This window comes from Lepisma saccharinum, chromosome 18 (assembly GCF_977018435.1).
Source record: "Lepisma saccharinum chromosome 18, izLepSacc3.1, whole genome shotgun sequence".
Taxonomy (NCBI): domain Eukaryota; kingdom Metazoa; phylum Arthropoda; class Insecta; order Zygentoma; family Lepismatidae; genus Lepisma; species Lepisma saccharinum.
The window spans coordinates 27079598-27223776 of NC_139246.1; the positions used below are offsets into that span (position 1 = coordinate 27079598).

Consider the following 144179-nt stretch of genomic DNA (forward strand, 5'->3'; position numbering starts at 1 on the left):
GACGAATATGGAGAGATAACGTTGAAATGGACCTAAAGGAAATTGGTAGGAATGGAAAAGAGTGGACAGATCTTGCTCAGGATAGGGACAGATTTAAGGCCTGTGTTACTGCAGCCATAAACATTTGGGTTTAAGAAGGTTAGAGAGTTAGTTAAAATGTTAATAATAACTACCAGATATTGTAAAGAAAAAAGTAAAAGCAATGTGTACTTAATTCCATGCTTTGACTTTCTTTTAATGTACGCTATACCGTTGCATATAGTTACCAGACACACGTAACTTCAATTTATTGAATTTACAGGAGAGAGGTAACAATGTATCCTTAAGAATATGTCTAAATCTTAAAAATTGGTCAGTAAATTGAGGATACATGACTCAACACTCCATACTGCTAAGGATTAGAAGTGGAAATATGTTGCTAACTCCAAACAGAGCTCTTTAGAGTTTATTTTCATATTTTATTTAAGTTTATTAAAACTTATTTTATTTAAACAAAACTGAAAACTGCATTTTTGGAGTTACATTTCCCTACTTCTCATATGACAATATATTCGGCAATTTTATGAAAATTTATCACATGTTTTTATTTATTTTAGTTAGCAGGCTTCTTACTGAAATGAATATTGCAGAAGGTAAGGATTTCAGAATCTGTAAAATATGTTACTTAACTGGTGATCTCAGTGTGAATATTATTTATTACAAGGAAACCACAAATATTACAATTCTTGTCACTACTATTAGCTGCACAAAATAAATAATAATGAAGTTTCAGTGCAATTTTGTTTATTCTTGTGGAATTCCATTATCAATTCTTTCAAGTTCTCCTGCATTAACCTCAGTTAATGTGACTGTTGTTTTGTTGTGACTGTATCTGCATAATATTTCTGAACAAGTACACAATCTTTCTAATTAAAATAAAGATCAAAAGTAGATTATTTCCTCATTAAAACATATTCATGTATAAAATTAATTTTTCATTTATTTTATTTCCGGTTCATTGAAGATTATGGACAGGGTAAGTATAATTTTTATTTGTTCATAAAATGTTAGGAACAGTAACTCAATATGGAAGTTATTAACTTTAAAACAACTGTACTTTTTCATGTATAATTAATGTAATGTAATGAAGCTTGCTGAAACTTTCCCATTGGTTTCTTTATTACCGGGTGGCCAGAATTAAAGTTACCCAACTCAGACCCCTCTGTAGACTGTTTGAGTCATAGTAGAACTGAAATTTGGTAAATTCACTATGCAGACCATGGGGAAGAGGATGGCGATAAAAAAAATAGTTCAATTTTCCACCACCAGGTTGAAATGTGGCACTGTACTTCCATGATGGGTTGTACAAATAATCATGTTAAGTGATCTAGCTGAGTTATTAATTAGTAAGACATTTGTTAGTGGCTGGAAGTTGCAAGAAAATAATCTCTCGTTTATTGCAAGATTGCAAGGTAAAGGCAAATCCATAACCAATTGGAGCAGTTTACATCATTATTACAACCCATCATGGAAGTACAGTGCCACATTTCAACCTGGTGGCGGAAAATTTAACTATTTTTTATCACCATCCTCTTCCCCATGGTCTGCATAGTGGATTTACCAAATTTCAGAGTTCTACGATGCCTCAAGCAGGCTACAGGGAGCTCTGAGTTTGGTAACTTTAAATCTGGCCACCCGGTATATGAATATACTCATTTAAACAATTATATTGCAATTTGTCAGTGTTACTTCCTTTGTTTGACAAACAGTTGTGGCTGTCACCATGGAAACAAGATATCTCAGCTGTTTTCTGGTGGGCTCAATGATTCAGACTCAACATAAGTACTTAGTGTAGAGGAAATTAATCTTTGATCATTTATTGATGGATTGAATTGGTGTTTTAAGTCTACTTTATGCACAGTAAGGCAAATCGGGACTGGACCTACAGTTTAAACTGGAATCTGAAACACTATGTGCCTCCACTGGGTATCGAACCCAAGATCCATTGATTACAAGGCAATGATGGTACCACTGCGCCATCGGGGAGGCCACTAACCTCTGACCATAAAATGAAATTTAATAATCACTTTCATGTCACATGAAAACTTAATAGCTTTATTTATCCACTAAACTTGATATTGGCCTAAAATTTGTTGCACTTCTCTATAAATTTCAGTAAATAAAAAACTGATGCACTTGCAGCAATTTCACAATGAAATGACAAGAGATGTAAGAGGCCTGTCCCTCATAACCCACTCAAATGAAGGCATAAGGAATCATGTGACATCACTTTAATCTGAATGGTTGCATCTGTTTTCAAACAACATCCATCACTTGTCATTTTGGTGTGAAATTACTATTATTTTGTACTTACAGCTCGAGTTTAGTTTATTTGCAAGTAAGTATTACAATTTATACAAAAGCAGTACATGGTAATACAGGGCATATCATCAAAATTTCAACTCTTCTTCTCTGCTTGATCATACTGAATAAAATACATTACCAAATGTGCATTACTCAGGTACTTCCCAGATAGCATGTAAGTTAACTGCAAGTTAAATCGAATGTTGATTTAACTTGCAGTTATCTTATGTGCTCTCTGGGTTGTTTACAAAATGGAATAGAATGAGTAAATTTATAAGCATTGCACAAGATACCATATGAAATAACATATGAAAGTGAATACATTACCAATTGGTAAATAAAAGAGCAAAATTTCTTTACAGAAACTGAGTCAATTTCGGGTTCAAAAGCGGTAAATAAAATAAATTTTTGCTGTTATAGCAGTACATAAAATGACATTTGGTTTTAAAAATTTGAATATAATCCCAAATTTGATTTAAAAACTGCCTTTATTACATAAAATAAACATATCCCTTCTAATAGCATATTTATGTCCTTACCAGAATATTAAGTTCATTTTTTCGTAAATTGCATAACTCACAGGATAATTCTGTTTCAGAAAGTGTCTTGTCTGTAAATAAAATCTAAATTCGTATTTAAGAGTCTATTTCGCATTTTGTAGTTCATTTCGCATCATTTCGTGACAAAACAGGGTAGGAAAATGCACCTCACACATTTCAGAAACATGAAAAATTTACATTACAGTGTGTTATTTCACATTTCATGTTTTCGTCAAAAACGAAATATGCATGCCTCTACCAATTCGGTATTCCTCAGGTATTTGATTTACGAAGTGGAATAGTATGATTGTGTAGAGTTTAGAGGAATAATATTAGTATATAATCATGATATACATCTAGCATAGCTTGTCAAAGTCTACCATGAAGTATTTTGGTTAAATTTAGTTATTTCATATGATCGTCCTTAATGTTTGAAGTTACGTGTTCAGGAAATGTTATGCTGAATTTATTATAGTTGCTTCTATGTATTTGGTTATAAAAATGCATGCTCAGGTGTTTCAAAACTAAAAACCTGAATGTGAATGCAAAAATATTAGTTCAGAATTTTTTTAACCTTGATCTACTTGATCTACTTAATTCAAAAAATGATTGATCAGTGTTATGTACAAAATAACAAAATTATGTACTTTTGTTTCAGTTGCTCAAATTTTACGTGATACACCATCAGCATATGGTACGTGTATGAACAAACTTCTTATTTCATTATATTTTCTTAACACTAGAAAACCAGTCAATATAACCATATCTTAGAACTGTTATTGAGAATAAGATGAACTAATATAATTTTCTAATTCATTCTATGCAAATTTAGAATGCCTCAGTCATGGCTTGCAAACTCCAAATGACATTATCTTCTGAATATCAATTCATAACAATGTAATTTATCACAAGATTTCCACTATAAAATAATTTATTTTTAATTTTCATGCTTGGCGTTCCACCAATAATGTGATACCAGATCCTGAATATTGTAAGTAAATTTCTATTATATTACACAAATGATTTATACTTTAGCTGGAAAAGTATTAAAAGGCAATTGTAAATTGTTTCTTAGTAATAATTACTATATTTTAATAGCAACAACATATCAAAATAGTAATAATTCAATTACTTATAAAAATACAAGATAGGCAGCATTATGCAAAATATTGCAACACATTAACTACTCGTATATTACCATCTCCGCTCCAGATGCTGTACCCTTAGTGAATGAAGACAGAGAGTCTTCGAAATTAATAGGATTTAACCATTATATTGTGCAATGTGGAAATACAAAATTTCAAGATTTCACATAAGTAATTTTAAACTGCGTTTACAGCATACATTATGAACATTAAGTATATTTTAAACCCTGCGATATTTTCATCTTTTTATCAGTTTCAATTAACATAAAATTTACCTTCGATGAAAGTTTTAATTTAATATAAACATTCCTTAAGAATACTACACAAGTACTAATTGTTCTATGTGCTTTGCAGTGGCAATCTTCCTGCAAAACATTGGATATGCATACAGTAAGTATTAAAAGTAGTTAGTTAACAAATGCCTTCTAAAATAATATTTTTATATTCAGGAGTTATGTGGATTTTCAGGGTGTCTACCAAAATAACAAATCGAAAATTCTTGACTTTTTCTTGAACTTACTTTTCTTTTTCTTGACCTTTTTCCTTTACTTAGGAATAGTTGGAAATTAAGAAAATAGATTTTTTTATTTAATAAAAAAAACCTACTATAGTATCGGTTAAGATGAAAACTGAAGCTGTACTTTAACAAGAGATTTAGACTTGCTTTAATTATTAATGCATGTAAAAATTGATACTTCAGACTTCATTGTGGATGGGGAATGGCCACATTACTTTATTTAATATTTTTACACAACTTACATGCAAGAATGAAATTTTTAAGAAACAAAGTACACAATTCATAACCACAACACAATGCAATTTTAGATTACCAAATATTCAATTTAACAAATCCCAGTACAGGTATAACAATGTAAATTCACTATACTGTACAAAAAATGCAAACATTCTTGACCACAAGCATAATTTCTTGACTTTCTTGTCCTACCTGTTGATTTCTTGACTTTTTCTTGACATTCTTGACATTTTTGACTTTCTTGACTGGTAAATTTATTGTAGTGCATCAGTGATATAAATATTAAGTTTTGTAATCAGGGATAAATATTTTCTGCAGCAAATTGTAAAAGTGAAGGACAATTTAATGTTTCAATTTATCTCTATCACTTTGAATGTCTCAATTGCATCTTTCGGGTGTACGGTTTAGGGCTATGGTGGTACCGATACTGATGCATCGGTACAGGAATCAGGAAATATCGATTGGAACTTAATAACTGAGACTGATTGATATATGAATAGATTCTCTCGGGCTATCGACCAGGTGAGTTGTGGAAAATATTTCAAGCTTTCGAGAGCAAGTCTTACTTTTTGATTGATATATTTCTAAAGTTTAAGTGTTGATGTGACACTTTCACAGAGTCTAAATATCCTGGGAATTATGTAAAATGCATAATTTTCATTATTTTTGCAACAGCAATGCAGGAAGAAATGGATTTTGTGATTGAATGATCATGTGCAATTATGAATATTTTAAAGCAATGTTCTGGGGAAAAGCTCAATACAGTTCCTATGGAAAATTTACATGTCAAATTTGTAAATATTCTGAAGTACTTTGATTTGTTACAACCTTCTGGTATTTGTATTGGTGAGAAACAGCAAGAGGTCATATAGCCCTGACCTCTTGCTGTTTTAAAAGATAGCTCATGATAAATGGAAATGTTTATCAAAGCACTTGTTCTTCTTTGAAATATTAAATTAATATGACACTGTTTTCTCTCTTTCATATTTTAAATTCTTTGGAGAAAGATAAGGAAGTCTGTAAGTAAAAAGGATACCTTTATGTTACAATTCTAATATTGTTTTCATTCCATAGATTATGTAAAGTGATGACATTTTTAAGTAATATGTTTTACTTCCATGAAGGAAACAAATTGATTTTAATATTTGAAGGGCTTGGATGTAAAACATGGTAAGTGACATTTTGGTCATTTTTGAGAAATGTGCCATCCTTCAATTTTTCGAGTGAAATTGCCATGTCATACAATTTGCATTGGACTCAGTGAAGCTTTGTGAAATTGGTAAACACCGTAACGAACCGTAAAGTTCGTGGGATCTTACGAGTACCTAGAATGTTAACCAATTAATCAATGGGTGATGTAAGTTACTCATCATTCATCCTCTGATGAGAGCACTCGTCATTGGCATGACGAGTTAACGCTTGGCAATGCGAAAGGTACAAAATCAAACTAAGGAACTAAACTGCAGAAAAGACAATGGTCACTCATTGGGTTTTGTGAAGCTTTGAACCTGAATCATGGCTGGGTGTTAGAATAATTACTTGTCTATCTGATGAATTAAGATGAATAGAATATACAAAGTCCTCTGTTGGCTTCTCAATTTGTCAACCAGAGCGTCGTCTCACTTCTGCCCTACTGCTCTCCTAACCACTTCTCCCTTCTCAACTCCAATCCAAAAGTCAGTCCCCTCTCAGCTTGTCTCACCTCTATATCACTAGGCCATCGAGCTCTTCCTCTATGCCGAATCGTGTTTTTTAATTGCCACTATGCAAACCGCCGACTCCATAGGCAGAAGAAACTACCAGTTTCCTGAATGGCTCAGGAGGTTTGCATAGCACAACACAGTGCATTGTTTACATGCCTCAGAGGCTGAGACAACTGAGAAAAACAAGTGAATGCCCTGGTCAACGTGAAGCATTCAGAGAAACTTTATAAAAAAAACATATAATCTTAGGGATTGATACGACACAATACAAAAATAATTTATCTACAATATAGCTTCTAATAACCTATTTTCTTAATGAACTCAGAAATGACCAAAATGTCACATGTTTTACATCCGAGCCCTTCATACAGTAATTGGTTTTCTCTTCTAATAAATTTCCATCTAATAATTAATTGCAAATTGCAGAAAGATATATATGCATACTGGCATACACAAGGGGGAAGCAGGTGGGACTACAGCCCCTCCAAAAATTTTGAGAAAATAAAAATTTTCAAATGAAAGTAACAAAAAACTCAGTAAAGGAAAAACCAAAGTTGTAACTTGAAAACCCCGATTACCATTTTTGTCTTTGAACAACTTTTAAAAGAAAGGTTAAAATTGTTATGAAAAATGTTATTGTATATCCACCTTTACAATTCCAGGCCCCTCTGAAATAAAATCCTGTGCATGCCAATGTGTACTAATGATAGATACTTTACTGGAAGCCACAAATGATTGATATCAAGATAAATTTTCATGAATGATAATTGTTTAAAAACATGGCATTTGAAGTAAATAAGGATTTCTATGCAATATATCTTGCTTAACAGCAAGAATATTTGGAATAATTCCAGACCATCACTAAAAGAAATGTTATAATATACCTGTGATCATTTGTTAACACAAAAAATATATTAATCGTGCTCATGAAATGTTAAAAACTGAATATATTTTCGTAAATTTGTGATGGATAGAGAAATCTACATAGATACAATACTTCTTATTTTACAGTGTTTGAGGTGATAGAAATATTGGACCTAAGCTCAAGTAAGTCTACTACTGTTGCACTTTAATTTGTAGTAAATTATTATAATAATATTGAATAGCTTCCATAAGGAGTTTGATCAATTAATAATTTTCAGCTGATAATAGTACATCAGTATAGTTGCTGATTACATTACTCAAAATTTCTAAATAATGCATATCTTGCTTCCAGAATTCTGCCATTCTACCAATGACCCAATCATATATGGACATTAATTATTATTATTGTTATTATTGATTTGCTTTATTTTACTTCGCTTTTGTGCCACTTTTGGCTAATTTGCGAAGATGGGGATGAGTGAGGATATGATGAAATCGATGAATGGACACTCACAAACATCCATGTCCAGGCTGTAATTTGAACCTGGGACCCCTATGCCGTAGCACGATGTGCTAATCACTCCGTCACGGCGGCCGGCATATATATGGTTATAAGGAGGTGAAACAATCATTCAATTAAAAAAAAATATTTATCTCATATCAGATCAGAACTGTATTGGTTATCGTTATTAGAAAATGTTTATCCTTTCTCTATTAGTAATGGATAATTTCTCAGGTTCACTTGTATCATAATTTTTGTACACATTTTTCTTACAAAGTTATCTATTATTACATCCATGCAGCAGATACATTAGGTAACTGTTCAAGATACTGTAGTACGATAAAAAAATTTAGATAACTAATAGTGCACCAATTTATTGTAAAATTATAAATATTTAATGAAGAACTCAATGATTCATTCACCTCCTAATTTACATATGTGAGAAACTTGTAGTATTTAGTTTTTTTAATGTTTTTAATTATTTTACATCACATTTCTACCTCTTTATGAAAATTAAAGCAATGAAGATGAATCATGAACTGATGAACAGGATAGAAAAAATGCCTAACCTAAAAATAAATTTAAAATATATGTTTCTCCTTTTTCATGTTTACTTTTTTAATGCTGGGAAAATTGCAGACCTTCAGTTTTGTAAGTATTTTTTTTATTATTAATTTAAACTTGTTTTTTAACACTGTTGTAATTTTGAAGGTTTAAATACAATAAAATAAAATGGTAATGCAAAGTTTAAGTCACTTGTCAAGATTAATGTCACACACCTGTGTATTATTAACCTCAAGTGCTTCACCACATCACACGGTTTCTTCAGGAAGATTGAACAAGATTGAATTACAAGCTCATTTTATGGCTAAAAGGTACAAAACCGTTAAAAAATTGTTAAAAAGAGTATGTTAAAAATTAAGAACAGGTTGCCCTGTCAAGCAACTGTTACAATAAACATTTTTTTAATCTTGTTCAATCCTCCTGAAGAAGTCACAAGACATGGTGAAAGACTTGAGATTAATAATGCAAGGCATATGTTAAAGTGAGCGAGATTTATATTAATAAAAAATAAAAATAATTATTAACTGTGTCATAATATAAAACCAAATGTGTCATGTTCAACCCCCATCTTCTAAACCACACCCATAACTAAGTTGTAATATTTCATTTCTCACAATGCATTAGTTTCTATTAGTCTGTGCAAAGTCTGAAAATTACTCTATTCAATACTGATAATTCTACATTTAGATGCATAAATATTGATAAAAACTCTAGTGTTTATTACCCTTGTTGTGGTGCCTATTAATATAAAGTCAAAAATACATGTTTGTGTAGTATGCACTTTCTGTATAGTAAAGTCAAACTGTGATTCTCTTTACAGTAACTGACTTTCTAAGGATCATAGAAGTTCAACATCGTGAGTATTGAACATATGTATTCTTATTTTATTTTATTCTTTTCTGCTACTTTTGGCTAATCATGATGATGAGTACTAGTGATGATTAGATTAAATTCATGAAGAGACAGTAACAAAGAACACCCATGCTCTGGCTAGGATTCTAACCCTTATGACATCAAAAGTTAACTACTTAATGTGATTGGCTGCCAACATTGTGAGTACAAAGAAGAAAAGGTAGCCTGTATTGTCGACAATTATACAATACTTCTAATATTTTCAATTAGAACTATAGTTTATGGACACTTAAAAAGTAGAATGTTATGATATAACAGCATACATATTGGGTGTATTACAAAACATAATGAATGTACAGTGTGGTCCATTCAAACCTCCCACATTTCAATTCATCATTGCCAAAAGGTTATGAAACAGAATGGAATGCGAGTGGTACTAGACGAAAGAGAAACTCAAAGAATTTTATTGCATGACCTCGAAGTTCACCGTTCTCTCACTATGCAGCGCCACAATTGCATGAAGCACAATGGCGACTCTGCACCAGAGTGCCCAATCTGGATTCTGGTATGCAGAGACCAAATCAATAATTACAGTGCAAAGAAATTACCGGAGAGAATATGGAGGTGAAGCACCTGATGGGAAAACCATTAACGCATGTTGTGCGAAGTTTTTGGTGACTGGAAATGTTAATAAACAATCCGCAGGTTCTCGTCAGTGGCGCAGGAACAGGGGGGTACAGGGGTACATTTTAGTACCAGCGTATGGCTTTTCTTGTTTCCTCTGAGATCTGAAGGATTTCGATTTTGTATATGTAATGATAGTACTTTCAGTACTTGAAGAGTCTCATTAGGTTCAGCTAATTATATAACAAATAAATGCTTTGTCAAATGTTTCACAAATATTTCAAAGTTAGACTTCTTACGAGTTGATCGGGAACCATCTCAACTCAGTTTTTTTCTTCTTTCTTTTTTAATACAGCGCCCTATAGATGTCTGAGAAAATACCAAGTACATGGCTTCTAAAAGGCATTGGTTGTGGTACACATCTGTCATACATTGTTTAAAGATATTTTTATGTGTAGCTATGGGGCTTTAAAAGTAGAATGAACTGAACTGGTGGAACTCTATAAGTATGATATATTCAATAATGTGGTTTCTATATCCAGTGGGTGGGAGATGATTATTCCTGGTTGGGGTGGCTCAAGATGCTCCTCATCCCCTTTAATCTAAACCTACATAAAAATGAATACATGTATCTTTGTTTGCAATTTTCACATTTCGAACTCCTGATTTTCGTTTCGTTCGTTTCGTTAAATCCAAATAAGTCCAGAACGAGGTCCAGAGCTTTATAAAGTAAAGTAAAGTGTTCCCCTGTGCATAGCACCATGCCATGAAGGCGTATAGGGGGTGTGGGGGTAACGCCCCACACTTTCTTGATCCGGTCGTGAGTGGGTGTGATGTGATCAGCATCACGCCCCTGTCCGCCTTTACCCCCCAGGGTTTCCCCCAGGTACCCATGTTATTCGACGCTGGGTGGATGCCGGGGCCGCTTCCAACGTTAGAAAAGTTCCCGGATTTGAACCGGCCGGGGATCGAACCTGGGACCTTTAGTAGTCAGACACGTTACCGACTGAGCCACCGCGGCCATTTAGTTTTAAGATCTATTTTTTTAAAAAAATCTAAGAAAAACAAATAAAAAATATTTATGCAAATGTTGCATTAAATAACAGGACATTCGTGTGTTTCTTGTTTTTATGCAAATCTTGGCGATATTAACTACACGTAGGCTAGATAATGAATAAGTGCTGTTATATCTCTATTCTTTAACTATTTTTTACCTATGCCTGTAAAAATAACAATAAAATATTAATTAATTTACATATTTAATTAAATTAAATATAGTTATTCTAATTATTATTATTATTATCACGACACTTGGTTGGACACTGTTTCTCCCCCCCCCCCCGAAATGTGTTTCTAGATACATGCCTGTGAACTAGTATGTGTGTATATGGGAGGCTGAATTTTGTACCCCCCCCCCCCCCCAATGAAAAACGTTCCTGCGCTACTGCTTCTTGTCGACGTGTTTCAGAGGAGAAGGTGGAAGAAATTCGAGTGGGATTTCAGAGAAGCCCGCATAAATCACTTCGCTAAGTGTCCAAGCAGTTCAAAGTTCAAATTTCGCTCACCATGCTTTAATAGTTTTCCCATCAGGTGCTTCACATCCATATTCTCTCCAGTAATTTCTTTGCACTGTAATGATTGATTTGGTCTCTCCATACCAAAATACAGATTGTGCGTGCAGCTGCGAAGTCACGATTGTGCTGTTGCATAGTGAGAGAACGGTGAACTTCGAGGTCATGCAATAAAATTCTTTGAGTTTCTTTTGGTCTAGTACCACTCACATTCCATTATGTTTCATAACCTTTTAGCAATGATGAATTGAAATGTGGGAGGTTTGAACGGAACATGCTGTACAATTTGTAAAAAAAGTATTTGCTAAACCAAATATTCTTGCTACACGTGGGACAATCTAGTTAAAAACATTAATTACAGTGTGTGTTTTGTTTACAAAACTTGCCAACAGATGACAGCTAGAGGGAGGTAAGCTATTCTTTCAGCAGAAGTAAAATTCACTGCATATATTATTGCTCATTCTAATCATATAGTAAAGGTAGAGAAATAACACTTTTTCATGTGTTGCATCACATAGGCTTACGCTTAGGGTTCAGCTGAAACTGATATATATGTGTTGGTAACAGTAGCAGAAAGTACTGGTTGGATATTAATCACCAATATTGGCAATCTTTTTCCGGAGTCCATAACATTATCATGTGACACTTTTGTGGAGACTATACTGGTTACATTTCACGCTGGTGGCTGACTTTCATGTCTATTTCTGTCCCCCAATAGTCATCAGGGTTGTGTCGTTCCATGAGTGTCAACAAACCCAGTTGTAAAGTAAAAGCTGTAGAGATAACATTGCTCTCCCTAAGCAACATTGCCAAGTATACTTCTGTTTTTGCCAGTTACATATCGACCTGTGGGTGGTCGTTCCCGAAACTTCATTGTGCATCTCTCGCTTTACTGTACATTTGGCAACATGTGGTGTATTTGACGCTCATATGCTTCATTCCGATACTGTCACAATCATATTGCATTTCCCATTTTAAAGTTTCAAGCAGCTAATTTAATCCAAAAGGTGTATTCACATATAAACTATTTTTATTGAATGAATCTGCATTAATTTTCACGGATAATAAACATTTGTATATGATATTACTAATAATATTATTCTGATTTTCTTTCAATGCTCTGATAATGCTGATCCTGACTTCCAGATCATGAGTTGTGTAAGTATGATTTTGGTTTTACTGTTCTTAAGATGTGGGAAATTCTAAGGAATTCCATAAAATTTCGAGTAAAATAGTCAACACTAACGTTTCGCCATATGGGAGGCAAGCAGAGTGATATCTCTCCCAGACATGTCACATTAAATAATTATGCACCTCACAGTACAGATAGCAAATTGTTCCCCAACCAGCACCAATTATTCCACAAATAAAGCTGTTAGGAGAGATCCCTTCACAGAAATAACTTCATGTACCTGTCATTCCTTATAAGGCATTCGTTGTGAGTTAAAATCGTTCTTGTATCAATTTCCTGATGACTTGTGTGCCACAATATAGAGGGGCACACAAAATTTGTCTTTTGATGGAGGGATTGTCAGAATTCTGCTCCTACTGTTCAGAATGCTTCATAAATACAGTTAAACCTCAATTATGTTTTCCGGATAACTGTGTCTAAAGAACTCATATAATGTGAGAAAATTTAGAGGGTTGTGAATGAATTTGAATTTTATTTTCTCCCATTGACCCTTGATTAAAAGGGCATGGAAAAGTCAAGATACATAATGAAATAATAATTAGTTTAGTACATCATAACAAAAAAGAAGAAACATTGTGTAGTACATTACATCATTACACCAAAGTAAAAATTGAAAAATACACTTCATTACACTACAATAAAAATAAAAACACATTATCATTGTTGCATGATTGAAATAAGAATAAAATTACAATACATATTGTTTAGTACATTGGTCTTGTATTGTCTTCTTCCATGAATTCTCTGATACTGTAGAGAGCTCTCTCTGTCAAATATTTTTTTTTATTGTTTGTATTTGTTTATTTTTCAGAGATATCAGTTTTATGTCATGAGGCAGCTAGCTGGTTGTAGAATATTTTCCCGGCATTCATTGGTGATTGTTTTGAGATATTGAGTCTATGTTGGTTCTGGTAATAATTATCTTTCACCCTTGTATTGTGGTTGTGTAATTGGTTATTTTTAGTCATGTTTCCAGTATTTAGAACAAACGTTATAGCCTTATAGATGTATAGGGAGCATATTGTCATTATTTGTTTCTCCCTGAATAACTCTTTGCAAGATTTCCTTCAGCCTAGTTTATACTACATTATTCTAAGTGCTCTCTTTGGAAGTCTCAGTATTCTGACAGTATTATTATAATGTAAGTTTGTAACCTTGTTTGAACACAGGTGCACATGCACATGTAGTTTATACTACATTATTCTAAGTGCTCTCTTTGGAAGTCTCAGTATTCTGACAGTATTATTATAATGTAAGTTTGTAACCTTGTTTGAACACAGGTGCACATGCACAGGAATCTCCCATGCTTGGACAACTGTACGGTTTGAAATTGCTGTACCATGGAACATTGGCTGGTTCAAATACAAATCACAACAGTGGCGGTGTTCATCTGAAGAGGTTCAGAGGTTCCATTCAGGAAATGCAGCAAGTAGTGCATATGCCACAGAATATGCCTCATCATGCTGTGCTGCTCTGGCATGAATTGATGGTGATCCTCTCAGTGTACACTGTTATTTAATGGAACCTGTTCAGATGAATTCCTCCACTGTCATGATTCGTGTCTGAACAAGCTAACAATGGTAGACTGAATATGAGTCATGTAGCGGGGACGATTACTGTGTATGCATTCGGTCAAAAAGTTATCAAATGTGGTACATACAATTTGTGCAATCTTGTATAATGTGGGAGAACTCTACAACATTTTGCTTCAGTGGGACCAGAAAAGTAAAATGTAAAAAGAGGTAACGTGAAATCCAGGAGCATAAAATCAGTTTCACTGTTTTACTCACAGATTCACTGGTATAGAGTAATTTGCACAACACAATAAACTACAAATAAATACAAATGCTACAAAACATGCACACATGAAAGTCAAAGGTACACAACTCTTTCAAATATTTTCCTGCTCAAAATAACCAATAATAATGTGATACTGCACTTATCCTCTCCTTTATGAATAGTCAATAAGAAAGTCAAGGTGATCAAGAGTGACAAAATTATGAGTACTATTAAGGTAATATTAATGCATACAAAAATAAGTCTTAGGTCTCATTTATCCTCTATCTGTCTACCAAACCAGGCTTCTGGCACACCACCAAACTACAAACAATCTTCATTAAATGAACAATATTTGAATGGCTTATTGCAGAAAGGGACCTGAGTCACATTTTTGAGGTATCGGAGTTAATGGTATTTTTTATTTTCCTAGTTACAGACACATCTTTTAGTGCAGAAAGGACGTCAGTCACACGAGGCTATAGCCAAGAAAATGCAAAGTGAAAAGTGTACTTTAATGCAGAAAGGTACCTGAGTCACTGACTCGGGTCCTTTTCTGCAATAAACTTAGCTACTCTGTAGCGACGGACACGGGTCCCTTTCCACAGAGAAAGAGAAATAACCGTGTGGAAAATAAAATTGGCAACTCTGAAACAAGTGACGAGCGATTTCAGTAAGAATAGTGCATCTGTAGCCGTGGTGTGTGATATGTGATAGGTGATATGTGTTAGTGCAGAGCGGTGGCAACTGTTGTGAGATGTTTTGTTGCTTGTATTACAGATATACAGGACGAGAGTAGTGTTAGTGACGTGAGCTTTGACAGTCCAAGAAAACGTCGGAAAAGAATTCGACATCCGGAAACATATACCAGAAATGTGATTAGAAGTGCAAGGTTGAATGGACAGGAGTATGTGAACTACAGGGGTGTTACAACTCCTGCGATAAGAGTGCGGTCGCCTTGGAAGTACCCAAAAAAATGTTATGAGCAATTCAACGAAGACGAACAACGTGCAATTTTTGACATATTGTATAGAATGCAAACTAAAGATGAACAGGATATACATTTGCAGAGAATGATCCATGTTGAAAATGTTAAGACACATCGTCCACGCAAAGAAGATGCTACGTTACACAAAGAGTTGTTTAAGTACCACGTACTACTGGCAAGTAGCAAAATACAAGTTTGTCGTGAGGCGTTTTGCAGACTTTATGATGTGTCAGAGAAAAAAATAAGCCGTTTGCGGAAGTTACTGTTAGAGGGCAAAGTACCTCATGATATGCGTGGACAGAGGAAAAGTGGGAATATGATTAAGGCTGAGGATATACAGGCAGTGGATGAGCATATCGCGTCTTTTCCAACTAAACGTGGACATTATGCAAACATCAAATACCTACATGAAAACCTGTCAATTCAAGAGATGTATGAACTGTATAAAGAAAAATACCCTATGTCCAGAATAAAATAAAGTTTCTACTACAAGTATTTTAAGGAAAATTTTGCGTTTCGTTTCGGGAGGCCACAGGTGTCTGTAAAGAACAGACTAACAAAATGAAGAGGTTATTTCTCGTCTTATTTCTCACAGTCTCCACTTTTATTGCAGAAAGGTACCGGAGTCACAACTTTTTCATCTCCACTGTCTCTAGCAGCATACTGCAGGGGAGCGCATTGAGAGTTGCAAAATTAACTATTCATTATGCTGAATATTTGAGCCAACAACGGTATATTTGTTTCTTACACTATCAATATTATACGATTTTTCTTGTTTTTCTCAGAATTGTGCAAAAGTGACTCAGGTCCCTTTCTGCAATAACCCATTCATTTATGCATAAGCATTATATTCTGTTCAAAGCATATCCCAGAATTTTGGGTGAAGTATGCTTATACAGGGTATACACAAATGAATGGCGCGGTTATAAATGTCAATAAAAAACACATTTTTCAACTTATGTGGTTGCAGCAAACACTGTTAGAGGCGGAAATTGTCCCAGTTTTTGATATGTGAGTTAAAATTACAATCTTTTTAATATGCTGATTCCAAATATGGTCTCCATTTTTCTCTATCAAGTAATGATTTTCCACAAAAAAAAAAAAACATTCTCCCTTGCTTGGCCCCTCATTCCCTGGATCTTACGATGTTCGATTTCTTTCTATGGGGGTTTATTAAAGATTTATGCACAACCAATGCAAACTTCCATCCAGCAACATCGTGATCGGATAATACATGCAGTGCAGGACATGTTACACCATGTCTGGAACGAGTTTCATTACCGCGTTGATATGTGACCAGGGGAGCCCACATTGAAGGATTGTAATTTTAACTCACATATCAAAAACTGTGACAGTTTCCACCTTTAACAGTGTTTGCTGCAACCACGTAAGTTGAAAAATAGAATGTTTATTGACATTATTACTGCACCATTCATTTGAACCCAGGACCCCTAGCATCTTAGCTCTAACCACTCCGCCACGGGGGCCTGCCAATTGGTTCACTTTACTTTGCATTTATGGCACTTTTGGTTAATTGTGAAGATGAGGATGAGTGATGGTATGATGAAATTAATGAAAGGACACTCACAAAGAACACCCATGCCCATGCAGGTATTTGAACCTGGGACTTCTGGTGTCAAAGCACGCTGTGTTAACCACTCAGCCATCTCCATGTTGGGAGATGATGACAATGTTTTAACTATTTTTTTTAGCTTCTTGAAAAGCATGGGCCTTTTCCAATGTTTCTGAGGAAGTTTTTAGTATCTTGTAATGTTTCTAATGTGTTATGTTTGTCGTGTTCAAGCCCTTTTACAACCTTGTACTTTTAACCTTTTAAGTCCCAATCGGTCATGTGCTGACCGATTGCAGTTTTGGCCACAGTCCCGGTCCGTCATACCTTGACTGATGGAACCTTGCAACCCCGTTTATTTTCTATCTTCATGACTCAAATGTGTGGAACATGAAACCAATAGTAGATATGCATCGTCGACAGCAGCGTGTTGCCAACCCTTGTCGTAAATAAGTCATGTACTTCGTTTCTTTTTCATTTTTTTCTTCGGATGGCAAAAGGCATTAGGAACAAAATAAATATTGAATTATAATGTGGACATGTAGTTGCAAACAGAACATAGAATTTGTTCCTGTGCCATGTCTCAACAGGGAGGGAGAAGGGACAAAATTTTGTCTTTTCTTTTTTCAATTTTCACATTTGAAGCCACAAATAATAACAAATACATACAGATAGCAACACTTCATCTTTTCTATGTCAAAGTACATTTTATTCAACCTTCGGTAAGTTTTTATTTTTACTTTCAATTTCATGTATGTATATTTGAAATTCCTGTCTTTTTAAAAAAAAAAAATATTTTGCGTGTTGCCAACCCTTGTCGAAAATAACTCGTGCACTTTTCATTTTTTTCTTTGGATGGCAAAAGGCATTCGGAACAAAATAAATATTGAATTATAATGTAGATATGTGGTTGCAAATAGGACATAGAATTTGTTCCTGTCCCATGTCTCAACAGGAAGGGGGTAGGGGCAAAATTTGGTCTTCTTTTCCTTTTTTCAATTTTCACATTTGAAGCCACGAATAATAACAAATACTTACAGATAGCAACACTTCGTCTTTTCTATGTCAAAGTACATTTTATTCTTAGTAATATGTTTCTTCTTTCACAAAATTTTCTGCCATAGGAAGGAAGCTATAACGATTTTTGCTAAACCTTACAAAACTCGTTTAAATGGCCTGGGACAGAGGTAAAAACTGCATAAGTGCCACGGGTCTTTTAAAGGTTAACCTTTCCCAAGGCAAAAGTTATTTTTGAAACTTTCAGGTAAGCATTTTAGATAATGGAATTTTTTCTTGTGTACTTTGAAGGATGCAAAATGGGCATATGTTCTGCAACATTCAAAAAATTTAACTCGTTCATTCATCAATATTATTATATATGTATTAATTGTCAATAATTTCTATTACATTACATTATCACATAAATTTTCTGGTCCCTTGACAATTTCTTCTTTTTTGCAGTGAGGTACATACTAGTTAACTTGGGATTGACAAGAGGTAAGTTTTAATGCTGTATATCAGATTTTATGACAACTCATGACTTTATGAATATTTACTATTATACATAGTTATCTTAATTCTAAGAAAATATGTTAATCTCTTTTCAAAAGTCATATGTACAACAAATTATTTGGTACTGAAGTTCATGAAAAAATGTGAGAAACAAATGAAAAATACCACAATAATGAAAATGTGATACAGGGTGTTCCTGTGACCTTGAATGAAATTGGCAGGGTGGATGGAGACTGACCCAAGTACCAATATGCGATCAGGAAGCCTTTTCTGCAAATGTGTCATTAAAAAGTTATAATCCAAAACTAGTTGAGTCTGCTTATGACATTGGAATACACAACTGAAAGATGCAGTTTGTAGATTTATGTCACATCAAAAGTATTGTCTACGAGAAACTGGTAGAGAGTGGAGAGCCTGCTGGCAAGAATCCTTGTTGCCTGCCAGTCCCGAGACTAAGAGAGATCTGCTTGAAAACTTAAACATAAATACTCAAGAATGACGTTGATACGTTGGAGATATGAAATTACTACATAAGATCATTAATGGAAACCTAAGATGCAGCATCCCACTCCATGAACTGTCCCTCAGAGTGGATAGACATAAAACACGGAGCAAGGAAACTTTCCACACTGCAACTCCGAGGCTCTCAGTCATACAACGTTCATTATTCCATAGGCTACCAAAACAATTCAACATCATCTCAAACCAAGTAGATACATTCAGTTCATATTCGTCTTTTATCCCCAACTTGGAAAAAAATTGTACGTAAGTAATGCATTGTGAAAATAATCTGTTTACCTTGGTACTGTCTTGGCTTGTTTATTTTTTTTTTAACACTAGTGTACTGAAAAGATTCTCTCGGGCTATCGACCAGGGCTATCCACAACTCACCTTGTCGATAGCCCAAGATAATCTTTTCATCCTTCGCCGGCAGCAAAGCTTCAAGTCTTACTACTAGTGTACTGTTTCACTGTTGTTTCTTTCTGGATTAAAATGGCTTCTGCTGAACTGGATATTTCATTACATAAATAAAATAAAAATATCGTCAGAACGACTCCAGGGATGCTAGAGCAGAAGAGACAGAGCTTCTTGCGACACTGTCATGCCTGCATCAATGCTGGGGCTGTCATTTTGAACACCTACTGTAATGTTTTCATCATAGGAGTGCTACGGTATGCTGTAGTAGGGTCTGTATTAAATATACAAGCCGCATCTTCAGTTGTCTTATTCCACTGTCATAGGTAACCACACCTAGTTTTGGCTTATAACTTTTTGCTAACGCATTTCCAGACCAGGATTCCTTATCCCATATTGGTACTTGGGTCAGTGTCCACCCACTCTACCAAGTTGATTCAAGGTTACGGAAACACTCTGTATGTATGAGAGATGAAACACATTGATCAGAACTCTATTGTTATTAGCCGATGACAAATCTAACATATCTATAAGTATTGAAGAGGCTATCTCGGGCAATCAGCCAGGTGATTTCCGGATAGGCTTCCGAGATTTCGAGATCTAACATCACTCTCATCTTCAGGGATTGAAGTGCAGAGATAAGTCAAGGTGAAGTTATATGTATTTGGTGTGGGAGGGGCCCGGTGAAGGTGGCAGGCCAATCAAGTGGCGTTTCTCCGACGTCTGCGCTCCCAGTCGACTATCGCTAACCAGGCTGGGTCCAGTTCGAGTCCCATGTCCCTGTTGAGGTTGTCCTTTCCCCCGTGTATGGCTATTGCTTCTTTGATGAGACGGTCCCCGTAATTTGATGATTTATTGACCATCTCGGTGGTTGTCCCTCCTGGATGGAATGTTCTGCTAACCCTGGTTTTTCAGGATGAAAATTCTTGATGTAGCTGGTGTGTTCTTTGCAGCGCTGTTCGATTGTCCACCCCGTTTGTCCAATGTAGGCTTTACCGCAGGAACAGGTGATATGGTAAACCCCCGCCACCTACACCGGCCCCTCCCACACCAAATACATATAACTTCACCCTGACTTATCTATGCACTTCAATCCCTGAAGATGAGAGTGACGTTACCTCCTGAAAGCTCAGAAGTTTATCCGGAAATTACCTGGCTGAATGCTCGAGAAAACTTCTTCAATATTCGCCGCCAGAAAAGCTTCAAGAATTATATCTATAAGTAGCCTGCAATTTAGAGCAATATTCTGCTATTGTAGTTGCCTGGTTGTATACATTAATTAAGAAGGTTAATGAAACATTCAAAGAACATTTGTAACTCTATATCTGATAGGTAGAAAATTTTGTTATCAGCAGGGTGGTATTCGAAGGGGAGGATGTGAGGTAATTCTCCCCTCTGGTTGCAAATTTAGCCATTTGGATTGGATTGATTTGTTGTTTTAAGTCCACTTTATGCACAGTAAGGCTAATCGGGACTGGACCTACAGTTTAAAGTGGGATCCGAACCACTTGTGCCTCCACCAGATATCGAACCCAGGACCCCTTGATTACAAGGCGACGACGCTACCACTGCGCCACCGGGGAGGCCCACAAATTTAGCCATTTGAGGAAAGGGGGATATATAGCCAACTGAATGTTATTTTGCTGTATTTCCATCTGCACAAACTGTTCAGAAGAGCTGATTGAAGTTTGATTTACATGGATTTTGAATACACTACATAATTTTATTATTATTGATAATTCACACAACTTGACAGCCAGAAATGTTGCTTCAGAACGTGATGCATTAACATGAACAAAACACAAAAATGTCGTCAACTCATTTCCAATAAGAAGTGGATATATGACAAAACAGCATTCATTCAGTGATATTTAATACCCCAATGTAGATAATCTAGTGAGAAATAGAGGCTCGACGAGGACTCAAATCCTGGTATTGCCTTATTATTTACTAAGGCTATTGTACCACTAACAGATAAAATTCCACACAACTGTATGCTTCTGGTTAATTTTATTTTGGGAGAGGGGGTGGCTAAGGTTGAACAGATTACTCTGTATGCAATTAATATATGCCTATATGTGATGAATATTTTCATACAAGTACAGAGGTCGAATTGATGGTATTTTACTGGTCTGATATAGACTTACGAATAGCCCGTTATTTAGAGCAAAATTCTGCCATTTTGTGATTGTTTTTTATGTCTATAAATGTACAATCCAAACATACTGGCTTTGTACAAAATATGTGTAAATACATAGTTACTTTAAGGCAAGGGCACTGAAGTCACCTGTTACACACATTAGCTAAGGAGATGAGTAAACTTAAAGAAGATTTACAATTTTATATCGGATTGACAGAATGTCAGTTCTTGTATCCTTAAATTTTATAACAGCGAACATTTCATATTGGTCTATCATTAATTTATATCACTATAAATTATTTAGTACTTGTTCTATATTTCTGAAACTAATGAACAATTCTTTCTTCTTTATATATATTACAAAATGGATTGTCTAAAGACATCAGAACTTGTAAGTATTTCTGAAATATATCACAAATTTTTAGCTAATTTTCCTCGTCAGTTTTTACACTGATTACCATAAAACAAAAAAGTTTCTTCTTCTATTAGTCATTCTAAATACTTTTGCAAATAATCTAAATGCTTTTGCAAAGAAAGAACTATTTTAGAGTTTGCTGGTGTCACAATAAAAAATTAATTCATTTTATTTATTCATGGTAAATGTGTGTATTGATGTAAATTGTTCAAAAACTTTTATTTGTAAAAGTATCAATTATATATACTTTATTTATTATTTTTTTCAGTAAGCAAAATGTTAATAGCACTACAGATGACAACAGGTAAGGCAGTTTTATTTTCCCAATACCATTTGTATTTGTGTATATTTGTATTTTTGTTATTTCATGTAATTTTTCTGCCACTTTTAATTAATTGTGAAGACAATATTGAGTGATGATCAGATGAAAATTGATGAAAAGACACCCACGAGGAACATCTATGCACATGTCAGGACTCAAACCTGGAGACTTCAGTGGCAAGATCAAAAGTGGATCACTTATTGTGCTTAGCCACCAAGCCAGCTAATAATCATATTAAATAAAAAATAAAGTGGCCATGTATGTTATGACAAAATAATGAACTTCTACATATTTCTCTAAATGATAATAGTTAACTGGATAAAGTAGGTTTAGAAGCTACAAATATAAAGTTCAGAAGAGTTACTTTGATATTTCAATCAATCACAGTGTAAAGACACATAACAGATCGAGGTATATTACACCAATCCCACTCATTTTATTTACGTAAAAGCTTTTTCATTTTGATACAATTCAGAGCCAATACAAGTAGCAAATTTTTAAAATGTACTTTCATTTGTGCTTGCAGTATGGCAGTAATTATTTTTTTCAAAAATAAAATCAATCCACTGTAAGAAATATAAAAACAATTGATTATTGACAATACAATCTTATACAATCTATTTTATTGCAAATTAAAGAAACTATATTACCATTACTACTTCAACTACTAGGGGCATTCAATATATAACCAGAATTTTGCAATAAAATCTCCAGTAATAGGTCCACAATCATGAAACTTCATATGCTTGTTCTAGGAAGTACCCTTGTATTAACCGCGGGAGCCCCATAGTGTGTGATGAAAAATCCTTGCGTTAACTGCAGAAGCCCCGTAGATTGGTACGAAAGCGGAGATGAGATCAGGGATACATTTTCTGCATTTTGAGGGTGTAAACCCGGCTGAAATTTATCGACGAATGACTATAATTTATGGTGTTTGGCTAAATGCCAAATGTACGAGTGGGTGAATAAATTCAAAAGCAGTGTGACAAGTGTGGAAGACAAATCATGTGTTGGCCGATCAGTCACGCCGTTGAAGCAGCTGAGATAGCAAGATCAATGAAGATTATTGTTGCATCAGTACACAAGATCATCCACAACAGGCTGGGATTTAGAAAAGTCTTCGCAAGATGGGTCCCACGTCATCTGATGCAAGATTTGAAAAACAGACGTCTTGATGCCTGTCAACACCTTCTAGAACGCTATAGAGCTGAGGGGGACAACTTCATTGGTCGGATAGTTACTGGGGATGAGTCTTGGTTCAATTTATTTTGCCCTGAAAGAAATGGAATACTGCCATCCATCCTCTCCTAGGCCCAAGAAAGCGAGATCGCAGCCATCTGCTGGAAAAGTTACGTTGACTGTTTTTTTTGGGACAGAAATGGTGTCATTCTTGAAGATGACCAAAGGTACAACAGTGAATCATATAGTGCTTTACTGCGGGATTGTTTGAAACCAGCAATAAGACGAAAATGTCCTGGACTTGTCTCGAAAGGAATTTGCTTGCAACACGACAACGCCCATCCACATACTGCTGCTGCGACTATTTAAACCATCGAGGACTTACGTATGGAAGTTATAGCACATCCACTTATTCACCAGACTTAACACCCAGCGATTATTGGCCCTTTGGACCTCTCAAGGAGGCTCTTTCCAGGAAACACTTTGCATCTGTTCAAGAAGTTCAAAGGGCGACACGTTCCTGGTTGACAGGTCAACCAAAATAATTTTTTTAAAAGGGCAGTAACTCTCTAATGACCCGTTGGCAGAAGTGTATCGATAGAGAAGGGGACTACTTCGAAAAAAATAACATGAATGTAGCAACTCTGTTCAACGGTGAGTGATGCTATTTCAAAATTCTGGTTACCTTATATTTCATTACAAACTTTTGCTGTGCTTGAAATAGTATATACCTAGGTATTTAATTAACAGATTTCTAAGTATTTGTACCATTACAAACATTACGAATAAGCAATAAAATAAAGATTAATTATTTAAGAAAAATAATGTTTTATATTTTTTTCTTTTTATGTTCTGAATATGCAGATAAAGAGTCTCGTAAGTACACAATTATTAATGTACACATTAGAAAAAACATTTGTCAATATTTTCATTGAATTTTACAATTCAGTGAACTAACGTGATTTGAATAAATATGATATGTTTTCTAAATGCGACTGTTTTGATAGTCAATAATTCCTTTAATTCATCACTGTAAATAAGCGTATTTTTTTGTCATTGTTTTTTGCCATTTTTTGCTAATTATGGTGATGATTAGATTAAACTAATGATGAGACAAGTTCTTCAGAATACACCGTAAACTGTAATTCTTATTACTCCTTTCTTATCTAAGACCCATTTTCTTACAGTTGTCACATTCCTCCATGCATTGCATCTGGGAATAGGTAAGAAACAATTTTTCCATGTGTGTTTTTATATTATTGGCATATTAATACATAGGCTGATGTGCACATACTATAAAAGGAAATGATCCTTAGCTAAAACAAAACTGAAGGCAGGGCCAGGCCCATACCCAGTCAGAGGGGCCATGGGGGCCATGCCCCCCCCCCCCCCGAGTCATGAAATTATTAAATGTGAACCTATAAAAAGCTACGAAAATAACATCGACAATGTTTCAAACTTGTGAAAATCTCGATTTTGTCCTTGCATAAACAAATGGGTTTGTTGTGTAGAGAGACAGTCTGCAGTCTGCAATATTGAGTACATTTAGTGTTATTAACATTGATGCAAGGTTACCAGCAGTGGAAGTGATTGAAGGGGTATGGTGGGTAGTTGCCCCCCCCCCCATACTATTTCCACTCCTCTTCTATGGCCTCTTAATGCTAAGCCTTGACTACCCAGACTCGGTGGAGCCACATAGTCATTCAGATCACACTTTAAACTGTAGGTCCAGTCCCAATTAGTCTATCTGTGCATAAAAGTGGACCTAAACAAAAGCAAACTGAAACTTGTCTACTAAGAGAAAGTACGAGGGTAAGTCAAAAATTTTCTACACTTTCGCCACAAATTTTCTCAGGTTGGCCACACTGCCTTCAGCGCTTGTGTGCTATAAGGTTGTACTTATGTGGTCATGTGGCCGAGGTCTCATCTTAATCGCTCCATTTTTCTTTCTTTCGTTACAGATTAAACATGGACGCTCCACTGGCAGTGTGCACCAAGGAAGAACAGCGATCAGTGATCGATTTCTCTGGTCGGAAGGTGTGTCAGGTGTTGAAATTCATCGCAGGCTTTCAGTACAATAAGGGACAGTGCTTTACCACGTAAAATTGTCTATAAGTTGATCGAGAGGTTTAAAAATGGCTAGACAAGCGTGAAACACGAAGTGTAGGATGCCCATCAACCTCCACCACTGATGGGAAGATTCAACAAGCTTGAGAGATGATTCTGATGAGCTGATGGCCACTCATCATCCAAAGAGATTATTCTGATATCATCAGATGTACTGAAAGCCTGCGATGAATTTCAGTCCCTGACACACCTTCAGACCAGAGAAATCGGATCACTGATCACTGTTCTTCCTTGGTGCACAGTGCCAGTGGAGCGGCCATGTTTAATCTGTAACAAAGGAAAGAAAAATGGAGCAATTAAGATCAAACCTTGGCCACATGACCGCAAAAGTACAACCTTATAGCACTTGTGTGAAGGCAGTGTGGCCAACCTGAGAAAAGTTGTGGCAAAAGTGTAGATAATTTTTGACTTCCCCTCGTAATATGTCCTTCCCCATCCAGTTTTGGCACCCAGGTGAAAACCTCTCTCTCTCCCACACACACACACACACACATGCATAAATGCTTTTGGTCACCCATAGCGGGCTATAGGTTAACTCGCATTAGAATTATTTATTGTAATAATAATAATTGCTAATGTGCATAATTTAATTTATAAATATACAATTTTCTATACACAGAAATATCATGGCTGTTCAATGGTTCTGGTATAAGAAAATACCGGTATATGAAATTTGGAAACATTTTTAATTTGAGAAATTCAGAACTATCTGAATACTTCTGACTAGTATCGGCGATTGGGAGCCAAAACTGGGGAAGGGGAGGGGATGGGGCGTGGGCAGTTATTTTCTCTTGGTAGACAAGCATTAAGAGGCCATAGTATGGGGGCAAAAAAGAAGTTGTGGGCAACTGTCCCCAGGTCCCCCCCAATAGTCATCACTGACTATATGTATATAATATGCATATAACATGGTTCTGGCCCCTCCCTCAAAAAAATCCTCTGTACAGGCCTGGGCAGGGCCATAACAAGGAAATAAAATATGTCTGTTAAAAACTTTCTCAATCAATTTTTGAAATCATTAGTCATAAAGAACTAAAATTATACTCCATAAATATAAAATCTCCATATGTTAGTTAAAAAAGCTCTAAAGGGGCACTCAGCGCACATAAGGACAAACACAGGGCAACATGACCCCACAGGCCTGCAAAACTGCAGTTACCAGGGTGGACTAGGATTTTTGGGTGCCTTCTCAGGTCAGCCCTTACATACCCCCATCTACATGTCATGTGATTACTATGTAAAGAATACATGTTTGTGCACTGGTAAAACCATCGTTATTTCTTTTTAATTGCAACTAGAAAGTAAAACTTTCATATTTGTTCACAGGCCTGCGTGGGTTTGGATGACTCACAGATGACTCTTGTGTCTGAATAATTTCAGCATGACGGTTCCAAAAATGAAATCCATTTTTACCCATCACGTCTAGTTTTTTCAGAAAAAAGCAATATATTAACTGCCTCAATTTCACAATAAAATGTGTACTTCCATCATTTTCTCAATAGATGGCTCTGTTTAGATGATGGTAAAATATTGGTTTTCTAGAATACAAATCCTCCAATTTTTTAACTATAAATGCACATAGAATAGTAAGCATTTAACTTAATCCACCTTCTATCTTCACAAGACACACTGGCATGAAAATTGTACACTTTTATTACGCAAGTTCCATTTCCGAAATCCCTCATCAAATTTCCTTTAAAAAATGTCCAAAACCCAATGTCATAATGCAGTGAGTTGATTGAACTTAATTACATAGAGAGAAATCCTGATCTAGGGGAAAATCCTGATTTGATGGGAAGAAATTTGTCATATACGTCATCAGCATTCAAAATACTTCCAGAATCACCCATTGGTTTGTAAACAACCAAAATTTCCCTTGCTTAAATTTATTATGTTGCATTCTGTAATAGGCATACTAAATGGTGAATATGAGAATTTTGATTGTGAAAAATCCTAACATGCTGGGGAAAAAATGGACGTCATTTCTGTGATCAGCACTCAAAATACTAACAGAATCACTTATTGATTTGGAAGCAACCTAAATTTCCCTTGCATAAATTTATTTTGATGCGTTAGGTAATAGATGTAGTGTAATGGCGAATATGAGAATTTTGATTGTGAAATTGTGAAAAATCCTGACGTGATGGGAAAAATTTGACGTCATTTCCATGATCAGCACTGAAAATATTATCAGAATCACTTATTGATTTGGAAACAACCTAAATTTCCCTTGCATAAATTTATTTTGATGTGCTCTGTAATAGATGTAATATAATGGCAAATATGAGAATTTTGAATGTGAAATTGTGAAAAATCCTAACGTGATGGGAAAAAAGAACATCATTCAATGATCAGCACTGAAAATACTATCAGAATCACTTATTGATTTGGAAACACCCTAATTTCCCCTTACATAAATTTATTTTGATGCGTTAGGTAATAGATGTAGTGTAATGACGAATATGAGAATTTTGATTGTGGAAATGTGAAAAATCCTAACGTGATGGGAAAAAATGGATGTCATTTCCGTGATCAGCATTCAAAATACTTCAAGAATCATCTATTGATTTGAAATCATCCAATTTTTTTTTCAAATATGCAGGGTGGTGAAACCATTTCTTCATGCATGTAAATCAATATTCCATACTAGAACAATATAAAGAACAAACATGAAATATTAACATTACTGTACAACAAAAGTAATTATATACGTATATTGTACATATATGATAGTACTAAATCAATGGGATGTTGAAAATATTGAAAATGCAATTACTGGTTAAATGCAGGTATAAAATATATGTAATAATTCACCACATTGTAATAATAATATCTTGATTTTCTTCACCCTTCAAAGATTTTGTTCTAATTCTATTTCCTTTCATTTCACGTTTCTTCACCAGACGTTAACTCACGTATGTATACTTTTTATTGTTACTTAGAAAATTTATAATAAAAAAATAACATTGCCGAGAAAGCTTGTTTGTTAAAGTAGTACATGCATGGTTCAATATGTTTTTAAAAATATTTCATAACATTTTTAGTAAATTACATAAATGTTTTATTTCTACAAAATCACTTCTATCCTTTATTGTCAATCCAATACATATTTTATATTTTAATTCAGGTGTGAGAATATAACTTATGTCAAATCTATTCTCAAAATAAAGAATAACTGACTTTATTCCTTCCTTTCCAGTTGCTGACATCTTACTGAACTCAGCATATGACTTTGGTAAGTATTTTGTAAATTTGCTGTGAAAATCTTTATAGAGAAAAAATAAATCAACTTATTTGATTTTGATTTGATTTGGTGTTTTAAGTCCACTTTATGCACAGTAAGGCTAATCGGGACTGGACCTACAGTTTAAAGTGGGATCCGAACCACTTGTGCCTCCACTGGGTATCGAACCCGGGACCCCTTGATTACAAGGCGGCGACGCTACCACTGCGCCATCGGGGAGGCCAAATCAACTTATCATCGAGATTATAAATTTTATTTTATTCCAATACATTTGGTTGTCTATGAGCAGAACTGTGCACAAGTTATGTATGAATATTCATGAATTGTGTGCCTCCCAAAATATACATTGACGAAGTTTTATGGTAATCTAAATACTAAGAAAGATCTATAACGTAGATCGTATTTAATATTATGTGTTGCTACATGCAATATAGCAACATTGAAGATTAAAGTTGGAAAATGTCCAAAACATGAATGATAAGACATAATAGAGGAAGCGATTAGAGAGGCAGTTGCCCCTCCACTTTTTGCCCCGCACTATGGCCTCTCAATGCTAAGCTTTGTCTACCAAGAAAGAGTAGACCCCTCGCCCCTATTTTTGGCAGCCAGTCGCCAGTACTAGACATAATAATAAGTATACAGGTAAGAGGTCAACTGTTACTAGTGTATTGGTTTCAGTATTCCGTGAGGTGCAATATACTGACCAAAAGTTTAATCAGGTTCAAATATGGTGCAAAATATGAAAAATGCAAAATTTTATTCAGATCTGCATCAACACCGTGTGGCAAAAATGCACTTCATGCTTATATGACAATATTATAATATTCCAATAATTTCATATCAAATCTATGAGTATTTTCAAAGTGAAACTAGCAAATTGTTCAATGGATTATTTTAATTGTTTTTATTAAAATTTTACATCACTTTTCTGCAACTTATGCCTGATTATGACAGTGAGGATCAAGGATGATTGGGCACACAAGAATACCCATATCAAATCCAGGAATTGAACCCAGAACCTACAGTAGTGAGATGAATGCTTCAGGCCACCAATGAAGCTGGTATTGGCAAAGTACTGGCACCTGCATGTTTTTTTTTTTATTACATACTAGCTGATTACCTGGCATTGCCTGGGTATTTATTTATCCCAATCTTGTATTAGACAGGAAAATAATGAATTCTAACTATAGTGTAAAATGTAACTAATTTTAAATGTGATCGTGAATGTGATCACCAATTAGCTTAGCGACTCCAAAAACTATGGATTTGACACTAATGTAGGTCATTTGTGGCATTTTAATTCTCACCCCCCATGCCGATAGCTGATGAACTTGAAGTTGAACCGCATTGGGAGTGTCATGAAAACTATGGAATCCACACTAATATTGGTCGGTTTTGCAACACAGCCTGAATGTTAGGCAACCCGAGAAACACTATCGTTGTGTGGATTGCATAGTCACGGATGTCTGTTTGTGCGGAATTTAATATCGGTGGTTTTCGATTATTTTTACATGTCACTCCATCCCATCCCACCCCTAGGGGTGCCAGGGGTGTCTTATCCCCAAAGTATTATTTCCAGATTGCAAGTGATACGTGTACCAAGTTTGGTTGAAATTGCTCCAGGCGTTCGAGAGTTATGCCAGAACAAACATATATACACACCCACACACATACATCCATTTTTTTATATATAGAAGATTAATGAACTGTTTAATGATGCTAGAAAATAAATATAAATAATAATTATCCATACCAATATATTAATGTAAAAATAAATCTTTTTCTTTTCTAGTTTCAAGTGGAAGAAATATACAATCATGTAAGTACTTTTTCCTTATTCATTCTTCATGTTGTTTTTTCTATTTTATTTTGTTTATTTGTTGTTATAACATAAGAAGTGAGAGTGAGGTCATGAGAATAACCATTATTAATTTTAGAAAATTGAATGTATCTCAAGGGAAAGAAACATTAATGTTATTGGTCTTTAAGGAACATTAAATATACATGATGTAATGTCTGAACTTTTCATACCTACCTACCACATACAAATTTATTCATTCATTCATTCATATTGTTTTTCTTTCAGTCTCTGATATTGATGAACATTTTGACTACACTGGATGTAAGTATATATTTGGTTTCCTACCGAATATGTGTGTGTGTGTGATTTCATACATTCATATTTATATGTACACAATTTTTTATTGTTTTTAAAGAACATTTACGAAGTGCTATCAACGTATGTAGAAGAATTTCATGTAACTATACTAGTCCATTTCGTGGACAATATCCCATTATCTTAATGTCTATATTTAGATGTTCTCACAGATAGAGTTCTGCAGAACCTACACATAAATTCATAATCTTGATTTTTAACATACAAAATTATGTGAGAAGCATATCAGATACACCAAAATATCTTAATACATAGGCTGATTTTTTAGTAGTGGCAACTATGATATAGCGACACCATGCAACGGAGCCAGGCAATGTCGTTTATACCAAAAGTTAGATACATGCGTACCTCCCTCAGAACAAATAAACTCACTCATCCCACTCCATGCCCGTGTGCAGTGACAACAAGAACAAAGCAGTTGTGAGCGAGCGGTCGTGTTGTGCAGTCACGATGTTTATGAAACAAGAGCAGCGGAACTGGTTAAAAATTAAATGCCCTAGAGGTCGCACAGCACGACAGTGTCACCATGGACTGCAACAGGCTTAATCCCTAAGATGAAGGAATCACTTCGTGGGATTCGCTTCCGAACAGTTCGAGACATTCTTCTGGTTCTCTTCACACTATCAACAGATTAGGCAGTGCCAACGGCTTCCACATCGCTGGAAACACATTGTACGCAATGCTGGGGACTATATAGAAGGCCTGTAAAACTTAGAACCATGTATGTATGCTATGTGTCTACAAAACAGACATTTAGTAGTTGCCACTACTAAAAAATCAGCCCTTGAATATTGATGTGGGAGAGCACCATACACTGAAGGCACATTTAGAGGATGTGGGGATAGAGCTCTACACGTTCTCAATCTCGGACATTTTGGAGGTGATGTGATCAGCACTATGCTCTGGATGCCTACCCCCCCCCCCCCAGGTAACCATATATTGATATGACAATATTAAATTCATGCAACATTCAATACTTTGTCTTGATATGGTTACAAATTTGTTTATTTCACCACGATTTTTTAAAATGATATCATCAATAATTGTTCAAGTTCCTTGAAAACTTCCAAATTCAATGCTACTGGCAGGATGTAAAATTTATTGAAGGTGGCCAATGAAACTGTCTAAAATTGATCTAAAAATTATACACAGAACAAAAATAGTTGTGATGACATTGAAAAACAGCAAAAATTGATTATTACATTGCTAAGTTTTTATGTTAGTGCTCCAGTATTAGGATTACTATAGCAAACAGCACCGGTAAAAGCTAGAGTGAAATCCAAGGTAATATGGTAACTCTTGGTACAAAGTTTACTGAGACAATGACAGAAACTAGACAGTAATGAGCATTTGTATTTATAACTATAGATTTAAATTAAAAATATATGTCAAGCATATACACATTTTATTTTCAGATGATCAGCAAACAAGCCATTTAGTACCTCAAAGTCGTAAGTACAATCATTAATTATTTTGTGTACTCATACAATACAAAAATTATGTTCATACTGTAAACCATTCTTCTACATTGATAGAATATAGTATACATATTAGTTAAAAAACTGATTTTTTAAACTGAGTATTTTTCTTCCTAAATGAGTACTTATTTTTTTTATTGCAGAAGGAAAGGTTCATAGCCAGAAATGGAGAGAAGGTAATTAATATTTTAATTTTCTCTCTGCTATGTTTGTTCGTTTACCTATGATACTGTACTGATATACTGATAAAGTACTATTGTGTATGAAATAATTTCTTAGTATAGATATAATTACTTCTATGTGCAATAATATATAATATACTGTTAATAAAATTGTCAAACTAACATGTTAACTGGAAAAAATATTTGTTGGATCATAATTTTAAAATAATATGCATTGCTTAACAAATAAAGGGGCGTCCAAGTCATTCATTATTATCATGCTTATCAGTGGTCATTCACATATTTTTCATAAGTGGTCAAAGAAAGTCCCTCTACAAGATCTTGTCCTTCAATGTATTTTACTTCTTCTAGTATCCACTTCTTCTTCTTCCCACATCTTTCATGTATTTTCCTTATTTAGCAGCATTTTTCTGCTTCGGGACAGTGACAGCCAAATGAGACAGCCTGGCATCCAGCATTCTGTTGCAAGCACGATTTCTAAAACATTTCAAACATAAAGGTTCTTTCACATGCAGCACTGGAAACTTGGATTACAACAGATTACAGTTAGTGTGAACCTTGTGAAATGTCAATTATACTTTACTACAAAATTGACAAAATCCATTAAGTAGCTACTTTTGTTTCAACTTCTTTGTAACACTGATGAGCTTTGGGGCACAATCTGCATTTCAGTTTTCAGGGTAATGACATTGCTGGAATAGAAATTTGGAAAACATACAGCTATCTCATAATTCAAGAAAACCGAATTTTGTATGAAATGCCTGCCAAGTCCAGCAATGATTCTATCCAAGATGGCAAGCAACAAATGTGTTCGAAGTCTGTTCTCACTATGTTCATTGCTTGAAGTGGAGAAAACTTGCTCTGTGACGAGATATTTCATAAATTTTTCAGGGAAATTTTTCTTCCCTTTCATTGTCTACTTTGATGCTAGTTTCTTCACAAGAGTTCATGGTTTCTTATGGTGAAAATCAGCTTCTCCTGTTGACTTCAGGTTGTCAATAAGCGAACACAGTGGCATTGTCATGTGTGCATCCTTATTCTGAAGATAATTGGAAATGCTCTTTGTATAAACCAGCATTTTAGAGAATTGATTGATGGGGTGTTTCTAAGTCCACTTTATGCGCAGTAAGGCTAATTGGGACTGGACCTACAGTTTAAAGTGGAATCCGAACCACTATGTGTCTCCACCAGGGATCGAACTCAGGACCCCTCTATAAGGCGATGACGCTACCACTGAGAGAATAAACACAGCACATAAATGAAACAAAAGTCTATTTGGTAAGGTAGACCTCTCGCTTCACTTCTGTGAGAAAATCCCCTCTGACAACTTGGAAACAAACACTAAAATAACACTTGATGTCTTTTTCACTGGAAGGCACATCTGGAAATGGCTTGTCCACCTCATGTTTTAACTCTGTCATTGAACCAGTCATCTCTATTTGCAGTGCTGAGCATGGATGCTAAACGAAGACATAAACACACACACGCAGTTTCAAGTGTTTTAGTAAAGATCTCAGTAGTGTACTCTATCGTTCATGCAGCATGTATGCAGGACTTGAGAAATTTCATCTTGGAAGTCGACCTTGTACATCTCTCACTCTTCCACTGATAACACCAGCTCCAATGTATATTTGTGCTACACAATTACAGACATCTATGGAGTTCTTTTACCTGCCCACGATATACATATCAGACAACTGTTTCTTCTTCGCAAAGTCTTTTCTTTTATCTGTCATCAATGCAAATACTTGCTCTGTTTCCACTTTCTGGCTTATTTTACTGAGAATAAGTGTGGACATTAAGCAGATGAATTTGTTTTGTACCACACTGTGAGTATACGTTGCATTTTGAGGTCCAAGTTCAATGTATTTTCAAATGATATCATTGTATTTTTAAATTAACTTTAAGAGATCAAAGAAATTTACTCTCTTAAGGCATGCCTCAATGTAATCATCCCAAAAAGCAAGCCCCTCAATAGCAAGATACTGTAATACATCCACAACTGACATTCAAGTTTTCTTAAACCACCTTTGAATGTCCTTCACTGATTGGCATTGTCCCAGATGATCCACTATTAGAATTATTTGCTCACAACACAGATAATGTTTTGTTGTCGTCAGAATTTTCATGCTGTTTAAATCCATTCGTATTGAACACTTTTTTCCAGTCTTTAAAACGGAATTCATTGAAATCTGATTTTACTGAGAAAAATCAAAACAGAAAGCAGTAACACACAGTATTCTAGCTAGTTGAATAATTCATGACAGGAGATGTTGAAATTCCTGATGTCTTTTCGGAAATATGTTTCTGGAAACTACTTGAGCTTAGGATGTGAAAGGCCATTGGCCGATGTCTGAGAAATATCTGCAGCCCTACAAATTTTCTGCAAAACTGCCGTTTTTGTAGACACTGATGACCAAAGCTCAAAATTTTGTACCTCAACATTTGTGTCTTCTTTGAAATCAGTTAGATCGCTTTCAGTGTTCTCAGAAGTATCAGGCATTTTTTATGTAACATAGGAACTAGCTAATTTTTACTCAGTTCTTCACCAAAATAGCTTTGTTTGTTTTTATTTGAAGACTTTTAGATAGCAAAAAAGAAAGAACAGATGTACAAATTCACTTATCAGCTAGGCTGCAACAATAACATTATCTGAAGAGCATAACTTGCAACCGCTTTTGCAGGAACACCTTTCACCAAAAGTGTAGGTTCACACACTCGCCACAAGGAGAGACAGTAGAGATATGTTACTTTTTGGCCATGAAGGAATAATACAGTTCTTTAAATGGTGTTCATTGTTTAGAGCAGTGTTTCTATCTTTTGATTGTTGTGCATTTGTTTACCCATGGTTCTTTTATAGTTGCTCATTGCCTGGAATACTATTTTAATGTTTTGATTTTTGTCGGGTTATTTATTCTACACTCTACAACATAACACAGTGGTTCCCAAAGGGTGTGTCGCAGCACCCTGCAAGTGTTAGATAGGCCTACATTCTGACTTAGGCACTGTGGAAAAATCTTGGAACACTAAGGGTGCTGTGAAACGAAAAAGTTCAGGAACCCCTGACATAACAGCTTACCATTCCATTGCTAACAATTGTTCTAAACACATGTTCTTATCCTTTACCCATGTGACTCTTCAATATACCGCACAATAGTTATTTTCCTTACAAGATTCAAGCTTTAGTATTTTATGTCTCTTGTCTTTCTATTTAAGTTATTCAGATGATGAATATGAAACCCATACTTTCATCCCACTACTCAGTCCTGGATTTAGAAATTATCAGTTTAGACACATAACCACGGCATAATAAAGCTACTGTATAATTTTTTATTGCTTTGATCAGAAGGGGTTAAGACACTAAGCACTCTAAACCCTCTCTAGGTTAAATTTGACAAGATGCAGTACTTTGGTATGCAGCAGTAGGCTGTACCAGCACCTTTTTGTAGGTGAGAATAAAACTAATGATATGTTATTGTAACGAAAGAAATGTGTGTGCATGATCATTAACAAACATGTAGCACAATATATTGAGTAAATCATATAATATCAGAGTAACAATAGTAAACCAAATTTAAGAGTACTAGAACCTTTCTTCCCAGAAAAAAAGCACTGACAAGACAAATGATGATTACAGGAAATAAATGAAAGAACAACCACATATGCCAAGGTAGGCACCGGAATCTTGAGAAAGTTGGTATTATGAACAGGAAAAATGATAACATGAAAAATCCACCACATTGAAAAGATGTAAATCACCATATTCTTCAAGGTGAAGACCATTATTATTTGCTACTTCTTTGACATCAGTTGACTCGCTGGAAGTGGCGACCATCCCTCCCACCCCTCTGGTTAAGTCACTGTGTTGGCTAATTGAGATGTTGAGGATGAAAGTTATGATAGGACACACGCAAAAAAACATCCATGCCAATACCAGGGTGCATTGGTGATAAGATCACGACCCACTTAGCCAGCAGAGAGACCACTTCTCTCTCGACATTACTCTTGATTTTCTTGTAGTCTCAGTTCAGTCATTCTCTTAGTCAGACTTTATTCTAACATGCCCATAGATTTTCATAATTGGTAAAAGAGAGACATGGTAGTATATAAATACGGAGAAACTAGTACTCACTTTTATCCGCGAAGCTGTTTGAACTACAAACAAAAGACGCACGCCAAGCAACAGTACAGCAAGTTCCAACGAGGATGGTGGCAGTGGCCACTGAAATTAATCGAAAAAGAAAAAAACAGCTTTGCGGATAAAATTGAGTACTAGTTTCTCTGCTTCATGGCTATGTGCTAATCTGCAGCTTTTCATTTTTTTCAATATCCTTCCTACACTTTCCTTGTTTTACCCATAACACTTCAGCTGCTTCAATCCCACTCACTCTCTCTCTCTCTCTCTCTCTCTCTCTCTCTCTCTCTCTCTCTCTCTCTTTCTTTGTCTCACTCTCTCTCTCTCTCTCTTTTTCAGCATGGGCCTGATAGATGATCCTTTTATACAGGGTAAGTAAAAAAGAATGAAACAACTTTACACAGTTAATATGACGTTACTATTTATGATAGAAAATCAGACAAGGCATCAATATAAAGAAAAACTCTGGAAGTTTTATTCTCACTTAGCGGGCTTATTCTGCTTAGCTGATGCTCTGCGATGATCGCCAGTGTCACAAAATGGCTAATGACCAGTAGAAGGCGTATTGTGTGTTGGAGCTATCAAGAACTGATTCAATCACAATGGTGCAAAGACATTTCCGCATGCGTTTCGGTAGTAATGCATATGTATCACCCTTCCGAAAGATTTGTCAAAGTTACAACTGTGAATTGTTAGTGCCTTCAAAACTGTTGACAACGACTTGCTGTCTCATGCATAGCAAGTACTTGATTATCGTTTGAATCTTTTCCACGTTACACGTGGTTCATCTTGAATCTTTACAATGTGAGTCATGTGAGTAAAACATCCAGGGTTCTTCTTTGTATTGATGCCTTGTCTGATTTTCTATCATAAATAGTAACGTCATAATAACTGCGTAAAGTTGTTTAATTCTTGTTTACTTATCCTGAATTTTAGGTTGGTATTGCTGCTACAACTATTTTTCGTCATCTTCTTCTTCTAAGAGAAGCAAATCCAACATGCCTAACCTAACCACCAATGGTGTTTAAGTTGTGTCCGATAAGTGAGACCCCACAAAGCTACCTGCCAATGGCAATGCTTAAAACAATTGTAGCAGCAACCACTACCTATATTTGATAGTTCTAGTAACTATAACTGCTGTCCTCAGTTTTTCACCATGTGTGAATTACAATTACAATATCTTTTTCTTCTTCTCTTAGAACAACACAAGCAAATTGTTGGATCACTGGAATTTGGTAAGTGAAGTTGCATATACAATAAAAGGAATGTATAGTGTACAACCTGTACCAAGAAAATATTGAAATATTAGGGCTCAGCTGATGCAACTTTGAACACATGCTGATATTAATGCTGACAGTATTACTGATTCTCACCAATGTCGATACACACACTTGAAAATTGTAAAAATTATAAATTGTACAAAACATTGATAAATATTAATATATAAGTATTTAACTGCAATTACATCATCAATATACCAGCTTTAGTTTTTAAACATTCAAAGAAGTGCTCTGATATACGAGGCGCATTTAAAAAAAAAAAAAAAAGTGGCGATGTTTTATAAGAACCGACTGGCAACAGCGATCGGATCGCGCCTGTGCAATAACATCACTTGGTCCATTGGCTACCCAGCAACCATACTTTCGCTAGTCAGCTTTTCGTTATCGTGTGTGTTGGAGCATGTTAAAATGGCTGTGTGCATACACAATCCCGTCAGGTGCGAGGTCCATTCTGTGATTCGATTTCTCCACGCCAAAGGACAAAATGTTCCTCAAATTCATCGAGAATTGTGTGAAGTGTATGGTGACAGTATAATGAGTGAAGGAAAGGTGTCGCACATTCAAAGAAGGTCATACTAATATCCATGATTCACTAAAGGCGAAAAAGTTCAAGCAAGCTCCATTTGCACGAAAAATGATGACAACTGTGTTCTGAAACCAACAGGTCGTGCTTTTGGTGGATTACCTAGAACCGGGGAAAACAATCACATTGCAAGCATACTGTGAAACACTTTCCAAACTCAGACGTATCATACAAAACTGACGACGTGGAATGTTGCATTCAGGAATTGTGCTTCTCCATGACGCCAGACCACACACTGCTGCCCTCACTGTTCAGACGATTCGGAAGTTCGAATGGGAACTTTTTGATCACCCCCTGTATAGTCTGGATCTTGCGCCAAGTGACTTTTACCTCTTCCTGCACCTAAAAAAGTGGCTTTCGTCTCAACGATTTGAAGAAACTGAGGTGTTGAAAATGACAAGTGTTGAATTGGCTGAACTCCCATGTGGCAAACTTTTATGCACAGGGTATAAAAAAGCTTGTGCCACGGTACAGAAAGTGCATGGAAAATAATGGTGACTACGTTGAAAAATGAAGTGAATATGTACATGTTTCTAACCAATAATACAATGTTGCTAAACGTACTTTCTTGTTTCCTATAAAATATTGGCCCTTTCTTTTGAAATGTGCCTCGTATTAAGCTAGCAATAATTTAATCACAAAATCTTATTTTCCACACAATGAAAATGTCAAATTTTTCACTATTTGCAGGATAATTAAACTGCAAAATGCCACGCGGCATTTTCGCAAGTCCTGTGACATACACATAATCCAGAAAAGTTTCAGTCTGTATCTGTGAATAAATTCCAACCACTGGTATCGGCCAATACCAATAACTTGGCATCGACTTAGCCCTAAGAAAAATGTATGAAAGCTTGACACCAGAAACATCTTATGCCTTGTGCTGGAAAATATATTATTTTTCACCATTATAAACAGCACATTGAATATTTTACAATAGGTAATGCTTCACAAACTTTTTATTTGTATTGTCAGACCTAGTGGAGTTTTAGAACACCTGGACATCAACAGTAAAGAAAATATAGTATGAAGACAGTAACGTCAAGTGATCAATGTCAAAAATATGCTATAAAAACAGAAGCCCTGTAAACTGTGGTATGTATTTTGTCAACAATTAACAATCTTAGAACTAAAGTAAGTTGTGATGTATTAGGAAAGAATGAGGAATGAGGAAGTGTAAGTGTCAGCACAAGATAGAATGTGGAATGGTGTGAGTGCAAGATGTGATAAGGGTGTTGACGTAGAGAGGTGAATGATCGGAAGTTTTGGAGGAAAAGGAAGAACGAGAGTAGAGGAGTTGAATTAGAGCCGGCAACGGAATAGCATCCATTTCAGGAGAAGGTCCTCACTCATCCCAGGTAAATTATACCAACCCAGCAACTAAACATGAAACTGTCTGTCGTTGTACAAGTTATTAGAGATGTGGGAATAAATTGGTATTTTATAATTCGACTACTTAAATTCGTAGGCATATGTTTGTTCCTTTTGCCAAAGATGAACATTCGCCTATTCATCCCCTATTAGTCGACATTAATTACCACTTTGCAGCCCATCCTTAATTCTAGGAAGTGTACTAAGTCTCGAAGCTTTCTTGGTGACAAATAATGAAAAGATTCTATTGAGATATCGACAAGGTGAGTTGTGGAAAGGATTCCAGGCTTTAAAGAGCTAACATCACTCTCATCTTCAGGGCAGAATTCACTTCTACTTCCACCTTGAAGATCAGAGTTACATTAGCTCTACAAAGCTTGAAATCCTTTCCACGACTCAACTGGTCGATAGCCCAAGAGAATCTTTTCATCAATCTTGGAACTGATTCAGCAAGCTATGTAATCACTAACACAAGTTTTTTTTTACCATTCCAACCACATTGGACCTGATGATGCAAATGAGAAATTGTTGACATTTTACATGTTACAAAATAATCAATGTACTGTTTATATAATATATGATAATATAAGAAGACATTTGTAGTAGGGCATTACATTTATTTTTTAATAGTTTCTTGAAAAACAGGAAGGCTATTTTCAAGTTTGATCAGGGTTCCTTCAATCTAATAAAAATCGACTATCGGCTTGTACAAATGAGGTTTGATATGGAAGAAAAATATTGTGGAAATTACTAATCTGAACAATTAAATGTGTGTGTTGAAGCTGGAAGATTACAATTGATTAAGTTATTATTTAAGCTCTTGGTATGTGTTCAATTTTTAGGGAAAATATAAAGGAATGACTTCCTATTGCATAAGGAATAAATCTGACGGCTCTGTTCTATTACCTGATCTTATCTGTAAAATACAATACATAAAAAGTTACAAAATTAACTAACTAACTAACTCTCTAGCCTTCTTAAACCCGAAGGTTCATGGCTGCAGCAACACAGGCCTTCCATCAGTCCCTATCTTGAGCAAGATCTATATACTCTTTTCCATCCCTACTGATTTCCTTTAGGTCCATCTCAACATTGTCCCTCCATCTTCGTCTTGGCCTTCCTACAGGTCTCTTACCATCTGGTTTCCCAACAAGAATCCTGTAAACTCCTCTTTTCTCTCCCATTCGTGCCACATGGCCTGCCCACCTAAGTCTTCTTGATTTAATTATTCTAATAATATCTGGAAATGAGTACAAATTATGTAGTTCTAAATTATGTAACCTTCTCCACTCACCTGTCTCCTCATCCCTTTTAGGTCCAAATATTTTCCTAAGGATCTTATTTTCAAATACTCTCAATTTATGTTCCTCTTTCAATGTAAGGGACCAAGTTTCACAGTTGGAGCTCCGCAATTTCTCCCGAATTTAGCCTGGCTCATTGAGATATTTATATCTAGAACTTTATATATTCCACTCGCCGGCAACTTGCAACTATTTGTATAAGCGTCGTGAAGTGTTGTGATACCAGGAATTGAATAATCAAAGATTACAATGTCGAAGCCATCTATCAATACAGTTTCAACTCGGGTAGACGGTGTGGAGTCGATGCTACGGGACTTCGAGAGCCGCCTGCAAGAGATCGTCGAGCAGCAGCCAGCCCCTAACAGCGTGGACAGCAGCGCCGTTACACCGTTGCAAGATCTCTGCGCTTCCTTCAAGAAATTCAAGGAGGAGGTTGAAGACACATTCAAAGTTGTGAAGTCCGACCTGCAGATTTTAAGGAAGGAAGCGGCAGAAAATGCCATCAGAATCGACGACCTCGAAATGTACTCTCGGAGAAACTGCCTCCTCCTGCATGGAATTCCTGAAAGATCAAACGAAAATACAGACTCCCTGGTACTTGACGTTCTCCACCAGAATCTAAACCTACAACACATCACCCTGGAGCACATCGAAAGATCTCACCGCCTTGGCCCTCAAAGAAGAACCGCCGCCGATGCCGTCCGTGAAGGAAGGAGGCCTATCATCTTTCGTCTGACCAGCTACCGCACCAGGGACGAAGTTTGGAGGCGGAAGAAATCTCTGAAAGGGACGAAGCTGCTCATTACCGAATCCCTGACGTCCGTGCGACAAGATGTGTTGCGGAGGGCAAAAAACCGCCACGGCCAACGGAACGTGTGGACCCAAGATGGAAGAATTATCATCCTCTTACCGACTGGCCGAAAAGTATCCGTCACAACACTAGCGGTACTTGACAACATGAAATAAATGCGGGATGAAAAGTAAATTTGCAATAAGGATTCATGAGTGTATGTTTAAATAATGCAATTGTGTGTGTGTTGTGTGTTATGTGTTTTTATTGTGTACAAGCGCGTGAAACTATTTTTTCTTTGCGTATCAATTTTTCTTCCTTGTGCATACGTTCCGTCCATTTGAGTGTCTTTAAATTTAAATCTAATGGAAGTGTGTTATTTCTGTGTTCACTGCACCTGCCTTTCATCAACGCTACTTTTATGGTAAGTCAAATCTTTTTTAAACTAATTATATATGTAATCTCGTTTAAAATGAGTGCTTTCCATCCATTTGTCAGCACTTTTAAAAACCGTAAGAAATATTATGGCTGATAGAGACGATTTGTGTACTGTAAATTCGGCAACGCCGACGTCAAACTTTTTCAACCAACTTTGCAACATTTGTACCTCTTCAACAAACAGCAACAATGGCCTTTCCTACTCAACTGCAGCGCTACAAACGGAAACGGTTTATCCATATTCTGGGCCGCAGCTGAATCTTACACCCGGCAGCTTTAACGCAATTCATATCAACGCGCAAAGTATTCTCGCTCATTTCCTAGAAGTAGAAAATATAATTCAAATAAACAAAGACGTACATGCCTTACTGGTCTCGGAAACATGGTTGAAGGAGAGTCTTTCGGACGATCTGGTGCATCTTACGGGATTTCGTTTATTTAGGAAAGACAGAATCGGAAAGAGGGGAGGGGGAGTGGCAATTTATTTGCGCGAGGACGTCCCTGCCAAAATTCTCTCAAAGTCGCCCGATGCCTATGAAGGTTCATCGGAATATATAATCCTCGAAATCAGTATCTGTCAACAAAAACTCCTCCTGGCGGTAGTCTATCGTCCACCTTGCACTCGCCTTGATAACTTCGAGAACAACGTTGCAAACTTTCTACCAAAATATTCACACACGATCGTTCTGGGAGATATGAATACCGACCTATGTAGCAAAAAAGAAAAGGTTATAGAATTCCGTGATACGTTCTCTGCTTTAAATCTTTCCATTTGCCATTTAGATCCAACCCACCACACGGCCACTTCCGACTAGTGGCTTGACGTCATCTTGGTTTCTGACGAAAATCGTGTAACGTGCCATGGCCAAATACCAGTGCCTGGAATTTCCTACCACAATTTAATTTACGTGTGCTATTATCTTCGCATTCCTAAATACAAAGCAAAACAAGTTTCATATAGAGACCTCAAAAACATTAACGAAGCCCGCCTAAATGAAGACGCTGCCCTTGTACCATGGCATTTAATCAGTACGTTACCTACAGTGGATGAGCAAGTCTTATTGTTAAATACCTTTATCCTCCAATTGTACAATAAACATGCTCCAGTCAGGAAGAAGCGTGTTTCGCGTCCCCCTGCTCCCTGGCTGACGGACGAGTTGCACCGGCTTATGGCGATGCGTGACAAAGCGTACACCAAATATAGGAAGGCGATCAAGGTCGGTGATTATAACACATCCATCTTTGAAAATTACAGAATTCTGAGGAACCGTTGCACCCAGGAAGTACGAAAATCAAAGCGTCGATTCGCGTCTGAACTACTAACATACGAAAGCAAACCTGACGTCCTCTGGAAAAAATTGAAAATACTGGGAGTTGGGAAACGGAGAAACCACGAATCCGTGAATAAATTTCCACCGGAAGTATTGAACGATCACTTTTGTGATCTTCCGATCGTCGATGATAATGTGAAACACGAAACGATTCGTAACATTGAAACACGCTCCACAACTGCTCCAAAATTTTGTTTTTCTTATTTTTCGCCGGAACAGGTCAGAAAATCGTTACAGAAGATAAAGTCATCGGCCGTAGGAGTAGATGAAATTTCTATCCTCATGGTTAAAAAAATTCTCTACCACGTACTTGCTCCTATCACTCATATTTTTAATTTTTCTTTAATTACCGGCGCATTTCCCTCGTCTTGGAAACTCGCCCTGGTACGCCCTATACCTAAAACAAACAACATAATAAACGTCAACGATTACCGACCAATCAGCATCCTCCCAGCCTTGTCTAAAGCCCTAGAGCATCTGGTTAGCGATCAAACCCGGGACTTTCTAACGCGAAATAATCTAATAGATCCTCTTCAGTCTGGCTTTCGAAGTAACCACAGCACTTGCACGGCTCTTGTCAATGTAACCGATGACATGAGGCTAGCCATGGACAATAAACAACTTACGATTCTGGTACTTCTAGACTTTACAAAAGCTTTTCAGACAATTGATCATGAAATTCTACTCGCTAAATTATCATCGATTTTCAATTTTTCCGACTCCGCGGTTAATTGGTTCTGCTCCTATCTACAAGAACGTCGACAATGTGTCGTTGACCTATATGGAAAATCGTCGTGGAAAAACATTCCATGTGGTGTCCCTCAAGGCACCGTACTCGGCCCCCTCTTATTTGCTCTGTATATAAACGACCTCCCGACGGTGCTTAACGGCTGTAAATACCATATCTATGCCGACGATTTTCAGTTATATTTCTCTTTCCCCCCGCAAGAAATACTGCATGCAATAGAAATTGTGAACAATGACCTTAAACAAATAAGTACTTGGTCTGCACACCATGGCTTACATCTAAACCCGACTAAAACCCAGTGTATTCTTGTAGGTTCCCCTAGAATTTTGAGCAAAATAGATAAATCTAGCCTCCCTAGACTCAACATAAATGATATTCATCTGCCCTTCTCCACTACTGTTAAGAATCTGGGTGTGATACTCAACCAACATCTCACCTGGGCAGAGCAAGTTAACTCTGTATCTAGAAGAGCTTTCGGTGCATTGCATTCACTCTATCGGCTCAAAAACTTCCTCCCTGAACGCATAAAAATTAAACTGGTCCAGTCTCTTGTATTTCCCATTGTTGACTATTGCGACATTGCTTTCTTGGATGTCAATCACGAGCAAGCTAAACGACTGCAGCGAATTCAAAATGCCTGCATTCATTTCGTTTTCGACCTAAAATATTCAGACCATTTGACATCGTACTTTGCGAAGGTCGAGTGGCTTAAATTAAGCGATAAACGTAATTTTCATAAGTTAACTTTACTGTACAAAATCCTCCAAATAAAAGACCCGCAATATCTCTATAACCGATTTCAACATCTTTCCGACTTTCACAGCCACAACACCAGATCGCGCGAAAGGTCTCTGCTGTCCATTCCACTCCACAAATCCAACTTTTATGCAAATTCTTTTACTGTTACCTCAGCAGGCCTTTGGAACAAGTTGCCACCTGAAATTCATGTCTCTTCCTCAATTGTGACGTTCAAAAAATTGTTAAAGTTACACATATTATACAATGAAAATTAAATGTTTGATTTCCCTATTAATATGGCAGGTGCAGAGAATAATAGAAGGACGTAAGGCACTAAAATGAATTAGAGTAATAGTTAAGATGAATTATCGTCAAAGTATACCGTTTTGGACTGTGTTTTAAGTATGTGTAATATTGGACTGTGCTTAAGTAAGTGTAGTGTTATGTATTTGCTTGTACGTGTGTAAGGGCAAAGATATGTATGTGTGTGTGTGAGTGTGTGTGTCCGTATCTATAGGTTAGATTACCTTTCTTATATGTAATTTCTCTTTGTATTTTTTATTTCTCTGTAATTTTTTATATATTTTTTTTCTTCCTTTTTTTTCAATGTTTTAATTATTTCATATTCAATTTTTTTTGTAAACATGGTCAAGTGGAAGAAAAGGCTCCACAGCCTTAACTTCGCCATGTAAAAGAAGACGAAATAAATAAATAAATAAATAAATAAAATTAACATAAATCTTTATTTAATTTCAGTAATAAAGATGGAGGGCCCGTTAGATAATATATTAGGTAAGTTTAACAAAAGATATAATGGATTGTTACTTTACAAGTTAGCTTCCCTGATGGAGTAGTGGTAATGTTGTCACTTTATGTCACCCAGTGGAGGCACTTAGTGGTTCAGATCTTACTTTAAACTGTAGGTCTAGTCTCGATTATCCCTTCTGTGCACAAAGTGGATTTAAAAAATCTTTGTCATACTTTACGAGTTATTATTGTAAGTGCAAATGTGATTTAATGTTAGTAATTTTATTAGTTTCTTATTTTCATGGATTGTCATTGTTAAGAAAATTAAAATATGTATAATACAGTTCTATACACAGAAGATGTTTGTCTAGTACACTGAGAATGCTAGTGAATATTGAATGCTTAGCTGCAACGCACAGAGCTACCCTGATGTCAAAGCTACGCTTGTAACGAATTATGTAGGATGACAGAAATGGAATTTCATAAAGCATGTAGAAATACATGATGAAAGAAAGACATACAAAATCATCAGCTGCTCCAAAACATTGTCAAAAATACAAACTTTTAAGTTCACTTAATGCACAGTAGGGCTAATCAGGACTGGACCTACAGTTTAAAGTGAGATCCGAACCAGCATGTGCCTCCATCAGGTATCGAACCCGGGACCCCTTGAATGAACACATTTGTAACTTCTATATACTCAAGTCCCATGGGTCTAGATGGCAGAGAATTGGTTGATAGAGTTGGTGTTTTAAGTCAACTTTATGCACAGTAAAGCTATTCGGGACTGGACCTACATTTTAAATTGGGATACAAACCACTATGTGCCTTGATCAGATATCAAACCCGGGACCCCTTGAATGTACACATTTGTAACTTCTATATACTCAAGTCCCATGAGTCTAGACACCAGAGAATTGATTGATTGAGTTGGTGTTTTAAGTCCACTTTATGCACAGTAGGGCTAATTGGGACTAGACCTACATTTTTAAGTGGGATACGAACCACTATGTGCCTCTACTGGGTATCGAACCCGGGATCCCTTGATTACAAGGTGATGAAGATGCCACTGAACCATCAGGGAAGCATCTATATATTTAGTGTCCTGTACTTATTACCTAACATTCTTAGAAAATTGAGTGATTGTATGTACTTTCTTCCTTCACTAAATTATTTTTCCTTCACGAATTATTCTAAATATGAGGGGCAATCAAAAAATTCATAGAATGATGTGTGAGGTAAATCAAATGGTAGTTTTACACCTTACACTACAAGTGTTCATCCCCAATTTCATATTGATTGTTTTTTCCTGTTTCAAATTAGCTGGATTCTGAAAGATGTCAGCCCAAATTCCAAGAATGGAGGAAAACAAAGTTTGAACCCTAATCAAATATTTGTGTTTGAAGCACGCATTCAAAAGGATTATTATTCCAAAGTTGCAAAATTTGCAGCAGCATTCTTCCATGGAAGCACCCCTGTTCAGGTTGCCCATCAACATCAGGCACTGTAGAATTGATTATCAAAGTGGAACAAATTGTGATGGCAGAAAGGCAAGTGACCATTGGGCATGTAGTAGAGTCTGGGTATTTCATTTAGTAAGGCACAAGCAACATTGACGGAACACCTAGAGATGGAAAAAATCTCTGTCTGATGGGTGTCCACAATCAGGCCATGTGATGATTTTAGAGTCACTCTTGAAAATGTTTCAGCAGGATCCAGAAAGTTTTTGTGCAGATATGTTACTATGGGAATACAATGTAGGTTCATCACTGCGATCCTGACATAAACATCAAAGCATGACCTGGAAACAGCCTCACGTCCTGTGCTCAAGAAGTTCCGTTTAACATGATCATCTTCCAAAGTCATGCCTAGTGTTTTCTGGGATTCTGAAGAACTTTCAGCATTCATAGACATTTACAGGGAACTACTGTGCATACCTAATAGCAAAATTGCACAAAGAAATTAAGAGCGAACGATGTGGGAAGTTGTGAAAGGGAGTGCTGTTCCACCAAGACAGTGCTCCAGTATGCACATCTGCTGTTGCCAAAGTTGTAATAGCTGATGCAGGATTCAAATTATTACCACACCCACCCCACCACACCACATCTAGCCCTTGGTGACTTTTCCCTGCTTAACCACCTGAAGGAAGAGCTCTGTGGGAAAAGATTTGAATCTGACGATGACATTATAATGCTGTGGATGATTGATTTGCAGTGTATGACCAAAAACTTTTTCCTCGTGGAATCAGAACCCTTCACGAGTGCTGGGAAAATGTTGCAAGGGGATTGTGTTGAAAATAATAATACTTCAGTTCATCGAAGATTTTTTCTCCTCATATTCTACAACATTTTGATCACCCCTCGTAGAAAATTTACATGTTGAAACATGTCAAATAGAGAAACTTCCTTTGTGCTTGATATGTGAGTAGTGATGATACCCAGCATCACATGATTTCATCTATATACTGCATTGTTGACACATTATCTAAAAACACCAAACATTACACACTGTTTGGTTGTATTGAAAAAATAATCAAAAACAATAATTGAATGGTCAATTCCAAAACTTGAAATCAACTCAGACACATAATTTTCACTTCTAAGTATCCTCCTGTAAATAGTATCATAGCATCACTAAAGAAGTAGCGAAAGCATTACTGAAATATTTTGAGTGTAAATAAAATGAGGCAACTAAAAAATACAAATATTAGTTTTCTAACAGTGTTACCCATCCCTGTTTTAAAACCATTGACAACTGTCTAGAAGATTTGCGATGAGGACTGTTTAAAAATATATATATATTCAACTTGTTTGGGCAAATGTCCGAGACATTTTGTACACTCCATTTGAAAATTATACTTTGGCATTACACATTCTGGACACATATCTATATATTTAAATATTTCTATTTCATTTAAGATAATGTTGCTGCACAAGTACGGGAAAAGATTGAACAAGGTAAGTGCACTTTCTCTTTAAAATATTTTAATTCTGTAACGTATTTTGTTAAGATTTGACATTACAAATTGAATCAACTTTTATACATGTTATATTTGTTTTCAAAATTAATTTCTTTTCTACATTCTAATCTGATCTAATCATGAATTTTGATGAAATGAATACTGAAAGGTTTGATTTCTTTTCTAATAGTATTCAACGAGAAGGTGAAAATTGGAGAATTAGAAGGTAGGTCAAAGTTAAATTTTGCAAGTTAATTTCTGAAAATTCCAGAATGTATTATACATTTTAGAGAATAAGTTTACTCTTGTGTGTTGTGTGGAGAAGCAGACGTACTGTAGGTAATTAAAGAAAGTTTATTTCCTGGGAAAGATCAGAAACTGAAGAATACCTCATGTACTTCTCCCAACAAATGGATAGGGGAACACAGCTCAGGGCTAGATAGCATAAAGAGATGATAATTATGTGTAAAAGGAAAGGAAGGATAATCATTGATAATCAGGAAGAGGAAATTTAGTAATATAAAATATGTCATTACTCGCAGACAGTTAGCAAGCAGTGCAGTCATGAAATATTCATGGAATGCTTATGTCAGATTGCCGAGTTGAATTTACTGAGGAGGAGAAGCAGGAAATGGGCAGGTAGGAAGGATGACACCTGCATAACTGGGGATTGTTATGTGGAAAGAGGGGAGAGGAGAGTCCAGGGGGATTCGGGAATGGAGAAATGTTGGTGAAGGAGGTATAGGGAGATCTGAGGAGATTCACATTTATTGCTGAGACTGGTAAGAATCCTTACTTTCATATCCAAATATGTGCCAGATCCAATCTTGACGATGTAAAATGCATTTGCGTGTGAGAGTCCTTTAAAGTTCTTTTAAAGTTGTGTTTTCATCTCTATCGAGGCTCACCATTATTTAGTATTAATGTATAAATAGGATCCAGCTCAAACACCCCAGAAAATCGATCCCAGTACCGAGAGTATGTTACCCAAGGAGGCAAGCCAGTCTTTAGTTTCCAGGTAACTGAAGGTACGATACGATAGTGGTGGCCATGGGTGTCCTCACAAGAATTGACACCATCAAAGGGACCAGTGGCCACATGCCTCTTAACATGTCATGAAGATTATGAACAAGCTAAGGTCTGGCTTTCTTTAACTTTGTCCACTGGTTTACTTAATTTTATCTATATTTACTATAAATAAGTCAGGTTCTAGTACAACTAGAAAAACATGATTTAGATAACAGGGCCTACCAAATAAAAAACTTTACAACATAACAACTTTATTAATTTTCCATTTTCCAGTGCAAATGAAGTACTGATATGTATTCTGCCCTGCTAAGGTGTAACTCCTTAAATCCTCTCTATTTTATATATGCCTATGATGAGTTTATGTCTTCCTAACTTATTATTTAAAGGTGTAGACAAATGCAAGACATATTTTACTCATTTCCTCCAAATCATGTCAAATGGAGTTGAGGGTCTCTGGCTTTGCAAGCCAAAGGGGTCATAACTATCAACTACTACACTTGCTCTAGGCCCACGATTTTCATTTATAAAAATCGAACTATTGGTCATAAATGTAATGAAATTTGCTATGGACATATCTTCATGTATGAGAAGCATGAGGCCAAGAGTGAGTGAAAAACCCTGTATTTCTACAGCCTGCTCAGTGGTTGAGAATTTTAAGTCGTCCAAATTTGATCTCACCACCAAAGTTTCCATGCTCGATTTGATTTGATTTGATTTTTGTTATTTAGTGTCAATTATCAGTCACTTTTGGCTAATTGCAATGATAAGGATGAGTGATGATATGAGGAAATTGATGAAGGGACACTCACAAAGAACGCCATCACCCTGATGATTATTGAGAGTAGCCAAATGTGGCAGAAAAGTGATGCCAAATTACTAAAATTCAAACACAATTTCTATAATTATAAATCTATATAAAATTACTGACATACATACTTCCATAAAGAGACTGTAATTGAGTGAACCAATTATATTGTCTTATTTCTTATATAAATATACACATTCCATTCATACACACACGCACACACGCCATGGTTTAGTAAATTTCTAACTACGCAGTTTCTTTCATTAAGGCAAACTTCATTTCATATCTTATTAAGGAGGTTAATGAACTATTTATTTTCTACATGAATTGTTTTCCATTTTATATGGAATCAGTAGAATACTAGCTATCAGTATGGGTAATTTTTGCATCAGCACTTTATTCTTATCAGTTAAAATTTCATATTGACCATTTAGTACTTGTAAATGCTAGAATCATGCATGGTGCTGTAGGCATAAAATAAGAAATCTAACACAATTTTTAAAAAGAAATGTTTCAATTTGATCAGCATGGCTTTGTCAGGTTATGTTTCATGTATATGTAAATTCACATACATATATTTTACAGGATATGATGTCAAGGAGGACAAACAAGAATTATATGGTACGTTAAATTACTTTTCATATTCTATTGATAAATTATGCAAACGAGGTTGAGCTAAAACCATATTTTACATTTACCTTTCAAAAGTTGCTGTGAATGGTAATGTTCTTGTTTTTTTGTATTCATTTTCTTTGTGTTGTGTCTGTCACTTTTGACTAACTGTGACAGTGAAGATGAATGATCATTTCAGTGGAAGAAAAAACTAAAAATATATAGAGCACCACATTTTTTTTTTCAAATATGGGCTAAGAAAGCTACATATCCAACTAAGATAAAGAAATGTGAGCTTAAAACATTTAATATGTTGAAACACTAAGATTGCTGACCAAGGCAGTTTATTAAGATATAAAAACACTTAACATGTAATGTTTCAACCCTGTATCAGGGTCTTCCTCAGACGAAGAACTATTAAAATGATGAAACACACACAGAAAGATTATATACACATAATCTTTCTGTGTGTGTATTTCATCATTTTAGTTTAGTTCTTCATCTGCGGAAGACCCTGATACAGGGTTGAAATGTTACATGTTTGCTAACTGTTTTTATACCCTAATAAACTGCCTTGGTCAGCAATCTTAGTGTTTTTAATATGAAAACAAGGCTTAATTATATTAATATGTTGATTAATACAAGATTGGATAAAAAGTAATTAATTCCTGTGCAGAGTGGCCTTCCCAAAGGCTCTACCAGTAACAGCACAAAAAACTATGCAATACATTCTAATATGTGGCCGACTCCTACCATATTGATGCAGATTTTAAAATTCAGATAGCAATAGTAAAAATTTATAATTTTGATTTAATGATACATGTAATACAGAAAAATCAAAACCATGAAAAAATATATACTGTACTATTTATTTATAAAGAAGAAATGTAATGGAAATTTCCAAAAGTGAACATAAATTATTTTAAAAAAGTGTTTTTACGGTAGAACTGTATTTGAAAATTCAGGTACCAGGTGAAAATTTTCAGGTGCTATGGCGACTAGGCACCCTGTATTTTTCTACCTCCAGATCATTGGATGAAATTGATGAAAGGACAGTTGAGACTTCAACTCAGAACACCAGTGGCAAGATCATGAGATGACTGCTCAACGAGCTTCCTCAGAAAGTTGTGTGGAGGACATTTGGAATTATTGGACTGCAATTTTGTGAGGACATTGCTGGTTAAAACACTAATTCTGAATACCAACTGCCATGTTGATGTGGAAAATTTCATAATGCCAGATAGGCAAGCACAATAGCTTAACATAATTTGGTTTCATCAGAATTGTGGAATACCACAAACACACTGGGGTTTGTACCAATATGAGCACTCTTGAGATTTGTTTTGTAATCGTCTGGCTCACGTTTCGGTGATATACCACACTGAAATTTGCAGTTTTCTTGAATATATTAGCCACTATTAGCACTAGTATATCAGTGCTTGGAAGTAACAGTTACAAAACCTGGCCATCATTCGGCCTGATTTAACAGCTACAGCCTACTTCCTAAGGAAAGGAGGGGAGTGGTACTTTAGGAAGATCATTGTCTCTCAGCTGCACACAATTGATGAGTTTAATGGAGATTTCACACTTCACAAATAACACATATCACTTCAATGTGAAACTTCCCTTAGACAACCATCTGCTGTGAAGTTGGTGCCATTCCAGAGAACATGTTGCAACATGTCTTAGAAGCCTTCCTGCATCAGTGGTGATGCAGCAGACATTATTTTAAAGAAATGCTAAAGTGATGGTGACGCACTTGTACATACGTACATGCACTATGCAATCTTTATAATCTCATGGGCAAATAAGATGGCTAAACCTTTCTCCAGTCTTTTATCAGACTGAAATTGGTAGATAAAATATGCACCATAAGTCATATTTTTCAGTCGATTAAATATATTCTGTGCACATAGACAAAACTTATATCTTATTTGTTGAGAATTACCTTTAAGTTCCACATACAGTAGAACCTCAATTTTACGTTTTTCAGGAGACCAAGACAAGAAATCTTAAAATACAGGAAATTATTACATGTTGCTGTATTAGGGTGACGAAAATTGAATGTATAACACAGGGAAGTCTAAAATCTAGGAACGTGATTTACTCCCCGTTTTTCCAAAATTAATTTATGAGATGCTATTCAGATGCCTTCTAAAAATTATTTTATCTTTATTTAGTTCATACGAACGTATTACTGCCCTGTACTACAAGTAAGGAACAGTCAAATATAACTGTATATAACTGCCATTTTATTGTTTTATTTCAGAGGAAATATATGCAGATGTTGTGGAACAAGTGAAGGAAGGTAAGCAGAGAATTAATGCATTAATTACAAATTTAGTCTTCTGAAATGAAATAAAATGGAAGAGTAATATATCTTCAGTAGTTAACAATTTTTTAAAAAATTAGATTTAGAATTCTTTCATGCATTGTGTGACTTGAAGATTGAAAAAATAATATGGTCAGAACACACATTCGCTTTTGGTTGTCCAAATTTTCAGACTGGCCCCGTTCTTTCCTTGGGGCTTAAAAGGTTATAAGCAAAACATAGTACTTTGAAGGGCATGACATGGCTAGTCATTCTACCAACCTGGCATTGAATATAACCTTTTTTTGATACCATTGAATCAATTTTATCCATGTTCCGAACTTTTAGATCCCTTCCTCGTAACTTTCATCTAATAAACCAGATAACAGCAATACAAACTGGCCACATGACACCCAATGAGAATTTGAGGTCATGTCTTATTGCCGTAATTCTTAACTTTCTTTCAGCGTACGAGAACAGTCAAGAGGAATAACAATTTTGAGGTAAATATGAACTTTTATGGAAAAGAACAATATTTGAACTGCAACATTTCTACGAGATCGCTTATTTATATTATAAGGGAAAATACTCCTACCTATGAGGCATCCAAAATGCTATAGTGTTAATTCTACAGTTATATTTTGCAGTATAAGTGGGAAATTAATGTAGGAATTAGGAACGGAACAGATTAATTGACAGTATTGGTCTTGGTTGATAAATGAAAATCACAAAAATGACATATAATTTTACTCATTTTGATATTTCAAAATACATAAATCCTATAAATCAGAATACATCATTCTGTCATTTTTTTACTGTTCCTTATGAATATAATAGTCTAAATTCAGGTGATCCAATTCTGTAAAATAAATCTCTAATGCAAAACCCTTAGCCATGCATTAATTAAGGAGATGGAAGACTCATTCAAGGTTCGTAATAAAATATTTGCCACTTTATATCATACTGGTAGAAGATATGTTAATACTAATGACAATAGATCACTTCATTTTCAATAAGGATGTTTTAGTGTAAAACACAAGAAACATTTACATGATATTGCAATCCTGACCAGAGGTGTTCATTTTAAATCAACCTCCCTCGCTCTCATGAACTGGCCTTGCCTTCATCCTGACCCACCCTGATGCTCATGTCCCACACAAGCCTTCACCCTTCCAAGTCTTCTGGAGGGTGACGTCTGCCCTCATGAGGGTTGCCCTCTGGATGGTGAACTCCTCTCCGATGTGTCTGGTTATTCCAGGAAAATAAACGTAACATTTTGTACCTAATCTGTCCATCTGCCATCGTGTCTGTGGTTCGTGACAATGGTATGGCTGTTAGAAGTGCAACAACCGAACCTGTAGCTGAAGAAGAGATGGCAACATTGCTAGACAACTGTGGATCAGTGTTCTCCCACAAAGATTTTCTTTGTTACTTTACAATTAGCTATATATGTCACCTGCAAGTTTTGCCCTCATCCTCACAAGTCCACCAGAGGGTGAGATCTGCCCTCATGAGGGTCACCCTCCGGATGATGAACACTTCTGATCCTGATATGTTAAATATGTTACCTTTAGAGTAACTTTAAACTATTGTCTTGCATAAGTATTGATTTTTGCATACCATAAAGTTTTGATTTCAAATCCTGGTGGAAGTACATTTTAAGTGTTAAGTGTAAAAGTGTACCACCATCCTGATTAACTCCGCATATATAATTCACTACAGAATATTTATTCAATTCTACATGTTACTAGCCATAGAATTTTGTGTTTCTAACAAAAATTACTAACTCTAGATATTCACATTTGTTTTCTTAGAAACAAGAAAGTTACCTGCACTGTATTTTTGTTTTTCAGGTTTGTGCTAAAAAGATGACAAATTCTTAAAATGTACATTAGTATGTTTCAAAACAAAAGACTATTTGAATATTTTTTGTACTTGACATAATAAATGCAGTAAAAGATATAAACAGTAATTTTTCTGCAGTTTTATATTTTAGTAGGTGCATTGAATCACAATTTCATTCCTAACCACAGCAATTTAAAAAGTTACAACAAACGTACTATTAATATGAATACTGCCTTTCTTTTTTGCCAATCAATTTAGAAATTTGTGATTCACAGGAATGAAATGCATGAGATGCGCTGATTATTATTATGTTCCATCATTATAATTTTTATTTTCTAAATGGCTAGATGGGCTCACATGTGGCCAAATGGTTATCGATCTTGCCTTTAGAATGGTCAGTCCAGAGTTCATCTCCAGTTAGTGAGAGACCCAAATTTTTATGTAGACAGTTTGGGAGTTGCTTAAAAAGAAGTAACAGGCTAGAAATCAAATTAACAGTGGCAATGGACTCAATGTGCTGACTATGCATCACCCAATAAAATGGCGAAACCAGGGCTGGCTCGGTAGCTCAGTTGGTAGAGCAATGACATGGTATGCCAGTGACCCAGGTACGAGTCCTGGTTGAGCATGACTTTTTTTCTGAAATATCAATGAAATGGACTTGCATATTGAAAAAAAAAAAGTTGACTTGTTGTTTTTTAAGTACACTTTATCACAGTAAGGCTAATCAGGACTGGACATCAAACCTGGGATCCCTTGACAAGGCGACGATGCTACCGCTGCACCATCGGGGAAGCCCTTGAAGAAAAATCTCTGATGTATTCTAGAGTATGCATTTCTCTGCATGTGGCAGCTAGCTAGTGGCAATTACAAATAACAACGAATGTGTATAGAGTGCAGTGTATTTCTTATGGAGAATGAAAATACTTTCTCCTTAACATTTTCACTATTCAAAGGTCCATGTTGGAATTTTTGGTTCAATGTTATTTTCTTCGACCATTCTGTCCATATACTTTGTGCCACTTTTGCATTCTTTGTTATTTTATGTATTTTATGCCACTATTGGCTAACCTCAACAATGAGAATCAGTGACACATTAGATGAAATTGATGAAGACACACTCATAGGAAAAAGCCAGGCAAAAACTAGAAAATGGGAAATATGGTGACGAGATTGAAAGTTTGCCACTTAATGTGCTCGGCCACCAAACCAGCTCACACAGTAAATAAAATTAACTTTTTCATAAGCACCATTGTAAAATTCTAGCTTCCATCAAACATCAAGCAATGTATCTATATCTCTCTTGTTCAGCTCTTTGCACAGCGCAAAAGAGCTGTACCTCTCAAGATTAAGTGCTAAAATCTGCAGTTCATTCACCAAAGTCTCATCTTGTACCATCCCTAGGCTGATGGTGTACTGAAACTATTATACGAGGCATGTCCAGAAAGTAGTACCGGTGTGGTAATATAAAAAGAATGAAAGAAGTTAGTTGAACAACACATTTTTACTCTGAAAGTACACACCTTGAGTTATTTTTCTATGTAGGCACTCATGGCACTGAGGCACTTATGATACCGGGAGGCAAGTTTTTGTACACCCTGATCATACACTCTTGCCACCAGTCCATTGAGAAATGCTGATTTGTCATCACATTCACCACCTTAAACCTCTATGAATTGATGATGAATTTCAGAAGGTCAAGTTTTCCTAGCATGCAAAACTAAATGACAGCTCTCACTTCGCACTTGTTAGGGTTCTCGAATTATTGGTTCATCTTGATTGTGCACAGAAATATGTACACAACCACAACCATGATGCAACTTGCACGAAAGCCAACATACAACTGACTCATACCAGGTGACAGATGGTGCTTGCATATCTTCCTGCTGGACTAGCAGCAGAAGTGTATGACAAGAGTATACAAAAACTTGTTCCTGGTGCTATAAGTGCCTGAATACCATGCGTACCTCTGCAGAAAAATAGCTGAAGGTATGTACGTGAGGGGACCCAAAAGAAACCAGAATTTTGTACTAAAAAATTGTGTATTTATTTTTAGGTGTTACAAATTTAATCTCCTTCAAAGTACTGAAACTCCTGCACAGTGATGCCTTTTAATGCCTCCCTCATTTTTTTCTTTGCCTCTTCCACATTTTCCTTTGAGGACTTTTTTTCATTCAAGGGAATAAAATGAAGTGGCAAGGAGCGAGATCAGGTGAATATGGTGGATGGATAAGCTGGGTCATGCTGTTTTTGGTTAAAAATTGTTTCACACTCAACGCTTTGTGCACTGGCACGTTGTCATGGTGAAGCCACCACTCCCCACTTTGCCACAACTCGGGGCGTTTTCATCTCATCGTGTCATGCAAACGTTTCAGAACTTGTAGGTAAAACGCCTGGTTAACAGTTTGACCATTAGGAACAAATTCTGCATGAACAATGCTGTTTGTATCAGAAAAAGGAATCAACATTGACTTGACATGTCGCCCTGAGTGAGGTTGGTCTGCAAGTGACAATTCACCATTTCTGAAGCGGGAAAACCACTCGTAAACTGCCTTCCCCAGAGCAGCTTCCTTATAAGCTGTTTCAAGCATTACAACTGTTTCCCCTACAATTTTCCCTAACAGAAAACAGAATTTCACAGCTGCACATTGTTCAAACTTTTCAGCCATCACAAAAATCAATGAATAAGCGACAGATGCTAAACAAAAAAATTACTACATGGCACCACAACTTCACTTGATGACGCTGGTAGGCAGACTGATGCAAAAGGCATGTAACGGCAGATGCATGTACTACAACGGGCCTGTCCACCAGAGAACGATTCCGGTTTCTTTTGAGTCCCTCCACATACCTAGTCTTACCATAAATACTGTCCCAAAGTTGTAAGTAAATAGACACAAAATGGTGAGAGATATTGTAATATCAGAATAACATGAGGTGCATGGATGCATTATGAACCAAAATCACAAATAATTATTCGAAATGGCCACCATTAGCACTGACACACTTCGAAAGTCTTCGTGGCCATGCATAAATTGAATTACGCAACACATTGACTGGAAAATGAGCAACTGCCTTCAGAAGAGACCAACCGCTTTAAACTTTCAATATTGGGATGTCTGTTCTTCCAAGCCATCTCCTGAAGCTTGGACCACAATTTGTAGTCCAAAGGGTATAGGTCCGGACTTGCAGAAGGCCAATCTTAAGTGGAAATGAAGTCTGGAACATTTGCTATGAGGGCACGCTCCATTTCTGTGAAAAAGGGGTAAAAACATCAGCCAACGTGTACCAGCAGACAGTGCTTGAAAAACGATGCAAGAATCTTACCGACACCATCTTCCATGGAGAGAACTGGAGCTTCCAGCAGGACTCAGCCCCAGCACACAAAGCACTCACCACCCAGCAGTGGTTGGAGGTAAATGTTCCTGACTTCATTTCCACGTCAGATTGGCCCTCTGCCAGTCCAGACTTAATCCCTTTGGACTACAAATTGTGGTCCAAGCTTCAAGAGATGGCTTGCAAGAAGAGACATCCCAATATTGACAGTTTAAAGCCGTCTCTTCAGAAGGCAGCTGCGGAGTTTCCACTTGATATGTTGCGTAATTCCATTGATGAGTGGCCACGAAGACTTCAGAAGTGTGTCAATGCTAAAGGTGGCCATTTCGAATAATTATTTGAGATTTTGGTTCATAATGCATCCATGCACCTCATGTTATTCTGATATTACAATATCTCTCACCATTTTGTGTCTATTTACTTACAACTTTGAGACAGTATTTATGGTAAGACTAGGTACTTTCAGAGTAAAAAGGTTTTGTTTAACTGACTTCTTTTGTTCTTGTTCTTTTACAAAACAAGTACTACTTTCTTAATGTGCCTTGTATAAACAATGAAAGAAGTTACCATAAATATACTACTGATGCTCTAGGAAGAATTCCAAACAGATGAATGTGAGTAGATGAAACTGACAAAAGGATACTCACAAAAGAAAGCCCTTCCATTGGATAGGATTTTAACCTTTGGTAGTAAGCAACAATAGTCTGAAATGTATACTACTTTTCCGGATTCTCTGGAGTAGCGACGTACAGAGGAGAAAGCTTGTGGGTGGGGCCAGACTGGGTGGGGAAGGGTGCAGGATGAAAGCAACGAAGTGCTGTGCGGTGTAACGGCCGTAAAGCAAAATGCTTAACAATGGCCAGTGTATTGTTTTACACAAATAACAAATAATATTGCACGTTTATTTGTCTTTTGATGCTACGAAGAACAGAAAAAAATTAAAACAAATTTAAACATACATTTTCACAAAACATGCAAATAACCACAAACTATGAAACATCATCTATCAAAATGTGTTTTAAACAAGTCTGAAAAACATGTTTAAAACACTTTGTTTTAAACGTTTTAAACATTTGTAAAAAATAACAAAGCCATGTGTTTTAAACTTTTCAAACAAGTAGTTCTCGAACACATTCAACACTATGCGGCACTCTCCTGAATGCAGATTTCCCCTAGACCTGCAAGCTGACATCTTTACTACGGGAACTACTGGACCGCGAATGAGCAGTCGAGTCGCCCCCTCCCCTGGATGCCCCTCCCCTCTGTGCGTTCACACCCTTCAACATGCACCCAGAACACGTTCGCGTTCTCTTACTCCAGAGAATCCGGGAAAGGAATATAATTGGACGATTCAACGATTGCATTGCTGGAGCATAGATATTCTGAACAATTTTCAGTAAACATAATAACACATGCAATTTCAACAACTTTTAGTCCAACATACCTTCTCTCGTAACAAGTTTTTAATGCTGAGTATTCCCAAGATACTGGTTAACCATATCTATCTGACTGATACGAGGACGTTTTGAGACTAGTTCTGTAACATGCCAACAGATGGCAACGCAAGGCTGCACGCACGGGCACAGGGAGCACCAACCTTCATAAGTCAGTGTGCCAAGAGACATCATCCTGTGTACATCATGAGCTGTGCAGCTGGTGCTCTTCTTACCACGTGCCTTACCACATCTGCAATTTCATCATGGACAGCAAGTTAGAACAGAGAAATTCTTTGTGAAACTGGGCAAATCCGCTACAGAGACATGCACGCCTCAAGAGTGGAAGAACATCACTGGAAGACAGCATGCTGACAGAGTTCTTGGCAGACATGGACGCGGTGTTCCTTCTGCTCCTGGGTCGGCAGCCTGGGGACGAACTTGGCAGCAAAACGGCACATGTTCAAATCACACGTGAGGATTGCCTGCACTGTTCCGTATGACACACCAACGATAGCAGTAATGTTGTGGATTGTTCTCCAATGATCCTCATGCACAAGTTGCCAAATGGTTTCGACATTTTCGGGTGTTGTGCTCGTCCTGATCTCTCGTCGTCTTCCAGTGATGTTCTTCCACTCTTGAAGTGCACATGCCACTCAAAACACCTCGCACGACTCATTGCAGCATCGCTGTACACTTGCCGAATCATGTCAAGCATCTTTGTGGTGGATTTGCCCAGTTTCACACAGAATTTCATGTTCCCTCGTTGTTCTAACTTGCTGTCCATGATGAAATCGCAGACGTGGTAACGCATGTGGTCAGAAGAGCACCTGCTGCACAGCTCACGATGTACACAGGACAATGTCTCTTGGCACACTGACTTATGAAGGTTGGTGCTCCCTGTGCCTGTGCATGCAGCCTTGCACTGCCATCTGTTGGCATGTTACAGAACTAGTCTCAAAACTTTTTGATACGTCCTCGCACAATATCATCTTGTGTTGCTGTAGGTTTGTCCACCATGGAAGAATCATATTGGCGTGTTACACCTGTGAATTATAAAACCCACACTGTCACAAGGAGAGAGATACAACCAGCAGCAACAGAGGATATTTTTATCAGCAGCTAGTCATGGTTAAACGTAACTAAGGAATAGCACAACTGATATTTTGCAACATGTCTTCTATATTGAACAGAAATGAAGAAACACAATGCCTCCTGTAGCTCTGGCCGAGCGGAGAACTCTATTTTCTGTCTATCACACAATGTCAGCAAAATACTGCAACTGGTGTTGTGGTTGTTCAGTGCCGTACAAAGTTTATCAACATAGTGTTTTTTTGCAATAACTTTTTTCAAGCTTCATAGATTCAAGTGACATTTTTATATGTTACGTAGCAAGGTAGGTACATCTGTATCAATGGGTGGTAGATCAGTTCGAACAATTTACAAAATATTTAACGCTCTTTATTTGATTTTTTTCAACCTGGGAAAAAATGACACTTACTCTAATTACTGTAATGCATGAATGCCTTGAGCAACCATCACCGAACTAGTCACCAGAATCAATCTAGTACTTGATTTCAAAGCCCTTGCATTGGATACGGAGCCAATCACAGCCTGGCACTTGTGTGGCATGGAGTCAATCAATGTGTCGATCACCAACTGAAAGACCTTGCTCCATTGTTCCTTCAGCTAGGCAAACAAACATCTTGTTGGCATTCGTGACTGCCTTCTGTTTGAAGCGTCACTCCATCTTGGCCCACATATGATCAATGGGAATCAAGACCGGAGTCTGGTTTGGCCACTCCATGCGAGTCATCGTGATGGTGGCACTTCTGGGCGACCCCTGATTGGGGCTTCGGGTCATTGTCCTCCTGCAGGATGCAGAGAAACAGGCAATCATGAAGTACCAAGGGTTTTATTAAATACTGTTAGATTCAAACATGATAAAAACAAGGACAAAAACAGTAAAACATAAAGATATTGATGCTATTTCCTTCCAGTTTTTAGCCACTACATGTTCATAGTTTCTTCTAATATTATTAGAGAAAATTATCTCTAAAAGTTATCCGAAAGGTATATACGGTATGCACCAAAATACAGTATTGAAAGTCGCGCATCTCGAAGGGCATAGCTCCAGCCTCACATGTTCTTAGTAGTGATTTACCACGCATGGAAAATCAACATGCTAATAGTGTGTATGTTCGTTTCTTTCAGGAGAAATAAACTCACCGATGACTACAAGGTAATGTTCGTAATTTTATTTCAGTACTGTATATTTTGGTGCATATTGTGCAAGCTTAACAACTCCAATAAGTGTAGGGTCATTTCATCTCAAATCATACAGGTAGGTACTACACACTCACTTGCACAAACGTGAATGTGCATGCACACACAAAATGTTATATCAATAATATCTTTGATGATTTACAGGTTTCATGATAAGCAGCAGTTAGAAACAGTGTTGGCATTGTAAGATATTTTACAGTATAAATCTAAAAAAAATTACGGAACATGGACATTTTTTAAAAATTCCTCCCGTTACACACAAAAATATTTTCCGGTCTAATTGCACCTCCTGCAAGTACAGTAACTAAAGACTATATTGTATAATTTTCAGAAATTTTGAGATGGGTGTTTTTAAGAAATTGATTTCTAAAAAACGGTCAAAATGGATTTTTTAAATTTTTTTACAAAGAATTTTCTACAATTTTACATATTCTATTATCCCAGCAAAATTTATGTTCTGTGGTTCCTCACTTTAAAAAAAGAAATAGAACTGAAAAAAAAATTCACATTTTTGGATTTTGATTTTTAATTTTAGAGTTGAAGAGGGTTTCATAAATATGTTCCCTTGGAAGTGCTTTTTTTGATTCATAGTGGTTTGAAAATTGTATTATTTTCCTTACATAAAATTTATTATCAAATAGTGTCTTTCTTTGTGAGCTTGTAATACTGTAACAAATCAACAGAAAATGAAAATACTTTATTTTTAGACATGCATCATGTGGTAAAGGTAAAAAAAGGTAAAGTGCTCCCCTGTGCATAGCACCACGCCATGAAGGCGTATAGGGGGTGTGGGGGTAATGCCCCACACTTTCTTGATCCGGTCGTGAGTGGGGGTGATGTGATCAGCATCACGCCCCTGACTGCCTTTACCCCCCAGGGTTTCCCCCAGGTACCCATGTTATTCGACGCTGGGTAGGTGCCGGGGCCGCTTCCATCGTTAGAAAAGTTCCTGGATCGAACCAGCCGGAGATCGAACCTGGGACCTTTAGCATGGTAGTCGACGCGTTACCGACTGAACCTCCGCGGCCACCATGTGGTCCTTCAACATATATTTTTTTCAGCAAAATCCGTGATGGTGAGTAGACAGCACCTATATGATTTGAGATGAAATCACCCTGTATCAATTTTTGGCTAACAATTCCTCATAGCATCCGTTTTTATTGTTGAACTGATACAGCAACAAAGGGCATTAATATGAAAAATCACATAACTTTGTCATTTGATAACATGCTTATGTCACCCAATTTCCTTTGATATATTTTACAATAATCTACATATTTCATTTAGTTAATACATTAAATCATGTATTAAACATTGAAATTTCCTAAGAATAATTTGGACTTCTTAATTGTTCCCATATAACACTTCCAATGGCTTCAAACACTCTTTATTTTCTTCAGGGGGCGTGGGTTTCAAGGAAAATATGCGAATGGCATGTTTCCCACCACAGAGTTGACCTTCATCTCCTGTGCACCCCACATCATCGCACTCTTCATTGTTTAATCTCCACTCCTCACTAGGAAGCTTATTGTCACAGTAACACTGGTAACTGTGAAAAAGGCATTAAACAAATTACATTAAAATTGTATCTGTACAGTAGCATTTGTAAAAAATGCTTACGTTCATGCTCCGCTACCGTTGGAAATATAGGTGGTAGGGATGGGCTGACATGAAATTTTGGCCAATACCGATACCTAGGGGAGTGCGGGACAGAATATTTTTGATCGAGACGGGATCGAGAAGGGAAATATTTTTAATCATGACATTCGAAATGCGAAAAATTTGCCATTTCCCAACTAAGTAGGGAAATTTTTGGGACAGGAAATGTTCGAAATTTCCAGAAGCTCTGAAAATATCGAATTCTACACATCATTTTCAACTTAAGCGATTGTTTTTGACTTCTGGAATAAAAACAAACAATTTCCGACAAGTTCCAGACACTTGCAATGAACAAAACGTCGAGAATTAACAACTTTCTAAAATAACCATTCGGAATTTCCCGACTCCTCCCGACAATTCACAAGGTAGGTAAGGATTATGGAATTTTATCATACGAAGTAAGTTTAAAATAAAATACTTGATTATTTTTTAAGTTACGACTAACTGAGATTAGAGTGAAGAATGATTGATTAAGAAATACATTTTGTAATTTATCAGTCTCCTTATCCATTCTCGGTATTATATGTTGATATTTCCACTGAGGTTTGGAATCCTCTGCTTGCAAGAACCATGAGTGCAGACTCATTTTTCGATGCATAAAGCTCCTTCTCTCTTCTCTGTACACCAAACAACTTAACTCTTGCATATAAGTGAAACAATTGAATTGTACAAAAGAAAGTATCATATTTCCATACATTATCAATGGGATTTCTGCTTCAGTAAGGTATATCCAAGTGAAGTACTGTGAAACCGACACCATGCAGTCATAAAGTTATTGCTGACGAAAAGAATATGTAGGTATTAGAAATTTAATGCAAGCAATTCATAGAATTGCATTGTATAGGTACAGGGTGACAATTAATGAACTATATGAAATAAAACCGTCATAATTTCTGAACGGTTCGCGTGATGACGTCCAAACTGCGTGGCTGGCCACAGGGCATGATGGGAATTTGTATGCGTATGCGCAAGCAACGTGTTGATGTCGGCCATTTGCAAGTGAAAATGTCCTGGAGGAGTATTTTGGGGACCGCATTCTGGCTCTGGGGTACCCAGAGGCCACTGGAAGGGGGCTATGTTAAGGACAAGGTGTACAGAAATAACCCCAAAACCATTGCCGAGCTGAAAACTGCCATTCAGGAGGTCATCGATGTTTCAACACTTCAGCGGGCCATGCAGAATTTTGCTGTTCATCTGCCCCACATCAACACCAGAGATGGCAGACATATCGAACATGTCATAACCTAAATCCGAATGTCTGTAGTGCAGTTTACATGTGCAATACAGTTTGTGTACTACGTGGTTTGTCACTAATTTCCATTTTATTTCATATAGTTCATTAATTGTCACCCTGTACCTGATTTAGCTAACCAAACATTAAAACAGGAACACTCTGTTAATAACAGCTTCTGAAAGTTCATATACAAGGGGCGTCCTGAAGAAAGCTCCAATGGTGCCTGTAAGCAACACTAGTGGCCAGAGCTCGACACACACATGCGGGCAGGAAGAAGTGGCATGTGGATGTAATCTGGTACAGTCGCAATGCAGCCCTTTTAGGACAATTCTAGGTTAACCTTTACACTCCCGAGCAGGTTTTCGAAGCCCGCCCGGGCTTCTCAGTGGGAATTTTAAATTCGAACACTCTTTGGAGGAAAATTGTTATAACTCTGGCACTATGGGAGCAATCTGCTTCGTATAACTTTTCTTTTGCAGCTAAAACATCAGCGCATGCAACCGTGTACAATTCAGAACGCCAGACCGAGGAAGGGGTGTTGGGGTGGGGGGGTGGCACGACCCCCGAATTTCAATGGAAAAAACAAAAATCTGGAGTTTGCCCCCTCTTCTCCTGCTATTTTGGGGAGAAGGTGCAAACTTTAGTATTCTTTTCAAAGAATGGAAATTTCTCAAGAGAATGAAACATGTTTCATTTTCTTGAATGCCATAGAAGTTGAATAATAAGCCAAAATGTAATTTTTTTAAAAAAAAAAATTACGAAAAATAGATAATCTGCATTTTTGGAGGAAAATTGTTATAAGTCGGGCACTATGGGAGCAATCTACTTCGGATAAGTTTTGTTTTTCAGCTAAAACATCAGAGCATGCAACCGTGTACAATTCAGAATGCCGGACCAAGGAAGGGGTGCTTGGGGGGCACGACCCCCGAATTTCAATGGGAAAAAACAAAAATCTGGAGTTTGCCCCTTTTCCACCTGCTATTTTGGGGAGAGGGTGCGAACTTTAGTATTATTTTCAAAGAATGGAAATTTCTCAAGAGAATGAAACATGTTTCATGTTCTTGGGTGTGGAGGTAGGGGGGAGAGGTTGGTCATCAATGTGAATTTCCCAGACTTGCTACAGACCTGTGTCAGAGTTTCCACCCAAACATAAGAGTATGAAGGTCCAAAATGCACATTCATTTTGTAATCAGCACCATGATACCATATGGTATCATCGGGGCAGTACAACCTTACTCTGATGATACCATATGGTACCATCGGGAGCGTAAAGGTTAAAGATTGCAGCTCTCATACAGTCTCCCACTGACCGAGATGTAGCCTACGTGTAGAAATCAGATTTTTGCATGCTCAAAATTTGGCACACAACCACCAGCAATTGTGTGAGGTGTGCAGACCAGATGTTGTGAGTGATAGTATGGTCAGACGATGGTGCAGACAATTCACAGAAGGCCACTCGAATGTGCACAAGCCCATACAGCTGAGTACACGCAGGCCCTTTGTATCACTTCAAGTGAGATATCTTGGACAACTCCCTGTACAGCCCTGGCCTTGCATGTACCGACTTTCATCTCTCTGTTCAACTGAAGATGTTTCTAGCAGGACAAGGATTTGACACCTACACTGCGGTAGACAGTTCCAGTCTTTGCTGTCAGCCACATATGCCATGGGCATACAAAATTTAGTGCCATGCAACGACAAATGCCAGAACAAAGCTGGTGATTATGTTGAAAATTAGGTTTGGACTCACTGTTACTGATGCAATAAAATACTACTGATATTCTTGTTTTATTTATGCCTAATCGGTAGTGACCTTGATATTTTGTTGTTTTTATAAAAAAAAAATTGTGTCATTTTCCCCAAAATTCACATTTTCATTTTTGCGCATTTTCTGGCAAATACCTAAAATTATACCTTCATGGTGTTTTTAAACTACTGTTTCAAATTGTAAGTCACATGGCCTACACCTCTTCGTGAGAGTTTGATATCTTGGAAGTTATTTTGGAAAAGTTATTTTCCATACCCCCTTTTTAATTTTAAGGTAAGGGTGTTAGATAATGGAATTTTCCCCGTATATACTGAAGGGTGCATAATGATCATAAGAAGGGTTCATGATGACCATAAGTGGCGACGGACCCAAAAAATTTAAATCAATCAATCTCACGTGACAGATACCGATATATTATGGCACCAAAAATTGGCATTATCTTTCTTTGACTTGTTAGTGTTTCCCAAAATTCGCGTTTTTGTTCTAGAACATTTTTCTGCCAAATATACCAAAAACTTATACTTCCATTGTGCTTTAAATTATTATCTTAAATTGTAGGTCACATGGTCTACGTATTTTTGTGACACTTTGATATGTTGGAACAGATTTTTAAGGAAGTAAAAGTAAAGTGCTCCCCTGTGCTTAGCACCAACAAATGAAGGCATCTAGGGGGTGTGGAGTTAGGGCCCCACACTTCCTTGATCACGGGTGAAGCTGGGGCTGATGTGATCAGCACCACGCTCCTGGCTACCTTTACTCCCCAAAGTTTCCTTCAGGTACCCACTTGATACAATGCTGGGTGGGTGCCGGAGCAGTTTGAACAGGTGAAAAAGATCACGATTCTCCCCCACAGAGGATCGACCCTGGATCACTCACATGGCAGTCAAATGCCCTAATGACCGAGCTCCATTATTTCTCACTTGACAAATGCCAATGGTTTGCACTTAGCTTGGTAATTCAAAACACATCTCGAGCAACAAATACTGAAGATGCGGCTCACATGTGACGGTAGATACGCACTATATCTCCTGTTAGAATCCTGCCACTTTGCTCTGCAATGCAAATTGTTTTGATAGAAGTTGAAAAAATCGTGGGAAATCCATGATTTAATGTGGCTGTCAGAATTATTCCATGTAAAACAAGCATTATAGTTTACTCTTGAATAAAATTTTGGAAAGCTTGCACGTTCTATGTACACAAATATGGCACATTTTATTTATTTAAGCTTAGAAAAAACAAGAATGTTGGATTTCACAGAATTTTTCGTTGTTTTTAGGACATTTTTTAAAAAAAATTGCTAAAAATGCCAACAATTCGCATTTTATTCCAAATTTGTGTTATTTCGATATTTCGAATGAGCAAAAAATGTGTCCAGACACCATTGCACATTCATAAACACAACTTCGCAACTTTTCGCGTTTGCAAAAAATCAAGGTCCCTACTAATTGGAAAATACTTTCTGGCACCCCCTCATATAAATCAGTAGATGAAAAGTGAAAATTAGCAGGGCTGGCAGAGAAAAATGAATTCTTGAAGAAAGTGATATGCTTTTATGATTGAATGATTCGAGTAAATATGATATTAAAATATTTACATATTTATTAGTATTAGTATTTTATTTCATAATATTGGACATTAACTTCACTCAGTGAGAGATTAATGACCATCTCTCACGAGTTTAAACAAACAGAACAGAGAGTAGCATTAATGTCATTATACTAGTGTTGCAGTAAATTTGAGGTTGGGAGCATGCACTTGCCAAATTTTTATAACTTTCACCAATGCAGATTTATGTTTCACTTTTTCGTGATGGTATTCAATATATATCCCATTTTGTTGGATTCTTCTTGATATCTAAGAATAGTGCAATGTCATTGTAACTCAATGTTAACTTGTGCAAAACCAGTAATAAATCAGGATGATTGAAGAAAACCTTTGTAAGCACTCTTACATTAAATAAGGTGAAGTGAGCCAGAAGAGTAATAAAATTCCAGCAGCATATTTGCAGTCTAAAGCTCTTGTTTATGCATGCAATTTTTGTTGGATGTTGCAGTCCGAAGACATCCAACAAAAATCAATTCCATAAGTGCCATGCATGCAATTTCTGTCGCATGTTGTAGTGAGATACTTTGTCGGGTGTCGATATTCGACAAAAATCGTATGTATCAATGGAGCCAATTTGTTTCCATGTTCCTTCAGTTTGTCCAACAAAATGCCTTACTACGACAACTATATCTCTCTCATCCCCTCCATCTCTTGACAGTTCTGTCGCCTTACTACTCCCATACGGACAAGAAAAAATGATAATTCAATGCATTTTCCACGTAATATTTAGAGGCTTAACACATTTTTCTGCCCCTCCGAAAATTTCTCTCTCTCCTCCCTCCCTCCCTCCTCCTGACATTACTGGTTTCTGGCACTGTGGTTGTGTTATTCATAAAAGGGGCCCTAAAAGTTGAGGCCGAAACTTAGCAACAAGATTTGCTGTTCCCGAGCAGAGTACCATAACGATATCTTAAATTAAAAAAAAAGACAAAATTCCCTGACATATCCCTGACTTTTTTTGACACCTCAAATTCCCTGACTTTCCCGGTTTTCCAGGTCTGTCGCCACCCTGTTGCATTTGACCGTGTGGACTGCAGCACGAGTAGCAGTACTAGAGCATTGTAAGAGGGGCAGTAAGGAGCGAGGTAGTGAGGGATTAGGAAAAAGAAGGTTCCAGATAAACAACTTGTGTCTGGAGGGGAGTGATTATTGTGTGTGTATATATATCTTCCTGTTTTGTACCTTATTTCATTTGTATTTGGTATAGAGTCTGAAGAAGAAAGACCTTGCTAGAAGGTTGAAACGTAACGTTTAGTTTTATGTTTTAAAATAAAATAAATTCTGCCTTGGTCAACATATTGAGTTTTTGGTTATCATAGAAACAAGGCGTAATGGTGTTACCAAACCATCAATTATTATGATTAAATCTTTACAGGAGCTGCAGTAGATCAGTTGGTAGAGCATCTGGCTACCATACGGAAGACCCAGGTTAGAATCCTGGGGAAAGTGATCTGCACCAGGATTTTTTCCAGTAAATGTGTAGAATTTTCAGCGAAAAATGCAGGCTTGACCAGGACTTGAACCTAGGTCTCGGGCATACCGTGCAAACGCTCTACAACTGGGCTACCGAGCAGGCCTGGCTTCATCTGATTTTTCACTGTCGCTGTTTTAACTGTGTGGAATTGTCTCTGCTAATGCTACCGCAACGATCTGTTGCCTTTGAAATACTGTAGACGTTAACCTTGCCTGGTTCCTCCCAGTGTAGAGATGTATATTACATGAAGATTTGGCACACGGGAGATGTATTACATAGAATTTCCAGTGAAAAATGCAAGCTCCCAGCTGCCAGAGACCCACGTTCAAGCCCTGGTTGAGCCTGCATTTTTCGTTAAAATTCTACATAGAACATCTCCTGTGTGTGTGTGTGCCGAATTTTCATGTAAGTCATTTCTCTTTTTCTGCGCTGCTCTGAGACCCACCCAGCCTCCTATAACTGGGTACCTGGGGGGCAACCCGGGGGGGGGGGGAGGTATGATGCTCATCACATCATCCCAACTATGGTAGAGATCAAGAATATGTGGAGCTCTATAGCTCCGCATCACCCCATATACCCTCCCAGCATGTGTGCACACACACAGGGGTACCTTTACCTTTTTACCTAAATCTTTATTTACAAACAATTGAGATTGCATAAGACTATGATATGTATATTTTAGTTAATAAAAGAAATACACAGTTCAAAATAAATAATTTTCCACATTATGAAAATTTCAATATTATATGTTAGACCTGAAACTAGAGATCATGCACAACATATGCAGGGTTAAACATTGTTCTATAAAACAGTGAGAGGGTGGGGAGTAGTGGCATGGAGTAGAAGGATTGCATAGAACAGGGTTTATACAAAAATGTATACATACAACATGTATATCTTTTTAGGGACGGGATGAGAGAGTCCCCATTTGACCATCATGATCAATTCTAGGCCCAATAGATACCAAGAGGCGTCACCTTTCTAGCCTAAAACATTTATTTGCATCTACAAGCTTAGTTTTGCAGGTGTTAGATTTTATTTAGGGTTGTATTTAATTCCCAATTACATGCTTAAAAACAGTCCTGACACTGAGAGGCTTGCCAACCATCATAGAATGGGTGGGAGTCTCCCAGAATGACAATATTTAGTATTATTATGTTATTTATTATTACCTTTTAATTTTATTTTTGTATGCAATTGGGGTGCAAAAAAAATGTTATAACAAACCAAACAATTAAACGTCACAATATATTAGTTCGAAGACTTGTGAAAAATGAGTCATTACGTAAGTAAATCGGAAAGTAGGAACACAAGAGCTGCTGGAAAATGTTATTACATAAGTCTATGAAACTATTGATAATATCTAGGTAACAGTGAAAGCAAACTACACGAAAATGCACGTCAATGCTCTAGAAGGGATTCTAAGTGTATGTAATTTTTCATATTTTGGAATATCGAAGAGGTTTTTTGAATGAAGAGGAAAATTTGAAAAAAATTGCCCTTTAGGCTGCCAAAGGGCCAGTCGAGCCTTAAGGATTAAGAATAAGAGGAAGGGAATGGCGTACACCGAGAAAGACCCAACTACTCTATATGATTGAACTATCTAAAAACAATAAAATAGATATTGCATTGTCACTATTACTCAGCTCTTAACAATTTAGTTTCCATGTACAAATAATACATGACAAATGTTTGGTCTAAATGTACTGTTAAAATAAAATTTAGTTTCAAAACAAAAGAAATGTACATACCCTTCTTCTACTCCGTATACATCAAAGTTTTTCTTCATACAAAATTCTAAACATTTCTGTATCGTGTTTGCTTTCCTGTCTTCATAGAAATCTTTCTCAAGGGTCAGCGAATGAATGTCATCCCTGTAACAGCCAATGTACTTTCCTAGAAAACAGCATGAAATCATAGAATTTAGAACAAATTGGGCAAAATAATTATTAACTATCAATCTATTGAAAATAATGCACATATTTACCATCGGAAAGACAAGAATACAGAAAGGCCTTGTGGTAGCACAAAAAGACATTGATTGTTGTCCGAAACTAGTTACAAGTAGATGAAATTAGATGCTAACCACATGTTTTATATGTGTATATACATACAGTTGCATCAATTTGGTCTTTTACACCATTTTTAGTAGGGCTGAGCCGATACCCATGTATCGGTATCAGTATCAGAAAGTATCGGTTGGAATTCTTCCACCGATACCAGCCGATACTTTTCCGGCATATTGGTTTTTCAAGGACTCCGCAAAAATACCACGTGTCATTTTCCCAGTATAATTGTCCTGGAAATTATGCAAAATTTAACCTTCCTTGGTACTTTTCACAAATTTTGCACGAAAAACTGTATTTTTTTTTTTTACCACATGGCATCTATTTTAATATTCTCATGTCATTCTTGAATATTCTAAAGCAAATTTCTTGGTAAATTGATGCATATAATTGGAAAAGAATATTTACTCAACAACATTGATTGATATTTTGAACAAATTTTAATTATTGCAATTATCAAGAATTGGTATCAGTGGGAATCTGTAAGAGTATCGGAATCGGTATCGGTTTAAAGTGGTATCGGCTCAGCCCTAGTTTTTAGTGATTCTCATGAATTTCGCCAAATATAGTGAAAAAATTTACTCCTTTTCTGGCTTCCCAGACCTTCTACTTCTTCATTTCATGTGACTCAATTATTCTCATGATGCTATGTCCACAATGACATTTTGAAACTTACTGGGATTTGAACCCAGGATGGTTAGCATGAAATAAAGAGCACTAACCTATCAGCTACGTGGGAGATCTGGTTTAAATAAAGGGTGAGTATAAATCCAATGTAAATGTTGTCAGTCAGTTAATTGTCCTTTTGCATAGCCATCAGCAATGGGGCAAAATGTCTCCTGTTTGTCTTTGAGAGTTATGTAAGTAATAAAAGTCAGGATTTAAGTAGAATAAAAAACTGGGTCTCTGGCATCGTGTGCCATCTGTAACAACCGAGATACATGATTTTTTGCTTCCACTCTTTTGCATGTGTGGAATTGTCTGTCAGTGATACCACAATGAGGTTAAAGAATAAAAATGAGAATCTTTTTTATTAGCAAAGTTTTAATAATTATTTATCATTTGCACGCTTTTTTCTTTAAATGCAAATTTTGGGGGAAATAATACAAGTGAGGAAAAAGTAATGATTTTGAAAAAAAAAATCAGGTCCCTAGTTACATCATTGAAAAACTATTGTTTTATGTACATATATTAAAACTTTACAAAATTAACTTTCTGATAATTTTGACAATTGCATAAAAATTGTGATGCTAAAAGCCATGGTGGTCTAATCGGTATGGCATCCGACTGCCACGTGGAAGATCCAGTTTCGATTTGCAGGGTGGGTGATCTACACTCTATCCAATGTATCTCTGGAGCGAGCAAATGAAAACAAGTCTCTGAGCAAGTATCAATTCGACAGAGTTTGGCCAATGAACTTGTGAGAGGGGAAGTGAGTGCAGCTACCAGCCACTTGTAGAAGCACCCGCTGCTTCGCTCTGCCAACTCACAGTCTCCTCTTCTCTACCGATATGCACGGTCTTGCTCCACACATTCCCGGGACAGAGTATAATTTCAGCGTTTTTCCAGCCTTGTACCAGCTCTTGGGTTTACCCAGCCTCACATAAATGGGCACTGGTTCCAAATCCAGTTTATGCTCAGAAAAGCTAATCGAGACTGGGCCTACGTAAAGTGTGCAATGTACTTCCACAATGTACTCTGGGTGGAGTAGGAGGAATGGGATCATAAAGGGAAGGGGGGAGAAAACTGACATGTTATCTACTACACACCTCTGTTCTACAAGCTTGATTCCTTCTTTTACATGTGAAATCATGAAACTTTTACGAGGGAGAGTCAAATGAAAACTGCAAAAGTGTCATTAAAAATCTTTTTTTCTTTCTATGCATTTGGATATTTGCAGACACAGTCCTTGACGTCTTTCTGAGCTGGTAGTACAAAGCAGTGCTGGTAGGTGGGGTTGGATGTGAGTAAAAGCTGATTCATAATGGCAGCACCACTATGCAGTTGCACCAAGCAGGAACAGCGTGGAGTTATTCGATTTTTATGGAGTGAAGTGGGGAAACCGGTTGATATTCATCGGAGAATGCAGACGAAGTATGGGGTTGCCTGCCTGTCTGTCACAGCAGAAAGTCTACGATTGGTGCAAGAAATTCGCAGAAGGCCGCAGATCGGCTTATTCAAGAAAACCGGCATGTCACCCTGGTTGAAATAGCTTCCTTGCTGAATATGAGCTTCAGTTCAGTACAACACATAGTGCATGACGAACTCCGCTACAGAAAAGTGTCCGCCAGGTGGGTTCCTCGACAGCTGACACAGGAACTGAAAGTCCGTCGGGTTGACGCATGTCAAGAGCTGCTGAGGTGTTATGAAGAGGAGGGTGAAGATTTTCTAGTTCACATTCTCACCGGGGATGAAAGTTGGGTGCACCATTTTCAACTGGAGAGGAGACTTGCAAGCAAAGAATGGCGACATTCGTCTTCGCCGAAACCAAAGAAGTTTCGCAGCCAGCCCTCTGCAGGGAAAGTCATGTTGACTTTATTCTGGGATAAGAAAGGTCCTATTCTGGAACACTACATGCCCCCACATACGACAGTGACTAGTGCCACCTACACCGACCTTCTCAAGAACCATTTGAGGCCAGCAATATGCACAAAGCGAAGGGGATTGCTGAGTGCAGGTGTTTTGCTTCAACATGATAATGCCCCTCCTCATTCTACTCGTGCAACCATGAAAACCATTGATGACCTACGCTTCAAGTGCCTACCACATCCGCCGTACTCACCAGATTTTGCACCATCTGATTTCCACATCTTTGGTCCATTAAAGGAGCACCTTGGAGGGCAAAGGTTCAAGTCTGATGAAGACATCCAATCGGCGATTTATGAGTGGCTACACAGTCAACCGAAAGAATTTTTCTCACACAGGATCAAAGCACTACCTATCCGATGGCATCAGTGCATTGAACTGGGAGGGGACTATATAGAAAAATAATGTACAATCAAACATTATCACTACATTAAAATAGTGGAAAAAATTAATTGCAGTTTTCATTTGATTCTCCCTCGTAATTAAGTAATTGCTATTGTCATTGAGTTGGTGTTAAATCCACTTTATGCACAGTAAGGCTAATCAGAACTTGACGTACAGTCTAAAGTGGGATCCGTACCAATATATGCCTCCACCGGGCATCGAACCTGGGACCCTTTGATTACAAGGCAACGACGCTACCATTACACCATCTGGGAGGCCCCAATTAAGTCACTACATCAGACTTTACAAAGAAGTATAGAGTAGAGGCGGCAAATGTGGAATACCGTTTTTGTTTTGAACTATAATTACTTTATTTGTGCACATTTTGATATGAAAATTCAACAAAAAAATACAATACACATTCCTTTTTCAAAAAAACACTCAGAATATTTGAAATAATTAATGTGCTTTTGAAGAAAAAAAACATTAGTGAATAAAGTGCGAAATGTCAACAAAATGAAAGTGGGGGGTAATGTGGAATACAGTATTCCACATTACCCTCATAATTAGAGATTACACAACTTTGACACACAGCCTTATTGTTCTGTTCATTTATGTTAATTCGACATTCGTTATGCAGTTAAATGAAAAACTACAAATTTACTTGCAAAAATCGCAAATAAACATATCTCCCTCTGATGCACTACAGAGGTCATAGGCCCAGAATTCACACAATATACACTGGATCCACTTACTGCCTGGAACATCAGTCGACCAATTCTCTCCACAGAACAAGCACTCAGTGTCTGGGTTCCTCTGACCTACACTTTCACCAATCACACTACAATGATCAGAGGTGATTCCATCACTTTCAATGGTCGATTCACTTGTTGTACGTGCAATGTCTTCCTGCTTCTTGCCACGCTTCGTTCTGGATTTTGCCATTTCATCTTTTCCTTTCCCTTCACACTGATTTGATTCTTTGAAGATACATCTCTTGCAAGAGTTGCTTTTCTTTGACTTCTTCTTTTCTGATTCATGAAGAGAGTGTTGTAGAGAATGTTTATAAGGTGTTCCTGTGAGTACAGTTGACGAAGTGGTTCTGCTTCCCCTCTTGGATTGTGCATTACTTGTAGTTGGAACTGGAGATATATCCCATGGTGTTACTGCATGGTTGGGTTGAGTTGATCGGCGAGTGTAGACAGCATTTGTAGACTTTTCACTTGGTGAAGTTGTTTCATGTACAGGCGGTGTGGGATTTTCAGTTGGCGAAGATGTGGATGGTTGTGGATTAACACTATCAGGAGGTAGAGAGACGTCATTACTGGCTGTGTTGGTAGCTCCAATGAAATCACTGTCCCTAAAAACGTTTGGATTCAGGGGATGAATCCCTGTGCATTTGAATCCATTAACAGCAATCTCGCCCGACTGAGCACGTAGGTAAGCTCTGGAAAAGAGTTCTCCTACGTCAAAATGAATTGCTCTTCTCCCATGGTTACGGAGAAACAATCTCAACTCCTCGTTGTAATATCTCTTCAGAGGGCCCAAGAATGTTCTATCAAGAGGTTGTAGCTTATGTGTCGAGTGTGGTGGCAAAGAAATTATAACAACAGATTCTTCCCGAGCTAGGTCAATAACCTCAATATTCCTGGTGTGGCTGTAGTGGCCATCAAGTATGAGGAGTACTGGGTCATCTTTGCTTGGCTTCACTTTACTGATGAAGTGACGAAACCAGTTAGTGAATATTGAGAGTTGAATCCAGCCTGAGGGATGGTACGCTGCGATGAAACCTGGAGGTGCATATTTCATCAGTTGAACATTTTCATTTTTTCTTGGAAAAATTAACATGGGAGGGACAAATGAACCACCCGCACTCATACATGTTACTACAGTTATTAGTGATCCTCGCTCAGCGGATGTCAGAGTACCCACCTGTCTTTTCCCCTTTAATGCAATGATTTTGTCCTGTTTGGTTTGCGCCCCAGTAAGTCCACTCTCATCTACGTTATACACACGGTCAGGGGAGAAATTGAACTTCTTGTAGGCATCTTCCAAGTTGTTGAAAAATTTAGCCACATTTTCGCGACTGAAGCCATTTACTCTCGCAAATGAGGTTCCAGTGGGATTTCGAAGAGTCACTACATCTTTATGTCTTTGCATAAACAATCTAAACCAGTCTTTACCAGCACATTCTCTTACCACAGAGAATGGATGCTTCACATTATTTCGAACAGCTAATTGATAAGCAACTGAACAAATGTCACGTTTTGTGAGTCCATAGTAACGAGATTCCATTTCTAAGACATAACTGACAAGATCATTTTCCATGGCTGGAGAGAAGATTGGCTTTCGACCTACACGTATTCTTGCAGCGTCATCTGCAGATTTGTCAGAATGTTCTCTAACTAATCGAAATAATGTGGTCCGTGGAACATCATATGTTTTGCTGGCACGCAGAAATCCCATTTCATTTTGCCTGACTGCTGTCACTGCCTGCGTCATTTTCTCTGGGTCCCACTTCTTCTGCTGTACTCCTCCTTTCGGCATTGTGGGGGAGCCTGTGAATCTGCAAAATATAAAGAGACCATTTTGAGCATTAAATATGCAGATGAAATATAGGATTTTTTTGTCATAATACATTTACAGTAATTATTCTATCTTAACATGGGTACAATTTCAATTTTCTTTCTGCAAGGGTTTAGGAAAATCTAATTTCGTAATAAGAACAGTAATAAGGGCTGAAGAAGGAATGGCTGCCGCATAATAAGATCAATGTCGAGGGAATATTTGCCAAAAATGTTCTCATTAACAAGTTGCAGAAATTTTGAGGGTGTCTTGAACCCCCCCCACAACATGATAAACGTTCTCTGCCATTTAGCTGTACCTTATAACTGCATGCAGGAAGTCATAACACTATAAAAATGTGATTTTAACAAATTGTATCAAGGCCTGAAAAAGAGAGGGTAATGTGGAATAGTATTCCACATTAACCACCCTCACGTATTCCACATTACCCGCTAACTACTTTTATTTTTTAATCTTAAATTAGATAATAACGGAAACTTCCAGGACACCTAATTGACAATGCTTATTTAGATACGACATTGGTGAACAATGTCACATAGAACACTTGCAGAAATCTTACCTTGTGTTTGCTTTGTGTGTACAAAACGACGGTAACGAAAAAAAGTCCGCTCCCTCCGAAACAGCTTTTTGTGCTCTGTCAGCAAACATTCACAGTGGATGGCGGGGGTTGCTTCAGTGCTGCCATCTGTACATACTGTGTGATGGTTCTAAACTACCCCGATAGATGGTAGACGTATGTAGTTGTAAATATCATGGTATTCCACTTTTGCCGACCATTCCACATTCGCCGCCTCTACTCTACTCTTCTGCCGAAGTAAACTTTGAATTTCAGCAAATGTTATGCTTTTTCTAAGGTATACTAGCAGGATTCCCACATAAAGTCTAAATGTATTTTCCCTGAGTTTTTCAGAATTCTCAATATTTTTCCTGAATTGATAATACAATGAGAGCGCTTGAAAAATCCTGGTTGCCAGGTCGCCATGATGACTAAAAATTTCAGCCTGGCGACTGTGCTCATTTGCTGTAATATGGCCTTTCTTAAATTTACATGTATGAAATTTTGAAGGTTCTTAGTTCAAATTTCCCGCTTTCTCACATGATTTAGGGATGTTTTGAATACGGTGAAGCTCAGCTTCTTATAGATCGATTTGCTTCATTTTACTTCACTTTTGTGCCACTTTTGGCTAATTTGCTAAGATGGTGATGAATGATCAAATTGATGAATGAACACTCACAAACATCCATGCCCAGGCTGGGATTTGAACCTGGGATCCCTGGCGGCATAGCACGATGTGCTAACCACTCCACCATGGGGAGCCGGCTCAGTTTCTTATACAGAGTGTCCGAAAAGTCACGCAACCCGGTGTTTACGACCGTATAACGGAATAGCGAAACGGAATGAGTAGAAACGCTTTCTGCCAAGAGAATGCCCTGTATATTGGGAAAATTTAGAGAGACAAACATATGTAAGAACATGCGTGTTTTAATAACAAATAAGCAAAGTGTTGCCAAAGGCGGAAAAAAAATATTTTCAAATCGTGTATATTGATGCACAGAACTCACTGAGGTAAATTATTGCAACATTTCACAATACCAACGAACAATTTGGATGGCCATCTAATGAATTTGACAGAAAAAGATGTTTGACGAAGTTTCAAAAACATTGCAGAAAAGAATAAATGGGCTGTTCCAAAAATCGATGTTTTCACAATATTACGAGGGACACTGGCAACACTGTTGGTGTCACGTGTCACTAACAGATGTGTTTCACCTCAGCCTATCACACTAAGGCACTTTTAACGACAAAGGAGAAAGTTGGTTATTCTCGAACATATGCAATAAATTACATACACCTTGCAACCCTGAAATGTGGTTTCAATTGGATAGGTATGTCAACAGCCAAAATTCCAGGCATTGGTCGACAGAAAACCCGCATCAGTTGCATGAACTACCCTTGCACTCTCCGAAAATCGGTGTATGGTGTGGAATATCGCGACGTCGTATTGTAGGACCGTTATTCTTTGAGACAACAGTGGATTCTGCTGTGTACGGGGATCTCATAATGCAATTCGTTGCTCTCCTGGAAAAAGACGAACGTGATGTTTGGCTACAACAAGATGGAGCAACTTGCCATACATCTAATGAATCTCTTCATATGCTGAGATAATTTTTTGGTGATCGTCCAAGGATTTATGGCCCAGTTGCTCGCCCGATTTAACATCTGGAGATTTTTTTCTGTGGGGTTACTTAAAGGGGAAAGTATACCAAACAGACCCAGAACATTGGAGGAGCTGAAACGAAACATTACACAGGAAATTAATAATATCGGTGCTGCAACCCTCAGGAAGGTATCTGAGAACATGATCAAGCGAACCAACTTATGTATCCAAGAAAATGGTGGACACTTCAAACATTTGCTTTAATTTGTAGCGATACCCACATTTCAGGGTTGCAAGGTGTATGTAATTTATTGCATATGTTCGAGAATAACCAACTTTCTCCTTTGTCGTTAAAAGTGCCTTAGTGTGATAGCCTGAGGTGAAACACGACTGTTAGTGACACGTGACACCAACAGTGTTGCCAGTGTCCCTCGTAATATTGTGAAAACATCGATTTTTGGAACAGCCCATTTTTTCCCTTCTGCAATGTTTTTGAAACTTCGTCAAACTTCTTTTTCTGTCAAATTCATTAGATGGCCATCCAAATTGTTCGTTGGTATTGTGAAATGTTGCAATAATTTACCTCAGTGAGTTCTGTGCATCAATATACACGATTTGCAAATATTTTTTTTTCCGCCTTTGGCAACACTTTGCTTATTTGTTATTAAAACATGCATGTTCTTACATATGTTTGTCTCTCTAAATTTTCCCAATATACAGGGCATTCTCTTGGCAGAAAGCGTTTCTTCTCATTCCGTTTCGCTATTCCGTTATACGGTCGTAAACACCGGGTTGCGTGACTTTTCGGACACTCTGTAGTATGTGCAATTGCTTAGTATGAGGTTTCCTGGTGCCTAGCTCTGAAGAAGATTTTTCTAGCACTGTAGTACAATAACCTCCATTTCCTCTCACAGCCATACCATCCTGGTCTTTTTATTATTATTATTATTATTATTATTATTATTATTATTATTATTAGAGATGGCTGTGTAAGGATATCAGTGCATAGATAATTTTAATGATAATTTTGCTGATCTGATATATTTATGAATAGCATGTAATTTAATGCAATATTATGCCATTTTGTTATTTGTATGAATACAACCACATTTCCTGTCATGGTTTTGTAAAGCAAATGTTTAAATGCACAGTTTCTTTTCAAACGCAAAATCCATTGCAGTCACCTGCTTACATAGATTAATAAAGGAGGTGAATTAGCCATTCATGTTCAAGGAACATTTGCATTTTTATATTGGTTCAGTAGAATATCGATTATCAGTATCAGTAAATATTATATCAAGAGCATATCGGTATTGATGAAAAAATTAATATCAATACACTTTCTGATAGCAAGAGAAAAACTAATTCAAGAATAAAATTACATATAATTAAGGACTAAGATTGCACATTTTTATGGGAGTTAAATATGTTTTCAAACCGTATGACAGTACATAATATATAAAACCAATAAATCCATACTTTTGACAAACAGAAGTTTACTAATTGACAATATCTATTAATCTGTAATGCAAAATAAACATAAAGCCTGTATCTTCAAAGTAGCTTGTGTAAAGTAGAATAATGAAGTTATAATTATTAATATATATTAGTTGTAACTATTATTATTATCAACAGGTTGGAGCGTATTCTAGTCCCTCAGATGTACTTCAATGGGACTCGTTGATCAATTAGATGATTTTCCCTGAGATTTCCATGAAATTTTAATATTTTTTAAATTCGCTGAGATTTCCAGGTTTTTCAGGTGTGTGGGAACCATGACTAGGTAAACAAACATTAACAATATTTTTTTAAAAAAATACTAATTTATTAGATATTTCTTCATATGTTTCAACCAATTGAATAATTACAATTACAATTAATTTAATTAAATAATTAAGCTGCGGTAGCTGAGTCGTTAGGACCCGGGTTCGATCCCCGGCAGGGGAAAACCAGGATTTTTTCCACCTGTTCAAGCAACTCCAGTGCCCACCCAGCATCGTATAAAGTGGGTACCTGGAGGAAACTCTGGGGGGTAAAGGTGGCCAGGGGCGTGGTGCTGATCACATCATCCCCACCATCGGCTGTGATCAAGAAAATGTGGGGCCCTAACCCTACACCCCCCCCTGTACGCCTTCATGGCATGGTGCATTGCACAGGGGAGCACTTTACCTTTTACTTTATTAATTTAATTATATATATCAGAAGAATTTTTATAATGAGCAACAAGAACAAGCTTTAACGTGTGTTAACAAAAAAAAAAAGGATTTTAAAAAAAGAAGAAGAACTGTCTCAATAAACAGCCTAAATATCTGTGGGAGTACAGAATTCTAACAACCACTCTTGGATAGCATGCTGAAAGAAAAAGGAGTTGGAGAGGTCTAAAGTGCCGATTATTCTGGCAATTACAGTTACTAGAAAGACAAGTGGATAAATATGCAACCAACCTTCTCTAATGAAGCTTCTCGCATGCTCATCCCTCACCAGATTAACAGTAGAACACAAGTGACATTCAAAATTATGCTTATTGGCTTCAGTACTGCATCGTTCCTTGTTCTTCTGCCTTGTGTAAAATGCACGGCACTGATTTGGTGGATAGCGCAAGCAATTTTTTCCACATTCAATGTCAGAATTCACCATAAGTGTCTGTGAGTCAATCAAATTATAGCAAGCCATGTGGTTCTCCTCGATGAATCTTGAAGCTACCGTGAAGGTGAAAAAAATATTTATTGCATATATGCAGAACCAGTGCATTGATGTGCAATGTCTGAAAATAAGACAAAAGTAATTAAAACAACCAATTAGAATTATACATGTTGTTTTGTTTGTTTGGGTGCTGGTGACCCCCATACACATATGAGAAAGTTAAAAATTTTGAGTGGGTTGTGTTTCATATTAACATGTCTCGTTGTTTTTAGCCTGTGGAGGTTTGTTATAAGCAAGTAAGTAGAGATTTTATGTGGTATGATTTATGGTGATTTGTCCACAACTTGACATATTTCGCCCCTAAACCAACATGGTGGAAACTCAGGGTGTCTACTAAATATCTGTTTTTAAATTCCAGCTTTTTTCCAGGTTTCTCCAGGTCTATTTATATTATTTTCCAGTTCTTCTTTGTAGCTAATCAGTGGTGATTTATTCATTCTAGTTTTTGGACTTTTAACCACTGTTATTTTTTAAAGAGATTTACCTACATTTCGGAGGCTGAATCTGCCTCCGTCTTCAGGGTAGCGCGTAGTCTGTTAGATCACAATGGTTAAAAGTCCAAAAATTAGAATGAATTATTTTCCAGGTTTATATTTTTTTAAACAAAGAAAAGTTGTTATTGTTAATAACCCCTACCAGAAGGCCAGTTGAGAAAAATTTGCAGTAACTAACAAAAGCAAGCTGAGTTCTCACCTTTAACTGCCGTGTAATTCATATCCCTTGGTAGTAGTATATTTTTTACATTTTTTTACTACAAAAGTTCTAAAAAATTATTAATTTAAATTCTAAGCATATGTTAATTTATATAATTACATGTTACTGCATATTCTTCTTGGATGGGGAATGGCCAGTTACTTTTTTTTACAAAATTTACTCATACTCATACATACTATGTCATATCCAGGACCAAACTTGCACTGACTTTCTCAAAATTAACGAATAAATTTCTTGAATCGCAGCATTCCTCCCAAAATTCAAGTGGAGGCAGTGACAGACTCTGCTCAGGTATCCCCATGGTCGCCATCCACGTGCTCACAAAACATAAGACCCTAAATGAAGTAGACATATCTAGTGAAAATGGTAATTTTGAGAAAAATCCAGGTTTCTGGTTAAATTCCAGGCTTTTTCCAGGTCAGTAGATACCCTGAAACTGCATATTTTCAAGGCATTCATATTAATTAATTTTACATTCTTGTTACGTTTGATGACTTTAGTAACTTTATGTTGTTTTCTTAGAGTTTGCAAGGGTTTTTTCATGCATGTGTAACAAAATTTGCTTCAGGAAAAGCTGTCCGGCATATGAGGAATAGGATCTACAGTGGTTGCATTTCAGAGCTAAGTACCTCTGTTATTTGTGCTTTCAACATGATTTTGATAGGAATGCCAAACCTAAATAATTTACAAGATACCTTTTAATTCCACAAACTTATCCATTAAACTGGATTATACTATTAATATTTTTAATAACTTTCTGAAATAAATGTAAGGATTCATAAAACATCAAAATTGACTGAAAAAAAAATCAAATAAGATGACGTTCCTGTTACGTTAAGAGTGTTAGGTTTGATGGCAATAGTAATTTTACATTATCTCTTAATTTCCACATTTTTTTAGCAAAAAAAATCATTCTCAAAAAGTAGTGAAAGTGGTCCAGGATGCAAGGAATTGGAAGTGTTGAGATCACATTGAGGGGCCAAATATCTCAGTTATTTGTGTTTGCTTGAATTGTTGCATTAAGTCCACTTCATACACAGATAGGGATTGGACCTACAGTTTAAAGTGGGATCCGAACCACATTGCAATGTGCCTACAGCTCGGTTATTTGTGGTTTCTGGGTGTTGAAATAACATTTAGGGAAAGAGTGACAATTTCGCACCAGTTGTGCATTTATTTCAATATTTTCGGAATGGGCACTGCAACTAAAGAAAACCCTTGACTATACAAGAGAGTATGAATTTCTCTCCATTGTGGAAGTAGAATGTTTTTTTTAAGGTGATTATTAACCTAGACACGATGTTTGAAAAATATGATCAATAAGTATTTACAGACTCCCATGTATTCTTTGAGGGAAATGAACTTCAACTTCAAGTTATGGCTAATCAAATGAGAGTTTTTGACATTTCCTACAACTAAGGCATTGTTCAACATGTAATTTTTTTTCATCCATGTACTTTTCTAAATCATTGTATGTTTGATATCCCCAAGAAAATGAATAAAATAAAGCTTCCATAAGCGTAATGCATTTCACCTTGCCTCCTACTGCCATCCTGGCAGTGTTGCCAAACCTGATGTGCATAAAAGAGCTAAATTTCACCTTAAAGGGAGCTAAAGTTAACTTTCAAGGAGCTAGTTTTAGGAACGCTGATTGAAGTGCCTCCTAGGGTAATTTTATTTGTCAAGGGGGTGGGAGATGCTGTTATTACCATTACCTTTAAAGTGATGACAATTTATTCTTAGTTTTCACCATCTAGATCTGGTGGCATCAGCAATCTCAATAATTCACTGATGGTCGTATGAAATCGAAAATAAAGAATCCCCGGATAACAATATTGTCATCTTCACCTCAGCCACTGCACTATATAAAAGTATCTGGGGAGGTAAGAGAAGGTGGGGCAATGCAGCCAATATAACAATATAATGTCAAGGGGGAAATGTATACTCATGGCAAAACTTGGTCTATGTGGGCTGAAGCCAGTGATTGCATCATAGTGGAGGCGGGTGCCACAGTTCACAGCCAAATAAGTGCACGAAAGAGCCAGATCTGGCTCCAAAAGAGCTAAGTTGGCAACAGTGCTCCCCAGCTGCCTCAGAGAGAAGGACCAAGGGGAAATTGCCACTCTTCACTTAAGGCATTGTGAAACATCGACATCTGTAGATTGAAGAAAAAGTCTAATTTTGTTAGGGTATACAGTCAGTCACCAGCCCCTCTGTTTGTTTATACAATAGGTTTGTAAAACCTTTGGAAACAAACACATTGAGTAATTATTAATAGTGAACTTTAACTATCAACAGGAACTCACGTTAATTTGTTGCAGTGTTCGAAGTGGAATTCGTTAGATTGGAGAATGTTTCTTTGAGCCTTTGAGCTAACTGAGAAGAAGCTCAAATGTTTAAATCTGGGAAATATGTGGGAGCTGAGGAGATGCTTTGCATTCTTCTTCTGTAGTTGGATGTATACCATACCCCATGGCCAGCACTGGTATGTTGATGTAATTAAATTAATAGATATTTCTTGTGATCTCATTGCCTTTCCTCCTTCAGGCTGATTGTGATAAAACATGATTAGATAAGAGGAACCCAAAGGAACACTCAGAACCCTTAGTAACAAGTATGTGTCTTTGTTAATTTGTACTATTAGGTTAATAACAATGAGTTTATGTTTTAAGTTCACTTTCTGTACCCCCTCGAGAATTACGTCCAGATTTCTTTTTTTAAATCGTCAGATTTTAATGTTTAACGTAATATAAAAGTGGTTCCAGCGTTAGGAAAGCACAAATAATGGAGATATTTGATCCCAAAGAATGGCCCACGTAAGTTAAAATCTGTAATTTCTGTGCATTTTCATCGCTATGTTAGTAAAAACTGTTTGTATGCACACTAAAATAATGAAAGAACACATAGAAAATAACTATCAGTACCAAACCTAACCTAACTACGTAAAATTATAGCTGCTGTTGTGGAAAGTCATTTTGGGTGCTATATTCACTTGCATGAAGTATTCGGACTGTTCTGCTTTATAGTAAGGTAGCCTAACATGCTAAGGTAACAGGCGTACTTTACTTCACAATAACACAATTCCGAGAGCTAAAATCAACTGAAAATATTCATAAACATCAAAATCTTCATAAACCATGCAAAATATTTCACTTTCTCCAGGGGGTAAAGAGGGTCAAGGGTACCCAAAAAAGAATGCAAGACCACATAATATGATGTGTGAAAGATTATGAGAACTACAGATTAAGGGTAAATATAACAATATATAACCCTAATAAACATGTATGTACCAACTTAAGATAAAAAAAGCAATGGAAATGTACATCTGGTAGACAATGTTCCAAAAAGTGATGTAATGATTAAATTATGCGACTTTAATGGAAAGCTGGAAAAAGAACAAATAGTAAAATTACAGGTAGGCACACATTACATGAAGCAAAAAGAAAGAGTGTGTGAATTTGTAAGTGCAAACAATTTGATAGTTATGATGAGTATTCAATTCGAGCATAAATGAATACACAAAGGAATTGTGGATATCACCTGACCAGAGAACTATTAATCTCTCTGATCATATGTCTGTAGACTAACAGCAATAAAAAAGGATCTGATAAACGATGTAAGAGGCCCAAATATTAACTTTAATCAAATATTAGTGTGAGCAATCCTAAAACAGGTTATCCCTGCAATGTAGAAGATAAAATCCTCTTATGGCATAAATAAAACCTGCAAAACCTGAATAAAATATGGGAATATGGAGCAGCATTGTATGAAAAATCTCCAAGAAAGTAAGGACATTAATGAAGAACTGATCTGCAGGCTAAAGTGCAACCCCAGGGGGGCATTGCTTCGCCACCAATCTTGGACAGGAATCAATTCTAGGGGGGCAAACGTTGACAAGCAAGGGCACCTGCAGGGAGCACAGAGGGGCAATTGCCCCCTCAATTTCAAATTCTATGCAAATAAAATTACATTTCTTAAAAGTTTTATGCTTGCTTCACTCGCAATGCATGCTTTTCTTAATCTTAGCAAGTTCAGAGCTGTAGTCATGAGGCAGCGGGAGTCGGCCCGGTCAAGTTTAAAGCCGTAGTTACGAGACAGCGGGAGTAAGTCTGGTGCGCCAAACGATCTAAATGAAAAAAAGTTTTATAAGAGAGAATTCAGAATGCCATACCGCCCCATGAAATATTTGCACCCAATTAAATCAATATTGTTTCCAGTTTGCAAAAAATTGGATCTAATAATTTTACGCTCTCAATGTGATTATTTTCTGTAATGCATTGTAAATTGCCAGAGAGAGAAGTAAGACTTCTCTTAATTGATTTTTTTTAAAAGCATAAACAATTGTTTTGACGAAAAGGAGCGTGGACAGATTTGAGAGGCAATTTATATCATTGTTGCTGTTGATATATTATGAGATGGATGAATTAATTATGTAATGTATTTAAATAATATATGTTGTATGTATATGTATTAAAGAAACTTTGAATACATACACAATTCAGTGTTAGCATGTTGCATGTGTACTTTCTTTTTTTACATCGCTCCATGTTGCATATGTGTAAAACATATACTGTACATGAGTTATAAATGTTATGTACACAAATGTTAACACAAACTCCTGCTCCTTTCTTGCATAATTTACGAGGATAATAATGTATTTGGTACTATGACTAATAACAAAAAATAAGGCTGCGACTATTTTCACCAGGTGTGAGTATAGTATGAGGGTTATTTTCACCAGGTGCTAGCAAAAGTAATTACTCGAATGATACTATAACATTGTCTATTATCTTACTTTATTACATTAATTGGCAATGTTGCTGAACTTACTACTAAGAAGTTATTTTAAATGAAAAGTGGGCTAATAATAATAACAATAACAATAAATTCTTTATTTCCGTAGACCCATATCCATGGGTGTGGAAAACGTCATAAAATACTAAATACTACAAATGGAGTAGGATTACAATGAAAAGAACAAAATGCAAACACAAAAACACAAATAAATGATATGGGTTAAACATAAACAGTTATAAGTGTCACATACTAAACTTGTAAAAGATAATATAGGGAGTGACTTCTACTGTCACCGGGTGGTGAGAATAGCAGAAAGTGAGCAGAAACTACATGAGCAAGTGTTGGCAAGTATTTACAGAAGTAATTTTAATAACCCTAAACATGACCTGCCTAACATAACAACGAAGGCATTTAGGAACGTAATACCCCTTCATGTCATGTGTAGGGTTTGCCAGGTGTCCTGTATATGCGGGATTGTCCCCTTTTTAAAATAAATGTCCTGGTATCCTGGAAAGTGTTCTTGGGATGCCCATTTGTCCTGTATTTAGCTAAAGAAATAATAAGTGAGTGAGAATAAGTCATGTTCTGAATTTTATAGTAATGCATTGAGAAAAAATATCCTCTTAAAGGATGCCAAGGGTTCACTCAAATATTAATATATTATGTCAAAATGTTAAAAATTAGGGATTAACAATGCTTTAAACAGCCATTGATTTTGTAATTTTAAAAAATGTTATTATAAAAAATCAATTTCATTATATCCATGCCTATATAATCTGTATGTCCCTTTTTTTTATTTTAGAAATCTGGCAACCCTAGTCATGTGACATTTTAGCAAGACATATCAGAACACCTTGTGGTATTTTCCCAACTCCATGGCGTGCAGAAAGAAAAGTACCAGTTAGTCCATGAGCCAGGACCTCAATTTAGGCCTCTACCTAGTATCAAACCTGGGACCCCTTGATTACAAGGTGGTGATGATACCACTGCACCATCGGGGAGACAGTTTCTAATGGAGTTGCAAGCTAGTAGATCTAACAGAGTTTAAGATGCTGGCTGCCATTCAATCTAATCCATTATCACCTCCCCTGCTTCATCCACTTGGTCCAGGTGTACGTGGATCAAACGAAAGACATCTCTTGCTTATAGCGGATTGATAATCGCACGTTAAGCATGTCTCTTGCAAGCTGATAAATGCCTATCTCAACCTTCTTTGCACAGAATAGACGACATGTCATGTCATTCACACAATGTACGGAACATTTTGGAGCATACGGTAAGCAGGAGAACTACAGTTTGCCCATTACAATTTCATTGAGATCCCATTGATCTCCAAGGGTGCAAAAATATTTCCTGTGCTTGTCTGTTGGCAGGAAGGATGCGCTTTCTTTTCCTTTACTGCAAATGCATATGGAGACTTATAATTTCTTGACAAACATTTTTAATAAGAATTGAAGCTATTTTCTTAACGTCAAGAACCCACATGGCTATTTTAGTACTATATTTCAGAAAGAATTTAACCATGATTCTTTCATGGAATCTCAAACACACAATAAACACATCTTTGTCATCTGAGCCTCTCATTACCGCTTCATAACCCTCAATAGCAGCGGCAGTATTCACCAACAAATTACCATATCTTCTTTATGTTTACTGTTGAGATCGAGCACTTTTTGGCTCCCTACAGATGTGATGTTTCATCACTTCTCCCCACAGTTTGCGAAGTATTTTATTCAAAAGATTTACAAAATGCTCTGGTTTCTTACATTTGTTAACAAGAAATGCAATTACAGTCGTTTTATTCATTACGTGACTTAGAAATTTCCTTCACTTTCTGACAATCTGGGAAGATGAGATGCTCTGTGACTGATGCCCGAGTTCTTCCCATGTGATTATCCTTTCGGTGTTCTCTATGGACGTCTCACTGTATGTATCAGACATAGATTCTTGGACTAGTATTTCCTTTTGGAAAGCAATGGACAATGCAGATAGACCTCACCAAAGTTTGACTCCTGTTTTTTTACCCTCTGAATAAGAGCCATATCATCAATCGCCGTGGCTGAATTTCCAGATATTTCCTCAGGGGGAATAACATTTTTCTGCAAGTATGTCTCTAATGCCCACGATAATTGTTCTAAGAGAAACCCCATTTGAAGATTCCGATTCTGTGCTGTCACAATAATTCGACCAAATAGTGTCTTCTTGTCTGATAATTGACCTGCCATAACTATCCACCGCCTTCTTCGTGGATCAATAGAGGAACAGAAAGAACTAGACGAAAACCATGTACAGCAGATGTTTATGCAACTGAAGGAACATTCAGAGAACAGATACAGTAGAGTATGGATTAGTACAGGTAACAGAAAGACTGCACAGTCGCTTCAACCAATGCTCACATGATGTGTGTCACTATAGAGCAATGTGTGTACCAATACAACAGCTCAGAAACGGACATAGTCAAAGCAGAGACTCACTCCTAGTATGGTGGGTGATCTCGAACGGCCAACACCGCTGCACATCTATGCGGCATGGACTTGATGAGGTGATTGATGAGAGCTTGGAGGATTCTTCGCCACTCTTCACTTTGGGCAATTTCAGATCTGGAAGAGTTGAGGGAGGTTCCATCCTACCTAGAATGCAGAGGCAAGGCATCTGGTCATCAGGAGATGTGGCGATGACAAAGCAATATAATAAAAATATTGCTTTTTAAATATTTTAGGGAAGAAAAATAAATCAGAATATTCGCATATTTGAGCGAAATTAGTCAAGTAACACCCATGGACGTCCGCAGGTTTTTTTCCAGGGAGGGGCAAGGAAGGTATTTGTATTTTATTTCCAGGGGGGCAAACAAGGCACATTTTCTTCAAAAATAGTGTTGTTCCCTAAAAAATCATTCCTTAAATTTGAATTTATGATGTTCATGCAATAATTAACACATTATTGTGGCTAAAATGATATTATATGTGTGAAATACAAAATTTTTGGTTGACTTTCATTTCCGGGTGGGGGGGGGCATGGCCGTTGCCCCCCTTCCGGACGCCCATATCACACCATTAAACAGCAAGAAATACACAAGAGATTCGCTAAGTTTAGCTCATCGAAAGGAGAGCACAGTTCTACACCCCCCCCCCCCTCCACCATGCCCAACCATCCTGCTGCGTTTCCTTTGAGTGCAATGGTGTCAGGCGGCCCAGCTCATAATCGAAGGTCCTTCGACTGCTCTTCCTCAGCTTTTGATGGTCTGGTCATGAGAGACCTTTTTTTTCAGCCTCCTTGTTTACAAACACGGCAGGGTTTCTGTGACATCAAGATGAAACTTCTCAGAATGTCCAGAACTGTAAAGCATGCAACGCTCTTGCTTTTTAAGAGGAAAAAAAACATATTGAAGAGCATCGCAACGCAACTTACACAGAATACATGATGAAAGTTATGGTGCATAGAAAAAAATATAAGTAAGCAAAAGCATAAATGAGTCTATATGTATAGAGGCCATCTTTAAGAAGGCGATTGCAGACAGTTTGAGATGACATCTGCGCCCTATTACTGTGAGAATGTCATGTTATAGTTTTGTTGCATTCTGTCACCTGTTCCAATCGGTTGTTAACAAGAGGTACCCGTTCTCTCTTGCTGTTGTTGCTTGCAGACGACCTTGACCTTGCCTTTGTCGCACATTTCCCATTTTTTGGAACCAAAAATACAGGCGAGAATGGCATTTTGAGACACTCCAAGTGCTATAGATACTTCTGGCTGACCGTCCAGCTTCCATCCTTACTATGGCTCTCCACGCATTGATTCAGGTAAATCGCACTTTAGAGACATTGTACCACTTGCCACATTCCTCAATGAATTCTTACCCTGAGTGTCCTTGGACTGCTACTATCATTATCACAGCTACACACTTCAGTTGTTAATTCAGAGATATTGGCATTAATGATGTTAAATACTATCTAACTTGTCAATTAAATTATTAAAATATTCACATATTTTAATTAGTGTTATTATTATAATCTTAATTATCAATCATCATTATTATTAATTTAGATCAGAATTACTGTAATTGTCATTTCTAATAGTAAAAGTCAAAATATTAAAAATTATCAAAATTTTCAATTTACATCAAAGTTATCTGGAGAATGCAGTGATAACACACAGAAGGCAAAGAGTTATGACATGCTATCACCTATTTTCCATCTCTAAGCCGCGCGTCAGGCTAAGTTTGCAGCAGGTTTTATGTATCAATCCGCGAGAGAACTGAGCTCAGAATCTTCCGTGCCAATCTTGCCTCAACCGCGGAGCTGGTTACATCGCAGACACTGAGAAAATCCACAGTATTGCCAACCGCACAACACATCAAAACCCGCATGCATGTCAAGTGGAATGTATTTTTGCTTCTCTTTGTCTCCTGAAACATAAAATTTTAAAAGTACTTTCTGCGCATATATTATTTAATAAATGTGTCATTACTTAATATAAGAGCGAAATAACATCTGAACATGAGAGCATGTGTGTATATTTCGAGCACGCAAAACGAAAAATAAAAGGAGATAAAAGTAAACAACAATAGGCCCCTCTTAAATTTAATGACAAATTATTGTTTTTGGTTTAGAAAGAAATACATTTATGAAAAACTTGGTTGCTTCGTTCACAATACATCCGTTACTGCAAGACACATGCACTTCAAGTTATATCACCAAAAAGCATGATTTGTTATTGGTGATATATACAATCAGGTGCATTGTCTGGCGCTATTACTCTGGTTTCAATTTATGAATCACTTCACTAAACCAGGATTCAAATCTTGGTCTGTCCATTTCTTGCTGATAATCACCCTTCCCTTTCTTTGCGCGGAACAGTAAATATGCGCCTTCAACAAAGCTTTTATTGCCGCCAGTGGGTGAAGCAATAAGGCTCCCCCTTCCCCTCTCCTTTTATTGTCGGTTTCTTCAACCCTGGCGGTGGTTTTGCACGGTGGTATCCTTCCATGTTTTATTCCCCCTTCCCCCACCGAGTTGAAGGACGTCTCGTCCAAATAATAAACATGTTTCTTCTCACGGCGATATCTTTTAATACCGCGGAGATTCTTTTGTCCTCAAACAACAAGCAATCGTTTCCTCTTGCTAAACTCAAACCGCAAATCATTCAACACCTGTGATACAATTCGTGCACATTGACGGCAAATCACCTCACGCCCTGTTTTACTTTGATCTTGTTGCCGCAAGGAGGATTATGCATTTAAAACAACTTGCTTGACTTTGAAGAGCATTTCCCTTCGGATGAAGCCCAAAATACCATTCGGGTAAAACCGCGCGCTGAATAGGAGATTCAGCCATTCTCGCCACTCTACAATAAACATAGGGTTAAAATAGTGGGATGTGCAACACTGGTATCACCGATTCCACGTGCTCTGCAACGCATTCAGTCTCGCTCGACTCGCTCTAAAGTTTCAGTGTCTCTTCAACCCAATACAGATTCGAGTTGGCGAATCTGCGGTTCTAAGTTCGTCTGCACAGTGATTGCAACCAATTAAGTCCATACCTGCTAATGGATGTATTATTTTGTCTGTATATTACAAATTAAATAACTGTTTTCTTGCAAGTACGCAGTTGTGTCGGAATAGAACCCGTCTCAGTGGAACTATATTCTGCGCGCACGTCTGGATCTTCATATGCTAAAACCTGCTGCAAGGTTGACCTGACGCTTGGCTTAGGCATCCCAACATTACCAACAAATCATATTAGAACCCCCCCCCAAGTGGTACCGACAACACCTGGTGAAGATAGTCACTCCGTATTATTATTTTTATTGGTATGTTTATCCACCCCCAGACAAAAATTTGTGGTTGCCCCTCTGAATAAAAGAAACGGTAACAGTTTCATACATCGGAGACACATTTCTTCAATTTTACACAAGAAACTACTTACGGAAACGAGTTTATCAAAGGTTTAGAACGTTCATCAAGGTATTTTCTTTCATCGTGGAATATATTTGACTGGGAAATGATGTATTTTTCAAGCAAAATATCTCACCGACACAAAATTGCCATTGCTTTCATTTGCTTGCCTTACGACAACCGGATGCTGGGTGCCTTTGATGACGTAAGCCCCTGTCAGTGTTTCAACCCTTTTTTTTTTACTATGCTTGCCTAACATAACCAAACCTAACCTAACCTTATCGAAAATGGTTCGTGGAGCTATCTGTCAGCTAACCGTGCATAATGTATAATTTCCAACAGTGACGAACATGATAGTAGGTATTTTTCGGTACAGAAGGTTGAGTCAAGATGTGTCCGCCATATTGTGTGTTCCGGAAGCGAAGAAACGAATAAAAAAAAAGAACACAGAATGTGAAAAATTGAGTTTGTTTTCGTGTAAAAAGCATAATGGCACCTTGAACTATGTTCCGTAATACACAATTGGTAAGTACGAACCATGCTAAACACAAAATATTTGATTTTAATGTGTCTCCGATCTATGAAAATCTTACCAAAAGAAACCGCCAATGAAGTTTACAAATAGAAAGAAGGGCCCAAGTTCCTTTTGTTTTATTGTGATTTCATCATGCTACGAATGCAATTTTTACATGGTTCGATTTTGATGTACGTCTGTTAACACATACTGAATGGTAGGGTGAAGATTGATTCAAGAAAAGACCAAAACAAGAAACCGAGCAATCAAAAGACTAGGACCAGCCAAGAAATACATAACACAAAAAAAGAAGAAAGCTAATAATAAGATATGCAGAGAAAAGTAAAATGAAACAATATTTTTTAAAAAGAGATATAATCATTAAAAAAAAAGATAGTCCTAAAAACTCCACACACATTCGTTTCTAATTATCGTAAACTGACTGAAGTTCAGGTATTTTTTTACGCACCGTTCGAATGACTACATATCTGGAGACAGAAAATATTATAACATTGTATTTAAAAAAAACCACGGGCTCCAAATAAATACAAAATACCGAATACAAAAGTAATATTAATTGCTCGGTAATCTCAAGTGTGAATATTTTTTTCTTAGCACAAACCGAACTTTTAGCACAGATCATATATCCCGGCTGACAACAGCAAGTAAGCCTACAAGTTTTGCAATTAGTCCAATACCGGGAGATGGGAACCGCATAATTATCGTTAATTTACTTAATATATTCATTGACATAGGGTATTTACATACGGAAGTGCTCATTAAATTTTAGATTTCCCTCATTCAGTACAAGAAATATGTTTATATGGACTTTTCCGAATTCAAATTAGTTTCGCGACGTGGGACAATTAATCTGACCACAGATGTGATGCACTGTACATGACTGTGTACATCACATGCAACGACCACAAAAGGGTTTGTCCCGTTCGTAGTTTTGGGTAAGCTTGATTTTGTAACTTTTTTGAAATGTTGGGAGTTCATTTACTAATCTTTTTGATGTAGAAATTATTTAATTTTCTACCCGTTGTTATAATTTAGAATTCTGAGTGTACCTTTACATTAAAGAAAGAAAATGCACATACCATTCTAGACAGAGATTGCAGCATGAACAAAGTAGTAGTTTACATAATTCGAAGCGTATGACATGAACCATAAATTAACTTCAAAGTTATACAGTTCTCTGGCTTCGTTATAGATTAAGCGCAATACGTGCAAAATATTGACGATACAAAGTGAAAACATCGCTCATCTAACACCAATACTTTCATAGGGCATAGTAAGGTGTGGAATTAGGGCCCTGTACATTCTCGTTCTCGGTTTTTATTTAACCGCCTAGGTGACCTTTCATCAATTTCATCACATATTTTGGAGCAAATTGAGAATACCGGAAGTATCTTCAATTGCTTTCAAATTCGCCATACTCACTAATTGCAAAATAAGTCGAAAAAAGTGTGTCCGTGAACGGAGAAAACAACTATTTTTTTGCAATGATTAGCGTTTCAAAACTATGTTTACGATCTCCCTTAATTTTAACTGTGCTTGCCTAACCTAATCTTACCTTACCATAAATGGTTTGTGGGGCAAACATGTTTCCCACCTTTACGCAAGATGCCATTTTCTCACATGCAAATCAACTCTCTCACTTAGTGCACAACACAAGACCGTTGTGCGGCAAGGAAGACATCTTCATATCATTTTTTTTGTTAGTATATGGAGAATCATAGCGGTAATTGAGAAGGTAATTTTGCAATTTCTAGATGTGACCGCCAAATTTTAACTGCAGATTCGTGATTACGAGGCCAAAATTAGTGAGTATCCCGAATTTGAAAGCAATCGGAGATACTTCCGGTATTCTCTATTCATACCCATATTTCATCCTCATTGCCACAATTAGCGAAAAGCGATGTAAAGTGAAATTTACTGGTAATTGTTATAGTTTGTTACAGTAATAGAGAAAACTTTTTTGGCACAAGTTCCTTTTGTTTTATTGCGATTAGGTTACAATTGGAACTTCTCGTATAATATCTAAGAAACTAGAAGTTAAAATATACAAAACATTAATTTTGCCTGTAGTATTTTATGTATGCGAAACTTGGTCCCTTACATTGTAGAGGAGCATAACTTAAGAGTATTTGGGACTCCTCTGCCACCATACTCCCATACTTATGGCACAAGTTGGCTAGAGTCTAGTTTACGTCCTTCTTTCCCGATAACAAAACCATGCTAGCAGACAGCCGGCGCTCCGGCATCCGTAGGATAAGTAAGTTTTTCTTTTTACACTTTCTATCACTAATCATTCACAGGAACGAGGTATGCCTATGAGGTTAGGTTAGGTTCCATTAGCACTCATTTCACCCCTAAATATGAGCTTTATCATCGAAAAATGTACATTCAATCATGCATATCCGGACAACATCGGTTTCTCTCGATTTTCTCCTTGAGAAAATTTTTCCTCACCTTGGGATTTAGTTTGTTGAATTCCTTATACAATACCCTTTCCAACGATATATGACACGTATTCCTTATGAAAAGGATGTAAACTAGACTCTTACCCACAAGTTGAACCAATGAAGAGGAAGGTGCACGGAGACTGTTGACCAAAGGTTCTTTTCCTTGTGGTTGCTCTATAGTGGTCAGAGTTCATGTATTACGAAGTTGGATTCTTCATTGTGTGAGACAGGCTAGCTGAAAAAGTGAATCTTTCTGCTGCGATCATCAATTTAGACAATTCATACTCTATAAGTAGGAACATGAAGTTTTCGTTTTATTTTTACCTAAGTTTTGATGTTGTTTTTCACGGTTTGGGGGCAAAATTTTGAGTTATTAATTTAAAATTGGTTTCATTTTTACTGTTCCTTCTATGCTTTAGAATTTCACGTATTTATTAGTTCTGGAAAATTGAGAGAAAATTTCTTACATTTGGGAAACTATTTCATCTCTTCAGTTACTAAATATGAAATGTTTATTGAACGATAACATCCAAATTCGTGAACACAATCGTACACATCACATTTCTCTAACAATGCCAAGACATCCCTCTGCAACCTCAAAATATTGTTTTGTGTATACCCCTCCAACCGAAACACAACAGGTGCTACTTCCTGAAAATTTTACCGGTCCTATGAAATTTCCCTTCTGGGAAGATCACCCCAAGCTAATTCTATTCTATGACGAGGTTAAACAATGCCAGTCATGTCTGTGCCAGACTGCAATAAATGAAGCGTGACAATCTTTTTTGAATCGAACGATCACCAACTAAACTACAAATGACAGAAGAAGTGTTATTCACAATTTATGTTGCATATTGTGAGGTGTTGTTCATGTTAAAGTGCAAAATTCAGTGTTATTCTGAAAAATTGCATAATTTATGTTATTTCACGATTCCGAAACACTAAAAACTTGCCTGCTTTACCTACTCATAAGTCTCTATCTATAAGTCAATGATAAACGACATAGAAAAGTGTGAGGACATGATTTATTCTCCTTGATGACCATCTGCGAGCAAGTAAGTTAATTCGGCATTTTGGAAGGAATCCACATGTAAAGTTTCCAGTCTCCACTGAATGAACCAATATGCACCTGCTTATTACCTCAGACATCATCTTATGATATGTTACTGTGAACCACACCACCACTTCCCACACATTGAAAACAGTAATAATGAACACTGAATTGTGAAGTTGTATGTTGTGCACGTTGACTCATATTATGCAGCTTACATAGTGTCCGCGGTGGCTCAGTCGGTAACGCGTCTGACTACCATGCTCAAGGTCCCGGGTTCGATCCCTGGCCGGTTCAAATCCGGGAACTTTTCTAACGGTGGAAGCGGCCCCGGCGCCCACCCAGCGTCGAATAACATGGGTACCTGGGGGAAACCCTGGGGGGTAAAGGCAGTCAGGGGCGTGATGCTGATCACATCACCCCCACTCACGACCAGAATCAAGAAAGTGTGGGGTGTTACCCCCACACCCCCTATACGCCTTCGTGGCATGGTGCTATGCACAGGGGAGCACTTTACCTTTTTACTCTGTTGATACATATTCAAATTTCACTAAGAGAAAAGAAACTAGCGGATCTTTCTATTGATTATTTCTGTGATTTATATACAAAATTTCAAGAGCACAGAAAGAACGTTGTGGGGCCCCTGCACTGCAAGAGTTGCGAAGGTGGCCGCTGTGCCACTGGCGGTAGTTATGCCAAGGGATACCAGGTTCATATTGCATAATGGTTCCATTTTGAAACTAGATTCAGTCCCTATTAGCCTGTCTGAGCATAATGTGGAATTAATAAAAGAAAATCTGAAGAAAGGTAAGATTTTTTTAATGGATCTTTTTTTTTATGACCAATCTATTTCAGTGTCTGCCTCAGTTTTAGGATCAGTGTTTCATATGTACACAGAAAACTTCCATGGTGGAACCTAAGTTGTAGCAAATGTTAGATTGCAACTATCTCTTTTTGTCAGAATGGTGGAAATAGCGAAGAATACTCTTTAATAATGATATCATTGAAATTTACAATAATTTAGAGAAAAGGGGAAATTTTATATTTATTGTGTATTTGTGTGTGTACATATTTTGCTTTACCCTTCTGCTAATTTTGGTTAAACGTGGAAATTAGGATAACATTTGATAGAGGGACATTCTGAACCAGGATAGGTTTCAAACTTGGAAGTTTTCGTTGTTAGGCTATCCACTCAGTGTGCCTGAATTTGCTGTGTCACGTTATTTACTAATGATTAGTTTTAACTTTTTGTAGGTTAAAAACTTGAGAGATTAAAGCATAATGCTCTTTCTTTGCTTTATTTTTTCCCTTTTACAGGCTTTTCCTTCTTCATCCTTTAATCAAAATGAAGTGTTTACATGATGCAAGTGGAGTTGTGACGGAAATTATTGTACCATTCCATGCTGTTGTAAAATTTCTATTTGAGGGAAATGAAGAACATGCATTGATGAAACTCGATAACTTTATTGTTGAAGGAAGAAATGTATCTGAATTGCATGGGATGTATGATTACTTAGCAGAGGGTGATGTAGTAATGTTCAATTGTGAATCATGTGACGACAAGATGAAGCTATATGAATGCGGGTGGATCATCTCAAGAGCATGGAAACGAGATGCCGTTCCCGGAACCATCAGACATTGTTCAGGAATTGTCAACTTCTCTGGCAGGGTTATGGAATTTTCGCATCGGCACGGTGTAATAGCATTTCCCAATGCTAGAGGCAAGGAGCATAAGGTTCTGTTTCAAGCTAGCAAGTTCTTCAACCATGGAAAACGCCCGAGTAAGAAGCAAAAGCTGGAAACAGTGTTGAATCTGGAGGAGACTGTGAAATTTGATGCAATTCCAAGTGAGCCAGAGGAGAATGAATACAAATGTGAGTGGTTTGCCACCATGGTATGGAAGGGGAGGAAACCTCTAGTTGCTTATGATAACCACAGCAAATTTCAACAGACCAACAACAATCATTTAGCCATTATAAGGCAAATAGCATTCAGCCCACACTCGATGTTCATCCGAGGGCAAGGAACAATTATGTCAGTTTTAAATAAGGAGTTTGGAATCGCACTAGGAATTGTGAAAAAGAACCACTGGCAAACAATATTGTTCCATCGTAGCTCATGCTTCTTATTCAAGCTAAATCTGTCAACTTTCAACATCATGAACATTTTTAAGGAAGGTGAGTTTTTCAGCGTGTGTGGTAATCCTGGAAAATTCAGGGAACTTACTTTTTGCTGGAAATGTCAGGGTAATATACTGTGTTTCTGTAAAAATCAACATTTTTGTAGTAGTGCACTAAAAGTAGTTTTTTGAACAAATAAAAAGGACAAGCAAGATTTTTTTTTTTTGAACAAACTATACTTCAGTTTGATGTACTGAGTATAGGGAAAGGATTTTAAGGTGCAAAACAGATGCTGATAAAATGCCTTTATTCAATGCTCTCTTTTTCTGTACCTCAGGCCTGTAGCTAGGCAAGGGCCAGGGGAGCTCACCCCCCCCCCCTGGCATCGTGGTCAGCCCCCCTTTGCATTGTCATTAGCACCCAGTTATTGGGTAAAAGTATTGTATAATTTGTTTGTAGTGACAAGTGAAAATGTAGACAGCGAATATTATGTGCTCATAACTTGATGAAAGGACAAATTCACAGAACAAAGATCATTCCTTCATCATGTGTATGAACTGAAGCCTAAGTAGCGGAAAGTACAGGGTGTCTACAAATGATTGAAAGCGGTTTCATGATGTTACTGTACATGTATTATTGAACGTATCACGAAGTAACTTTGCAGATCTGTAGAGAAACTCAACAAGTTTTGTGACACGTTACAAGTTATGGAAGTTTTCTGTTCACCGTGGCGTGACTTTCCAGAACTCAATGCTCTTTGTGCACTCTCAAAATTTAGAGTTTACAGCTGCTTCTTCTCCAGCAAACAACCATTTCAGAATACGGGTATCTTGACATGTTAGAAAATTGGTTCATGCCACAGTTCGAGACAGACAGTGAGAACTTTATCCACCAGTTGGATGGTGCTCCGCCCCAGTTCCATCACGATGTCCACAAAATCTTAACCACCAGAGTATCAAACCGATGGGTCGGTCATTGTGGAAATGATGATCAACAACTGCTGTCATTGCCTCACGGTGACTTTTTTGTGTGTGGGATTATGTGAAGGTTCTAGTGTTTGTGCCTCCATTACCGAGTGATGTAGCAGAACTGCGGGCTTGTATCATCAGTGCTTTTGATCGAATTGATAGGTACATGCTTCATCGAATTTGGGAATAACTTGATTATAAAGTTGATGTCTGCAGAATCACGAAGAGGGAACATATCGAACACTTGTAATGTGTCACAATAATTGTTGAGTTTCTCTACAAAACTGTAAAGTTACTTCACAATATGTTCAATAATACAAGGGTTGCTATTTATGGATCCGGAACTGGCAATACTAATGTTGCTAGGTAACATCTAATATATCTATCGTAAAGTTGGACATTTCTATGGTATATGTACCCAGAACGTTGTGCTTACAGATGCTATTTTTGTTTGTTACAGAGACTTGAAAATTTCATCGGAGGCCAACAATGGAATTAACTTGAACATTTTCGAGCAATGATTTTATACGACTTTCAACGTGGATTATCTCAACAACAGTGCACCGATCAACTCACTTCGACTTTTGGCGATGAAGCACCATCTAAAACCACTGTATATCATTGGTTTAGTGAATTCAATCGTGGCCGTCGTTCGCTCACAGACGAATCTAAATAAGGTCGTCCAAAATCTGTTGTTGTACCAGAAAACATTGATGCTGTGCGAGAACTGATAATGCAAGATCGTCATGTGACATATCGTGAGATTGACTCATCCCTGGGCCTTAGAATGACTAGCATACATAAGATATTGCATGAACATTTAGCCGGGAAGAAGATTTGTTCGCGTTGGATCCCGCATAATTTGACAATCGCTCAAAAAAAGTCTCGTGTCGATTGGTGCAAACAAATACTCACAAAATACAATTGTGGTGCTTCAAAAGCCGTGTGTGACATCTACACAGGTGACGAATCTTTGATCTATGCGTATGAACCTGATAGCAAACAGCAGTTGACAGTGTGGGTGTTCAAAGATGAGCCAAACCCAACAAAAGTTTTTCATGCAAGAAGCACGTCGAAGCAAATGGTCACCTGTTTTTTTTGGCAAAAATGGACATGGGCTACAGTGCCACTAGAGAATCGTAGAACCGTCAATTCTGAATGGTACACAACCATGTGTTTGCCAGAAGTCTTTGGGGAAATCAGAAAAAACAACCAGGGGTGCAGGATCATTCTTCACCATGACAATGCAAGTTGTCACACATCAGTCCAAACAACTCAGTATTTGACCGGTGAAAACATTGAATTGATGGGTCATCTGCCGTATAGCCCTGATTTAGCACCCAATGATTTCTTTTTGTTCCCGTACGTGAAGAATAAGCTACGTGGTCAACGATTTTCGACACCAGAAGAAGCGATTCATGCATTCAAAATGCATGTTTTCGAGATACCTCAATCGGAATGGACAAAGTGCTATGAGAATTGGTTCAAACGTATGCAAAAGTGCATTGATCATCATGGAGAATATTTTGAAAAACATTAAAACCATTTTCAATGATACATTTTTTTTGTTTGTTATTCTGGATACATAAATAGCAAACCTCGTACACATACAGTAACATCGTGAAACTTCTTCAATCATTTGTAGACACCCTGTATTTAGTAGGTTGTACAAAGTTTAGAAAGTTCTTGCATAGCTGGGCCATAGCCAGGCTGAGCTCCCGCTTGACATTAGGTAAAACTATTTTGTATAATTTGTTTGCAGTGAAAAGTAAAAATGTAGACAGGAGATATAATTTTTCTCACAACTTGGTGAAAAATAAATTCACAGAACATGAACTTCATCTTCTTTATGAGCTGAAGTCAAAGTAGCAGCAAGTGTTTAGAAGATTCTCTAGACTATAGAATGTCCATTTAGAGAGGAGCTTCTTTATCCGTACCTTTGCTGCCCTGTTGCAGTCTCCCATTTAGACAGAAATCTGTGACTTTGACTTCATTATCCACATTCCTTCCATATCTGCATCAAAGGTCAACAGTTCCTAAGTTTTGGGAACTAAGGGAAATTTTATTCCTTCAGCCGGGGGTAGAATGTACAGTAGGCACAATGATTGAATGTTCTGCATTTTTTGTATGATATAAATATCTGTATCATTAAAAGTAGTGTGTAGTATGTAATAAAGGATGATGTCAATAACAATTAACACTTCAAGAGATGTTTTAGAAGATACCTATAGAAAAATGTACTATTTGTGAGATATTTCTAAATTTTATATTAACTTAATGACCCCCTCTCCCCAACACAAATAATTTACCTATATTTAACACTGTTCAACTTTTGAAAAATGGACCTGGTTTACAACCCCCCCCCCCCCTCCTCCTTGGAGATCAATTCTAGCTACGGGCCTGCTGCACCTTCTGTATATAATGCATGCGGACTGCGTAGTACTGCCGAATATGTTTTGTTTATACAGGGTGTTGCAAAATACCTGTTACAATGCTTGGGAGGTGATTCGACAAGTAAAAACAAGGAAAAAGTGTCTATTGGGTTGGTGCGAATGAAATGTCCGCTTTGACGTGAGGTGGGAAACTCACCTCAACAACACAACACAGGGATTGACTTAGGTCACAGGTCTAACGTCATAAACTCTGTATACGTCCAGCAAACAGGCTGGAGCACCGAGACAGTCAGGATGCAGTTTGTTGCTGAACAGGGTCGTCTGAAAGTGCACCATGGAGAACACACAATTGCGAGTGATTTGTCTTTACGAATTCAAACGGGGACATTCTGCTCAGCAAGCCGCCAAAAACACTAACAGTGCATTTGGGCCAGGAATGGTAAATGAACGCACCATTCGCCGCTGGTTTGTCAAATTTCATTCCGGTGACACAGCATTGCAAAATGAACCCAGTGGCCATTGACCAACATCATGTTCGGATGAGCTCCTCAGGAACCCCGTGGAAGCGGACCCTCGGAAAAGTGTTCGTGCCATTGCAGGCGAGTTAGGCATACACCATACCACTGTCGTTTGGCGGCTCCGTGCGATCGGTAAAGTGAAAAAGTTGGACTCATGGGTACCACATGATTTGACACCGGCCAACAAGACTCGCTATCTGGAGGTGTGCAGTTCTCTGAGTGTAAGGAATAACTGGGATGGTTTCCTGCATCGGATTGTCACTTCAGATGAAAAATGGATCTGCTATGACAATCATAAACGATCAGGACAATGGTTGGATCGTGATCAACGTCCAGGGCGGTTTCCGAAACCACCTCTCCACCCACGGAAGGTGTTGTTGTTGGTATGGTGGTCTATAGTGGGTGTGATCCATCATGTCTTTCTCAGGCGAGGTGAAACCATCAATGCAAATTGTTACAGTGCTGAACTCCATGAAATGCACCACAAACTTCTCCACAAGCATCCAGCAATGGTTCACAGACATGGTGTCCTCGTGTTGCACGACAATGCTCGCCAACATGTCGCACAAAGGACGGTGCAGGCTCTCCATGAGTTGCAATATGAAACCCTTCCTCATCCAGAATATTCTCCCGACCTCTCTTCTATTGACTACCATCACTTCCGGCATCTCGATCACTTCCTGACAGGGAAGACCTTCGCTGATGATCAGGCGGTGCAACATGCCGTTGGGGAGATCTTTGCATCGCAGACTCCAGACTTATTTTGTCATGGAATCCAATTGTTGGCTGAGCGATGACAAAAATGTGTGGCTGCAGACGGCGACTATTTTGATTAACCAGGTATTGTAGTTTTGATTTTTTTGGCCTTTGGCAATGACGCACCTGGGCCGGACATTTCATTCGCACCAACCCAATAAATCGGCACCGTTTTCGAGTGACAGGCATGCGAAAATTGCCTCACACCATGTTTATAGCACAATAACTCAAGAAGGAAGAAAGATATCAATGTCGGAATAAAATAATACGAACAAAATCATACCTGACGAGTTCAACGGTGCAGCAATTGAGGCCCAGTGTAAATTGTTCAAGGGGACTCTCAAAGAAAGTGGGGAATCCCCTGATGGAAAATACAATAAATTTTCTACTATCTTCTACATAATGTTAAAATCGGAATGTAGGCAGTAAAAAATGACGACGTATGTACACATGTCCCACTACTGCTGGGGCACCATCCCAAATGGAAAAAAATAAGGGAAAATCATAAAAAACCGTTTTCAATCCTGTAATGTTGAAACACTACTTTGCAGTACAAAAAACAAAAGTTAAACAATGGCCACATGTCATCAGGCTGTACATACTACAAGAGAGCTCCCCAAAGAAAGTGGGTAATCCTCGAAGGAATGAAGACTGAGAATGGCGAGAAAACGCACACAATGGCATGTAACATTTCCAGGCACAGCACAGCTTGAATGGATTCCTTTGAAAAGCGCACAACCTCCGCACATGCAGTTCGATGGTATGAAGTACAGCGATCGCCAGCATCTTCACACTTTCACTAAAGGACACTATGTGGTGCTGATAGGAGCTCACAAACACCGGTATACTCAAGAGATGTTGTTGAAATGTCCGCCATTGACTTCAAGACAAAGATGGCATCGGCAAAGCACTGATTGTCTGGTACGCACAAATACCTCTCGCATGTCACCAATTGTCCCAGCAGCGGCACTAAAGCGAGTAATGAGGTCCTCAGCACTTTCCACAGGGGTTTCATACACGAGCCTTTTCATTTCTCCCCGCACAAAGAAATCCAGTGGTGTAAGGTCGGGGGAATGAGGTGGCCACGGTAAAGGTCCAACCCTGCCAATCCAACGATCACCGAAAATATCGTTGAGTAAGGCCCTGGCTCCCCCGTCGAAACATGCGGGGGCGCTGTCGTGTTGAAACCAGATACGTTGTCTACCTGCCAGTGGCACGTTTTCCAAAAGTTCAGGTAATACATCATGTAGAAACACCCGATAATTCCCACCACACAAGTAGAGGGCAAAATTTACGGGCCTATCAAGTGGCCACCTACTACGCCACACCACACATTCACTGCGAACCTATGTTGATGATGGTTGCATGCGGATTGTCCATATCCGAGACGTGGCTGTTGTGGCTATTGAACATGCCGTCCCTGGTGAACATTGCCTCATCGGTCCACAAAACTATTGTTGGGAAATCTGGAATGGCAAGAGTTTGTTGCACGTACCATTGGCAGAAATCCATAGGTAGGGGAAAGTCTCGTATCGCGTCCAACATGTCCTCTTCAAATTGAACAGTGTGGGGTCTTCCACAATCCCACCTACGGGGTAGGGATGGCCAAACGGATCCGGATCCAAAAGTTTCGGATCTGGATCTGGATCCGAAAGTTCCGGATCTGGATCTGGATCCGAAAGTTCCGGATCCGAAAATTCCAGATTTGGATCCAGGTCCGAAACTTTCGGATCTGGATCCGAATCCGGATCCGAGAGTTTCGTATCTCAATCCCATTATAATATTACCACACCTTAAAAGGTATTATGATCTTCGATTACAAAGAAATTTTTCATTAGTTAGTCCTACAAGAATTTTTTTCAAGTGTTGTTCCTAAAATACTTTGCTACGCATTGGCTAACACACTCGTGCACTAAAATAATCTTACTTGTTTAACATAAAATGTCAGAGGTGATTTTGTAAATGCCATTGAAACGAATATGTATTCATTCGAATGTATTGGAAATGAAAACACACATAAATGTGAGACATTCCATTCCAGGATGAAACCTTTAACACATTTAACAAGATAGAAATGTTATACAAAAAATATACAATTGTTCTACAGTTACAGTTTTACAAATTAAAATGAAACATTATAATATATGCAGAAATTATGCAGAATTATAATTAGAAAGTGTAAGACTAACAAGGGAGGTTATCTAAGTGTCCCCCTCCGATTTCCATGAAACTTGGCAGGTCTATAGTGGGGCCCAAAGGAAGAAATACGTGTTTTTTTTTTGTTTCGGCTAAAAAACTGTTTTAGGGGGCAAAACCCGCCTCAAATGTCAAGATGAGGACAAATTGACGTGGGGATCTGACCCCTGTGTCCCCCTCCGATTCCCATAAAATTTTACAGGTGTTTAGAGAGACCCTATGCCCCCTGTTTCTTCCTATGCCATATTTACGTGGTTTCGGGGTCAGATCCCCACTTCAATTTCTCCTCATCTTGACATTTGAAGGGGGGAGCCTCTATACACCTGCCAAGTTTCATGGAAATTCGGAGGGGGAAACTTAGACCTCCCTTGTAAGTGTATTAATTAATTACAAATCGCGCACGCGGGCACACACACTATATATATATATATATATATGTGTGTGTGTGTGTGTGTGTGTGTATGTATATTAGCAGGTAACAATATGTTATAAGCACATTCTTACTTTCCAAGATTATTGCATGTTGGATGGCAAAACGGATCCGGATCTGAAAATTCCAGATCCGAAAAATTTTAGGATCCGGATCCTTAAGATCCGGAACCAACTGGATCCGGATTTCGGATCTGGCCATCCCTACTACGGGGTAGTAGAGATCCAGTTTCACCCAGTCGAGCATCAAGTCTTTGAAAGAGTGCATGTGCTGGTAACCGCCTATTGGGAAAACGTTCATGATACGAACGCCGTGCTTCAGGGTTTTTTTGGTTTGCCTCTCCATATACGAGATGCATATCAGCAAGCTCGTGGGTAGAGTACTCCGGCATTATCCTGTTCGAGAACTGACCAGCAACAGGGTGCATTTTCCCTCCGAGTGACGGATCACAACTACCGTGATTACCACCCACGTAATGTCACACAGGTGTCCATGCAGTTGTTGCAAACCGAGAAATAACACGGGAATACGTACTCTACGTACAATATTCCTTGGCGCAGTTCAACCACACATGCCAGACTATACTCCACGCTGCGACATGCAGAACAGACAGGAAGAACAACGGTCGACTACACTCTCTACTTAGTATCCACCAACACTAATACGTAACAGGTGACCTACACTCCCAGCGCCTCTAGTGGGGCTTTCTGTATCAATTAGCTAAAATCAATCTCAGCGTAATCTGACGGCATAGCGTCATTTTCAGGTGAATTTCCTATTTCTCCGAGTGTGGGACGGTATCCCAGTAGTGGTGGGACATGTGGGCATCCGTCGACATTTTTTACTGCCTACATTCCGATCTCAACATTAAGTAGAAAATAGTAAATTACCTATATTTTCCATCAGGGGATTCCCCACTTTCTTTGAGAGTCCCCTTGCGCAATTTACACTGGGCCTATATTGCTGCACCATTGTATTCGTCAGACACAACTTTCTTTGTATTCTTTTAATCCGACATTGATATCTTTCTATTGTGCTTTACACATGGTGTGAGGTGATTTTCACACTCCTGTCACTCGCAAACTGTGCCGATTTCGACATTTTTTCACATGGCATTTTTTCCTTCTTTTTACTTGCCGAATCACCTCCCATGCATTGTAACAGGTATTTTGCAACACCCTGTATATTTTTTCTCTTGAGTTTTGCTACATTATCTTGCAAACTATTGGGGCTTGTTCTGCTCTACAAAATGAGACTATAAGATTTTATGTAGCTGCTCAAGAATAGTGAAAATAATTTATTTTATGTCCAGTTTTTTAACAAAATATGAAAGAAAAGGAAGAAAAAGGTGTTGAAGCATCAAAGAGGGGTTCACAAGGGGATAAATGTGCTAATCTCATGAAAAGGTGCAACAAAGTGTGTTCATTTTACTTACTTTCATGTCCTAAAATACATATCTCAAACGATCGGTATGAAAACAGATATATTTTGGGAAAAGTGCTGCGCCTTAAAATCTGTTCCCTAACTGAGTATTACCGGTAGTTGCAGTAGATATTAGTTATTAAGTACTCTAGGAAAAGGTCATGTTTTGAACCATTTTCATGTAGAAATCTACTGCACTAAGTAGTGGCTAATGGAATTACCCACTTTCGTTTGCAATTTTTGGTTTGTGTTATTTATTTTATAATTGCTGATTTTTATAAGATCTTTGTTAATCAGTCAATATGTGTCAAGTATTAATATGTTAAGTATTAACGTAGAAGTTTACCCCAGATACCCTTTTCCAACACTCAATTTCTATTCACTTTCCCTTCTTCTTACCTCTTCTAAACATGAAGTTAATATTCTAAAAACCTGGGTTAAGTGTGGTTTTAGATCAAGTATATTGGCATTTTTACACACACGTGTTTAAATACATGAATTGGCCTATTGGCTTTAGTCTCGAAAATTTTGGTTCTTGATCTGAAAAAGCAGGAAAAATCAGGGAATTTTGTTTTTACGAAATTGTAGACACATTGTTTTTGTTCCCTGAAACACTTTTTGAAAACAAAAATTTAAAATATGAAAGAAGTTCAGCAAAGTGCATTGTTAATTTATTTCATAATTTCTAATTTTTTACATAACTTTTCTTCATTGCATATTCATAGCAGTCACAAAATAAAAATAAAATTTTTAACTTCCCTAGCTCAATGTAAGTTACAAACTATTTGTAGAATTGTCATATCAGTAAACTTATTGGCAGTTTTGCTGTTATTGTCATATTGGTGAGTTCCTTGGTCCCCTCTTTCCTTACAAATTAAATTTATGAAAATTTGAAGTTGGGGAATTACGTTCTCTTCTTAAATTTCAGTTTATTTATATTTTCAACTTTTTTCTACTATTTTGTGATTATTTAATAGAAAAAATAGAATAAAACTAATATTTTCAGATGTAAATTGTAGCTTGAAATATTATATTCCTTATTTGAATTTCACCTTCATTATGTTTTTTCCCCATTTCATTCAATTTTGTAATTAATATGCACATGACTGAAATTATGTCTTGTGTATTCTCTTTCCTAATAAATAAATGTATTAATCTTTAGTTTTCTTTTCAAAATATCATACTTTGTGTTAGCATAGCTATGGTGAAAGTGCATGAAATTTGTAAGTACTATAAATATCATATTTTTCAGGGGACAGAATCTTGTTCATTGCTACAGCAGCACCTGAAAATTTCCCTACAAAATGGGTTGCCTTGCAGATGTCAGTTTACAGTGGTGATGATTGTGTAAGTGAAGTATACTGAGTTCCTGTAAATATGAAGCTGAAGTTACAGGTAAATATTTATTAGGTAGATTACAATATATGTGCTACATTAATGAAAGTGTTTGGTTTTTTAAATAAATTATGATAATAATAATAAAATTTTGTCTTCATTAGGCCAAGTACAGTAATAGACAAAGTCAATAGTTAAGATATGCACATAATAGTGTGAAACCTATAGGCTATGCAAAGCCAATTAAATTATGTACCAAAACTAAATCATATATCTACTATAGTGTCTCAACCTTAAAAGTCAGTATGGAAGAAAATGGAGTACTCGCCTGTCTCTCTAATACACAAGTTTTGCCAATACCTCTGTCCCTCTTTACCACTGCTACGTTGCGAGATGTTACAAAATTTACAAAATGTAACAGTCAAAAATTTCAGACAGTGAAATCATTAACCTGTAGTTTTTTATGCTGTATTTACTGACGGCATTATATAACCTGTCATAAATTCATGTGATCTGAATTTTTCATAATTATGCAATTTTTCAAAACGCTTAATTTTTTTCTAGTAAATACTTCAAAAGCCATAAATATCAAACTGCGTGAACAACTTCGCCACTTTTTTTTCTACAGGATCTATGATGTTTGTAGATATGATATTCTTCGCCTGAGTGAATTAATTTGCTTAAGAGAGTTACGAGGGTGAATCAAATATGAATGAGATAAAAGCTGAATAAAGAATAAAGCTGGGCGGGTAGCCAACCAGTTGCGCACAAAGGTTTCTACCTGATCGTTGGTCGCAAATCGCTCGGCCCAAAGTGCTTCTTTGAGGGGTCCGAACAGGTGAAAATCACATGGTGAAAGGTCTGGGCTGTACGGTGGATGCAGAAGCGGTTCCCAGTGCATTTCCACCAGTTTCTGCCACGTAACACCTGCTGTATGGGGTCTGGCGTTGTCGTGTAGGAACAAGACCAGCGGATGGAACAGCCTCGTCGTTTGCGTCGATACTGCACCTTAACTTGATCCAGGAGGCTGCAGTAGTAGGGTGTGTTGATGGTCCGACGTTCGTGTAAGAAATCCACCAGTAGGATCCCCCTCCAGTCCCAAAACACCATGCCCAACACCTTCCCTGTAGACAACCGAACTTTGCCCTTCACGGGGTTTCCTTCGCCTTTCCTCCTCCACTCCATGCTGGCGCGCTTGGATGCTGGGGTGTAATGTTGCACCCATGTCTCGTTACAGGTAAAGATGCGATGCAAAAATGCTTCCCCTTTCACGTCAAAACGAGTGTGAAGCTGGCGAGCAATGCGAACTCGGTCATCTTTTTGAGCAACATTCAGCAGCTTGGGAACCCACCGAGCTGTGATTTTGCCCAAGTGCTTTGTGATGATTGATTGGACACTTCCATAGCTTACACCAAGTTCTGCCGCAATTTGCTTCACAGTAACTCGGCGCCTGTTCGACAAGCTCACGAACACGAGCCATGTTGTCATTCGTCACACTGATGTGAGGATGACGGGGGTGCACTTCATTTGCAACACGTGCATGGCCTTGATGGAATTCCTTACACCACACCTTTACTCTTGCCCATGAGAGGGTACCATTCCCAAACTGGGCCTGCAGTCTCTGGTAAATTTCGGCCGGTTTGACGTTTTCCTGGGTGAGGAACTTGATGATTATGCGTTGTGCAACAGACACTGGCACACTCTGCTCACTCATCGTGAGAGCTACTAAACGAAGCATGCGACACTCCAGCTGTTCTGGTTCCTGACTCACGACAGCCCCACCTACCAGTCGCACATGCCCAATCACACCCTGCTACCCATTCCGACGCTTAGCCAATCAAGGCTCGTTCATATTTGATTCACCCTCGTATATATATATATATATATATATATATATATATACACATTGGATATTTTGTATAAATCATCAGACCATAACACGAAAAAGTTGGTTAGCGAGAAACTTTTCAGTTTGTCGCGATACAGATGCAGACCAAGCGAGAAAAGTGTTGACCATTGTTTGAAGTTATTTTAGAATGTATTGTTACTCCACAGCACCGTTATTTATTCCGCAATCGTAGTTTGTTTATGCGGGCTGTCTCGTGTATCAAATTCATTGCGTGCCACCAAGGTTACAATTCAGTTGCAGGCTGGTGCCCCGGGTTTGTAGGGAGTGCAGTGTGCTTTATTTTCTGTAAAAAAATGTATCTTAATGTTTGTTTTTGCATTTATTTAATTCTGTTTATGTAAAGGATACAACATTCAACGAAAGAAATAACAACAATAGTTGCTTGTATTACACATATAATGCAAATGTAAAATGGTAAATAGTTACGTCGAAATATAAACATTTACATGCAAATCTTGAGGTAACTATGGTTTCTTTTTCCAAAATGTATCAAATACATAGATTTTGATGATTTCCTATACGATATTAAGGAAGTAAATTTGTTGCAATCATTAGCTATTAACAGCGACTCGATGCAACTCCGTTTGTTGATCTGGCAACACCGTGCTCCATTTAACCCATACTGACTTTTAAGGTTGAGACGCTCTATAGACATTCAAAAAACTCATAAAATGGATGTAAAACTAACAAGTTGTACAATTTGTTTTTAAACCCCTGTAATGATTAATTATGCAAGTAGAATGGGATTTTGTTGAAAAGGTTTTTGGCCAATTACTTCATAGCTATTTAATGACTTAGACAATCTATGATAAGATTACGATTTTCAACACAAACTTTTTTTTTATGGAAACCCCATTTTATTTTCAGCTTGTTTGAAAGTATGTAAAAAATCATTAAGAATGGTGTTTGTTACATTGTAATACGTCTTATTACTATTGTAATAAGTAGTTCTCAAGTAATTGTACCCTCAAGTTGAGCGTGAAGGCACCAACTGTGTCGAATTGCTACAAAATATCTCACTACGACATCCAACAAAAATGAATGCATGGAGCTCTAATGCATCTGATTTTTGTCTGATTTGGTAGGACATTTCATCGGACAAACTTTCAGGCTCCTTTTATGCGTGTTATTTTTATCGGACGCTCCAGTTAACATTATAAAATTTTGACATCTTAAGTTTTCTGCTACACTCACATTGCAAGTCACCTCCTCTTCACCGTCCTGTTATCATCACGAGAGATGATGATTAATCTGCCACTGACGGAAGTTAATGTCCAGTGTTATGAAATAAAGTAATAATAAATAAATAAATATTTTAATATACTAATACCTACTTAGATCATTCAATCCTAAAAACATATCACTTTCCTCAGTAATTGATGTTCCTGTGGCTGCTATATTTTCACTTTTTGTCTGTTTCATTGAATTTATTAGGCTGCAGCTTTATATGAGTAGTGTCCAGAAAGTAAGTTCAGATTAGCCACAAATTAAACCGAGATCATTGGCAGTAATTGACATTTATTGTATTAGTTATAGTGACTCCTATCCTACTTTTCCACAGATCCACTACTGTTCAGGTATTTCTTGTAGAATGGCACTAAATTTTGTATGCCCATCTCCTGTGCCTGCCTCCAAAGAGTGAATGTTCTGTAAAACAGCATCGCTGTCAAAACTTATGTCTTGCCAGAAATCTCTTCAGCTGAAGAGAGAGATAAAAGTCCGTACTCGTGGGGTCAAACCTCTCTCTTGAAATGGTGGAAGAGAATGTGCTTGCGCTCAGTTGTACTTATGACGTCCAGTTTTTTCACCTCACACAACTTCCGGTAAATCTCTGCCGGCTTCCACTTACGAGCGTTTCTTTACAAGCATTCCAAACCTTTTTGAAAATTGAATAGTATATAGATGAAACCATTTTGTTCCGCACTTAACATACTGTGCATAGTTGTTGTGTCCATATTTTGTTGCATTCATGATGAAATGTTGTATATCGAAGAACATAGTAGTCATCACATGGACTGAGTGGGACTTGGAAACTGTGTATTAGTTGATCATTCTCGAACAGCCTACATGCGAGATTTAAGACTAACATATATAGACATTTTAAGAAGTTAGTCAAATGTTTACTTTATAACTAGAAATACAGTCCTTGGATGATTAACATAATCCTTATTAACCATTATTCTTAGAAAATAAGTCTTTCGGCATTACGTTTTAAATATTTTATTTGTTTAAAACAAAGAAAATGTTTTTTTTTTGTTTCTTTTAAAAATACATAAATTTTGTCAACACTGCGTTTAAAGGATTTTAGGGTTTTGGGTGCAAGCAAATGCTATGTGTTGCCATGTGTACATCAAACAAGTCACGAATTCACCATGGCAGTATCTAGCTCATGTTTGCAAGGGTTAAGTTTTCTTCTTCTTTATGTAGGAAAGATGAATGACAAATAACAAAAGTTCTTCCTTAAAAATAACTAATTACCTCTATACCTGCCGCAAAATTAGTTTGGTATTGAGAGCTGAAGGAACACGCGTCACGGTGTTGCCATATCATGCGGTACGGTACGGTATGCAGTGCAGCCGTCTGACGCTGTGTCGAGGAAAACGTGTTATGAAAAGGAACAACAATGATGAAATGTGTTATTGTTTTTCGAGGGAAACGGAATAACAATGATGACAACAATGATGAATGTGTTATAGTTTCCTTTCTTCATTTCCATCTCCCTTACAACATGAACAGATTAACGAAACGAGCATTGTTTACAGGTTACCTTTTCAATAATCATTTCTTTCCGAAGTTGCCTTTAAAGTCTGCCTGTCTTTCAATTATACCGCAACTGAATTGCACAAAGTCCAGTTGGTGGAGCGTCTGACTTTCACGCGTGAGACCCGCGGTGGTTTGTGGAACTTTTTCAAATATCCTGAGCGGCTCCGGGGTCGACTCAGCCCACGTGAGTACCTGGGGCAAACCTGCGGTAAAGGAGGTTGGTGAAGCACATCACCTCCATAATATGGCCTAGGTCGAGGTCCAGAATGTGTGGAGCTCTACCTCCACATCCCCATATGCCTCCATACTTTATTTCGCATCCATTATTTTTTTTTTGTATGAGAATCCCAGAGATTTTATGACAGTCCTTAAAGATGTTTCCCCCCCCCTTGAAAAAGTCCCGAATCTTTCAACGAAACGCGCAGTTTCCCAACAGTGGGATGATCTTTCCTCCTAAAATAAGAGTAAAATATGGCGACGAATAGCATCTTGCTGAAAGGTATCTAAATTTGTCACGCGTTTACTGATATTCCTCTTCTTTCCTGGGGTTTCCAATTTTGAAGCCTCGCATTTATTTATTTCTACCACATTATATTTTTCTTTCCCTATGGTAACAATAGTGTTCTTAGACACGCCGAAAGCAGCAGCAGTCCTGTCCAGAACTTTATTTACAGAAATGATTGGACCCCATTGTTTTTCTCTTACTCAAATTATTTGCGCTCAGAACAAACCATCTTCCGCGTTTGTCCTTTGAGAAGAATTCCTTTTTCTTTTAGTGCATGGCCTCTTTGGTACATTGTTATCTCGAGTATTGCCTCCTGTGCTTGACGTTCTTCACACAAGCTCACGACACACTCAAGCAGAACACAGAAAATTATGCACAAGAAAAAACACTAAAACAACACGCTATATACAACAAAGAATACTCTAAATTCAATAAGCACTAAACAAACTGACCGGTTAAAATATCACAGCAACGCAACGCAACAAACAAACAACACGTCCTCGCCCAACAACATGAAATCTGATCGCAGGAAGAATCGCCAGATAAGCGGCAACACCGAGATAAACGTTTTCTGTTGCTAGGTAACCAGGGCTTGGGTGAAGCACTGGGAAGATTTTGATTGGCTCGCATGCCAGCAACCCACCCTTCCGCAGTGACGTAGACCCCTATTTCAACACGTGCTTCCCAAGCGTCAATACCAAACTAATTTTGCGGCAGGTATAATCCCATTTAGTCTTAACTCTAAAAAATGTGAACAGTTCTAGCATGTTTGAACTTCAGTGAGCTGACCCCCGTGGCAGAGTGGTTAGCACAATGCGCTATGATGCCAGGGGTCCTGGGTGTTTGTAAGTGTCCATTCATCATATCACTCATCGCCATCTTCGCAAATTAGCCAAAAGTGGCACAAAAAGTGAAGTAAAATTAAACAAATCAATCAATTTCAGCTTAGGCCTGGCAAAGGTTGAGCAGGAGAGAGATGAATCACTGTGCAAGTCCTACTGGGCTTACAATTATCCTTTTTGATAATGGGAGATCATATTGTATTTGTTTATAATGTATCATTTATGTGATCAATGCTTTAAAAAATATAATAATACGAGCCCCAATTAAATGCGTACCTGAGTTAAAGTCAGCTGGACCATTGTGCTAATCACATCGCCTACAAAATGGCAGAAATCGTTAGAAATGTGAGGTGCCTTATTTCTTCCTATATATGCTTCATGGCATGGTGCAAAGTCATTCTCAGTAGCTTGCAGTTGTCATTTTAGAAAATGATTGAAGGCAGGCAGCATCATTACAAAATTTTGATATGAAGTTCGTTACTCTGTGCTTCTATTTTGTCAAGGATGTCATTCTTTTCACACTTAAGATGAACGCTATATAATGAAAGTTCATTCCTTCTTGTTACTGTAAAGAATCAGCTTGGTAGCAGGAGATATACTTCACAACAACCTGGAACCAATTTTATGTTTAGTTTTTTGTTGGGCATGAAAAAGAGTCATAGATAAAAAAAAATAGGTTACATATACGAGAAGGTATCAAAAATTTTTGCCTGTTGAGGTATAACTTGTTTAATAATAAAAGATTGAAACAATGAACATACATATAGTTTGCCTGTAGTGTCCTCTACTCAGAGTTACCCTTACATGCATTTCCCATCACATTCGATGCATTTGAGCGAGTGTTTTATCAAGCCCTCAAAACCAGTTTGGAAAATTCCACAGAACACTCCCTGCTCCACTGTTGAGAGCTGTTTTAACCTCCTGTAGGTCATCGAATCTCATGCCACGAAGCACAGACTTAGCGCAGACTTAAGTACATGTAGTTAAGTTCAAAGTGGGAGAAACCGAAAGTGTGGACATGACAAGGAGTGGCAGGCCATCAACATTGTTGACCGATGACTACAGCCACCGGGATGATGAGCTCATTCGAGAGGATAGACGCATCACCATCAAGGGGATTTCTGATGCAGTGCACGTGTCTTATGGGTCAGCACATGCAATGATTGAGAGTTTGGGATATCATGTCTGAGCTAAGTCTGTGCTTCGTGGCATGAGATTCGATGACCTACAGGAGGTTAAAACAGCTCTGAACAGTGGAGCAGGGAGTGTTCTGTGGAATTTTCCAAACTGGTTTTGAGGGCTGGATAAAACGCTGGCACAAATTCATCAAATGTGATGGCAACTGTGTGGACGTGTCTCTGAGTAGAGGACACTACAGGCAAACTATATGTATGTTCATTGTTTCAATCTTTCCATTATTAAACAAATTATACCTCAACAGGCAAAACTTTTTCATACCCCCTCGTATAACCATTTTGATGGAAAATCTTTAATTTATTTAATCAACAATTTTTCACAGAATTTTCTTTAGAATGTGTGTTCTGCTGGGTTTGCAAAACCTAATTTAATGCAACAAAGGTCGGTAGATTTGTAAGGTACTTTTATGTCTTCCTTATGTTTTCTATTACTAATATATATTATTATTTACAACTTTTTTCTCCTTTCTTTAGGGCATTCCTCTTATTTCGGATGACTGTAAGGAAGCAAATTGTGCCCAATAAGGATTGAAAACATTTGTGATAACAAGGAAGACTCGTCCTTTGTTTTTCCATGTATTATTTTTAAACCAAAGATTTATTCTAGTTACTATATATCTGTTTTGTGACAAACTATCTTGTCATGTGAAAAGATGACTCATTGTAAAAAATGAGTTGTGTATATGTTATTTTTGTCAACTAATCATCAATAAGGGTTTTGAGTTCGTAGTATGCGATTTAAAAATAGTGTGAGAATGAAGCTTGTTTTATTGACTTGTAAAGTTCAAAGCTTTACACCTCATGCCTTGTTGTAAGTATAGTGCAATATAGAAGTCTGAAGAGCTTCTACACTTGATATTACCTTCCTAAAAAGCAGGAAGCACCACAAGAAAAATGTACTATATAAGTAAAAGTACACCTTCGATTGTTTTGTGTTATAGTCTTTTTATTACAGTTCAGCAATGATGCATGGTGACATCATATCGCACTTTCCAGAATTCACCAGCATGCATCAGACTGGTGCACCAAAAATGACATCAAATTCAGTGAAATGTGGAAAGCTTCATACTAAAACAAATGAAAGTTAGATTCAAAATGCGCATGAATATCTGCGTTTATCAGGAAAAATTCACCATCAGTGATTAAATCACAGAACATATTTCATGAATATTATATATTTTCACTTGACATCTTATTTTGCATGTGCAGTACGAATTTAAGTGGTATTCTTTTGTAAAGATATCGAATTTTGCAAATGGGTGCTTTCCTGCATGTTCCAGCAGAAGATGGATGCATGTTTTGGTGCATCGAGATACCTTATTTTACTTTGCGTGCAAATGAAGGAGTATTTAAAATGTCGGCAGTTTATGCCTTTATCCAGTTTATTCGCCCTCCGTGCAACAAAATTGGGGTGGCATTCCATACTATTGCCTGCAGAACTCATATCACGAAACAGAAGAAGCTTCAATGCAGGTGACACCATTTTGATTCACCAGCCTCACCAGCTCTTGAGGCTGGTGTAAATTGATAATGTCATGGTTTAACCTGGTGAAAGCTTTGGTGCGCCCCAGTGAAATACGGAACACCGAAGCATGCATCAGCAGTTCACCAGCCTGTCCACCGGTGAAATCTGGAAAGCACGGATAGTTTTGTATTTTGTAATAGTGTTTTGTGCCAAACAAATACTTAGTTAAGGCTTGTTGTTACATTTTGTACACCCTCATTGTTTAATGCTGATATATGTGCAAATAGAAAGGTGCAAGCTAAAGCAGAAGAAAATTGTTATGAAATTGTAAAGTACGCTAATATCAGGAACAATGCCTGAGAATTGTTTTTTCTTTAACATTATGTATGACAAAGAAACATCTAGTCATCCACGTCCAGTAAGTGAGATTAAAATAGCTTTTGCTCAAGACATTATTTCAAGTGAATGACTTTTTTAGGTACATTGTACATATAGTGGAACGATTTTTATTGTCCACACCTCATAGTCTATTATAAATTTGAGGTGAAAAGAGTTTTTTTATCTTCTGTCAAGTCACTGTGATGAATATGTAATGTTTGTAGCTAGTACCTAAATGAACATTTTGTTAGAATTTAGAGGATCTGGTATTTATATTCACATAAGAGTTGTGAACAAGAGTATAAGAATATAAGTTACACATTATATTTGATTGTGCCAAAATCTGTGATAAAACATATGGCATTTGTGTTGCATATATTTTTAAGATGCATGATTTTGGTACCTTTTTTTAAATTTTTGTATTAAAATATTCAATTTATGTCCAGTGTTTATTAATGCATAGCTTGCTACCGCATTTTCCTATCACTAATTAATATTAATGTATACTTCAAGTGTTGCACATTTTATATACACAAATTTAAACATCTTTTAAATGTTATATGTTTCAAAGATGTTTAAATTTGTAGCAGATTTAGTCGAGAGAAAGTTTTCACGCAATTAGTGCTCATTTGAGCATTTCTTCAAGTTTTCACCACATCATGTGGCTTCCTCATAAAATTACAAAATTTGGGGTAAAGAACTGCTGATGATAGACAACAGCAGTTGTCATGATCTTTGTAGAGACTGCAGTCAGTATAGGAGTTTTTATTTCAGATTAGGAACAGTGATTTGCCAGTTGCATACAATAATGCCAGCCTCCATAGTACTGTGGTTAGGATAGTGTGCTACGATGCCAATGGTCCTGGGTGTGGGTGTTTTTCATGAGTGTCCCTTCATCAGTTTCATATCATCACTCATCCTCATTAGATTACGAGTTTTTAAAAACATCATATTGAGTGTAGAACATAAGGTATTGAAGTGAGATCGCTATTATTGTATGGTGGATTGATTTCGCTTATTTTAATTTGCATTTCTGACACTTTTGGCTAATTGTGAAGATGACTGATGGTATGATGAAATTGATGAATGGACTCTCACAAAGAACACCCGCGCCCAAGCCTAATTTGAGCCCAGGACTCCTAACATTATAGTATGCTGTGCTAATTGCATTAATCATTAAACTTTCACAGGAATTCTGGTGGGGATGATTGAGCATTAAATTTGAAAGGTCAGTGTCCAGCTCTTTAATTCAATTGTTAAACTTAGTTTGGAACAAGATTTTTGTAGTAGGTGTGATCCAACATTAAAATTTGGGGAACAATGCAGTGCTTTTTATAGTCAAGTCACCCGTGGAGCAGGGGCCAGCATGCCAGACAGTGAGAGTGCATCTACCAGCATTTAGATCCACTATGCTGACTTCGGCACTAGACGTGTCAGTGCTACAGTATTCAGATAGCTGGTTTCCAGTTTCCATGTGTTTGTGAAGTGTTAAGTTGTTAACATGTGCTTTAGATTGCTTTTTTGTTTATATTTATGTATTACTAGTGCTTTTCTGCAGTTTAATAATGCCATGCTATACATACAATTGAAAACAACAAGTTTTTTTGTACAACTCTTATGTCGTTACGAATTCTTGTAGAGAAGTTTGAGGCCGTTTTGCAGCATAATTCCCAGATGTTCCTCAGGGTGGCTCCTCACCAGAAATTCCTTGAAAATTGCAACTTTTATTAATCCAAATCCCAATGAATTTATACATATTTCTTAATGCCTGAGAAGTTTTTTCTCACAGTTTAGCTTCTGTTTTATGCATAGAGAAAAAGAAACTAAAGCTGCTTGAAGAATAAAACAAAATTATCTCAATCCGTTTACTATTTTAATGCGTTTTGCAGAACAATCTATTTGGCAGACAGAAGATCATTGCAAGATGAGATGTCTTGAAGAGTATTAGGTAAATTTGACTTTGAAATTCTTATACAATTAAGAATTTTTCGTAGATTGCTATATTCCGTAAAATTTCCGACTTGCTTGTAGATGTATTTCGAGTCGGTATGTGAAATTGCAAATATAAACACTCACCTTAAATTAAATATTTTAAATATAAACATATAGTTTAATTGAATTTTAATTTTTGGACACATGGGATCACTCAGACCCTTTGTATTGTTAATATATTTGTGTGTGTGTTGGGGGTGCTGAGAGGCAGTAATATGTAAGCTTGAAATGGAGAAAACATCTGCTTGTATTCTTGAATTTTTGGAAAGTTCACCTTGAAAACCAGGAATTATACTTGAATTTTATGATGGTCCTACAGAGGCCACCCTGTTCCTGTTCCACACAGACAGTGTTCGAAAATTTGTGAACAAATTTAAGGAAATGGGGTATGTTCTTGTTTAGAAGCGAAGTGCTTACTGAGAAGAAACTAAACGACAACGGAGCGTAATTGAAACATACTCCTGAATCCTCTGGTGTCTTGCATAAAAAAACATACATTTCCATGATGAACTACCAAGCTTTTAAACCTGAGACCATACAGATTTGTGAAAGAAAAGGAGAAATTGAAGCAATTTCAGAAGGGGAACCGAACGTGTTAGTGAAAATTTCCTAAAAAGATGCTGTAAATGTATGGAAGCAGGAGGATATTTCCACACCCCTTGTAACAGGATACTTGCTCATTTTTATTGTAACTGTTAATGTAAATGTACGAGCTTATTTAATTCCATAGCTAGCGGTTCCGGTCATGTGGATGTTGCATCCATTTGCTGGCAGACACACACGGCCAACTTGACAGTACTGTATTTATTGATTTGGTATGAAATTCCATTGTTGATCATTGTTCACACTTATTTTTCTATACCATTTACATGTACAATCAAAAAGGGTTTTATTCTGGGTTATTGACAACCATCCACCTTTGTTCCTTCTCTCCTAAAACAAATATATCAGGTATGTGCAGCACCTGAAGTGAAAAATGTTCGTTGGGGCAGTGGGGGATTAAAGACATTCTCTCGGAAGGGGTGGGCACCGATTATGATGCCCCCTCTTCCCCAAACTTTCGGCGAAAAGCATACTTCTGTCGCAAACTACAGTCCTACCATGTATTTCATAAAATCATTATTGCAACTAAAACGTTTGGAGGCCGAGGTGAGTGTCATGATCCACCTCATAACAAACCAACAGATCATATAAATTTTATCTCACGTGTGTGTGCTCCATTTCCTCCAAATGATTGGTCATACATTTAGAACAAAACTGTTTAGCAGCAACAGTCTGAAGTACACATTTGGTGTGTCTCTAGTAATATACAATATACAGAGTGTCCGAAAAGTCACGCAACCCGGTGTTTACGACCGTATAACGGAATAGCGAAACGGAATGAGAAGAAACGCTTTCTGCCAAGAGAATGCCCTGTATATTGGGAAAATTTAGAGAGACAAACATATGTAAGAACATGCATGTTTTAATAACAAATAAGCAAAGTGTTGCCAAAGGCGGAAAAAAAATATTTGCAAATCGTGTGTATTGATGCACAGAACCCATTGAGGTAAATTATCGCAACATTTCACAATACCAACGAACAATTTGGATGGCCATCTAATGAATTTGACAGAAAAAGAACTTTGACGAAGTTTCAAAAACATTGCAGACGGGAATAAATGGGCTGTTCCAAAAATCGATGTTTTCAGAATATTACGCAGGACACTGGCAACACTGTTGGTGTCACGTGTCACCAACAGATGTGTTTCACCTCAGGCTATCACACTAAGGCACTTTTAACGACAAAGGAGAAAGTTGGTTATTCTCGAACATATGCAATAAATTACATACACCTTGCAACCCTTGATTTCCTTTCAAGATTAGGGGGTGCAATAGTCCCCTTCTCACTACCTGGCTATGGCCTTTCCACATTGATTGCGAATGAATAGTATTATGCAGGGTGTCATTTTAATGGCGCCCACGGACCACAGATTCGTATAGAGGATATCAAAACAAACAACTTTTCCCAGTAACACTTTTCTCGTTGGTGCGTCGATTCGACGCTATAGCCGTTCAAAAAAGACCGTTTTGCTGCCTGGATGCTGGCAACCCAACACAACATTTGATCGTACCTGTGACGTCATATCCTGCGGCGAAACAGCGCACGGAGGGTTGCAAGGAACACACAAATTTTGTGAAAAATGACAAACTACCAACCACATTATTAGCTGTAAAACGAAGCGAGAAACGCGTCCAGTAAACCAAACATCATAGCCTACCAGCCAGAAGATCAGCAGTCATCTCAGGGGAAGGGGGAAGTGAACCAACGATATGAGACATGGTAAAAATGTATTCAAAATAATATGTCAATGTCGGATTTTGTCTCAGCCTACATATAAAATATCAACAACAATAAATTTTAATGGACTTACTGCTTACACGTGGCTGTTTACGCCCAACTACATGTCAAATATTTGCAAATCTCGTTGTAAGGTTGATATCTACAGGTTTGTGTCCAGATGCCATGCGGTACTTTTGTGCTGATAATGGAAGTATCCGAGGTTCACGTTGTTACATTACGGCTAAAACACGTACAATCACAGTAACAATCTAATGATGAATCAGTACCGAATATACTGCCCTGTTCATATTTACAAACTATTACATGTGTATCCGGTGCGTAGATAAACACATAGTCGTCTTAGAGCTTGTATTACTACTACTTATATCCCTGTATTTTCAATCATTTTTGCTACTTGCCTCATAATGCTCTGAATATACATTATATTAACTATTGCTTACCTTTGGAATTTTGAGTTCTTTCATTTCTATTTTGTCATCTGTTCAGTGTGTCACAGACAACTACTATCAGAAGGACGACGTGAATAGACTAAATTGTAGATGCCAACTTTGTAACTAGATTTGCAAATATTTGACATGCAAGCTGAGAAAAAATTCGATATGACCACTTCCACTTGAATTCTATTTTCTTTCTACCATTTTTCGTATCGTTTGTTTCGTTAAAGAACGTGTTTTCTCGTTTTGTGTTACGGTACATAATGGGGCTGATTGTAGCTATGTCATTTTTCACAGAGTATGTGTGTTCCTGGCAACCCTGGCACGCATCGCTTCACGACGGGATATGACGTCACAAATGCAATCAAATGTTGTGTGTGGTTGCCAGCATTCAGGCGGCAAAACGGGCTTTTTTGAACGACTGTAGCGCCGAAACGACGCACCAACGAGAAAAATGTTACTGAGAAAAGTTGTTTGTTTTGATGTCCTCTATACGTTTCCGTGGTCCGTGGGCGCCATTAAAATGACACCCTATATAATTCACCTTAAGTTCATTTTGTGCTTATGCACAGAAAGCCCCGCCCCCCAAATCCTTCGACATCCTCATCTTTGTTCGCTCCCTGTCGTGTGTCTTCACCTCATATCTTTTGTCGTCCTCTATTCTTTCGCTGTCCCCTATCTTTCGTCGCCCATAACATTCATGCTTCTTATCATTTGTTTTCCCTCTCGACTCCTTCTCATTCATCACACCATAGATTTCGTCGCCCTTATCTTCCATTATCTCCTGTTTCATCGCCCACTTATCGTTCGTCTCCTCCCATCTTGCATCTTCCTTCATAATTAGTTGCCATTATGTTTCGTCGCCCCCTATCTTTCATCACTCGTCGCCTCCTTTCTTTTGCCACCCCTTCATCTTTCATCGTCCCCGATCTTTCGTCATCGCCTCCTATCTTTCGTCATCCCCTTATCATTCATCGCCCCCTTATCATGCCTCACCCCATATCATTCGCCACCTCCTATTTTTCGTCCCATTCTATCCTTCGTCGCCCTAAGTTTCGCCACCCCTATTTTAGTCACTCGTTGTACTCACCATTAAGGTTCCTGTTCTCCCATAACTATGGTTCTTTGTAAAATGCCACAATATTTGCTTTATTGCATTCTAACTGTGCAAATTATTGTAGAAATGAAATAAGACCATTGAGGATCTTTCGCCCTTCCCCTTTAAAGTCCTCGGGTAGTTGGCCGCCTCTCTTGTATGTTTTTTAATTGACATTGTGTGTGTTATATTTCTTTCCAACTGTGTAAATTATTTATCAATGTTCGAAAAAATAAAATACGTCTTCAGTGGAAGTCGCCCATGACGCCCCCTCAAGGGTCTCGCACGGGACGATCGCACTCCTTTAATCCGCCCTTGGTTGGGGTGATATTTTGTCGAGCATTGGAGTTAGCTGGGGGCAGTGTTGCCAGGTCTACTGATTTCGCAGGAGATTTCCTGATTTTCAGCATGATCTACTGATCTCCTGACAAGTTTCAAGAAAATGTGGAAATCTCCTGATTTTGCTTTCTTAAATATTTATAATGAACAATTATTTAAAAATATCGATAGTTGATTTAAAATTTACATATTCAGCTGGTGGAATGCGAAGACCCATGAATATTCCGCAGAGAGAGAGAGAGAGAGAGAGAGAGAGAGAGAGAGAGAGAGAGAGAGAGAGAGGTAGGTATGTGAGTGAGGAGGGTCATATGGTCATACCAGGCTTGATGATATTGAGAAAGACGCGCGGCTTCTTGAGCCCTTTGTGCATTGGGAACTTCAAGACGGGTGTCCTAACTTTCCACATCTGGTGCGGTTTTTGTCAAACGGGAGGCAACTGGAAACTGGTTACAACTAAATACCAATGTTGCCACCCACACATACGAACAAGTATTCAGTTTTATGGTAGTGTTTATTGGAAGCAAATGCTAGATACAGGTGCAGGTGTTTAACTCTGATAAAAAAGGGAGTCCACTTTACAAATGCAGCCAAAGGTTATAAGGTTATAGTTAGTTAGCTAAACTGTCGATTCATTGATTTGGTTTATTTTTCTTCGCATTTCTTCCACTTTTGGGTTTTGGCTAAACGCGAAGACGAGGATGAGTGATGATATGATGAAATTAATGAAGGAACAACCATGCCCAGGCCGAGATTCGATCCCGGGAGCTTATTATTGAAACTCGTTACGGTAGCTAGCTGACGAGTTGGTGGCTGAAGTCGGTTGCAAGACAAACGACATCGAATATACCGTATTATTGAAACTCACTCGTTCGCTGGCTCTCGAGTCGTTCCGTTCGCTAGCACTCGGCAGCTCATACCCAACCGAGATCAGTCGTTCGGTCGAGTCGTTACCAAAATTGTCGAAGATGGATGTATATATATGTTTGCTTTTGGTACTTGAGACAAGGATAATGTGAGATGCAAGAGAATACTTACATTCCGGGCCATCTTAGGGTGAGTATGTTACGATTTGTATTATTATTATTATAAACTTGCACATTAAAATAACAGTAATCAGCGATGTAAATATGCCGTTGTTAGTCAATGCATTTTTTTCGATTTCTTAAGGAAATATTGGTTTTCGCGTACGCATGCTGGACTTTGTTGAAGACATATTTGTCAATGTATATTGTATTGCAGTAGTACAAGGTGTAAATAAAAATATATTTAAAAAAATACAATAGGTTTTTCCAATGTTCTTCTAAGTTGCCTTCATGACACGGTGCTATATCCACGGAAAACATTGCCTTTGCCCTTTTCTTGTGTAAAAAATAATATAAAAGCACTTTAATGCTCATGGGGTAAGGCGTTAATATATGATTGTCTCATCATATATATGTCATAAGTTCGCAGTTATTGTCGCGATTGATCCATATGATAGAAAAGCGGTGCAACAAAAATTAAATTGAAAATACAGAAGCACTTTAAAGGTCATAATTGAGAAATAGAACACTAGCAGCTAACCTGAATTATGTTTAACTACAAGAACACGTTTCGTGTTGATCAGAGTTACAAAATGTATAGAGAAATTTTGAAATAATGGAATGGATATAAAATGCAAATGTATACACACTTACTACTGAGTACTGATAATGTAGAACTAAATTCGAACATTTTTAGAATGTTTAGTGATGTTTATATTTGCTTTTTTGCAACAGGCAGCTACTAGTTGGCAGTGGCAAGTGATTGCAGAATTTCCATTTCCTAGGCCAGAGTCAGGAATTGCATCAAGCAAGACTTTCTCCCAAGAAGGGCAGAATACAGTGGAGAGGGTGAGTGTCTTTTTAAACACATTTATTCATGATTTCCAAAATTTAAGAAATGTTATTTTTGAAAAAGAAATGTAGAAAAACTTATTTACCACACATGGAAGGAAATGTAGGCATTCTATTTTTCATTGATATGTGGTAAAATTTACATTTAGAGGTGTTCCACTAATTTATAACCATTGGTCCAATACTGACAATTTCAGAGGCCAACAAAATTAAAAATTAATATATACACATCAGTAATGTAAGTACTAATATAATCTGCATTTTTAAAAATATGTAGCAAACAAAACATTGGAACGTCAACTTATTCCTCTGTGTCTGACACATATACCTTGTATTAACAAAACCTTCCATGTCATCATCACTAAAACCCATAGCAGCCTCCCCGATGGCATAGCGGTAATGCAGTCACCTTGTAATGAAAGCATCCCAGGCTCGATACCTGGTTGGAGGCATATAGTGTTCCAGATTCCACTTTAAACTGTAGGTCCAGTCCCAATTAGTCTATCTGTGCATAAAAGTGGACTTAAAACAAAACTCAATCTCAAACTAAAGACCTCTAACAGTTACAATTGAATGTATTACATAAATCATGATACCAGTATTCACTAGACTTTAAAAACTGAAACAAAATAAACAAGAGAAAAGGTAACGTCAATGTCTGAACTTATTCTAAGCAGTTAAGAACATGGTTGACTGGAAGATACTGAGAATCCTCTCTTCTATGACTATAACACTGAACTAACTAGTGTTGTCCGCGGGACAGGCTTTTAAAAATTCGAGACGAGACGAGATTGATCATGTGTCCCGAGACAAATGGATATTTTTGAGGCGAGACAGGCCAAAGTCTCGTCTTGTGGGCAACACTAGAACTAACATGAAAGTTGGATGGTTAATGTGGCTACATAACAAGTTAGTGAATAACCACTGATTGAGATTTGCTGTGTTTATAACTGACAATACTCACAATACTTTGCTGCTAAAAAAAAATCTGCTTCTAAATAACAAATTTCTTGCTGATTTACAATATCGGAGATGAAATGCATGACATTATTTTAGAAAGTATGTAGAAAATGGCTCTGTGGAAGTAACTTCCCTTTTGAGGTCCTTAAGTTATATTCAATCTTAAGATTTTATGTTCATATGAACTTGATGCACACCTAAACTCCCCTTGCCTTAACAATATCATCCAATTTGTATTTACTGCGCATGTAACCACAGTTAATATATATTTTATAATGTCAAGTTTCATGGATTTAGAAGGCCACAATTCTTGTTCTAGTACATAATGACACACTTATGCCATAAATGATTCCAGTAAATGTTTGAAAAAATCAATTTTTTAACACGGTTTTGGGATTACGGTATTGATCCACTCGTTTATTTTCACATGCTTCTGTAGTTTGGCAACACTAATCACTTTGACTCCCAGTGTACAGTGGGATCCATGAGTATTACCGTGAAAATTGTCCATGACTATTTTAATTAATTTTTCTCTTAATCCTAAGTGTTTTTAAGCGATGTATTTTCATGTATGCTGGTGCAGAAGTTGTCAACAGCTTGTTTTGACTTTTCTTTTAATTCTTGAAGCTCTCATTGGGTCAAAGAAAGTGAACGAACATGGCGATGGACAATTTGCACGGTAATACTCGTGGATCCCACTGTACCTTCGTGGAAGAGTGCAGAAAGTCTATTCATCCATTATGTGAAATATATCCATTGTTGACTTGTTATAAAGCTCACATTTCAGTGGAGCACAATAGGGATCCATGCAACCATTAATGGGAGTGTTTTCAGACACACAGTATTTCTACATATACTAGTAATAGTTTCTAATATCCGTTATAAATGTATGAAATCCAAACTACGAAAAGCATGTATGAATTTTGTAGGGAAAAGTAACAATAAATGTAACAAACTAAGTTGTTATTTTCATCATATTGAAATGTAATTCATTAGATTTAGAATTTCCTTACCTCTGTAATGTATTGAGTGAAATGACTTTTTTTGCTAACGAAACCAGAATACTATTCATAGGACATTATTGCTGTAAAACCATGCTAGCATTTCACATGCTCCTGTTATCAAGCTGGTGTGTGTGTTTCTTTTTTTTAATAATCCTGTGTAAACAAAAATGAAAAATCCAGAGATCAGTGGGAAAGTTTCTTTTTCCCATGGCATGACGGGTCGTGACGAACCCCTGATCATTGTCGAGGGTTTCCATGACCAGGTTACGCTACTCTTTCTTAGCTCCCCAATTTCCTCACGATGGCTGGGGGCCATGGGTTCCATACACAGGCTGAAATCTTGGGAAAATTTGTTATGCTTCCCCCAGGAGACCCAAACCTATGCATATCCCATAGTCGGAGCCAAATGCATGACACAGTGCAGATTAAACTTTTTTCCATTTATGTGTACGATATATATTTTTGTAATCACAGTTTGTTACGAATGGGACAGCCCTAACGGTTAAGCATTAGTAGCAGCCAACGTGAGCATATCACATTGGTCCACCCCAACCATATATATATTTTTTTTCATTTTTCTCTTTGTGATACATGTACTATTTATACTCTTTTATTTTTTAGGATTTGAATATACTGCATGGCAGACAGACATGACCCTGGAACATATTGACACTGTGATGTCAGATTACAGGAACTTGCAAAGTATTTCAAGTGTCAAAAAGCAAATTTTACTTAAGACTTTCAATGAGAGTGCAGTTTTATAGTGGTCCCAGCAAGTTAACCATTTTAATGGCGGTTTACCTGTGTTGAGTGCACATGGGAGTTGTTCAGCATCCTGAATAGTAGACAAGTGGTCAAATGTCGTGTATATATGACTTTCTATCTGCAATACACTAGGAAACTGGCAAATTTCAGAAAACAAGTCGAGCAGGTGATTGGATATGTTTGTTTGATTACAGAAAATATAGTGTCCTGATATCAACAATACCTGCCGAATTTGTCAGTGCTAAACCAGGTGATGTAACACAAACAAAATTTTTCAAGTGTGTTGTGCTTTAACAATTTTTTGTTTGTCAATGAATAGCTACGAATGTTGTTTTGACAACAGTGGAATTGCTAAACCCATGCAATGAATTCAAACTAATCTATTCTCTAAATATACTATTGTGTATGGTGCAGTTTGGTTATTCACAGATCAACCCATATGCATAAATATTTCTAATAATTGTAATTTTTTTTCTCTGGAAAGTGTGTATGTCTCTCCATATGAAATATTTTTGGATACAAATAAAGTACTATTATAGAAAAGTAGGATTTATTAATTTATATAAAAATAACAATCCTGTGCGTAACAGCCCATGAAGGGCCTTGGCTTACCTACCGGCCTCCCTCCTATGCTTTCCTTCATCACCACTAAGTGTGGAGATCTTCAACCAGGATTGGAATAGTCGGGGGGTCAGCGTGACGTATCCCCAACCGTTGTAGTAGGTCTTCCTGACCGGATTACGCTTACTCATTCGGAGCTCCCCAATTTCCTCATGATGGTGGATTGCCACCGGCCGAAAATTCCTGGAGACTGAACTTGGGATCGAACCCATACCGTCCCGCAGCTGCCATCCAAAGCAAGGTGCCTTAGAAGGCACGGGCACAGAGGAGGACTTAATTTATATAGGTTCACAAAATTAATATAATTGCAGTAAATTACAGACTATTTAGAGAAATATTGGATTGGTAAAAATATCTAATTTTACTTGAGAGTATAACTGCTCTAATGAAAGTTGAGGTTGGCAGTGCGATTGGTATCTCTGCACACTAATGCAAGTTATTTTTTTCTGTAAAATATATTTAAATATTCATGGTGGTTGCGGTAAACGCGGTTTAAAATTACTTACGTGAAATTTAAAAGAGTAAAAAACGCCGTACCCTTTTGTGAATGGAGACAGGGGATCTCCGAAATTAATAGGATTGAACCATTAAATTGTGCAACGCGGAGTTACGAAATCTTTTAAATTTCACGTAAGTAATATTTAAATATGCCCCCAGCATGGCAGTCAATGTCAAGGTTTAGTTGTGTGTGACCAAGAGCAGCTCTGCTGTAGTGCTTGTTAAAATATTGACCAAAGTGCTGCCTACAATGAAAAAAAGGTACAGCAGGTTTAGCTTAATTGCTTGTCAGTTTTGATTTGGCGAATCCTGCAATAACTGAACCGGTTACACGAATGCTCCCTTCATCAGACATTTATTTTTGAATAAATGTAAATAAAACTAAAAATAACAGTCTGATTAAGGGAGCATATGATCTGCTGAAACGTCACAATGAAAAACTGTGTTTTTATGCTTGTAATGACTGTAGACTACAAGAGAAATAATTCTACAATGCAAGCAATGCGTACATACAAGAAAAATTATTTTCCAGAATATAGTAGTGGCACATTTTATGAAGAGATGGAAAAGTTTTCGGAAACTTACTGTTTGAGGTAAAATGTATAACATAAAACAACATGGGTGATAATTGGTTTTCTTGGGATATCAACATGGGTGATTGTTGTGCTGTTTCTGTGGCATTGGGTTTTTGCTGAATACAGCATTCATTGTGTGACCAATTCACCTCATGCAATTAAATTTCAAGTACATATACTCAAGAACCTTCATTTCCTCTCAGTAGACCAAATGAATATGTTACGTTTGGTTGTTCACAACCAAATAAGAGCCCTTCAGCTTCTATGGTGCTTTCCACAACCATTAAGACTGAAGGGTGGCTGTGTAAACAACGCTAACTGATAAAGTATCAGGGGGAGGGAAATGGTGACAGAATTAACTTTTGCTAAACTGATAAAGTATCAGGGGGTGGGAAATGGTGACAGAATTAACTTTTGCTAGCCAAGTTAGGATGAAATTTCATTTCACATAGACGATGGTTCACCAAGTAAAATTTTAAGCAAAAAATACAGGCACGACCAGGACTCTATCAGAGCTACCAAAAGAAAGGTTCACCATGTATGTCAACCTCATCTATGATAAATGTCAGCACCTTAATTGTAAAGTACATTTCCTTCCTTTTGATGCACACAACAATCACCACCAGAGATCTTTCAGAAAAGCCATTCACGAATGTCTCGCTTCTCATGCCAGCAGCACAAAGACATCCAAACAGATTTTCATCCGCACCCATAGGATGTCAGCCAAAGGGTTGCAGGAAGCTTTGAAATATATTTTGCTTGTGAATTATTGTATGTTTGAAAAGAAATTGAGAACACTTTCAAGCACAAATAGAAACATTTCGTATAATTGAAAGGAACAGTCCACATAATTTGTCCTTTCAAGTTCCAACAAATGAATGAAGGTAGCTTTGTTACAGAAACCATTGTCACCAGAAAATAAGAAGAAATGTACTTTTAAACCATTGTACCACTTCGAGAGTTAATGTTTTCCTTTTTAATCAACCAATTTTGATGCTTTACGAAATATATAATTGATTATTGCATGCAGAAAACACAAATAACAGATATTTGAACCCAAATTATGGCCAGCACAAGTAGAAACCTGCCATCTCCGAATACTTTTGCTGCTTTTTATTAGTAAAAAATGCTTGTATGCACACTAAAATAATGAAAAACATGGAACTTTCTATAAGCTCCAAACCTAAGGCCCCCAACATAGTTGTGGAATGTCTTATTGGGTGCTATATTCACTGGCGGGAAGTCTTTGGGCTGTGCTCCTTCACAGTAAAGTAACACGTTAAGGTATCAAATGTACTTTACTTCACAAAAACATGTTTCCGAGAGCTAAAAACAACTGAAAATGTTCACAGCAAAACATTTCACAGGTACAGAGGGTTAAGGGTACCAAACATACTTCAAATGAAGGATGAAAATACCCAAACAAAATTTCTACTTTAGCAAATACTTTTATTGTACGTAATAAACTAAATAGAAAAGAATTTTTTTTGAAAAATTTACTGTTTTAGTTATGCACGTTTCTGCACTTTAGTTTATTTTTGTGGGTAGACAGGTATCAATTGTATTTATTTTATTTTGTTTCAATGAATGTGATGGTCACATAAAAAACCTTATGTATCAATAGCACTGTTGAAAATTTGATTGAATGGTTGCAGCAACAAACTTAATTTTAAAACCAGTTTTCATTTTTAAAACATCATCAGCTAAAGTGAACATGTTAACAGCTCAAGAACATTCTTGTGATAAACAAAGCAACTGAATAAATTCACATCATTCCACTTGAAATCCCAGAACAAAACTGGAGCACATGCTGCATTAAGTAGATGCTCTAATTTTCTACATTACCGAAAACTATGTAAACTCACATTTATAACAGCCAGTCTCAGTGGCGGAGTGGTTAGCACAGCAAGCTACAATGCTAGGGTTGTCGGATTTGAATCCCAGTCAAGGCATTGGTGCTCTTTTTTTAAAATCCCTTCATCAATTTAATCTCATTACCATTCATCCTCACCTTTGCAATTACCCAAAATTGACAGAAAAGCGAAGTAATATAAACCAAACCAATCAATCACATATATAACGAAAACGAGCACTATACTTATTAATGGTAGTGTCACAGCACCCTTGCTGACAAGACAATATCTATGCATGTTTGATTTGGAATGCCTGGTCTTTTAGTACAGTACACATTTCAACATCCCCCAGAATCCTACATATGAACATTTTCTTCTCTGTAAATTTGTCTTTGTACCTGAAAGTAATAGGGATAATCTAGTTTCAACTTCATGAGATCATTGTCTTTAGTTCAGCAAGATGATTTCACAGAGCAAATCTCATTCACAGTAAAGTTTCTCAAACTATGGGCACTTTATTCCATATACTCCCTTCCCACAGCATCAGCAAATACTATTAACCATTCCATCTAGTATTGCGCCCATGCAAGGACAATTTTTGTTTAGGAATAACAGACATGTAGACATTAGTAGTAAGACCTTTGACTGTGTTCATACTCTCTCATGGGTTATACCTTAGTTACAAACTTCAGGAGAAAGGAAGAACTTGGTCTCAGTAGCTTAAAAAAATAGCGAAACAGATGGTGAAACTACCAGTTGTTTGATACAGTGTTCATCCCTGATTTGTACTGAAATCACTTTGAACTTCCTGCTTGACCACAAAATATAACTACATTTATTTTCCAAGTCTGAGCACAAATACAGGTAGTTTGAGTGCAACCTGGCATATTAAAGCACTTTCGATCACTAAATTTTGGCCAGGTGCCTAAATTGAATAACATAATTTTGAAGAAATACATCTCACTAGTCTTTTGTAGGTTTCGGAATGTTTACAAGAGACTGATATTTCATCGGTGATTTCGGTATCACTTGTCATGTCCAACCTTCTTTTCTTCTGCACGGAAGCAACGAAGTCCATGATACTTATTGAAATGGTTAGTAGTGTTTACATATGAGGAAGCAGCCATGCATTTTCTTTTTCAATGCATGATAAATTATCCCTTTATTGTACATCAGGTTCAAGCATGAAGATGATTGCAGCAAGATGAGACCTCTCCAATACCAGCCATACACAAACACAAGCCATATGTTACTTCCCCATCCTCTTTCAATTGGAGTTCTGGGAATGCTTAATCTGAAACGCTGAAAGAAAAATGAAACGAATTAGAATGAAAAATATATACATAACTATCTGAAGTAATACACTAGACAACATGGTAATGATTCAGATTGTGTAATGAAATTTGCAAGTTGTACAGAAAGATAAGAAATACATTTAGAATACTGAAAGTAAATTTAGAGAAACTGGTAACAGTTTAGTATATCGGAGACACATTTCTTCAATTTTACAGAAGAAACTACTTACGGAAATGAGTTTTTCCAAGGTTTACAATGTTCGTCAAGGTATTTTCTTTCATCGTGGAATATATTTGAGCAAGAAATCATGTATTTTTTAAGAGAAATATCTCACCAACGCACAATTGCCATTGCTTTCATTTGCTTGCCCTACGACAACCGGATGCTGCGTACGTTTGATAACGTAAGCCCCTGTCAGTGTTTCCAATCCCTTTTTTTTTTAAAATATGCTTGCCTAACCTAACCAAACCTAGCCTTATAGGAAATGGTTCGTGGGGCTATCAGTCAGCTACCCGTGCATAATGTACAATTTGCACAAGTGACAAACATGACAGTAGGTATTTTTGGTGAAGAAGGTTGGAAACACTGTATACCCACTATGGTAGTCAACCTCAGCCCGCCATATTGTGTGTTACGAAAGCGAAGAAATGAATCAAAAGAAGTACTCTGTATGTGAATTTTTTTTTCTTTTCGTGTAAAAAGCATAATGGCACCTTGAACTATGTTCCGCAATACACAAATGGTAAGTACGAACCATTCAAAACAAAATATTCGATTTAAATGTGTCTCCAATATACTAAACTCTTACCGAGAAACTAATTTGTACATTTTAAATATGAAGAATGCATTAATTCATGAGGAATTGTTGTGAAAAGTAGCTTGTGCAGGCTATTCTGCCACAAATCACTGATGTATGAAAAATGTTCTATATTTGTGTAGCACATCAAGGAACATGTGGAAATGTTAAAGTATCCAAACCCACTTAAAATGTAAAATTAGTAATACTGTATGTGTATGCACATAGGAGTATAATTATAACGCTAAGGGCACCAACCCTAACCTACTGATGTAAGCCTACAGAAACATGTTGAAAAATCGATCTGCACATAAAAACGAGTTAAATAATAATGAAACATGTTCAACATGTGCTTATAGTGATGTACGGAATTCGATTCAAGTAGAAAATAATGTGTATCATTATAACAATGGAATTGGAAAATTGGAAAAACACAGTAACAATAATGAAAATCATTCTTAAATACAGGTGAAGATTCAAAGTACGTAATACAAGCTTTCACAGTAGAATAACAAAATTAGGCTAAAAATGAAGAAAAGTGGCTTAAAATAGAAAAGAAGCAAAATACAGACACACATAAGCACAAGTTGTATTTTTTTGTGGTTACTTTCTACTTGGAGTATTTTTGTGTCGAGCAATAATAGAAATGAGGTCTGTGAGTAACACAACATCCAGACCTGAATAACTTTTGTGTACCAAACTAAACTTTTTCACCACTAGGCACCGTTTTATTAGATTGTGCGTCTTCGCACAATTTCGCATGTTCGCAACAATTTAAATTAGATTAGGTCGAAGACATCCTTGCTTATGAATGGTGCATACGGTTTTAATAAACTCATAACTATATTTCCATTCAACAAATACAATAATTATTTTTATATTAAAAATAGAATGGATACTTGCCTTTACGCAGCAACAGAACTTCACTTATTCTTCATATCTTTGTCAACCGTGGAAGAGTTTTACTGCTATTTCCAGATGGCACAGCACGGTCATTAATTGTATGCGATGTCACCCACATTTTACACTTAACACATCCGTGCATTAAGATCATATGTGAAAAAGAGTATCGATACATCTCAATCTCTATTTCATTGCAGACGAAACAAAATTGTCCGCGATCAGCTGTGCATGACCGAGATGGAAAAAGTCGCAACGCCATTGGCTGATGGTACAGTAGCCTCTCTTGCCAGCCAACATTTCACTCGCATGCAACTCGAGACCCCGAATCCGTTAGCTGCTCAACTCGTTTAGTTTCAATAATTCGCTTTTCGGCTGGCGACCGACTTGGCTACCGAACGAGAAAACTCACTCGTGAGCTAGGTGTTGACTTTCAATAATAAGCTCCCTGAGACGGAATCCTTGATGTCATAGGTAAAATAAAAGTTAAAGTGCTCCCTTGTGCTTAGCACCACGCCATGCAGGCGTATAGGGGGGTGTGGCGGTAACGCCCCACACTTCCTTGATCCGGTCGTAAGTGGAGGTGATGTGATCAGCATCACGCCCCTGACCGCCTTTACCCCCCCCAGGGTTTCCCCCAGATACCCATGTTATTCGACGCTGGGTGGGCGCGGGGGCCGCTTCCACCGTTAGAAAAGTTCCCGGATTTGAACCGGCCGGGGATCGAACCCGGGACCTTTAGCATGGTAGTCAGACGCGTTACCGACTCTGTGCTAACCACTCAGCCACGGAGGTCGGCTTAGTAAACTGCTGTTGCAGACTTATACGTTGCAGTTTTATTTTTTCTTAATCATCTCTTAACTTAGAAATAATAGTTTATGTTTTTAGAGCGTTGTTTTCTTTTAAGCTATTTCTGAGCGTAACTACTACTAAAATTGCTCTTATGTCCCTTTATACTCAATCAATACTGTCGCGGTAGAAATTCTCTTTCCCGATTTTATACCAGGTAATCCTCGAATGCAAAAAGCTGCTTTAATTAACATTTACATTGTCTGGAGTGACTGGGAAAAAAGTTAAAGAAAAACCTGCGAATTGTCTAATACTGGGTCACGGGTTCGAATCCCGGACTGGGCATGGGAGCTCTTTGTGAGTGTCCCTTCATCAATTTCACATCTTTACGATTAGACAAATGTGGCAGATGCGAAGTAAAATAAACCATATCAATCAACCAATCTGTCTAATACTGGTTGGTTAACTTCCGTGATTGAAATAAAAGTTTTAATTCGAGGAAATTTCGGGGGTTCAGGCATGATATCATTAATGCGAGTATGCTTTGAATGTATTGTTAAAAAAATTACATCCTGTAACTTTGGCTAGTTTTAAATAAAAGCAATCTAAGGTGTTATCAGGTAGAGTATTTAAAAATATGTATCCCCGAATCCTTGCACCTCTTCAGTTTTGGCACCCGATCGTCGCCACTGGTTGGGGGAAACTGTACCTTTACCTTAGGTCAATTAAGGGGGTGGGGTTATCGTACTCTTTGAAGTGCAAATTCATAATAAAATTTGTATTGACATAACAGTAATATATTTATCTTTTGACATCTAAAATTAATAATTAACGTTCAATAATGATAGTGGAAAGCTTTCCCACTCTACCCCCCCCCCCCCAGAACGTTGACAATCCGCTATTATTAGTTCTGATTTTTTAAGCAGATCTCCTGATTTTTCAGGGGACGATCTCCCGATTTTTTAAAATCTGACCTGGCAACGCTGGCTGGGGGGATGATCCTATGGTTCAACATGGTGAAAATGAGACAGCAAGGGGGGAGGGAGGGGGGCTGACTTGCAGTGACAGCCCACAGTTTCCATGGTTGAACAAACAATGCTGCGTGCGGTGTTGTCATGTTTCACGTACATCTTGACTCCGTTGAGTTAAAATCTGTTTCGCAACATGAATTGACAATCATACTGACTGTAAGATCCACCAACTCATCTGAAGCCCTAGCACGGGAGCAGTGTCGCTAGTTAAAGCTACGGGGAAGCCTGTAGTTCGCATATTTTCCGAGGTTTCAGAAATCTTGGTGGATCTACACTTTAAAAACAGATGCAAGGAGCTTCAAAACAAGGACACTATTCGCGATTAAAATTACCACCTGAGCGCTAGTGTCGCTACCAATATGGCCGCTCTAAGTAGGATAGATCTTTGTTTACATTCAGCAGTAGTACAAAAGAGCAGCGTGTTGTCATGACTGGTATGGTAGAAAACGTTTAAATTACGCATTATTTTCAAATATTGCGAATGCGATGTGAATTCCAGGTACTCTAACAAACGTGAAGCTGTACTGAGAACGAAGCATTTAATTATGATAGGCAAAAATAACACGGAAAATGCAGACGAAACTATGTATACGCATTGGTTGTCCAAAGCAGTGCTGTTTCATCTGCACGTCATGTAACTGGGGTTCTCGGAAATTATTTGAAAATAAAGGAATTGAAATTGACCTGTACTTGAAAAGCTGGGACAGGAGAAAATTGCGAACATATCGTTGCAGTTCTTTCTCGAAAGAGAAAGGCTGGTTTAATAATAATATACACGATTTCATGACCAGGCTATACTCACTGAAAATAGGACATCGTACTGAATGAAACAGTAGCATTAGCATATCCACTTTTCTTCTGGTTACATTTGACATTAATTCATTCTCAAACTATTTTCATCTTCCGTCTTAATCGACTTGCACCTGTTCCAAATTTCACACATACGTAACACCGGTAATACATGGACGCATTGGTTAAGAAGACGCTTCATGATTTTTCGGAAGAAAAAAAAGCTTTATTTATAAAGTACAATTTAAAACTTTACTTTCATGGAAATATATATTTATCTCTCGATAAATAAAGTAAGCAGACTCGTGCATTCTTCGTAATTTCCTTGCCGAATTACAGTGTTATATCCCCCATACCAATCTTCTGTCAATTACGTTTTCCCTGATTTATTAACACATTTCATTTTGTTGATTCCACTGGGTGGAAACACATGAAAACTTTTAATTTGTTCTGACCCATAAAACTATTTAGAGAAAAAAAAAACCTGAACAGTAGACCTTGCTTTCTCGCATATTCACCATGCTTTAAACGACTTCAACACAACGTATCCTACTTAGAGTACTTCCTGAAAATCCCGGCAGATGGCATATCGGTTAATTTTAATCGCGAATTGCATTTGTGGGACTATGACTATCCAATACAAAGTTGTTGTTTTTTTTTTTTTTTTGCAAAATTGCTAAGATCTCTTTTTTGACAATTTTTTGAAAATTGAAAAATAAGAACATTATAAAACGTCTCTGCCTATACCGTACTAAAATTTCTAGGAGTGTGCGGATCCCGAAAAGTCGGGACGGGGATCGGGAAAAAAATTCCCTTCCCAATCCCGACTTCGGGATCCCGAGCAGTCGGGAAATACCGAATGGTCATTTTTTTAAAAAGTCGTTAATTCTAGACGTTTTCTGCATTGTATATGTCTGGAACTTATCGGAAATTGTTAGTTAGTATTTGTATCAGAAATGTAAAAACAATCACTTAAAGTGAAAATAACGTGTAGAATTCGAGATTTCCAGAGCTTCGGGAAATTTTGAACATTTCCCGTCCCGAAAATTTCCAGACTTTGTCGGGAAATTGCGAATTTTTTCCGTCCCCGAATGTCGGGATTTAAAAAATTTCCCGTCTCGACCCAAAAAATTCTGTCCCGCACACCCCTAAAAATTTCATTACGACCCGTTTTTTTATTTATTGAATTTAAGAAAGAGCGATAGTTTGCAATACTCCCAAAAAAACGGCACTTTTTTGTTCTCACGCCGATAAAAAAATAAAGGCATCTAAAAAAATGGGCCTGGTCAAAGCAAACTATAGAGCGACCACATGGAAAAAAGTTTTATTGGCAATAGGAAATAAATCAATAAATCTCCACGTGAGCACCCTTGGTAGCACGGAGTACATCTAGTCGAAATTCAACTTTTCGCCATGCATTAGCCAACATCAAAGGAGGGATTGATGTGATGACTTGGGTTATCCGTTGTTGCAGAGTTGCAAGATCGGATGCAGAAGTTCTGTAGACATTGTCTTTCACATAACTCCATAGAAAAAATCTAAAGGGGTTATGTCTGGAGATCGTTCAGGCCACGCCGTCGGTCCATCTCGACCAATCCATTTTCCAGGAAATGTCTGTTCAAGGTAGGAACGAACCTCGAACCTCCAGACTCCAATGTGGCGGTGCACCGTCTTGTTGAAAGATAACATCTGGGTGGTATTCTAGCAATTGAGGAACAGCAAACAATTGCAACATGTTGAGATACACTCCAGATGTTACGGTGTCCTCACAGAAAAAGAATGGTTCGATTATTCTGTCATGCAGCAGCGCGCACCAAACGTTCACCTTCGGGTTGCCCATGGTCGACTTCCTCACCTCATGAGGGGGCTCTTTACCCCAGATACGCACGATGTTTGAAACTGTCTCTGCACTGTTTTTTGTGACCTGCTCTCGTGAAACCACAAGACACACTCAGCCTTTTTCTGATTTGTGTACATTTCCGGTTTGCTGGACACTGGCACTGCTACACTACTGCAACGGTACAGAAATCTGAAACAAAAAAAACTTGAATAGTTTCCGAACATTTTGTTACTATTTTTTCATGTCTATGTTGCATATAGCGGATACAGTTAATTTTTGTTTTCATTCAAACACTTCTCGGACACCCAGTATTTTATTTTTATTTTGTTTGAAATCACTCAAATAAGGAATCGTATGAAGAAGTGTTCTTTGCAGCATTTTTGGTAATTTTACGTATGTGTTAGTTCATATTTTGCAAATTTTTAGTCCATATGTATGTAGCTACATACAAAGCCACTTATTAGTAGATATTAATCCTAGTCCTGGTATAATGCATGACGTTTAAATCTCAACGAGAGATAGACCTGAATTCTCTAATTTTCTTGTTGTACGTAACAGCTGTGCATCGGCGCACTGCAGCGATTTTTCTATCTGCTCCATTAGCAACACTGCTTCTTGAGTTGTGTCGTGCATCGCACGGCAGAAATATCTGTGATGGACTCTACGGTTTCTGGTGGAAACGGAAGGCGCCGGGAAGAATGGTCAGCTGACCCAGAGACACCCGATGGAGGTTCGGGGGAAACAGCTGGGTAGACCATAACAAACCAGTCTTCTCTCCTTTGCCGCATCCCCTAGAAAATAGTTTCTTTAAAGGGACAGTTCTAATAGAAATCTCCATTAGTAAAAAGTTTATTTTTATTCGGAGGCACATATTTACTCGCGAGTGCTGGATATTACTCCTACCCTAGGAGTGGATGGGAAGAGGTTCGATCCCAGAACCTCACAAGAAGGAAGCAGCCTGGAAGAGGACGTCCTTGCCATGAATGTCAAACAGCCCACACCTGGAAATGGACTTCACGACGATGAATTAGGATGTCACCGGTTCCAGAGATCACAGGATGCAGTGAGGAACATTCGGAGAGACTTATTCCGGAAAGTGTAAAGTCAGTGAAGTGAAGTGGACGGTGTTAGTGTTTAATTTTATTTTCAGGCAAACCTCACCAGGACATTGGACTCACAGACTTACCTGGGTAAACCCTTTTTTTTTCGGTGAGGGGAGTATAATACTGTTACAAACAGTATTTGATTTTTCTGTTTCTTTTTGTGATTGTGTATGATTTTGTATGCTTGGGTTTCTTCCATGGTTCTGTGTAGTTTAAAATAGCCAATAAGGTTTGAACTTTCAGCCCTCCCCCATGCGACGCGGGAGGAAGTATAAATATGGCCTCTGACAGAGGACAGAGAGAGTGTGTTTAGGAACTGGATAGCAGAAGGGAGAGCGATCTTCGGGCTCCAGTGGCCTCCCTTGAGAAAAGGCATCCCGAGGCAGTTCTGCCGATGCTTAGCTTCCACTTGGCAGTTCTGCCGATGCTTAGCTTCCACTTGGCAGTTCTGCCGATGCTTAGCTTCCACTTGGCAGTTCTGCCGATGCTTAGCTTCCACTTGGCAGTTCTGCAGTGGGGCTCAAGTTAGAGGAATGTAAATAATGTAAATTAGAGAATTATTGGAAGAATCCGAGCCTTGTTTTGTTAAATTGTAAATAAATGTATAAAGCCCATTTCTGCGAGTTTTCAGCAATCACCCTGCAACATTAATTCAGTAAGTTCTTGCCTGTGATTGATTCTTTGGTTCCGAGCGCACTGGTGAGGAACGGGATGGGAACCCAGGACTAACGAGCCTATTTAGTTGTTTATTGGGGTTTTCCTGCCAGAAGCGGCCCGGTAAGGGTGGAGTGTTGCGGAACACAGTTTGATAATTGATGAATCCACAGACATTTCTGTTACGAAACTGTTAGGCATAGTTGTGCAGTATTTTAGTGCAAGTTTAAAGAGAGTTGTTTGTAGATGTTTAGGACTTATTGAATTGTCCGATGGCACAGCAACTAGTATTGTCAATGCAATTAAAGATTATTTGCTAGAAATCAAAATGGATCCATCTAAATTGTTAGGTATTGGTGTTGACAATGCATCTGTAAACACCGGACTACACAATGGCGTGTATGAACTTCTGAAAAGAGAACTCAATATACCAAATCTAATCATGATCAGATGCGTCTGCTATTCTTTACAATTGGCTGTATCACATGCATCAGAAGACACTTTACCCCGAAATATTGATTATGGTGCGGGAAACATTCAAGTAAGAGACAGAATGCTTATAAAGAAATATACGTTACAATTAACAATGAAGAGCCACGTAAACTGTTGAAAGTGTGCGATACAAGATGGCTTTCTCTTGAGCCTGCAGTCCGTCGTATTTTACAACAATGGGATGAACTGAAACTTAATTTCGAAGTAAATAGAAGGAAAGAAAATTGCTACACAGCAGAAATTCTGTTTCAGGTGTAACTAACAAATTGTACATGACTTACGTAAAAGTTATTCTCCAAGAGGTTCAGAAAACTATGAAGGCATTTGAAGCGGAAAATGCTGACAGTGTTCGTTTATTGGACGATCTAATTAATTTAATCACTTTTATAAGTAGGAAAATTTTGAATCCTACTGCTCGTGTCAATATTTTTTCATTTGAAACAGTATTAGATAGCTTTGCTGATCCAAAACCCTATCTAGGATATGAGTTTGAAAAACTGGCAGAGAAAGTGTGCAAAGTGGAAA

At 37.4% G+C, this 144179-nt stretch overlaps 3 protein-coding genes and 1 long non-coding RNA gene across 7 annotated transcripts; 3 read left to right on the plus strand and 1 right to left on the minus strand.

The window, feature by feature from the left end:
• The first annotated feature begins 596 nt into the window (after positions 1 to 596).
• On the plus strand, positions 597 to 3576 carry LOC146002682 (uncharacterized). The gene is made up of 3 exons (XR_014443735.1): positions 597 to 632; positions 1004 to 1015; positions 3541 to 3576. It is a non-coding gene; the product is annotated as an uncharacterized LOC146002682 (long non-coding RNA).
• Positions 3577 to 21937: 18361 nt separating this feature from the next.
• LOC146001931 (uncharacterized) lies at positions 21938 to 55824 on the plus strand. Its single transcript, XM_083139651.1, has 18 exons — positions 21938 to 21945; positions 22238 to 22273; positions 24335 to 24346; positions 24658 to 24693; positions 28501 to 28512; positions 28797 to 28832; positions 30634 to 30660; positions 30928 to 30963; positions 32433 to 32468; positions 32639 to 32671; positions 38012 to 38047; positions 46149 to 46184; positions 49058 to 49096; positions 49289 to 49324; positions 51518 to 51553; positions 53814 to 53852; positions 54323 to 54358; positions 55709 to 55824. The coding sequence occupies exons 2-17, from the start codon at positions 22246 to 22248 to the stop codon at positions 54346 to 54348; spliced, it is 504 nt and encodes a 167-aa protein (XP_082995777.1). The 5' UTR covers positions 21938 to 21945; positions 22238 to 22245; the 3' UTR covers positions 54349 to 54358; positions 55709 to 55824.
• Positions 55825 to 61988: 6164 nt separating this feature from the next.
• On the minus strand, positions 61989 to 95549 carry LOC146001932 (xylosyltransferase sqv-6-like). Of its 4 annotated transcripts, none has more exons than XM_083139656.1 (4): positions 95364 to 95541; positions 82721 to 83040; positions 72247 to 72391; positions 61989 to 62340 (listed from the first exon to the last, which is right to left on the minus strand). In XM_083139656.1, the coding sequence occupies exons 2-4, from the start codon at positions 83025 to 83027 to the stop codon at positions 62211 to 62213; spliced, it is 582 nt and encodes a 193-aa protein (XP_082995782.1). In that variant the 5' UTR covers positions 83028 to 83040; positions 95364 to 95541; the 3' UTR covers positions 61989 to 62210. The 4 variants fall into 4 exon arrangements, with proteins under 4 accessions (XP_082995782.1, XP_082995779.1, XP_082995778.1 ...); XM_083139653.1 differs by lacking the exon at positions 61989 to 62340 and adding an exon at positions 63875 to 64304 and having other exon boundaries at positions 95517 to 95549; XM_083139652.1 differs by lacking the exon at positions 61989 to 62340 and adding an exon at positions 63875 to 64304.
• Positions 95550 to 95804: 255 nt separating this feature from the next.
• Positions 95805 to 119916, plus strand: LOC146001933 (uncharacterized). The gene is made up of 4 exons (XM_083139657.1): positions 95805 to 95850; positions 99731 to 100590; positions 110469 to 110611; positions 118241 to 119916. Exons 2-3 carry the CDS (start codon positions 99759 to 99761, stop codon positions 110579 to 110581), a joined length of 945 nt encoding a protein of 314 aa, XP_082995783.1. The 5' UTR covers positions 95805 to 95850; positions 99731 to 99758; the 3' UTR covers positions 110582 to 110611; positions 118241 to 119916.
• The last annotated feature ends 24263 nt before the right edge of the window (positions 119917 to 144179 follow it).

Bases quoted from the DNA above. Each gene is read 5' to 3' on its own strand.
- LOC146001931 (XM_083139651.1), top strand. From the start codon at position 22,246: ATGTTAATAGCACTACAGATGACAACAG. The intron at 38,048-46,148 runs GTAAGTGAAGTT...ATTTAATTTCAG, and splicing joins TGTTGGATCACTGGAATTTG to TAATAAAGATGGAGGGCCCG. The intron at 53,853-54,322 runs GTAAGCAGAGAA...ACTTTCTTTCAG, and splicing joins TGTGGAACAAGTGAAGGAAG to CGTACGAGAACAGTCAAGAG.
- LOC146001932 (XM_083139653.1), bottom strand. From the start codon at position 83,027: ATGCACTGGTTCTGCATATATGCAATAAATATTTTTTTCACCTTCACG. The intron at 72,392-82,720 runs GTTGGTTGCATA...GCTGTTTTCTAG, and splicing joins GAGAAGCTTCATTAGAGAAG to GAAAGTACATTGGCTGTTAC. The intron at 64,305-72,246 runs GTATGTACATTT...CCTTTTTCACAG, and splicing joins GTATACGGAGTAGAAGAAGG to TTACCAGTGTTACTGTGACA.
- LOC146001933 (XM_083139657.1), top strand. From the start codon at position 99,759: ATGAAGTGTTTACATGATGCAAGTGGAGTTGTGACGGAAATTATTGTA. The intron at 100,591-110,468 runs GTGAGTTTTTCA...CATATTTTTCAG, and splicing joins CATGAACATTTTTAAGGAAG to GGGACAGAATCTTGTTCATT.